At 38.2% G+C, this 144179-nt stretch overlaps 2 protein-coding genes and 2 long non-coding RNA genes across 6 annotated transcripts; 2 read left to right on the forward strand and 2 right to left on the reverse strand.

Annotated features, from left to right (window-relative positions):
- Positions 1–47435: 47435 nt before the first annotated feature.
- LOC128119723 (uncharacterized) lies at positions 47436–52060 on the reverse strand. Its single transcript, XR_008221643.1, has 3 exons — positions 51957–52060; positions 51229–51356; positions 47436–50686 (listed from the first exon to the last, which is right to left on the reverse strand). It is a non-coding gene; the product is annotated as an uncharacterized LOC128119723 (long non-coding RNA).
- A 97-nt stretch (positions 52061–52157) lies between these two features.
- Dcn (decorin) lies at positions 52158–91856 on the forward strand. Of its 2 annotated transcripts, none has more exons than XM_052753189.1 (8): positions 52158–52413; positions 55986–56251; positions 66903–67015; positions 75951–76164; positions 77035–77148; positions 81926–82019; positions 85516–85654; positions 91158–91856. In XM_052753189.1, exons 2-8 carry the CDS (start codon positions 56029–56031, stop codon positions 91350–91352), a joined length of 1092 nt encoding a protein of 363 aa, XP_052609149.1. In that variant the 5' UTR covers positions 52158–52413; positions 55986–56028; the 3' UTR covers positions 91353–91856. The 2 variants fall into 2 exon arrangements, with proteins under 2 accessions (XP_052609149.1, XP_052609150.1); XM_052753190.1 differs by lacking the exon at positions 52158–52413 and adding an exon at positions 55120–55247.
- Positions 80570–91151, reverse strand: LOC128119722 (uncharacterized). Of its 2 annotated transcripts, XR_008221642.1 has the most exons (3): positions 90667–91151; positions 89198–90292; positions 80570–81954 (listed from the first exon to the last, which is right to left on the reverse strand). It is a non-coding gene; the product is annotated as an uncharacterized LOC128119722 (long non-coding RNA). The 2 variants fall into 2 exon arrangements; XR_008221641.1 differs by having other exon boundaries at positions 89198–91151.
- Positions 91857–133929: 42073 nt separating the features above from the next.
- Lum (lumican) lies at positions 133930–141119 on the forward strand. Its single transcript, XM_052753191.1, has 3 exons — positions 133930–134346; positions 136646–137528; positions 140301–141119. Exons 2-3 carry the CDS (start codon positions 136667–136669, stop codon positions 140453–140455), a joined length of 1017 nt encoding a protein of 338 aa, XP_052609151.1. The 5' UTR covers positions 133930–134346; positions 136646–136666; the 3' UTR covers positions 140456–141119.
- The last annotated feature ends 3060 nt before the right edge of the window (positions 141120–144179 follow it).

Raw genomic sequence — 144179 nt, forward strand, 5'->3', positions numbered from 1 at the left:
CTCATGTTTTCAACTTCTAGAATGAGAAGTCAGAAATGGACTATTTAATCATTCATTCAGCAAATTTCTTTAGTTTCCCTGACTAATGTTCATGATACATTTCATTATATTTTCATTTCATTCATAAACCCAACATTTGAATTTATGAAATTTTTAACCATAGTATCTTGAGTTTTCTTGATACAAAAGTGTGGTTGACCATGGAAACTGACTGTTTTGATTAAAAGGGGACAAAACTTTGATACAATCTCTGATCAGTTTAAAATTATTCAGATTCCAGTTGAATATTGTGCATTTGAACATTTCTCAGGAAACCACAGAATGCCTCGTTTACCTGCCTCTAACAACTTCTGTAAGCCAAACTCATTCTCAACCACTTGCTCCTGTAGTCTAATGTTCCAAATATTGCAAACCTTCCAACGCTACAAAGCATACTTGGTTCATTTTTTTGTTTCAATATACATCCTAAGAACTACTCTACTTGTTCACCTGAATGCCATAACTACGGGAGCAAGGTCTCTCAGTGTATTTTTTACAAAAATAATTTACTTGTTTGTCTCACTACATTTTTTTATTCCTATAAGAGGATAATGGTTGAAATATTTCATTTTTGCATTCTCAGAACAGAAGACAATAACAAGTGTATAGAAATTGTATTATGACGATTTACTGAATATATTAATGGATAAAGCATGTATTCACTGTCTATATTACTATTGCCCAAGCATTCTAGTGACTTTTCTGCTCAAAAACTTTTCTCATATTTCTTCATCTAGCCAGTTTTATCATTCCAGTGTTTGCATGGTGCTTGGTGAATGTTAGCCATGAAGACTGTGTTGATTTGGGCATAGTGTTGTACCTCCAGTAATTCTAGCACAAAAGTCTGAGACAGAAGGCTTTTGAGTTCTATGCAAGCAAAAATACTATGACCATGTCTCAAAAATAAACAAAACAAAGCCTAAAATTTTACATGCATAAAGTGAATTAACTAAAAATTCCTCCAAATCAAATTCTACTTTAAATAGTACATCTTAATCTCCCTTTAGAAATAATTTTTCATATCTTTCAACCCTCCAAATAATTATTTTTTAGATATTTTGACAATATTATGTATCTCCTCTATAAAATTTAGAAATATTTAAGTATCCTATTTCATTATTTTAAAATATATTATCTTCTTTCTTTGTTTAGACTGTTTAATGATGATAGACAATGCTTCTTCCATGTTTGCCTCTCCCACACCTTGTCAGAGTTGCATAATTGTGATACAGTAACATGGAACAAGGAAGTCAGAGTCATAATATGTGTCAGGGTTATAGTGATGACCTTTATAGAACATGACAGGGAGAGGCAAGAATGACTTCATTAAGCTTCAGAGACATTACTGAGGACAGGATGAGATGAAGATGTATCTACTGCTTTGGGATGTTCTGTATGGCAAATGTGTTGCTAATTAGTTAATAAAACACTGATTGGCCATTGGCTAGGCAGGAAGTGTAGGCGGGACAAGGAGGAGAATAAAGCTGGGAAGTGAAAGGCTGAGTCAGAGAGACACTGCCAGCTGCCACGATGACAAACAGCATGTGAAGATGCCGGTAAGCCACAAGCCACGTGGCAAGGTATAGATTAATGGAAATGGATTAATTTAAGCTGTAAGAACAGTTAGCAAGAAGCCTGCCATGGCCATACAGTTTGTAACCAACATAAGTCTCTGTGTTTACTTGGTTGGGTCTGACGGCTGTGGGACTGGCAGGTGAGAGAGATTTGTCCTGACCATGGACCAGGCAGGAAAACTTAAGCTACAAATAGCGTCCAACGTGGTGGCAAGAGTTTCCACCTAAAACCTGAGAAAAAAAGATTCTAAAATGGAGCCTAAAACAGTTCCTAATTGTTTCTCTCAAATGAGCGGCAGCTGCCAGTTTGAGCTACTTGTGGGTCCCTAGCGTGTGCACTCGACCTGCAGTATGGCGGGAATGAGGCCTCTGCAAGTGGCACATTAAGCTGCATGGTGGATTTAGACTTTGCTAGTACAAAACAAAAAAAAGAGGTTTCTGGACTACACGCTGCTTGGCTAAAAGCATAGACCCACGATAGCTCCCAGAGCTGGTGGAAAAGGTAACACCGCCAGGTTGGGAAGCTAAGGTGGGTGGAGCCAGCAGCCACAGCTGCTGCAGTTTAAGGCAATAGATTCACAATAAGACAGATTCAGATGTAATTGTTTACAATGTGTGTAAAAGATATGTAGGCTTGAAAGAGACAAAAAAGATGATATATAGAGTTATAGAAACAAATACATAGTTTTAAAAAATAAAGTCTTTAAAGAGACAGTAAAGGTAGTATAAAAAATAAGCCACATAAAAATGGATATTACACAGAAAATCTGCATTGTGTTGTCTTTGGGACTTTTAACTGCAGAAAAACATTTGATTGTAAAAGCTGTTGAGTTATGCCAAAATGTATATTTTAAAGGTACCTTGACTTCAAAATTTGAATATAAGGATATGTTGCTTTGGAAAGGAGACTCTGCTTTTGTTCCCACAGAAAGCCAGAGGCTATGGATTTGTTCCAGATTAAGATGCATCAGGTTTGACCAGCCAAGACCCCCTGAAAGGTCTCCGATGACACCATGGCCCAGATGATCCAACATCCAGAATGGTTTCAAGGCAACTGGCTCAGATGATACAGCCTCATGGACTATTCCATAATCCTAAAATTTTCTTTGTGTCCCCGTAAGATACAGCGCCCCCCTCCAGCAGGAAGTAGTAAGAGAAGCTATGCCCAAATTCCCAAATTATATGTAATTTTACTTTGTTAAGGTTAAAACCTTCCTTTTTGAAAAAAAAAAAAAAGGGGGGGAAGTGCTGTGGGATGTTCTGTATGGCAAATGTGTTGCTAATTAGTTAATAAAACACTGATTGACCATTGGCTAGGCAGGAAGTGTAGGCGGGACAAGGAGGAGAATAAAGCTGGGAAGTGGAAGGCTGAGTCAGAGAGACACTGCCAGCTGCCACGATGACAAACAGCATGTGAAGATGCCGGTAAGCCACGAGCCACGTGGCAAGGTATAGATTAATGGAAATGGATTAATTTAAGCTGTAAGAACAGTTAGCAAGAAGCCTGCCACGGCCATACAGTTTGTAACCAACATAAGTCTCTGTGTTTACTTGGTTGGGTCTGAGTGGCTGTGGGACTGGCAGGTGAGAGAGATTTGTCCTGACCATGGACCAGGCAGGAAAACTTAAGCTACAATCTACTAAAAGGACACAATATGTATATGCAAGGTATGAAGGATGTTGAAAACATAGAACTTGTTGCAAGTCAGAAAGGAGAACATTTTCTGTGAAGTTTAATTTACCAAAGTCTCTCATGTACATGTCCTAGCCAGTTGTACTATTGCTGTCATGAAAGACCACAACCAAAAGCACCTTAGGGAGTTATCCTATTCTTCCATATCACTATTGAAGGTAATCTGTAATGACACTTTCCAAGGGGCCTGCCCTGAGAAGATTTCTCCCAGAGTCCTGGGGAAAACACTATGGCCAGAGATGGGGTAATCTGAGGAAAAAGAATCTATGTACATGACACTCTTATGTCCATTTACTTTATTTCTCTAAGACAAAATCTTATCTATACAGCTTCAGTTCCATCCTCACACTTAGCTCCTCTTTGTACCTATTTTTCCTGTCCTCTCATAGCCCTAATTAAGCTCTTCTTCTCATGATCTCATCTTCGTCTTCCATTCCTCCATCTTCAATGTTTCTTTCCTCTCCTCTTCTCCTGACCTCACTCAAATCCACCTACAATCTGCAAAAACTATTCCTTCTTCCTCTCTCCTCCAGCCATGATGCACTCACCCTACCATCTACAGAAAATTCTGCCTTGTTCCTATCTCCTCAGGCCATGTGACTTTGACTGAACCAGGAATTCTGCCCCAGCCTTTACTTGCACTTGGATGTGCAAAAATTCATTTATTCTGAGTCAATAGATCTGGAAAGCCATTTGGCTAATCTGGGGCAGGAAAGTCTGAGCTTCATTTGCACAAGAAACAAAGCTATGCATCTACAGTCTTCCTGTCTCCTAAGTTCTGTAGAGGTGTTACCTAGTACAGATAAGCAGTAGGTCTATGAAGCTCATACTGCTTGATGTTGTGGCCTAGTAGTATATGAGTGCACAAGAAATTCATAGCAAGAAAGAGATGAATATTAAAAGCTGAATAACACCAAATATTCCCTGATATATGGCTTACCTCTAGAAAGATTCCTTAACCTTTCTAGGTATTATTATATACAGCTGAATCTCTATAATATATTCTTGTGGTTTGTAGCAAGTCAGGACAGGAACTCAACCTGCTTTCTTATAGAATTCAGGACCACTAACCTAAGGGTGGTCCTACCCACAATGGTCTGGACTCTTTCCCAACCACCACTAATAAAAAAAATGTCCTACAGTCTTGCCTGTAACACAATATTATGAAGGCATTTTCTCAGTTGAGACTCCCTCCTCTCCAATGACTTTAGTTTCTGTTCGGTTGGCGCAAACAAAGTCAGCACAACAAGCATTATTAAAAATAATGTATGAAGATGAACACCAGAGTGTTAGAGATACAGGTGCAAGGAAAGTCTACTAAAATGGATAAACTGCACTCTAGCTCCACAAACTTAGGGTCAGAAAGAGAAGAATGACCACTCAATAGAGGGAATCTTCATACTCCTAAGAGTTGAGACAGCCCAGCTTCTTCATTGGCTACTTCTATTTCAGTAACTAAAATGTTATTGGGGTTCTCAAAGACCCTAGAAACTTCTTCAAAGTCAAAGCAAGCTATATTAACAGGCATTCATTGCAAAACCTGAGTCCTAGGTGAAAGCAGATGAAAAAGCATATAAAAATGAATCTGATATTTTCAAACATTGCCCATAATGTTTTGTCCATAATTCAATTTAAGCAGAAGAAAGCCATTATCAGATCAATGGGATGTAAGAAAATGGTTAAATTTTTTTCTGCTCTTACATGCATTCTTATGAAGTTGCTTCATTATATGAATCCACTGTAGTGAAGTTTCCTTTGAAAATGTTGGAAAATAGCACAAAGGATCAGAGGAATATGTCCCTTAAGAAAACAAGGGAATATATTTCATCAGATTCCGATAAGAAGCCAATAAGGAAAAGATATTGGGGTAAGTCTATAGTGTATTGCTTAATTTAACTAGAGTTTTGAAAAATTACCAGAGATTAATAACCATGATAACAACTCCTGTTTTTAGCATATCTGTTTTTCATCCAGTGAGTCCTGGAAATGAAGACATTTCTGACTAAGGAAGGAAAAATGGATGTGGGCCAAATAGCTTTGGTTTGGGGGATGCCCATCCTGGTCCATTTGAGTAACCACTTATGTGAGATGCAAAGTGGAAACAGTCACCACATTTAGTGAAAATACACAGAGATTGATAGTTTGCAGTGAAAGCTAGAAAACACCAGAGTTGGAAAGGAGTTAGGTTGGCATGCATTGTTAGTTATATAAAGAGTACCTCCACAATAAAAAAAAAAAAAGCAAATAACAAAACCTTGGAATCCATAAATACCAAGCAAGTCTTTGTAAGCCATAAAACAAGAGGAAGCCATGCCAGAGGCCTTGTGACCGAGCACTGGAACACACTGACTTTTTGAATTACACTCAAGATTAGCAATTGAGGATTTTGTTCTGTATCCCAGATGTGATGAATAATCTGGATGGAAACAACATGGAAACAAAACATGAAGTAAAAAACCTGAAATGTTGAATAAATCTACTTCAGTACTACTTTCAGGTTTTATTTTTGAGATTAACATAATTGCAACATTTTCCTTCCCTATCCTCCCTCTAAACCCTCTCATATACCCTACCCTACTCTCCTTCAAGATACATTTTACCACTGAGTAATACTCCACTGTGTATATGTACCACATTTTCTTTATCCATTCTTCATTTGAGAGGCATCTAGGTTGTTTCCAGGTTCTGTCTATTATGAATACTGTTGTGAACATTGTTGAGCAATTGCCTTTATGATATGGGTCTTGAGGTAGGTTGGTTCCCAATTTAATAAGACTGATTTCCAAAGTGGCTATATAAGTTTGCATTCCCACCAACAGTGGAGGAGTAGTCCCCTACTCCACATCCTCTCCAACATAAGCTGTCATCAGTGTTTTTGATTTTAGCCATTCTGACATTGTAAGATGGTATCTCAGTCATTTTGATTTGCAGTTCCCTGATGGTTAAGGATGCTGAGCAATTCCATAAACATCTTTCAGTTATTTGAGATTCTTCTGTTGAGAATTCTCTGTTTAGATCTGTACCCCATTTTTTTTTTTTTTTTTTTTTTGGTTTTTCGAGACAGGGTTTCTCTGTGTAGCTTTGCGCCTTTCCTGGGACTCACTTGGTAGCCCAGGCTGGCCTCAAACTCACAGAGATCCGCCTGGCTCTGCCTCCCGAGTGCTGGGATTAAAGGCGTGCGCCACCACCGCCCGGCTCTGTACCCCATTTTTAATTGGATGAAATTTGTAGGTAAATGGATATAACTAGAAAAAAGTCATTCTGAGTGGGGTAACCCAGATCCAGAAAGACAAACATGGTGTGTACTCACTCATAAGCAGATATTAGCTGCAAAGCAAAGGATAACCAGGCTACAATCCACAACCCCAGAGAAGCTAGATAAAAAGGAGGACCCTAAGAGAGTCACATATAGATCACCCCAGGAAGGAGAAATGGTTAAGATCTAATGGGTAAACTTGGTGGGGGATGGTTATACAGGAGGGGATGAGGGATGGGAACATGGGGGATTGAGATGGCCAAGTTGGGGGAGGGATAGAGAGGGAGAGCAATTAAAGAGATACCTTGACAGAGGGAGCCATTATGGGGTAAGGGAGAAACCTAGTGCTAGGGAAATCCCCAGGAACCCATAAAGATGATCCCAGCTAAGACTCCTAGCAATGGTGGAGAGGGTGACTGAACTGGCCTTCCTTTGTAATCAGATTGATGACTGCCCTAATTGTCATCAAAGAACCTACATCCAGTGACTGATGGAAGCAGATGCAGAGATCCACAGCCAAGCACTTGGCTGAGCTCCTGGAGTTCAGCTGAAGAGGGGGAAAAGGGATTATAGGAGCAAGGGTGGGGGTCAAGATCATGATGGGGAAATCCACAGAGACAGCTGTCCCGAGCTAGTGGGAGCTCAGAGACTTTTGACTAACAGCTGGGAAGCCTGCATGGGACCTTACTAAGCCCTCCAAATGTGGGTGACAGTTGTGTGGCTTGATCTGTTTGTGGGGCCCCTGGCAGTGGGACCAGGACTTCTCCTGGGCACATTAACTGGCTTTTTAGAGCCCATCCCCTATGGTGTGATGCCTTTACTCAGCCATGATGCAGGGGAGAGGGGCTTGGTCCTGCCCCAACTTGTTATGCCAGTCTGTATTGACTTCCCAAGGGAGGCCTTACCCACTATAAGGAATGGATGGGGGTAGGGTATGGGGGATGTGGGGAGGAGCAGGAGAAGGGGAGGTAGGGGGAACTGTGGTTGGTATGGAAAATTAAAAAAGTTTTTTTAAATAAAAAAAAAGAATACTCCCTAAAAAAATCAAACACGTTCATCTTGCTTGCAAAAACTTATTTGCAAGGGGAAATGGGGTGCTAATTTAAACTAATTGGCATTATAAAAGATGAGAACAAGTAATGAATACCTTAATTTCATACAACCTTCTTTTCATATTGTCACGGTTATCCACATAATAGGATAAGTCACAATAGGCATTTTTCTTTTTTCTTTTTAGTATAAATACTATGCTACTGATAAAGGTAACTGTCCTTTGAATTCTATCTCTTTCTCAGCCATAGCACATTTCCTCTCCTGAAGTACACTCGTTAGCATGGATTTGATGTTTATCATTTCTGTCCATTTAAAATACTTTTGTCTATATGCATATTCACATGCTCATGCATTTTTGGTGAGTCATAGCATCATACTAGATTGTTTCTGCCAAGACTTTTCTTCAAATTATATTTTTAAATCTGTTTTTTATATAAAGGAGTTGCATTGCAGCACATGAATACCATATATTATTTATCCTCTCCCACAGAGAATTTTGATCTTTCTTATTTATCCACATTACAAATAGCCCTTCAGACTGCTTAGAAACCTGCCCATGAGAGTACGCAAATGAAGATGAATTGACTTTTTCTGAACATGTTTGTGTAGGAACTAATTCAATCCTCACATAAAGCTTAGAGGAAATTATATTTTATTTATGGGATGGGGTAGGGTGTGGCATGCTTTTAATCCCAGCACTCAGGAGGCAGAGGCAGGCAGATCTCTGTGAGTTCGAGGCCAACCTGGTCTACAGAGCGAGATCCAGGACAGCCAAGAATACACAGAGAAACTCCGTACAGAAACAACAACAACAACAAATTGCTTGTTCAAATATTTATTTTCTTTCTCAGCCACTGTTCAATGTTCCTCCCCACAAGAATGAGGGACCTTACTTTCTCCCACTTTCTTGTGACAGTCTCTGTATATGACCTGGAAGTTCTTGATAACTGTTTAATGAATAAACAAATGAACACTTAATGTGTGGATGCACACTGCCAAATTCAGAGTCGTAAAAGAACTATAACCTGGGTTTACCCACAGATGGATTAATTTTAATTCCAGGTAATTCTATGCTCATGAGGGCCCAGCAGTGTTCTGCTGGGTCTGGACTCTCGCCAATGTCTCTGTTTATCCAGACTTAGAATGTCATGTTGTATGGACTGGGTGAGCAAACTGTGTGTCATTTCAGATGGAAAATCCCAAAAGGCCAAGTCGGGGACGTTCATTGGTTTGTTAGACTTTGGCTTGCTGTATAAACTCTTAGGGGAAATGCTAGCAAAGTTCTGTGACACATGTTCCCCAAAATGAGTAATTAAAATAATAGTTATGGCTGTGGCCTGAAAATTACCTGATTTAGGGGAAAATATAGTAATTTCAAATTTGTTATATTTACGGTTCTTGCTAATTTTTTTCCATTTCCATATTCTCTGCCATAGACTTGACTAAGAGAACTCTACAGCTGTTATCAACACACAGGACTGTTATGTACATCAGATCTGTTTGAACTATTCTGAGACTATTTAAATAGTCTAACTCATGAAGAATGGTTGTTTTTTGTATTGAATTTTCTACTCAGTTAAAATGTTTTTTAAAGCCTCTATTTTTTTTAATCCCTATTCTAGTAACATTCTAAAATACCTCAGCATATTCTGTGACCTTACACATTTACTGCAAGTAAACAAGACTATGCTTCCTTTTGGAGATGAGGGATCTTTTTTAAAAATTATTTTTTTTTGTTTTTATATCCAGACTTCAGTTCCCCTTCCTTCCTCTACTCCCAGGCCTTCCCCACCCCACCTCCCCTCTCCCTACCCTCATGCCTTTCTCCTCCATTTCTTTTCAGAAAAGGGCAAGCCTCTCCTGGCATGGGCTTGATGAGGCAAGCTGGTAGGAGAAAAGGATCCCCAAAACAGACAACAGAGTCAGAGACAGCCCCCGCTCCCACTGTTAAGAGTCCCACAAGAAGACCAAGTTATACAACTGTAACATATATGCAGAGTACCTAAGAAAGTCCCATGCAGGCTCCCTGGTTGTTGATTCAATCCCTGTGAGCCCCTATGAGCCCAGGTGAGTTGATTCTGTGAGTTTTCTTGTGATGTCTTTGACTCCTCTGGCTCCTACAATCCTCCCTCCCTCTCTTATGCAGGAATCCCGAGCTCTGCCGCATGTTTGGCTGTGGGTCTGCAACTGTTTCCATCAGTTGAGATATAGGATCTTCATCTGTCTTAGAACCATCTTACTAGAAGTAAGTTCTTGTAATTTTTGTAGGGGCAATATAAAATCTGTAGAAAGCACAAAACAATTATATAATTAATTTTCTGTGCATTTATAGGTTCTGCCAATCTCTCTTCACTCATTATACTTCTGTCCAGTTAAGTAGATAATATAATATGGCATCTTAAGTCATTTATTCTGTAAGAATATTATTTTAGTAAGTTTTATATAAAATGATCCAATATGGGATTCCAAAATTCACACATTTACATTTTAGACTTCACAGAAATAATTTATAATATTTCTGAAATTCCATCAGTATGAAGGCAAATAAGAGTCTACATAACACAGAAATGGTAGCACTATAAGATGTTAATTATCTTGTAATTTTTTTTGTTCTGCTAAAATGATTATGGGTAGATGTTTTAAATTGGCCAGTGTTGTGTATTTTGTACTAAACATTTTTTTAAAGAATAAAATATTGTTCCTTTTATTATGCAAATTACAAAACTATTAATTTTAAATAAATATTTTTTCCAATTTGTTTTACTTTTGCAATTTTTTTGTATTTTGTAACAAGTATTATAAAAAAAAACTTGTCGGGCAGGTGGCACACGCCTTTAATCCCAGCACTCAGGAGGCAGAGGCAGGCGGATCTCTGTGAGCTTGAGGGCAGCCTGGTCTACAGAGTAAATTCCAGGACAGGCTCCAAAGCTACACAGAGAAACCCTGTCTCGAAAAACCAAAAACCAAACAAAAACAAAACAAAACAACAAAAAAAACCTTGCAATACAAAACATTGCACACTAAATTTTATACAAACCCAAAGTCTATACATCTCAATGAACTGCTATACAATTAAAATAGCCTAGATGGAAATTTTCAGAGACACAAGTTTAAAAGAACATAAACAAAACACATGGAACTATCACCAGGATCAATACATAATTTGCTTTGTTTCCTCTGACTCTTCACACTGTATATTGTCCCCATCCATGTTTTAAACATTAAAGAGCAGAAATATCAACAAACAGATGGCCAAAGATCTGAGTCTGAGATTTAGTCTAGTCTTTAGACACCCTCTATCTTTTCTGTAGCTCACTTTACCTACTGCACGAAGCATGTTTGATAACACAATTTTTAGTACATTTTTCACCTTGAATGTTCGGGTCATTTCTTTCTCTAAGTAGACATTTGGACAAAATTTGCTTACGCTACAAAGACAGATTATAACCAGTTTAAGGAAATAGAGAGAGAGCTTCAAATGGTCCTGGGACTGGTGGGTATGGGGATTTAGAGACTGGGAGGTAACAGTCTGAAGTAGAGCTCCTGTGTTGGTTAGAGGTTGCTGTATAGCCGATTACTGAAAGCTTAATAGGAGGAGGGCCTGCTATGCTCCTGATGGCTTACTGATTAAAATTCATAGAATATTCTGATACTGTGCTATGGAGAACTCCACCATGACATGTGTTGGAGCTTCCTTGATTCACCATCATGGGAAAGTAGCCCATAACTAAATAGAGGACATTGCAAGTGGATGTCCAAATGGCGTTGGTCTGCCAAGAGTCACTTTATTTAGAGTGGCCTCTGAAGACAAAACAAAAACAAAAAACACCAGCAAAATGTATAGCTTATCAGCCTGACACATTAAATATGTTCTCTTTATAATGTCTTACACTTACAATGTTTTATACTCACCTAGTGCATGGTACAAACTACATACTCAATTATTACTAAAATAGACACAGAATAAAGAATAAGTACACACAGGCAACTCAATGAATAAGGAAAGTTATAGAAGTTGTCAATATGTTTGCTTGTACTTGCTGCTTATATGGTCACTTCCACACATATTTTCTCTTCCAACTATGTGTTGAAATGATTGGACAATATGATTAAAGAAAACACACGCAGAATAAGAAAGATTTGGGTTGACCAAAGAGGGGAAGAATCCAATAGAGCCCTGAGATATGACTCCAGTGTGAAGTGTTCCAGCTTGGGAAAATTCAGGTGAGATATTTTTTTAAAAGATCTAACCTCCTGTAAGAAGACATAGACTGGCAGCATCAGGTGCAGGAAAATTACACATACAGTCCAGAAAAAACTGGGCCAGGCAGTATAAAGGTCTGACGTCTGAGACTCCAGTCATTGTCCTTTTTCTCCATCATCTCTTCTTAGATGACAGCTGACAGAAGTCAACAATAATTCTGAGAAACAAAAACACCAAGTACCCTCCAGGAATGAAAAACCAAATGGTACCCAATGGTCGCAATCGATTAGAATAGTGGACTAAATACCGAGAAAGAAGATCTATTTATTAGTAAATTTAGAGAAGATGTTGTATTCAGAGAAGAGAAAGCATCAAGATTAATTTATTTCTGTTAGGCATTATTGGTATCCATAGAGCTAATATTCCATTAAAGATGGGATTCATTATTGGCTGAATGTTGAAATGAAAAAAAAATTAACTTTTCACTGCCTGAGGACCAGCCTCCAGCAGTGCAGGGCTCAAAGGGAATCCACAGAGTCAGCGTGTACTGTGACTTTTTTCTCTGAGGGGAGTAAGACAAAGGGACACTTACATACTCTCTTGATGGTTAACTTTACACCCTTCCTTTATTCTTCTTTTGCACTCTCTAGTCTTTATTTTCTTGGTGATTTCTTTCTCTCATTCTTGATGTTTTCTTTCTAACTCATTTTAACTCTATCTTTATTCTTTTCCTTACAGCTTAGATACCCCAGCAAAGTCTTTCAGGCAATATAAAAATTATAATGTGGTGACATTCTGTTTTTCAAGTGAATGATTATAATGAATATAAGTAAAAAACTGCATGTTTTTCATATCCCTTACATGATTAAACATTTTATGTATTACAGGTGAAAAACAAATTTTCCCAAGAACCCATGTACATTCACACCCAAGCAAGTTGTTATAGATTAACCAAGTAGGCAAGCAAGATATTCTTCTCAGTCAGGTCTTTTGCTGGCAGGTGTACTTTGCAGTTACAAAGAAATGGCCAATTACTTTATTACTTATCTTGAAAGATAATCTTATAAGGAATCTTAAAGGAATCACAAACCTGAACTTTTATATATATAAAAGTAACAGTCAGCTCTCCTTTAAATCTTTAGGGTGCATACTCACTCATCAGTAGTTTTTATATCAGCAGATTGAGGGCAGAAATGGGTATAAGGAATTAATCATCACCTTTGGTCATCAACCAATCCTAGCAAGAAAAGTGAATCAGCTAGTAATAATTGGGCTGCTTTGTTTGTGTTCCCTAACCTTAAAGAGTTCCTCATTCAACTATGTGCCTTTCTAGAACTGTAGGTTGTCTTCTTGGGTTTTTCACCTCAAAGCTGTTATCAAAACATCTGATCTAACCCAAAGTTATTATAAGGCTTTCTTTCAGCTAATGATGCACACCAGAGCCTGTGACAGCATCTTTCAACATTAAGGTTAAAAGAATCTAAGTTAGCTGAGCTACTGGGACTCAGTTGTTTTTCTTAATCATTAATCTAAGCCACAGTCTATACGACTCCTCAATAGAAACTTATGTTTTCTGGCTGTATGACACTTCCTTATTTAGATTTCTTATCATCAAAACTCTATTTAAACAGACATTATTATTATCAATTAGACAGTACAGCTTAGGAAGAAGTCATCTGCATAGTAATCCACAGGAAAAAATGCCCAGTACAATGATATATTTTCATGAGATAAACACACTACATCACAGGAAGTGGGGATCTCCCTACACCCATTTACACCATACTAGATACTAGAGAAAGATAGGAGCAGCAAATGTGTGAAGGCACAGCAGAAGCAAAAGACATTCTGGAGTCTGTGGTCTTGTGGCTTTGCCTATCCAAGATTCACCCATCAGGGATTCTCCTCCTGGTGCACTGACACCCTGAAATTAATTGCCTTCTGCTGCTCCTCTGACATGGCCACTGGCATTTAACTTTTTAGAAATTTTATTTTCTAGATGAAGACCTAGGGGTACTGAAACTCATGGAAAAATTCAAGTTTTAACTTCAATAATAATGGAAAAATGAAATGTGTTGATCTTCACTCAAAACTGTATGAGTCTGGAACTTGGCCAGATGTTCAGATACTTAAAATTGCATATGAATTAGAATACTGTATCACTTTTAATTTCATCTGATGGCTGTATTTCATTAAAATGTAGAGTATAAATCAGAAAATTGTATAGGGTCAAAATACATTTTGTTTGGTGGGAAGGCTTTTTAACAGGAGAACTAGGTAAATAATATGACGTAAGCAAACAAAAGAGATTCAATTTGTCTTCTTGGGCAAACTGAACTACTACTGGGAATAAATGAATGATACGTAAGCTCATACATTTAATAAATATGTATCAAAACTACCTTACGTACTAACTTCTGTTCATTGAACTCAAAGCATATCACTGAGGAAAATACCAGTACTACCTCTTTGGGGAGCCTGCATTCTGATGGAGGAGACAAAAGTCACTATGGATGACTAAATGCATTAGTCATTAGGCAGATTATGACACAGCTGTTCACATGATTTGACTGAGTTCTTCAGGACACATGGTCTTAATTAGCACCTATTTTCTAATGCCATACAAATTGGTCATTAAATGGAACTGTAAAACTCTCTGATATTTAAAATAGAACACATGTGATTTTTAAAAAATTTTAACTAGCATTTCTACATCTTCTCACAATGGCGAAATCTCAAACTGTGCAAATAGCCATTAAATTAAAGTTCATTACATCAGTACCACATGCTGGGTGTTCTGTGACTTAGTGACTTAGACATAGGTAAAAAACAAACAAACAAACAAAAAAAGCCATGGATCTGCGTTCATTAACTTCTTGCTAAAATTGAGCACTGCGTGAGATAGACACTGGAGATTAAAAGGCCGCCCTTCACACCTGTAACATAAATTTTGTTTCAAAGATGGAGAAGTTGATAAAATCATATGTCAGTATCAAACATGTGATTCACATCCTTCAAGGTAATGAGGCATTTTCAAATTCACTTTTGTGCCCTTTAGTAAAAAAAAATTACATATTGGTTATTTTTTGTTTGTTTTTCATTTAGCACATTGTTCCTCTCTTTTGTGTATATGATGGTAATTCTAGTTTTATTCCAGTTTTTTTTCCCTTTCTTTCAGAGCTCATGTAAATAGAAGAAACAGCCTCCTGGCTCCAGGTATACTCAGCTGACTCTCATGCTCCTGGCCTCCAGGGATCTGAATGTGATTCAGTCAATGTTCTCAGTCAGGAGTGATGATGTTTTTAGAGGGCCCTGTGGAACAGATTTCTAGTCTTCCAAAGAGAGCACATCAGATGCACTGCCCAGTGCAAAGGAGAAACAACAAGCTATGGAGATTTCTGATAACGATGAGCAGGAACTATCCTCTCTAAAGTGGATGACCTGAGAGAAGTTATGTTAGGGGAAGTTTCTCATTAGAGATGGCACCCAAGTGTCATTTGTAAACAAGTGTAGTAAAGAAAAAGAAGAGTTGCCATTCTAAAACAGAGATCCAACACTATTAAAGATAATACTTGTTAAGGTTTGTTTGGCATTATCCTGCTGTTGTGTTAAGATATCTTGAGATATTGTCTCATTTTATCTATACAACTACTTTGTGAAATACCTTTTATCAATGGTGAAATTTGAGGTAATAAAAGTTAAATAAGTCATCTAATTTCAAATATCAAAGGAGTTGTCTATTTAGAAACTCATAAAAGCACTTTCACTCTAGGATTCACACCCAATCTACTGTTGACCTCTTCATGCCATGGGGGCTTTCAGAACACAAGGACTATAGCAAGTACTGTCCATGTCTCATCTAGTCTTCATTCCTGGAGCTTTGGATATGAGGAGTTAGGAAAATTGATGAAGTAGAGAATAAACTAGGAATTGTATTATAAAAGAATGGCATGTCATAAAGTTTAGATTTTTTTTTTGGTTTGAAAATATAGTACTTACAAAACATGATGGTGTACATTAGAATCTTAGATTTTGCTGAGATTATACAGCATAATTCATACACATAAGGCTCAGGGAAGACCGCAGAAGAAGGAACAGAGAGATTGTCAGAGAAGAGGACCTAGATTCTGCAGAGAAATTGTGTCTTCTGTTTATGAGGTGGCAGTTTTACACTCATGAAATAGCAACAATATGGTAACCTAAGAAAGACATATACAGTGATAACACTAGTGGACATGCCAATGAGGGTGGGAAAAATCTCATAAGTCCCTATCCCTAGATGAAGAGCTAGCCCTAAACACACGTATGAACAATACTAAATGGATTTAACAGGCTGTATTACATATATATATATATATATATATATATATATATATATATATATATGTGTGTGTGTGTGTGTGTGTGTGTGTGTATACATATGTATATATATATTAAAGAAGAGGATATCATAATCTTGAGAGAGTGTAGGGGAACTGGGAGGAGATGGAATGAGTAAATAATGTAAATCCAGCACATATGTAAGACATTCCAACCTCCATTTAAAAATACCTGATCACCAGAAAATATTGATACAATGTAGGTGTCAAGTACTGACTTTACATAATATAATTTTGATTCATTATATCAGAAATGTTGTTAGTATGCCTGGGATTCACCAATAGGATTAATAGTTTGCTGTAATGTAAATACAAATAAAATATATCACACTTTATTACACATAACAATAGTCTTAAAGGATCATATGCAAAAACTCACTCCTTCATGTAAATGCCATACATCAGATATAAATTTTAATGGATGATTAAATCTTTAAAATTATACAGCTGGTCATATATCAAATGCTTTTAGTTTTGAAAGAACTAGTGGTATGGAGCTAAGGTTAATTGACATAAATTTTCTTGCTGAAACTCAGAGGATCGTAAATGGATTTCATTTCAATTGTATTTTTTTTAAGTAACATACTTGTTCGTAAGAATCATTCATTACTGGTTGGAATATAAAGTTGTTTATCAACTTTGTAAGATGTTTTGGCAGTTCTTTACAAAGTTAAACAGAGGATCAGCACACAAGTAGTAATCATGCTTCTAGGTACTTTTTCAAGAGAGTTGTGATTTTATTCTCACACAAAGACCTGTGGATAGCAGTTTTACCCATTACTAATAAATATTTGAAACAGTCAGGTGCTTTTTAACAGGACGGCTTATAAAAGAGTAATGGATTCATACACTGACTATCATAATGACAAAAAGAAATGAGGTTTTAAACACAAAAGACACAAAGAACCTTAAGAACATGTTGCTAAGAGAAATAACGCAATCTAATAAGGCTGTATGCCATATAGGTGCAGTCATATAAGGAACTGGAAACACAGGACTTGAGATAATATATAGACTGATGATTTGCAATGGTAAGTGTTGGGGGGACAGACACAAGGAAGCAGAGTGATTCACCAATTCACAGAGAACTTTTGGGATGTCAGCTCTGTTCTGTATGATATGGTATGGTATGGTATTCTGTATGATATGTGACATTATGCATTATTTAAAACCAGAGCTAATACCAGACAAAATATGAGTCTTGGGTGAGAAGATAGAACTCAGAAGCTAATTTCTGTATGACCTACAACCACACTAAATAATGAAAAATATCCAAAATTTAAAACTCATACACATTTATTTAAGGATGATTCTTTGAAGCAATGCAGGCCAAAAACAACTGATTTCTAAAATCTGAGTAGTTGCAGTATCTTTCACAATTCAGAAGGTTTGTATACTTTCTCTCCACGTCTTTATTCATTTTGGAAACACAGCCTGAAAGTCCTGTGACTGTCCCCAAAGCTTCAAAGCAAAGCACCGGGAAGAATCTGACCTTGAACTCAGTGTACTCAAAGCATGCAACACATTTTTGGGATGAAGGGTGGATCCCGGAGGGTGTGGAACAGTAAATGTCACGGAACCACTAGCCACAGACTTTCAGAGCAGTCATGAAAATATGATTATTCCTTATCTAACTGCTTTGTGTTTCCAGTAATGATCATAATTTAAAAATACACACCCAAGAACACACATGAATTCATTCGGAGATCTGGAACCAACAGTAAAAAGCATTAAGAGCACACGTTGGTCTTGCAGAAGACCCAGTTTCATTCCCAACACCCAAATTCAGGCTCACAACTATCCATAATTCCAGTTCCAGAAGATCCAATGCTTTCTTCTGACCTCTGGGGGTACCAAGAAAGAACATGGAACACAGACATATGTGCAGGCAGAACACACATACACATAAGATAATTAAATAAAGCTAATAAAAAAATCAACCTGCATAGGCATGTACCTGGGGACTATTCACAGGGGCAAGTTTATTCTGAAAGTTTTACCATCTATCAGTAGAATTAGTGGATTTTGTTTAAAGAAATAGATTTACTTTTGTCTCTTTGAGAATTCTCCACACTCATTTCCAGAGTTGTGGAGCCCAGCCCCAACAGATATATCTACAAAGCAACTCCTTTACCTAAGGTCCATGGAACATTGAAGAAGGTGGTTGGGGTGGGATATGGGAGAGACTGTAAGAGCCAGAAGATCCGGGAGTTTGTTGTAAGACTGCATCCTGTAGTAATGTCAGAAACTATAATCATAAAGTCTCCCCATCATGACTGCCTGAACATGAGCTGAACATGGACAACAACAATAGGTATGCTAATATGGAAAGTGGGGAAACTCATGAGGCTTCAACCTTACACAAAGAACTATATTCAACTAAGGAATGCGGAATGAGGGTGAAATAGTGTTCCCCAGGGAAGAGCACACCAACTGGTTATTCAATACCAAGTGGTCAGTCCTGAAAATATGCATACAAGTAACATTGTATAGATTCAGAAGGTGATATGTGCGAATATATATGGATGTAACAACAATAAATGAATAAAGAGACTCTCTCTTTATTGAAAGAGAGCAAGGAAGGGTATACGGGAAGGATTATAGGGAGAAAAGGAAAGGGGGAAACAACATGGTTTATTATAATCTCAAAAATAAAAGAAATTTGCGAGCAGAAACAGAAGAGACTCTTCAAATGATCAGGCTCTCCATGAGTCTGATGAACACATCTTTCAGTTGCGTTTCTCCCTTAGGAAGAAGAGAAAATGGTAGTTATTCAGTGATGCCTAGCTCATGGAAATTTTTTCTATTGAAAAAATTCTAGTATTTATGCAAATGTTACAACTTGACATCTTGTATCTGGACATGGCAAATTTCAACTGGGAAAACAAGTTGTGTGAAATTATTCCGGTGTCATATGACTGGAGTCCCCGGTGAGCAGAGAGCACAGCTGTACTGTATTATCACACTGCTGTTTTATTTGCATTCCTGAACATTAAGCATCAATGTATTTCTACTCCCCTGTATTATATCATTCTTTGTTCCATGATGAGGAAAAATGTTTAAAAGTTGCACTAACATCATAACAGAACATCATTTGGTACTGTCAATCAAATTATTTGAAGCACTATTTTATTTTACAATACAATTCAGTTCTACATATCAGCCACGGATTCCCTTGTTCTTCCCCTCCGGCCCCCCTCACCTTCCCCCCAGCCCCCCCCATTCCCATCTCCTCCAGGGCAAAGCCTCCTCCGAGGACTGAGATCAACCTGGTAGACTCAGTCCAGGTAGGTCCAGTCCCCTCCTCCCAGGCCGAGCCAAGCGACCCTGTATAAGCCCCAGGTTTCAAACAGCTGACTCATGCAATGAGCACAGGACCTGGTCCCACTGCCTGGATGCCTCCCAAACAGATCAAGCCAATCAACTGTCTCACCCATTCAGAGGGCCTGATCCAGTTGGGGGCCCCTCAGCCACTGGTTCATAGCTCATGTGTTTCCATTCGTTTGGCTACCTGTCCCTGTTGAAGCACTATTTTTATGTATTTGATAAGAACCATGAAACCAACCAAACACATGCACACACACATACACACACACACACACACACACACACACACACACACACACACACACAAATTAGCAAGCTTACCAAAGTTAAAGCAAATTCATATACAGGAAAAACTGAAAAAAAGAATCCAAATGTCTTTTATTTAATGGGCTTTTAAAAGAGTGTGTATTTAAAGAAATTATGTGTCTAACGTTATGTGAGTTCAAAATCTTAAAGTTGATTCATATGATATTCAAGAGCTAAAATCCCAGGACTTCTTGGGTTAAAGCACAGTAGAGATTGTGATTTTAGGACGAGAGAGAGAGAGGGGCGGGGGGAGGAAGGAGGAGGAGGAGGAGACAAAATGAGTTAATTTTCCAAATTAATTGTAAATCATAAAACAGTCTCATATCTGTTACATGGGTCCATCTCTAGAGAAGGAGCAATATTAATACCATGTTTCAAAGGAAAACACAGCCGGTCTTTGATCTAGAGACTAGTGTAGACTGAACATCGCCTCGGCCTTCTATCTTAAATTACAGCTAGCTACTTCCAAAGCGATGGATAAATAATATTACCAGAATGTGTTTTCTGTTCAATCATAAGTCCTTCTAATATCTTAGTCCTTCTGCAACATTTTGATGGATGCCAACCACATCACAGGAAAGGGAGTCCCTAAGTAAAATTCACTGACAGAGGACAATTGCTGATGCACAACTTGCAATAAATAAATTAATTCACCCCTTACTCAGAGTTTCCTGTTAATGACTTTTACAAAAGAGAACAGGTACTAATTGTATCCCTAGTAGTGAGTCATGGGAGAGACTGTGAAGAAGACAGTGTAGCAGGTGTCTGGTGATGGTATTAGAAAGGACACTTTTGAATCACACAAGTAACTTGACATTGGGTCTCGAAAGGAATCTCTCCCAGCAAGGGTACAGCAGTGCCAAGCCAGGTTGACAAAGGATTCATTGCAAGAACGTTTTATGGAATCCTGACCTTGAGACCCCAGGTTACAAGGAAGCATTCCAGAAAGTGTCCAGACTTTATAGTCCTGGGACAGAGCTCTTAGCAGGAACCTGGATAGGGCAGTACAAACACTTCATTAGTAAGGAAATATAGTTGCTATAATTTGTGAGCAGGGAGTGGGCAAGCTCAGGGGAGCACTATCCAGTTGCATATCTTGCAGATACATATCTTCATTTGCCCTCTTTACTATTTCTCAGTCATTACTGTTACATGCTGTAGTACAAATCCTAACTGATCTTAATAAAAACCCGGAGCCAGATATTGGGGTAAATGCTGAAAGATCAGAGAGACAAAGGAACAAGTCACAGCACCTTTCACCTCACCAACTCCTTAGTGGAAAAGGACTGCACTCTTTTCTCCTTCCACCTTATATTCCTCTCTCTGCCCAGCCATGTTACTTACTGTCTCCACCTTCCTAGTGCTAGAATTAAAGGCGTGTGCCACTACTGCCTGGCTCTGTTTCTCTTTTCGACTGGATCAGTCTTGTATAGCCCAGGGAGGCCTTGAACTCACAGAGATCCATCTGCCTCTGCCTCCTGAGTGCTGGGATTAAAGGTGTGTGCCACCACTGCCTGGCCTCTATGGTTAACTAGTAGCTGGCTTTGCCCTCTGATCTTTCAGGCTAGCTTTATTTGCTAGAGCACAAACAAAATATGCCAATATACTGTACCTTATAGTGATGATTTTTCAGGCTTTGCTGCAATGTGTCCTTTGTCTCTGACTTTCATGGGGTCAAATGAGTCAGATGTACCCTGAGCGACTCAGAAGGAAGAAGGAGAATTCACAGTCATACCTAAGGATAATCGGTTCAAGCACTCACAGGCATACTAAAATCTAATGCCCAACTCCCTTAAATAGTGTCATGTAATATTTTCATGTGATCTACCTACATTCTTTTGGATCCTTTAAATCATCTCTAGATTACTTATATCCTCTAATACAATGTGAATTTTCTGTAAAGAAATAGTTGTACTCAGTACAGAAACATTTTTTAATATTCCTAATCCTTGGTTTAATTTATAGATGTAGAGCTGGTGCCTGGGGACCATTGACTACACTGAGCACAAACCACTTTCCCCAACAACCACAGGTCTGCCATTGTCCATGTTCCTCTGCACACATGGCATGTGGACTAGCTTGGATGCACACTGTTTCCCCCAACAACTGCAGCTGTGTTACTATCTATGATCCTCTGCCCATGAACCCACAGTTATTTAGTGACCTGATACTCCAGGACATGGCTTTCCCTAAATTCTGACTCCAAGTTGTCTTCTTTTCCCTGCAGGATGATCATAGTAGTTTGCCACTACTATGGATTCCTTGAGTATTAACTATTTTATCTTTGTTCCTTTATTGCCTGCCCATATCTTTGCACATACTCTTTAGTTCAAAGATTCTGTCTGTTTCTGCTTAAACCTTAACTTATACACAGTACCAAGTATAGTAAATGAGAATGGCTACATAGTGGAAGTTTATTAAGTGGCCCAGTGTTCTATTAAGAAAGTAAAAAGTTTTCCTTACAAATGCTCATGACACTATCTGAAGCTTGTTACATGCTATGACACTATCTGAAGCTTGTTACATGCTATGAGAAGGTCAATATTCTGAGGTTTGCAGAAGTTGAATCACTGCCCATGGTCATGCATCTGAAATAAGTAAATGAAGCTTAATATTCAATATTTATAACTTTAACATTTAAATCTTTCAATTATTACATGGACCTACTTAAAAACTTACAACACTCCTGTCCAAATATCAAAGAAATCCACATTTAAAAATTGCTAAGAAGAATTTGTAGTTGAAAAAAATCAAATCACAACTGAATTTTCTAAAGCATCAAATTTCCATATTATCCTTGTCTATTACAATATAAGACGGCATGGCAGGTATTAATATTTCTTAGGCTAACTATAGATTATTACATGTGGAAATTCTGCTTTGACATTAGCTGTGTGGTAGCATGATGCCTGATTAAATCTGCCCTCTTCATCATGATTCTCGCTCTCACTAGAGGCCCAGTGACAGAGGGCCAAGAGATTATGGGTTGAAATCTCTGACCCTATGATCCAAAACCCAGCATTTCTATTTGATGTTGTTTGTCATATGTTTTATCACAGAAATGCAAAGTGATTCACACAGATTTATGAAGTTATTTAACCTTCAGGAAAACAGAAGCAAGCAGACAAAAGTATTAACAACAGATAAGAATGAAGCCTTGGCATCAAGCTTGTGTAAGTTCCTACTGGATACTGAATGGATTCAATATTTCTGTAGAGAAGGGTATTAAATTTTAGGCAGTAGTAACAAAACTTACTTTGGACATAGATGATTCACTGTGGTATAAAACATCAACTTTATTGCCAGTAAAACTTATACTGGAGGATGTACGTGGCTTAGGTATGGTTTAATGTGTCTGAAGATGCTTGAATTTTTATATCCATCGCATTATCACTTTATGCATTTACATAGCACAGGAAGGGAAATTCAAGGTCTGCAAATGTCAAACCTTCTTTGTCATGCTCACTGTCACTCACAACTGTATAAAACAGAGGCAAGAAAAATGAACACAAATTTCTGCACTTCTGAAGAACTAAAAATACAAATTCCAGTTGCTTGAATACAGTGCCAGGAAGACAGTGTCAAAGACAGCAACAAGGCAAACTGTACTTCTTCTCTATTTAGGAAGTCACAGTTGATGATACAATATGTCTGAGTATTGAAGAAGCCTGAAGTTGGGTTAGACTCTCCGGCAGACAGCGAGTACTTCAAGGAGACCCATGTCCTAAGCTAAGAACCTGAGAATACATTACCCGACAAAAGGGAATTCATGAAGTAATTAGTTGACCTCAAAGCAGGGAGTTTCTCCAGGGATGTCCAGATGTGCCTGACATAATCACAAGAATCTTCAAATGTGGAAGAAAGGAGGTAGGAGAGTCACTGTCACAGTGAGGCGTTGATGGAAGACTAAGTCAGCCTTCTTTGACTTGAAGATGGAAGCTGACCATCAGCCACAATCGTAGGCAACCTAGAAACACAGGGGAGGAGAGAAGGCAGACTCTACCCCAGAGTCTTCACAAACAAACGCAGTTCTGCCTGTGCCTTCCTCTCAGTGTATCCAGTTCAGTTGAGTTCATTTCGGAAACTGGGAGGACTATAGGATACCTTTATGTTGTTTCAAGCTACTAAATCTTAGATCAATTCAGTGAATTTCCAGGAAATAAAGATCATTTTTGCAACAATATAAAACTAATGTAGACTAGAAAGAAACATCCTTGGTGCTAACACCTAGGGTATAAAAGTTGAATGAAAGGCTTAGAAAGCACAGCTGTGGGAAATCCTGGTGTACCTCAGTGTCATACAGATGGGCTCTTTGCCACTGATATCCTTCAGAAACACTGTGCAGACCGACTCTGGGAAGGGAGTGTGGAAAATGCTCCCTTACTTTGGGGAATTGCCTACTACAGGGGAAAATGGGATAAGATGGAAAGAAAGAGCATGTCTATGGCAGGCTTCCATGAACACATTGTGCTTTCTCAGCAGTTTTAAGCCACACTGTCATTCTGTGGCTACTTCTGTAAAAACCAGTTACAAAAATACAGATTACAGCAAAGCTAAAGAACTCTGAAACAATGTATCATGTGCATTTAAGCCTACCTTTTAATCTAACACTAAACCAAAGCATTTGGTGAAGAAAAAAAAAATCCACCATGAAGACTGACTTACTCTATTTCAGGAACTAGTAAAAACGGCTATTAGTACTTTTGGTTAATTATGGCCTTAGGGACACAGGCTGCCCTTTTGAGTGGAGCTGCTTCATGCCCAAGCCAGTTAGTCAAACCCTGATGTTTTATTTGTGACCTAATGTAGGAAGGGTAGTAGTCACAACCAGAGGACATGAAGTGATCTGGACTTTAGGTAGGTCAGTATTAGGATGCTGTAAATGATGCTTGCACCCTTTGTGTTTTTTGTAATGTATGCCTCCATATAATTTTTCCTTGCAACCTTTTCCTTTTGCTCCTTAATAGCCACTTTGAGAAAGACGTGTTGTACTTTGACCTAGAATTCTGAATCCTCAGTACGCATTTCATTTTCTGACTCACTCACTCCTATATCATTGTCTTTCTTTAGTGTCTGGAGGTTAGAATTTGGGAAGCATTCCACAAGGCTTCTGCTCCATGAAACTACTTCGGATGCTGTGTGTCAAGACATCGAGTTAGGAGATAGAGTGGAGCTTCTTTTCCTACTAATAATTCTAGCAGAAGTAGTTTGCAAATAACATCTGGAAGTCATTCCGTAATGAAACGCAAATTCCCCAGAAAGTGTACCTACGTCAGTGATAAATATTTTATATATTCATTCATAAACTTGCTTCAGAATTTTGGGTGATCACCCAGGAAAACAGAACTCAAAGACAACAAAAGCCATCTGCAGTTTAAATAAAGCATTTTTTTTTTTTTTTTTTTTTTTTTTGGTTTTTCGAGACAGGGTTTCTCTGTGTAGCTTTGCGCCTTTCCTGGAACTCACTTGGTAGTCGAGGCTGGCCTCGAACTCACAGAGATCCGCCTGCCTCTGCCTCCCGAGTGCTGGGATTAAAGGCGTGCGCCACCACCGCCCGGATTAAATAAAGCATTATTAATAACTAGGAAATTAACGACTGGGAGGCTCCTCTTTCTGAAGAGCTGAAATACAAGTATGGCTTCCTGGTTTGGTAATGTCTCACTCAGATCAGACATAGGGGGATTTCCAAATCTTCTATCATAGATTTCACATATTAAGACTCTTAATTTAAATATTTTCTTCTATGTAAATGGAATCTGCTCATACGCAAATATACTTTTTCCTTTAACTAATCACTAACTGCACTTCCAACCAGACATTTTATAAATATTCAAAAATGCAGTCTTCTAGCTCCCTTCTGGAAGCTTTTACAGATTTTAAAGAAGTGTATTTAATTAAAATATAATTACATCATTTCCTCCCTCTCCTTCCTTTTACCCCTCCACGTCTGCCCCTCCTGATCCCTTCCAAATCCAGTCACCTCTTCTTTTACTGTTATTACACATATGCATATACATTAATAAACATATAAATAAAACCTGCTGGGTCTTTTCAATCAATGTTGCCTGTATTTACATGTTTCTAAGGCTGACTGTTGGATAACCAATCCCCAAAGAAGACTAATTCTCTGTCTCTTAGCAGTTAATTGCTTGTAGCTCTTAATCTAGGGGTGAGGCCACATGAGACACACACACACCCCACACCCCCCCCAACCCCCCACCTACATTGGGATGTCAGCTGGTGTTGGAATTGTTCAGGCCCTGTTTAGGCAGCCATGTTGAGATTTCAGGAGTCATAGCTAGAAGGCACACTATCACAGCAGACTTCTTGATCCTCTGGCTCTTACAGCCTTGGTGTTTGCTCTTCAGTAATGTTCCCTGAGCTTTAGCCACAGGAGTTGTATTTATGACATTTTTAGCTGGGGCTGGGCACCCCAAAGTCAGTTGTTTCCTACATCTTGGCTCACTGAAGCTTTCTGTAATGGACCCCTTCTACTGAAGAAAAAGGAGTTTTTTTTGATGAGGGATGAGATCTACACTTATCTATGAATGTAAGGACAAATATTTAGAATGCAGTTCTGAGTTAGACTGGTTTAGGAAAGCAGTGTTACTAGGTTCTCCTTTAAGACCTATGACCTCACTAGCCATGGGCTGTGTTTCCAGTACCAGAGGGGATGCACTCTTGCTATGCTGGACTTGAGTCTAATTAGAGGGCCGTTGATTACTACCAAGTTATAAGTGCCACTCAGTTCTGCAGCTCTGGCGCTATCTTGCTATGCTTGCCATTGCTGCATTCCACGGTCAGAACAGAACACTGACTTCTGAATAATTACTTTGACAATTTTGTTCTTTCTTTTGCCTCAACCACTTTATCCTTATCTACTCCTTTGAGTGGAGCATTAACCTCCAGAAAATGGCTACATTTTGTACAATAGCCGTTAAACGATTACTTCATAAGTCTTGGAAAGTAAAAGCAAAGACCTTAATTGTTGGGTGTCTACTTTATATCAAGTTTCTGTGTGCTCATGGGCAGTTTAGAGGCTGGCTCTGTTGTGTATGCTCATCAGTAGAAGACAGGGCTAATCTAGCCTGCGATGTGTCCTACTATGCGTGATATGTGTTCACAAAAACTGTGACAGACAATTTAAAAGGAGACATGACTTACTTGGGCTTATGGTTTCAGCTATTTCAGTCCATGGCTAGCTCACTTCCTTTCCGTGAAACTTGAAACAGCTTGCGACATCATGAGCACCAGTAAGCAGAGGCAAGCAGGGAGGGGCCAGAAAGAGCATACAGCTTTCCAAGGCATGCACTCAATGATTTTCTCCTTCATTGCCATTCTATCTCTTGGTGTCCATCAACGGAGCAATCCAATAATGCAATTAGTGCCCTCATACGACAATCTCTACCCTGTAGTGCCAACAGACTGAGATCAAATTTTTCAACTACAAGCCATTCAGAATATACTTCGTATCAAACTCATAACATCACATACAATACTAGTTAAAGGTAAAGGCATACAATGTAGCAGATGTGTTGTTTCTGAGACTGAGATAAAATAGTGATATGACCAAAAAAAAAAAATCCTAACTGGAAGGACCAGGTGGCCAAACCAGGGCCATGACAGTCTCCCCTGACAGCCCTGACATGGACCCAGGTCTTAGTTTTGGTTCACTGGAACAGGCTGGAGCTGAGCAAGTAATATTCAGGAAAACCACAACTTAGGGGCAACCAATCAACAGGTGCCCCCCCCCTCAGCTTTCTGCCAGCTCAGCAGGCACCCCAAGTCCCTTCTTCTTGCTCAGGAGATAACCCCCAGACTACCGCTAGCTTCCCCTACCCTCTCATCAATAAGCCCCTAGACACTAGACCCCCACACACACACCACCAATGGGCCCCTAACCACAACAGTCTACCACCAATCAGTTCCCAGACTAATCATTCCTCCACCAATCAGCAACAGATTAATCCCTCCTCCCTGGAATTCTCCTAATTCTGCTTAAAAGGAGCTTGCGACACCCCATCGCTGTTTGCCACGCCATCATGCTGGAAATAAACACTCTTGCTAAATTGCACATGTGACTGTTGGTCTTTCTTGGGGGCTTCTCTCAGACCCTAGCACCACCTTCATAGAGAATTGTATTGTAATGAGATTTTGACAGTTTTGATGGACTCTGTTTCATTGTAAATGGCACATACAAATTTTAAAAATATTCGTATTCCTTATGTTGTTGGGGACTTGATTGATGAACTAAAGTGTTCCAGCTCATGATGTTACTTACCTAAAAGTGAAGGCCCTACAGTAGCGCTCTGAAGTAGGACTCTTGTTTTCCTTACTTTGAACATGGCTTTACAGGCTAAGCATTAGGGAAGAAAACATATTTAGGGTCTCTCAGGAATGAAGTAACTAATCTGTGATTCATAATAAGAATAGCTAACAAAAAGACCATTGCTCCTTTAGTGCCTTACTGAGTACAGCTGAACCCAATCATCTAGTGCTTCATATCCTTTTCTCTGGAAGTCATCTTGCCCAAATATGCATGTTTGTGACATTGGCCATGTCACGGAGAATGTCTAATAGCAGCCACCATCAGATTCTGCTTTGTGCCGGGCGGTGGTGGCGCACGCCTTTAATCCCAGCACTCGGGAGGCAGAGGCAGGCGGATCTCTGTGAGTTCGAGGCCAGCCTGGACTACAGAGTGAGTTCCAGGAAAGGCGCAAAACTACACAGAGAAACCCTGTCTCAAAAAACCAAAAAAAGAAAAAAAAAAGATTCTGCTTTGTGTTTAGTACTGTGAGCATGATTAGACTTGGAAGCAATGAATTTCTAAAACAATATATTCAGTTGACTGTCAAAGCTGCTTTATGGCTACTGCAATTTCATTTCTTAATAAAATTTTTCATGAGGCAAATAAACTGCTTTTCTCAAGCCAATATTCTTTTTTTTGGAATGAAAAAAATAACTTCTACATTTTAATATTTACCCACACTATAAATAAAAAAAATCTGTATTTTATATGTCAACCAAAGAAAAAGTAGTTAGGAATAATTTGCAATTACCTTCATGAAATGATTTAATGCAAGTAAAAACATGTAATAATGGATCTCTCTGAATGCATAAATTATGTGCTTACATGATTCATAACTGTATTTCTCATACAAACATGAAAATAAATTTCTTTAGGAGACGAACCAGATTTAGTCAATAATTATTTATAAAAAGTGAGGGTGATAAATGAGAGGGCAATCAAGTGTTAAGAAATTTGGAAACCTTGATGTAACATTTTGATTGTTCATAACTCTATCATAAGCTTTCTTAATTCTACAATGACTATGCTTTTCTACAGAAATCTTGTTAAAAACTGAAAAATGGGGCATGGGAAGCTATGCATGAACTAGTGTTCCCTTGTCTCTTTGTATTTAATAATATATGATAATCAGGGCTGTCATGAAGGCAAGCTGTAGCAGAGCTACTTGGCACTAGATTTGACATTTATACTTTCTCAAATCTCAACTTTATCACTGTCTCAGTGTAATACTATATATATAGAAAGAGAGATAAACTGATGGAGTGAAAAATGAAGTTATATCGGGCTAGAGAGTTGGCTCAGCAGGTAAAGTTCCTGCCCAGCCCAATGACCTAAACTCAAATGTATTTACAGAATAGAATTTATAAGTTCAGATAACAAGTTTATAAGTTGACTAATACCAAAGACCCAAATGTCCATTCATTCATTCAGCATATGTTTATCACATTTCAAATATCAACTATTTGTAATAAATAGTGTATTATCTTTATTTTCAAGAAATATACTAGATGAACTGCTTAATAGAGCAAAATAAGCATATAAACAATCACAAATCGATGCTACAGTTGATCTGAGAAAAGTTTGTCCTAAGCACCTGATAGAGTAAATAACAAAAAAGATAGTAACCTCAAAGAATTACAAGTGAAAAGTTAGACTACTCGAAGTTGTATTTGAGGTATACATTTAAAGTAAGTGTATTTTATGCACCGAGGGGAAACAAACTCCAGGCAGGAACCAGGAGACATGAAACACTGTGGTCATCATATTTGGGAATCACCAATTGTTCATTCTACTGGTATTCACAAACAGCATGAAAGAACAAATGAGAAGAGACTAGAAACCTAAGCGTGAACATAACATTCATCTCATATTTGAGGTGATATAGTTTGCTTTAGTTTTGTGTAGGAAGATAGCCACAAGCATATGTGACTATGCAAATTAAAATGTTAATTGTTACAATTAAATATAATAAACGTTCACTTCCACAGTCATCCGAGCTGCATCTCAGATGCTCAGTAAGTAGATGTGGCTAGTGGCCACCACTCAGGAGGTGTAAATACCAAATGTAGATGGCAGCATGTCAGGTTTTTTTGGATAGCAGTGAATTGTGTCACATTTCAGGACCCTAAATCTCAATGAAGAGACCAGATGAGTAATATTTTTAAGTGAAAGAACTCAGGTTATGGTACATAGTTTTAAGAACTAAAAACATTTTTCAATTAAAGTATGTGATCATTAATTCATTTTTAAGTCTTGAATTGATTAAGAAATTAAAGGACTATTTTTTGTCAACCTTGTTCAGCTCACGCTTAGGCAGTCATGGTGAGACTTTGTGGTGTAATTTCTCACATTCCTAGGAGACACAATCTCATGGCAAACTCCATGACTTCCGGCTCTCAATAGTCTTTCCCCTTCCTCTTCAAGAGCCGTTTTGTTAATGAATCCATTGGGACTGGGCTCCACAACTCTGCATTTTAGTTGACGGCAGTTTTCTCTAATATTCTCCATCTGTTGTAAAGAGGAGATTCTTTAATGATGAATGAGGAGTACATTTATGTGAGGGTATAATGACAAATATTTGGGATTATTATGTCTTAATAGACATGATTAAAACAGACTGAGGAAAGCCCACAAGACCTCAACCCTCCGCAAAGAACAACAGGCAAATAAGGCATGCTGAGCGTAGGAGAAATAGTCTTCCAATTGAGTATCCAATAACAAATGGTGAGCCCTAAAACAAACATATAAGTGATTTCATGCAGTCTGGGCAGGTTCTATTTATGTATTTAGGAATATGTATGTATACATGTATATGTAATGTATATAACAATACTTCATGAAAAAAGAGGCCATGAACTTGAGAGAGAGCAAAGAAGTATAATTGGGAGGGTTTGAAAGGAGGAAAGAGATGGGAATAAATGATGCAATTATATTATAATCTCAAAAAAGTAAAGTAAATAATTAAAAAGAATAAAATATTTAGCAATATTCACGAATAGGACATCTATATCAATGTGCCCAATCCCAGTACTCAGAGACTTGTCAGAGGAGGTATGGAAGGATTATAAGAGTTGGGGGGTTAAGAAAGATCAGAGTTTAACAGTTTTTTTTTTCTGGATGCTACAGGACACCAGTGTTCATATACTTATACAGCTCTGGTTACCTACACAAGATCAAGACAATAAACATTCTAGCATGAAGGAAGAAATGGTTCATTATCTCCCACTTAAATTGAGGAGCAACAGACATTTGATGACTTCTGGGTATTAAAGAGTCAGCTGTGCTCTAGTGGAAGTCCCACATTGGGAGTATGACTGTGGTAGCAAACATTAGACACTATGTGTTATTTAAAAAATGAGGGCATCAAGTTGGGACAAGTAGGGAGGCAGGGTTGCTATGGAAGGTGTTAGAGGGAAGAACAGTGAATGAGATGATAAACAGACATTGTATAAAAGTTCCAAAGAATTAAAAAGCACTAAAATACATATGTCCACAAAAAAAAGAATAATTGAGCTGAAGGTCACAATCATGTTCGGCTGCAACTCATGATCTGTATGTAGGTTCTGAAGATTTTTGAGTAGCAGTGCCATAATGCATTACTTACATGGATCATGTTGGTAGCTTGTAGATGATGGGTTGGAGGGAATCAGTGTTGGAGGAAGATTATAATAACAAGTATTTATTTGAGGCAGTGAAGAAGACCTCAATGAAAGGAGCAGAAATGGGTGAAGAGATGTTGATAAACATCACTTGAAAAATATTGAAGCCATTGAGAGAAGAGCAGAGGAGTCAATTAAGAACTATATATATAATTACACACATGCACACACACATACACACACACATGTACATATATAGTTAAAAGACTGAACATGTGTTTAGCCATTTGCTGTGGAGAACTGAAAGAAAACATGAATATTGGTTAAATAATGACAGACTCCAGTTGGAACACGTTCAGTTTAATGTACCTATCAGTTATCAAAGAAGGAGTATTCAATGACATAGTAATAAAATATAAAAGAGGGACATATGTAGAGAATGTATTTGCTACTCTGCCCACTCTGCACACGACTCTAACTCAGCATTTGCTCTTTTTTTTCCAAGAAGTCTTTTTATAAAAAAATGTTTGCTGACTTGCCCTGGGGAATTGTACTACAGTATAAATGCATATTCTCCAACTAACTCTATGAAATTAACCCTTTCTTTTTTTATGAACTAAAAATAAAATACTCTTTGTTGTTTGGAGACAGGGTTTTTCTGTGTAGCCTTGTGCCTTTCCTGGAACTCTCTTTGTAGACCAGTCTGCCTCAAATTCACAGAGATCCCCCTGCCTCTGCCTCCTGAATGCTGGGATTAAAGGTGTGCACCACCACCACCCAGCAATGTGTAGCCCTGACTGGCCTCAAACTTGTGATCTCCTGCCTCCACCTCTTTCAGCAAATCCTACTGGTGTGCGCCACCACAACCAGCTAAAATATTCTTAAGAATTACAAAAAAAAAAAAAAAAAGAATTGTGTATGTAACCTGGTGAGACAGAAAACACTAGCCACCAAGTCTTATGATCTCAACTTGATTCTCTGACCCCACATGGGGTCAACTAGCTCAAAGTGTCCTCAGTACAATTCCCATCCAAATGACATATTTTACAGACATGACAACAAATATATTAACATCCATAAAGGGCCACAAAAGACACTAGACACTTAAAAGATAACACCAAATTTGTTTGATGAAGTTTCAAGGAATCATACATTTTTACTTAAAATTATATACATGCATACACTCTGTGTGTGTGTGTGTGTGTGTGTGTGTGTGTGAGAGAGAGAGAAGAGAGAGAGAGAGAGAGAGAGAGAGAGAGAGAGAGAGAGAGAGAGAGAGAGTATATCTTGAAAGAAGTTATGCCACTCAGGCTGTCAATGCTCCTCACAAGAGCTGTATGTAGACTACCTAACAAAAATCCCCAGTACCAGACAAGAGAAACCTCCATTTGCATGATTAATCAGGGTAGATCAAGTGACTCTCAAAGCCATATAGGCTCTTGCTGCTGACATTGCTTGACTCTTAAAGGTTAAAGTTCATTTCCTGTCACTGAAGGCACTACATACTGTGGGCACAGGACGCAGATGATTCAAGGCCAATCTAGCCTGAAAGCCTTCCTGTGGTCTAGCTTTCATAAAACCAGGAGGTACTATGAGAGTTGCTAAGGAAGGAAAAAATTAATAGTCCTATACAGCTGTGGCAGCTATTGTGGTGGTTTGAATAAGAATGGCCCCCACAGGCTCATAAATTTGAATGCTTCATCACCCAGGGAGTGATACTATTTTAAACGATTCAAAGGATTGAGAGGTTTGACCTTGTTGGATAAAGTCTGTCACTGGAAGCAGGCTTTGAGGTTTCAAAAGACTGTGTCAAACCCAGAGTCTCTCTCTGTGTGTCTATGTATCTGGATATAGCTTTTAGTTACTTCTTCAGTGCCTGCCTGCACGCCACCATGATGATAATGGACCAAACCTCTGAAATTGTAAGCAAGTCCAAAATTCAATGCTTTCTCTTATAATAATTGCCCTGGTCAGAGTGTCTCTTAACAGCAACAAAGCAGTGTCTAAACAGTGTCTAGGACAAATGTTGGTACCAGGAAGTAGGATATTGATGTGACAGGTCTGACCATGCTGCTTGCTGGAGGAATATGGAAGATTTTTTTGAACTAAACATGTAGGAATATGGAAAACAATTGTTGGACTAGAAAATTGGTTGGATGTTTTAAAGGGGCTTAACGCACCATCCTACATGGAAGCCCCGGGTGCTGAGGGTAATATGGAATTTGGGGTCCCTGCTCAAAAACTGTCAGAAGGGAAGAATACTAATAAGTGGACTAGAGACAATTATTGTGATATTTTGGCAAAGAATGTGGGTGTTTTTGCCCATGTCTTAAAAAAAAAAATCTGCCTAAGGCTAAATTGAAGAGTTTTGTACTAATGGCATTGGCAGAGGAGATTTGACAATAGCCTAGTATTGACTGTGTTGCGTGGTTATTTGTGACCACTTATGCAGATCTATAATGAAAAAGAAACCAGCAGGAAAAAGAAATATAAAACATACATCTCCAGTGTTCAAGGAGATTAAATGTTTAAAGAAAAGCCTGATGCTAAATGGAATAAGGGGAGTTGTGACCTCAGGGTAAAAATCTCACCCAGCTAAGCTTCCAACTTGTGAAAAAGAATTAAAGAAACTCTTAAGCAGTGAAGGAAACCACCACCAACAGAAAGATGATGCAAATATAATATTATGAGTGGATCAAGTTCCAGCCCCATCTAAGCTCAGAACTTGGCAGCTTCAGCCATGTGGTTCTGGCTTTGGAGACAAGGATCCATGAAGGAGATTGTAGAATCTCCCTCCCTGGCTAAGGAAAGTCACTGAGACCAGGTTGGTGTCAAGGGTGTCCCTTCATGGAGGTCTAGAAAAGACAATGTGTGAAGCTGTGAAGGTGAAACCTGGATTATGTTGGAGAACCCAAAATGTTGGAGAAGCCAGAGTCTAAGGATACATGCCAAGCATAGCTGATAACGGTGTGGAAACAGCCTGAGAGAGAGAGAGAGAGAGAGAGAGAGAGAGAGAGAGAGAGAGAGAAGTGTGCTGCCGTCAGCAAAACTGAAAGGAGTTGGAGATCTGAAGAGCCATTTGACATGGAGTGTGGACATGCAAATTTTGGAGTTTCCCCTGCTTATTTTAGATCTTGCTTTGGTCCAGTATTTCCTCACTGTGTTGCCTTTTCTCCCTTTTAGAATGGTATTACGTATATTTTGTCATTGTATATTTGAAGTGTGTGATTTGCTTTTTTATTTTGACTTTAGAGATGATTACAGTTAAGAGAATGCCTTGAGTCCCAGAAGAGACTTTGAACTGTGGACTTTGAAACAATGTTGAGACTCAGATAGTCTATGGGGACTTTTGAAGTAGAACTGAATGCAGTTTTGCTACAGCTACAAGCTTATGAGGGCCAGGGAGTGGAATATGGTGGTTTGATTAAGAATGGCCCCCATAAGCTCAAAGATTTGAATGCTAGCTTACCAGGGAATGACACTATTTTAAAAGATTAGAAGGATTAAGATGTGTGGCCTTGTTGTGGAAAATGTGTCACTTGAGGGTGGGCTTTGAGGTTTCAAAAGACCATATCAAGCCCAGAGTCTCTCTCTCTCTGCCTGTGGATCTGGAAGTAGCTCTCAGCTGCTGTTTCAGCTCCTTCCTGAAGACTACTCATGCTTCCTGACTTGATGATAATGGACTAAATCTCTGAAACGGTAAGCAAAGCCCTAGTTAAACGTTGTCTCTTATAATAGTTGCCTTGGTCCTGGGGGCTCCTCTTCACAGCAATAAAACAGTGGTTAGGACAGCTATGAACCCCAGCATGGCAATGTATCCCTAAAGGTGCAATTGTAGCATGCATATCTCAGTGGTAACCAATAGCTTTCTAAGTGGATTTAAGGCCCACTCAACAGGAGAGAAATAACGCCTAGTTTTATAAACATAGCTACCTATTGGACAAATGAGTTCATGGATCTTAAAAGAGAACCCAGTGCTGCCACTTTCCTAGACCATCATAGTTCTTAATTATGTCCTAAAACTTATTCTATACTCAGGATAAGCACAGCTATCACCCACCCCACCCCCATCAAATGAGCTTCTGTTTACAATAAATGAAGAGCATGACAAAATTCATAACTGGACTCAGTGCAGAGATCAATAGATTGTGGGGAGCTCAGCTCCCAAAGATACTTTTTCAACACAACTTCCACACCTAAGGCTCAAGGAGTGTCATAGAAATTGGACCAGAAAAGGATTCTGTGTAAGAGTCAGAAGACCCGTAAAGTTAGCTGTGAGAGTGTCTCTCCTATAAACACCTACATAAACAAGGCCTGAATAATGACAACATCAACAGACATGCCGACACAGACATGGTGGGAATCCCATGGAGCCCCACCTCTAGATGAAGACCTACAGGCAAGTAATGATTGCTTAATAAGGAAGAATTGGTTTCTCCCAGAAATGAGTCCTTTTACTGGATGTCTAATGCAAAGCAGTCAGCATGGGAACCATATACATAGAAACACTGAAAAACACACTTATTGGGCTGTATTTATGTATTTGTGCTCAAGCAGTCACTCTCTCTCTCACACACATATTCAACAACAACAACAACAATAACAATAATGAGACCCACAATTTGAGAAGGAGACAGGGAAAGGAGAGATGCGGAAGTGGTTGGAGAAAGAAAAAGGAATGGGGAAATATATATCAATGTTTTAATTATAATATATTAAATAATATAACAAGAATTGATAAAAAATTAAAAGCCAAAGGAAGAATAGGTGGGTGGAAAGCAGCAAAACTTGAGACAACTCTCTTGTTTGTTTCAAGAGACACTTCAAAGATACTCAATTTCAGTATCATTTTAATCAGAGACACACATATAAACTTGAAAATGAAGAGAAGGCATAGAAATATACTGAGTATATGCCTCCCTGATTGTTGTCAAGGACCCCATGGAAACACTGGAGAAAAGATATCTTTCAACAAATGGTGTTTGGAAAAGTGATTATTATAGCAGGAATCTTAGATGGTCTTATTAATAAAATCAAACCTGAGGCCAGTTATTGGTGTGAACACTGGAAGATCAGAGAGACAGAAGAAGCCACAGCTAACCTCACCTGGCCAACTTCTCAGCTGATCTTCTTTCCTCAGACTGGAAGCTTCTGTGTCCTCATCCCAATGGCTCTCAGCTGAACTGTGCTGCTAGAAGCCTGAAAGCTTAACCAGCCAAATGCTACTAGTTTCTGGTCCTCACGCCTTATATACCTTTCTGCTTTCTACCATCACTCCCTGGGATTAAAGACTTGCTTTCTGGGATTAAAGGCATGAGTCAACATGCTTGGCTGTATCCTTGAACAGAGGGATTTCTGCCTCTGGAATGCTAGGATTAAAGGCATGTGCTACCACTGCCCATCCTAAGTATCTAGTGGCTTTTCTGTTCTCTGACCCCAGATAGGTTTATTAGGGTACACAATATTTTGGGGAACACAATACCACCACAGATTATTTCTAAAGAAAACTCAGTGAGCTGGAGGAGGGAGTATCAGAAAGTTCCTAATATGAAGGCCGGCAGAGGAAAAAAATGGCAAGAACAAATTAGTAAACAAAAACAAGCGAACAAACAAAACAAAAGCAACAAAAACTTGTTGAACAATCTCACACCTGCGATAGCAGATAAACAAAGAGTCTAAAGGAATAGTGAATGGGAACTCTCCAAGATCAATGAAAGTCTCTCACAGATTCAGGAAGCTCGGGGAACACAACACATTGTGGTTGCCAAAACAAACCTAGACTTTAGCCTCCCCTCTTCCCTCTATGAGGGAGCCATAAAAAAAGAGTCTTAAAAAAATCCAGAAGAACAGTTTTCTGTATCTGGAGTAGAGGCCTTGTCACAAATTACTCAGAGAGACAAGTATTAAAAACATAGAGCAAGAGAATAACGCCCTAGCTATAAATTCTATGCCCAGAAAAATTATCTTATAGAGTTAATAAACATAAGGTGTTTCTCAGTCAAACATTGCCAAAGTACCTGTATGCAAAAATGGGAAGAAATTTCCATTGGGCAGAAAGAAAAGGTTGTAGAATATAAATATAGGTCTAGTGAGGAGAAAGGATACAGGCAGGGTGTAATGAGATATATATATAAGTCAATCCTTTCTTTGAATCATACAGGTTATTGTGTGAATGTGCACACATTGGAATGTGACGTGCATGGCAACACAGTCCTGAAGAAATGGCGGAGGAACTGGAAATGCTGCTGTGATGTGCTGCGATAGAAATGAGATAAAATTGTGCTGTTTAAATAAAAATTCTACAGTTCAATTACACATGGAAAGATATATGGAAATAGTTGAATATAAAATTATCTTTACTCTTAGTGGATAATGATGAAACCACGTGACATGATCATTTAAAACCAAAGGAAACAGAATGAGCTAAAGGAGGAAAGAGGCATTAAATGATTCAAATAGTCAAAAGCACCAATATATTAGATGTTAAATTTAACTATATCAGCAGTAATTCTTAATTATGGGTGTAAAAAAACAGACCATTTAAAATTGTGAGAAGTGATACAAGCAAAGTCCAGAAACTAACTTCAAAAATAGAATTATAAAATTTCAAAGCTAGAGAGATGTTTCCATTTGTAAAGTGATTGTCCTGCACTAATGCAGCCCTTAGTTCCATCCCAGAACCCATCTACAAAATCTAGGCATTGTAACACATCCATGATCCCAGCACTAGGCACATGACATTAAATGGATTCATGGTGCTCCCTGACCAGCCAGCATAGCCTATTTTATGATTTCCAGGTCAGTGAGAGATTTTTGTCTCCAGAAAAGATGGGCAGTGCCTCGGAAAAACAACAAAGACTGTCCTCTGCTTCACGTGCAAGCAAACACGTGTGTACAACTGTACCTTACCACATATGCATGTATAGTTCACACACATGAATACATATATACGTATACATACATGCACAAAAGCAAGAGAAATTTGTGTTGGTTTTACATAAAAGGATGAAAAAAGATATAGTATACTTACACCAATCTAAAGAAGCCTTGTGCATATATATATATATATACATACATATATATACATATATGTATTTTATTTTTTATAAATATATTTACAATATACATTTATAATATATAGTAAATTATATATACATATATCTTAAGACCTGGGTTTATCCTTAGAACCATGGAGGAAGGAGAAAATGTGCTCCTGAAGGTTGTCTTCTGACCTCCACAAATTCAGTATGGCACACATGCCCCACCTACACACACACACACACACACACACACACACACACACACACACACACACATATGCGGGCACACATGCACGCACATCATAAAAAGCATACTTCATAGTAAAAAAGTTATGAGGAAAATGAGATGTTATGTATTGGTAAAAGAGTCAGTTTTAAAATTTCTTACGTGTGGATAGCCCTGAATAAAATGTTATCAGTAAACATGAAGCAAAAGCTAACAAAACCGAAAAGAGTAAAAGTTAGCCCACCACATAGCTGATCACTCTCACACCTCCTTTTCAGTCACTGGCAGATCATCAGGCGGAATGTTAAAGTGTATTTAGTCTCCATATTACCATCAATCAATTTGACCTAACTGGCACTCATGGAAAGCTATGTCCAACATCAACACATATTTCTCAGGCTCACATGGAACATTCAGCAAGATTGACCACATTCAGGCCCACAAAATAAGCCTTAACAAATCCAAAAGAACAGAAAACATTAAAAAATGTATTCAGTCTCAACAAAATTAAAATAGAAATAAAACAGAAAGATATCTAATTTGAAATATCTGATATTAGACAGTATACTTTTAAACAACATTTAGATCAAAGAAGACACCTAAGGAAAAAAGTTTAAATATCTAAAATAAATGAAAATGGAAATTCATCTTGTCGAAATCTGGAGAATGTAGTTAATCTGGGGCTGTGGGAAATGTGCTGCATGAATACATATATGAAAAGAAATATCTAAAATCCAGTGGCCTCAGCTTCAGATTAGGAAACAAAGTATTTTTAAATTGTATCTACTTGCAGATTCTTTCAATTACTCTATGTGTGCTTATAAGTATAATAAATAATGACAAAAAAGTACATTTTTAGAGGTATACTGCGAAATGGCTACAGGAGTATTTTGTGGACTTTTTCTTAGTGGTTCATTGATATGGACAGAAAATATCAGTGTTGCTGTGGTTAAAGGGGAGATTTGGAAGAGAATCATGTATCTTTCAGTTGGTATCATGGTGTCAGCTCCATCGACTAGATAATAAGGTATCACACTCCATAACAAAGAGCTGTCCGTTTTCCATTTGTGTCAGAAGGCTTACCTCAGAGTCACTGTCCTCTGCCCCCACCCCCAAGTGCTGGAATTCCATACGTGCACTACCATGTCTAGAAATTACCAGGTCATTTGACTCAGAGCTTATATACTCGTGGTGAGTTTCCAGGTTTTTTATGTTTGCTTAATTTTACCTTGATCATTTAGCAAACCACTGTAGAATGACTGTATCACTTTTATTCCAGATACCAGAGACAAACTGTTGAAAGACTTGGTGCATACTTGTCCCCAGGTGGGTTTTGAGGAGACAAAGAATGACACTGCTGTTTTTTTATAAACAGAAAGTCCTGTGAAAAGTTGATTCCACGTTAGTCCCATGACAGTACAGGAAGCTCTTCTGGTGGATGTTACTATCTAATTCTGTCTTCAGGACCAAGAGAGCTCTCCAGATGCCAGAGTGGTTCACCTCTGAGGTTTCACAGCCTGATCCCTTGGATAAAGAGAGCTCCCTTGTGCAAGACTGTAACCCTTTCCTTGGGGCAACTTACACTCCAAGATGTGACTTACGGAACACTGAAGATCATTTTTCCTATGTTCAGGTTGCCCCTAAATATCTCTGAGCTTCAAAGCTTCCTAGGTTCAGCTGTGTGTCCATGAGGTCACTGTAGTGTAGCACATCCTTATAACCATTTTTTCTTTGCTTGATAACAAACACTACTTCCAAGTTGTCTACAGTTAACGTCCTGTGAGATAGTATTGTCCTGGAGTCTGTTTTATGTGGAACCCTGCATCTCTGATTCGGGCATCCACTTAACAGTCTAAAGTACCAAAAGGAACATGAGACTGGGGATTCTAAGAGTGGGCCATGGCACAAAGTGAGGAACTCTTTCAAGGAAGCATTAGTGTGAGACACACTCAACAGTGTCTGAAATAGCTTCAGTTAACAGGGTCAGTCTGTATAATCGTTTGGATACAGAGTATATGTCAGAGGACACAAGGTTCCTTAAGCCTTCAAGTTGGCACCACTGTGCATCCTCTGGGACCCTGAGAACACAGTTTGGATGGCCTCCCAAATGCAGAGAATGATGTCTAATGTGAGCTTATCAAATTTAATTGTTTTTCAGATGGAAATCCTCCATGTGTCTACATGCCTGAGATTTGTTAAGTGGCATCAAAACATCTTGGAAGTTGGTCTTAGAAACAGAGGGTTGTGTGTAATTATAATAATTATGTAGTTCTTTTATGTCGGGTAGAAAATATAGCTGCCACAAAGTGGCATTTTAAAGACTTTTTATTTAGAAGTATTAAGTAAGTAAGAGGAGATACATGTTATGAAGCTAGTAATTGATGGACTGAATTTTTAAAGATTGATATTTTAATGATGTGAATTTGTGCCTGCGTGGAGTTATGTACTTGTGAGAATGTCTAGAAGACATCTTTTCCCTTTGAGTTGGGGTTACAGGTGGTCGTGCACTGCCAGATGTGTGTGCTGGGAACTAAACTCGGATTCTCATAATTGTTGAACCGCATTTCCATTATCACCTAATTTGAGGCAAAATGGTAGTGGTGATAGAGAAGATGCAGGTTGAAAATGGGGAGGTGGTAAGGAAGAACAGACAGGAGAGGTTTTTGCAACATAGCAGACTAGGTCATTTTGGGGTCTTTCCAAGCAGTCCTGGATGCTGAAGTCTCAGCTCTGGAATGCGACAGGAAAACCAGAGCAAAGATGTCCAAAATTAACACTCTGAAGCAGCATTCAGCTTGGACCAAACTTGAACTTGATGGCATGCCAATGAAGCAGGCAGCTGCCTGTGAATACAGTTATTTAGAATCTTGAAGGATGAAACACAGAAAAGTCAAATGCGTGTGCCTTGGATTTACAAAACCTTGGGTCACACAGGGTAAGACATAAGAAACACTCAACTTACTCAGTTCACTGTATGCAATGACTGATAAGCAGGAACAAAAGAGACAATAGGCCACCTTTACAGAGAATGCATTCTAAGATGACCAGCGATAACCAAGCTTGGGGTAAACTAAATTATGATTTGTAAAATGAGACTAAATGCTGGGGGATATCATTCTGTATGCTGTGAATATGTGTTGCCATGATTGGTTAATAAAGAAGCTACTCTGGCCTATGGTGAGTGAGGTTATAGCCAGATAGGAAATCCAAGGGACAGGAAGAAGAAAGGCAGAGGCTGAGTAGATGCCTGCCGGCCACCCAAGGAGCATCATGCCACCAGACCTGCAATGCCACAGCCAAGTGGCAAACATAGATTAATAGAAATGGGTTAATTTAAGATGAAAGAGCTAGCTAGCAAGAATTCTTCGCCATGGGCCATACAGTTTGTAATTAACATTATGTCTCTGAATGATTATTTTATGAGTGGCTACAGGACAGCAGATGAGAGAGATTTGTTCTGATCTCAGGCCAGGCAGGACACAGGAAATCTTTTGACCACAACTAAAGGAGCCATGAAGATGGGTCAGTGGTTAAGAGAACTTTCTGGCATGACAGGGTGTTTGGCCATCCGATCACCAGAGTAGGTCAGTTCGGGCTGTCTCTCGACCATTGCCAGCAGTCTATTGTGGAGGTATCTTTGTGGATTTCTGGGGACCTCTCTAGCACTTTGCTTCTTCCTATTTCCATGTGGTCTTCATTTACCATGGTCTCTTTTTCCTTGTTCTCCCTCTCTGTTCTTGATCCAGCTGGGATCTCCTGCTCCCTAAACTCTCTTTCCCTCAACCCTTGCCCTTCATTACCCCCCCTCACGTCCAGTTTGTTCATGTAGATCTCATCCATTTCAATGATTGATGGAAGTGGATTCAGAGATCCACGGCCAGGCCCCAGGTGGAGCTCCAAGAGCCCAAACAGCGAGAAAGAGGAGGGATTGTATGAGTGAGAATTGTTGAGTCCATGATTGGAAAAAGCACAGGGATCAAATAGCCAAACGAATGGAAACACATGAACTATGAACCAATAGCTGAGGAGCCCCCAACTGGATCAGGCCCTCTGGATAAGTGAGACTATTAATTAGCTTGAACTGTTTGGGAGGCCCCAGGCAGTGGGACTGGGACCTGTCCTTAGTGCATGAGCTGGCTGTTTGGAACCTGGGGCCTATGCAGGGACACTTTGCTCAGCCTGAGTGAAGGAAGGAGGGGACTGGACCTGCCTGGACTGAATCTACCAGGCTGAGCTGAATCCCCAGGGGAGTCCTTGTTCTGGAGGAGATAGGAATGGGGGGTCAACTGGGAAAAGGGTGGCAGGGTGGGTGGCGGGAGGAGGGAGGACAGGGGAAACCGTGGCTGATAGGTAAAATTAAATTATAAAATAAAAAAAAAATTTTAAAAAAGAGAGAACTTTCTGTTCTTGGAGTGGAAAGGATTTCAGTTTCCAGCACCATTGTGGGGTTGATGAGAACTTCCTCTTATTCCATTTGCAGAGGTTCCAAAGCCCTCTTCTGGCCTCTACAGGAACCTGCAAGCACATGGTGTGCATAACACAACAGGCATACACACATACATGTACATAAAATAACAAGGTAAATGTTTAAAATGAGAGGAAAAGTAATTTATTTTCTCCCAAAAGCAACTTGTATCTTACACTGACTTTTATTCTAGGAAAGTTTATATAATATTTAAAGTATTTGTTATTTAGAATAAAATATTTATGTATTTTGTTTACAATGTCAATGCATTGAAAAAAATTAAAGCCTTAGCAGATGTAATCATCTTAGAAAGACCTACGTCTGTAATGTTTTTATAAAATGCTCATTGTGTAAAAATGTTTCTAATGAGGTCAAGATTAAATCTTTTTATTTTATTATGTTTAGCTGTTCTGTATAGTCATAAAATGCATTTTTTCCCACTTAACAGATCTGTTGAAACAAGACAGTTACATTCCTGAAGCTACAGCTGTATCCCTGAATCTCTGCGATCTGTACTGAGAGAACCTAGACTATTAACCTGCAAATAAAGAATCAGCACTGTCCTCTATACACATCATCTGGTTCATGACAGACATTTTATAAACACACATTTGATGACAATAATGCTTCATTGAGGTGTTTTTTTTTCCTAGAGAAAATCTATGCACTGGGTATCACATTTGTTCTGGCATTTATTTTCATAAAGACCAATAAGTACTTCCAAATTCTACCTTTGGTATGAGAACAGCAAGCTCTGAGGCCTCTGGTCCTTTGGGGTTGTTTGGCTGACTCCAGGATTAGGATCTGAACCCTTCTCCTGGAAGGAATAGAACACCAGCTTCTTTCCTTTAGGTAGTTCCTTCCCATTCCACCCTCATCCTGTTTAATTTTGAAAAGAAAATCTAGCTTCTCCCTTACAAAATAGAAAGCCTGTCTTATCCCCAAATTGAAAGCTTGTTATGATTCTCTTCTTTGGCCTTAAATGGGTGGACTCATAGATGGAGAAGTTGAACGGAGGGCTCCAAGTATTTTTGGGAAAAAGGAAATGTATCCATACAGTTCTGCATGATAAAGCTCTGAAAATGGACCACAGTGATGGGTGTATGACACTGGAAATGTACTTTATTCTGCTAGCATAACCACTTCAAGTATAAAATGGGAATATTTATGCTGTGCATATTTTGTCGCAATAAAGGGAAAACAAACAAAATAAAAAGAAAAGTTTTCTTTCAGAGCCACTAGATCTGTCATAACGTCATTAAATGCCCATGGCCATAATCCTGGTTCCATCACATTTTAATCTCTAGCTGGCAACCGTAAAGATGTACGACTACAGAGAGTGGAATTAAAAACAAAATGAATCTCCACATTTCCCACGCTCTCTCAGAAGCTTTCACTATGTGGCACATAACAACCTTATCTTCCAGAGGGTAGACAAATCACCTACTTGGAGAATGTTTTGATAGCAGAAACTTCTATGGTTTTTGGCCTGTGGGAAGAATTAAGCACTCTCTTTCTAGTTGGGTTTTGTATTATCTTAGACCATTAGTGATGCTGGAGAAGTGATTGAAACTGGCCTCCAGGAGGAAAGATGTTTCATGAGAAGCCAATCTTTTGATGAAGGAAGTGCCAGAGAGATTTAGAACTGAAGCGCCACGCCAAATGTGATCACGCTCCAAGTTTCTTTTGTTGTCCCCAGAGGCTCCTAATTATAAAGGAAGCCTGCGTGTTGGTGATTTAGTGACTTTAAAAATATGATTAAGTTCATGCAGTTTTCTAAAAGGAGGGCACATAAATTATTTCCAAGAGGTATTATTTGCTCAGGTGATTTTAAAAGATTAATTCAAGATACAGAATTGTCTCCAAACTAAAAATTCTCACCAAATTCAAATCAGGAGTTGTTTCATGTTGCTGTGTTAATATCCATCTGCATTAAAATTTCATCTCGTAAATTATTAAAGCAATACCTTCCATAGAGAAAACGACAGGACAGGTCGATTCTACAGGATAGTTCTTAACAGGCTGCTAAATGAAGTCATTATTTTGCAGGACTGAGTTTAGAATAAAACTTTTCATTCATTTGCCTTCTTAAACTCTACAAGGCTGCTTTGGTGGCAGAGCATTTACTTTTCCTAGGCTACAGTGCAAACTTAAAGGAGACTATTTACAGACCCAATAGGTGCCCAGAATTAAACACACACTGCAGACATGACCTGCAGCCATATGCTCCAAAGTCAACAGGATGTTAGCTTTCAGGGGCAGGAATGAAAGAAAGGCCAGAAGGAGACAGAAATTTCTTAAATCCTAGGTCCACTCCAAAATCAGTTACTTGACATGAACTTGAGACTCCTCAACTCCGATAGACTTGTGTAGTCTATCCTTTTTACAGCCTTGACTCATTTTTATCCATACATGAGAGTGCTCATCTCATTCATGGAGAAGCTGTGTACAGTTACGTAGTGGATCAAACATCAGCAACCTGGCCCCAGAGTCTATGTCTTCACCCCCTACCTGTCGCTAACTCTCTATGGCATAATGAGAAGAAGAAATATTTGTTCAAGGGCAATCCAAACACAGTACTTTTGTTGATTTCCATAATTAAGTATTATCACTAAAAAGAATTCAGTGACCAGTGTGAACACTGAACCAAGGGCCTTGCTCATGCTAGGCAGCTACTCTGCCCCTGAGTAGTGTCCCCAGGCCAGGTTTTAAAGACTGTTCTATTGCATCTTTTCTAGGATTAGCCTCAAGTTTAGTCTTTACATGGGACATTTGTCTTTGTTGAACACTACCAAAGGAGGAGGTCTTTGGAGGCACACCTTGTTTCCAGAGTAAAAATCAGTTCATCTTTGAACAGGTATGACGAGGACCCAGGATATTATCTTCCAGGTCATACCTGGCTTTCACCTCTTTCCCTTAAAGTTTATAGTCATTTCTAATACTTGTAGGCCCAACAGCAGTTTCATCTGTGACATGTCAGCGTTTACAACACTTTGTAAGAGATACCTTCATTCAGAATGAAGTCTTTCCCATTGATGAATTCAGTAGAAGGATGACGATACTATGTAAATCCTTTCTTCATGCTGTGTATTTCAAGCTGAATTATCACTTCACTGTAACATCAGCATCACTCTTGAGACTACACACTGTTTTGTTGTTCTAAGAATGGAACCCATATAGGATGGTTAATGTCTTAAGATTTTCACAAGTGTCAAGAGCTTTAGCAAGCTCACTCATTCTTTTTTGTGTTATCATTGTTCTCCACTCTGTGTTCTCATTCAAGGTAATGCATGCTAAGTAGTCACTCTTCTGCAGCTACCAATATGGCACAAGCAGTGGAACTGACACACACACAGGAATATATGGATTACTTACACATTAGTTCTTCACTTTTAAAACTGATCAACATGAGCTTTGATTGGGATAATTATTTTATAGAACACACCACAAGGCCTATCATAACTGGCAACCCAAACATTTATCTTTACTATACCATATCAGCTTCTGGAGCAGCAGCCCCATGTCTGGCAAGTTTATCGTGTTGCCAAGATATTATTGTCAAGACTAAAGCAAGAGCCTGCAATTATTGTCCAAATTCGACTGTTGTTTTCCTACCCTGGACACACTGGGTGGATATGACCTGATGAGATAATGTTTTTCTCGTGTTATTATGTCCTTTCAGTGTCGTTGATAAAAATCTAGCTTCTAGACAGTAGCTGGAACATGTTCATCACTAACTGACTATTTGCTGAAGAAATGAATGAATACTTGGACACGTGCCTCATGAGAGACTTTCAAAGTCCTTCTGTCCTTTGGCTCTCCCCTGTCTTACTTCTGTAACACTGTGAAGCATTGAACACTCATGGCAACTCTTGAACAGTCAAGGGAGGATGAAAGAGCCCCAGCTTGTTAAAGAAAACATCTATTAAACTTCCATTCCATTACACGTTATCTTCTGCCTTTTTTTTTTTTTTTGCATTCAAGGTTTTATTGGTGCTGCTCTGCCTGCCTCAATTAAGCCATCGCCTTCCTTTCATGCCAAATGCATTTTTTTTAATTTCTCATGATTCCGCTCATATTTTACCTTGTTCTTCACAAACAGTTATCTAACCACTCAAGTGTAAAATGACCTCCACCTTATTCCTCCTCTGGCTTACTAAGACATTTTTTTGTTAACTATATCATATTTTATTTTGGCCAGGAATTGTGCTTTATATGTAGGTTTTCTGCCATGATGTTGCTAAGACGCACTTATATAAATAACCCGTTGCCTCTTATTTCTTTATGATATATAAATCCTTTGATGCCATGGCCTTTGAGTTGTTCTTTGTATTTTTTGTGCCTTTCCCATACCTAAAACTGATTATTTCTTTTATAGTCGTTCCTTAATTGATATTTGCTTATTGATTTATGGACAGGTTACTAGACATCTCTTTCCTTAGAGCCTTGCCTAGGTACCTCCAGCTATTCAATAAACATTGATTGATTGGCCCAGGACATACTGACTTATTAGTAGTACAGAAAGAAAACTAAATATTTTGACAGAAATTGAGAATTAAAAAAAAAAAAGGTGTTCTTAAACACTGAAGAGTCATACAGTTAAGTGATAGAATATGGCCTTTCAGAGAAAGGCTGTATCTTTGTGTCTTCCTTATGCACTGTTTACATCAGCCCAGGCTACTCTGCGTCATGGCTCAGAGTACAGAATCTTAACCTGGAGCCTATGAAGGTTTATAAAGTCCATAAATGCATCTTAGCATCTTCAAAAGCAAGTAAAACTAAGATATAAAGAAAGCTGTGTCTAGAGGCTGTAATGGTGCATACCTTTAATCACTGTATTCAGGAGGCAGAGGCAGGCAGATCTCTGTTAGTTTGAGGCCAGCCTGGTCTACAGAATGACTTGCAGGGCAGCCAGGGGTACACAGAAAAACCCAGTCTCAAAAAAAAAAGAAGAAAAAAAAACCTCCAAAACCCCAAAACAAACAAAATAGAAAGCTGTGTCATTAATAATACAAAGTGAAATATTAGAACCAGGCTTATATAACTCAAATGCTAAGGAAGAAATTTGTTCAATTGTAACATGATGTCAGTGCTTTGAAAATTGTTAGAGCTGGGAGTGGCTGGGCTACAGAGGGGATGCAGTTCTTATTTTTGAACTTGAATGTCCAAAGCAAGGCTTAGGAAACAATGTCCACAAGGGCCACAGTAACAGAGCAAAGAACAAGTTTGTGTGTGTGTGTGTGTGTGTGTGTGTGTGTGTGTTTGTGTGTGTGTGTGTGTGTGTGTGTGTGTGTGTGTGTGTGTGTGTGTTATTGGGGAAGGTCAGATAGAGTTCTTAATGTCTTACCCATTAGCCTTCTTTAAAGCTCAGCATTAGCTCACACAGGAAGCAGCACAATGGCTGCCTGCATTTTAAATGTTGAATGCCTGTGGGACGGAAAAGTTTTGCTAACTCATATGAGCTACAAGTGTAATGAACACAGTGGCGATCGGTTGGGGACACTGAGGCAGAAGAGAGCCGAAGGGAAAATTCTCTACACACAAACTTTTCCTGAAACTTTTCTCAAGCTTCACTAGGTCTAATCCTACCTATTTTCCTTTGCTGGGGAAGAAATTTGTCTATGTCGCTAAGGTGTAGAGTGATGCAAAGTCTGCACGTCTTGATTTCATGTTAGATAATCAGTCTAGAAGTAAGACAGTCTCATCAGTTTCTGAAGATAGTTACCCACTTCCAAGACCTCTTAGAAAGCAAGTGTGTCAGGAGGGCCTTCTGGGCTTCAGTGCTCTTCAGATGTGTAATATTCAGGGTGTAACTTAACCCACTTGTGTGTGCTTTTGGTGAGAAAGAGTGACTAACTTTAAAATGGACCTTGAGAGCATGTAGATCGCAGTTGTGCTAGCTGGAGGGCTGTCAGTGTGAGCATATCGCAGTGTGAGCGGACTTAGCAACAGCTCTGTATTCACTGGGAGCTGGAATATTTCACATATCTATGTGGCAGCCAGGATTTCAGGGAATCCAATGCTCAAACGCTGCAGACCAGGGGGCGCTTAAGCAATCTCTACAAAGTGCTGTTTCCAGCCTCGGCATCAATCTTTATTAACATAAAGAACGCAGACATGGACTCTCCTGATGATGTATTTACCTTCCTTTTATGACTTTGCAGTGATCTATCTATGTTCTTGCCTCTAAAAAAGGAAATGATAATATATTTGATATAACACTTACATAATTTGTAGAAAATTGAAGATGGAGTTTGATAAAAATGTGTGGAAATTTAAAGTTGTCACTAAATTTAAAAAGTCATGAAAGTATTTATTTCTACATATATATGAACAAGGTTTATGCAGTATTGTAACTTTTTAAAACTTTTAAAAAATTAGATGATGATGATAACGATAAAAGTGGTGTATGTGTGTGTGTGTTATGTGTTTGAGGAATTGGCTTTTTCACCTTTACCTGGATTTCAGATATTAATTAACATTGACAGCCTAGAGGAGCAAATATCGCTATCTTCTAAGTTGTTTCTCTAGCCCCAGTATTGAACTTCAGCACAGTTTTGAACATGGGAAGGTATGCTATCTTAGCAACTCAATATAACTCTCTCTGGGTTAATACTTATTCCCCTTATGATGTAGTACAGCTTTGTAACCCAGATTCAGAACGAGAACCTCTGGGAGTTGCTTTTTGCTTTGTTTCTTACCAGCTGCGCAGGCTTGGCTGGGTCACTGGTCTCCAGTTTTCATTTTTGAGAAATAGAAAGAGTAAATACTATTCCTCCTGCCTGATTCAAGGGAAAACTATGTAACACGCCAGAGAATAAAGGGAGGCAATGTTGACGGAGAACTTACACTGAAAAGGCCAGGCCTTAAGTCAAGTTTTTCTGTCTATTGTCTTCTTCCATGTTACATCTAAAGATACAAATTGAGGAGTGGTTTCTGTGCATTCATTCCAGGGGTGCAGCCACTGTAGAGCAGAGAGGTTGCGGGAGCTGTTTAATTCATAAACCTGTTCTCACAGGGAAGAACCCAGACGTGAACCTTAAACCAAGCGACTCCACTAGTAAAAAACGAAATGATGTGTAGATCTCTTTCTGTTGCTCCTGTCATCTGTATTCTACTTTTCTTTCCTGTTCCTTTGCCTTTCTTTCTTCTTCTGTCTTGCTTCTACAGTGGGTAACAAGTACTGTCGTAGTTTGCCGCGATTCACGTGATTCACTCTAGTAATGTTCCATATGGCGGAAGAACAAATCAGAGATTAAAAAAGATAATGGTCACAGTGCAGCCCAGCCCGCAGTCAATATTTGACTGCCTTTGGTAATTCACAGGGTATTACTGAGATAATTCCCTAAATACTGTGACTATATTAGAGTGACTCTGTACGTTCTTTGGGAGCAAGACAGGTACATAAAGAGCTGTAATGTGAACAAGGAGTCATCACATGTAAGAAGAAAGATATGAATACAAGGAACATACAGAGGAGGAAATAAATTAATGCTAGAGGAAAGGTACTGGTGTTCAGAGCAATGTCAACTAAGGCTTGTGCTTGACTCTTTCCCAGGCACCAGAATAACCCAGTATGTTGTCACTCACTGTAAGAAGGGGCTGGGCAGAAGGAAGAGTTAAAGCACAAACAGTCAGACTTGGGGACAGAGTCAAAATAATGTAGCTCCCCCTCCCCCTCCTTCAGATTCCCTCTCAAGAATTTAATCCCTTCGAGCTTCATAGACCTCAAGAATATTTACTGCAAGAGCATACATACCCTTAGATGGCTAGAGGGAGGAGAGAGGAGGTGCAGAGGGGGATCTTCTCAACTTTTCACAGATGTTGATTTCAAGTTCCCACCTGGTAAGGGCCTGGGGGCCTGAGCTTAAAGATGCAGGTCAGAACCTGGAGAGGCAAATAGAACCACCCACAGGATCCAGCAGCAGCGGGATTATAAAACCTCTAAAACTTTTTCCAGTGACTAAATAAACATTTCTTCATCTATTTGCACTTTCTTTCTTTTCTTCCTGTTTACTGAAATTTGGAAACAGCCACAGAAAGCCCTGACTCCATAAAGGTCCCATCTTTAAAAATCATTTTTTTTTTAACCTACAAAGTAAATTATATTATAAGCAGCTTCTGGTTTCTATGTGTTTGATTTAGCAACAGCCAAGGGTGGACAATAAGAAAGATTTTTAAATCATGAGTAATGAAAATAATAAATGACATGCTTTCTAGATTAAATTCTGGCTTTCTTCCAGAACACCCTAGAAATACATTCAAAATGAGCAGAGAACCGCACAGCACTTGAACCTCAGAGCCCAGGCGGAATTCCATGTGAGGCTGCTCTGAAGACCACATTTAAAACAACTACAAGATTCATTTCACTCCATTTTGCAGACCCACACATCTCCAAAGCGTGCGCACACACACACACACACACACACACACACACACACACACACACACGAATGTTATTTCAGAAGGCTAATAAATACTACTCACAAACAAGGCTGGAAAGGGTGGAGAGTGGAATGGGGTTGGGGGTGGGGAGACAAACTCTTCAGTGACGATCTTTTCGGGGGAGAAAAAAACAAATAAGAGAAAATTCAAATCAAGTTACTCCACTAGACGACAAAAGCAGTTTGGAATGTTAGGCGGATGCAAAAGGAATAAAGCAAACGTGGAGGGGGGAAAAGGAGGCCGATAAAGTTTCTGGCTACAATACAAGAGACGTATCATTACCATATGATCTAATGTGGGTGTCAGCTGGCTGTGCTCATTGAGTGAAACCTTCGTTTCTCACTGGGCTATGGAGTAGAAGCTGGAGGTTCCCAACCTAGTGCCAGAGAGCAGCACCCTCCTCCTTTCCACACCTGCAAACTCTTTTGCTGGGGCTGAATATTTAGTGTAATTACATCTCAGCTCTGAGGGCTCCCGTGGCAAATACCCGGATTAAAAGGTATGGCTTTCAATAATTGTCCTGAACTCTGCTATAGGCTCATAAAACTTCCGTCAAGTGGAGGGCAGGAAAAAAAAAAACTACCTAGTGAGAGAAAGAAATGAGAAAGAAGTTGTGCTAAACTTTTAATAATCTTGATGCAACATTAGAAACAAGAGTTGCTTGAAAACAGAAGTACTCGGTAAAATAATTGTTTGAATGCATTGTTTTACTGCTTTCTCTTTTATTCTTGCAAAGATGCTTATTAAAAACCTGTAACAACACCACGACTGTCTATACTGATGTTTTTGCATTTGTACTGATGAAACGCTTCACTCTTTATGATCTGCTAACAGAAAAGCATTCTAAACTAGTCTGCTGCTTGTGCCTAGGTTAGCTATTTAAAGATTTATTCCCGTCCTGGATTCTTGCATACTTCACAATCCTTTAAAACCTCAGCAAGTGAACAGTCTAGCTATAGAGATATAATGTCTGTTTCTGCAACACCAGAAATGAATAGGAATTATTACCAGAGTGGTGGAAAGCAACACTGAAAATATTTATTATGTTTAAGATCTGAGGTAGTACAGCCGTATACTTTCCTGGATATAAATAAATGTTCCTGTCAATATATTCAATGCAAATGAAACTTTCTGAAGAGGTGCATTGACTGTGAGGTGAGGGTGGGGGTTGATTCTCATTTTAATGGTAAGCAGAGTAAAGAGACTAGTTAAGTACGCCCCAGTGATTTCAATGCCTATGGCTTTTTCTCCCCCTGTTGCTGTTTATTTTACCAGGAAAAAAAAAAGAAAAGAAAAACAAAACAAAACAAAATTTGAGTTTTATAGTAGCTCTTATTTATGAACAAATGTTACTTTTATTGCTTTTCTTTTAGTTATTTCTATGGTTACTGAAGTTTTGAATTCAACAAATACTGGGGGATTTAAATTTTGTTCTGTATTTACAGATTCTTTTGATACTTAAATGTTAAGTTTTAGCTTTGAAACAACCACCAAAAGTATAAACGTGTTTATACAAAAGTTAATCTGGATGACATGGCTAATTAAACAGGGGCCAGAAGTATTACTTTTGATGAGAGATTTCTAAACTACAGCAACCATTATTAGTGAGAGTGGCTTTGCAAATATTTGAGAGTAACAGTTTCCATGAGATGCAAAAAGTGTGTTGCCTCTGTTACAGTCTCCTTTGTTTGTATAAGAACAACCTCTTTCTGCTGTTCTATTTGCTATTTATCACAAAAGGAAAAAACAACAACAACAACAAAAAAAAACACTGAAGAAATCGTGAGGACCCTTGGCAAATATTAATTGCTCTAGCATGCTGGAACTTTGAGTATTCTAAAAAAATTATAAAAGAATATCATGGGAAATTTGAATAAAATTTACAGGCATGCTTTTCTTCTCTAGGATAATGGAGTTAACACACACACACATACAAGGAGAGAGAGAGAGAGAGAGAGAGAGAGAGAGAGAGAGAGAGAGAGAGAGAGAGAGAAGAGCAAATAGCTGAGGTGGCATGCAGTCTAACTGTATCCAGCTTTAATCTAAGGGAAGATTGTGCAGAGAATTTGCACTATTTTAACAAGGGTAAACAAACATAAATGATGAGTGGTCCTCTGAGCCAGTGCTCAACATTTCCTTTTTTGGGTTGTTAGAGAAGCCACCAGGCATTTCTGCTCTGGTGAATGGATTATCAAGAGACATCTGCACTAACTCTCCTTCCCCTTTATTAAAGCTGAGATTACTTTGATTCATTTTCTTTTCTCCTAAAATTATTACAAGGCATTAAATATGCAAGGCCAGCAAACTTGTGGTAAACCATAAACATTGCATTTTAATGTGAAACAGTTAGGAGGCTTCTCCTTTACAGCAATCCAAGAAAACTTCTTGCCAAAACAATAACCTCCCTTTAAGAGAGACCCAGGAATTCAGTGGGAATGGGCTGCTAGAGAACACTTGGTATTGAACTTAGGGCAGTTGAGTGAATCACAATCTTTATGAGCTTTTTAATTGAAAATCACGGTCCTGTATGCTATGTGCTGTTTTAGACACACTCCAGTACTAAATGAGAACTAAGAATGAAAGGGGAATTTTTTAAATGACAAACCATTTGTTTCTTTCCTAGTGGATCTGGCTAAAGCTTCTAGGATATGTATTCTGGATCTCTTCAAAGATGCTGTTTTCTTTTCTTATTTGGTAATGATGATGGCAAAGTGTGACTCAAACAACATTTTATTTGTAATTGCAGAGGTGCAGCTATACAAGAGTAAATGTATAATTCTAAGTTGAGATCATGAGTCTGAAAGTAACACCCGCAATCTGCTTGGGGATTGCTTATAGAGCTGCTCAGGGATATTAAGCCATACCATCTCAAAAATAGACTGCTTGATCTCCATCTAAGCAAATGTACTTTGTTATTTAGACTGGTCATTTGGAGTTATTTAATTTATATCCAAATAACTGGACACTTGGTGTAAATACACACTTGGTGTTTTAAAGCATCAGACCTATTCGGTTTCTTGGAACAAACAGAATACACTGTATTGTTAATAAACTGATGTTCAGCTGAGTCATTCGTGTTCAAAATATTGTGCAAGGCATGGGTACAGAACAAGGAATAATAAGACACGCCCTGAGGGAGAACATCCGCTAACGTGGGGACAGAATGAACACACAAAACACATTATAATATGTGATAAGTTCATTAAAAGAGGTCAGAGCAGTGTGCTTGGGATCACAGAAGAGGCAAAGAGCAGCACCCTGCTTGGAAGAGTCGGGACATACAGGAGGGAACCCCAGAATCTCACATAATCTCTAAAGTTCCTCGGAAGATAGGTAAGCAAATTGGCAAGGGGGTCTGAGTGTCAGGGTTGAAGTCTATTCTTGAGAGAGAGAGGGAAGATGCAGAGAAATGTAGCTTTCAGTATCAACAGATCAGAGAACACAATTGTCGTAGACAAGTCATGAGATGTCAACCAATGGTGACAGTAGAACTGAGTGAGGTTAAACTGAAGTTTTAGACAATGACTTGGGCAACACTGTGGAAGATGGGTCTGGAATAAAAGAAATGTTCAGGACAGAAATGAGTAGGAGTCTCTTAACAACAACTTAAGGAGACGGAGAGGGACCCTAGACCAAGGAAAACTCAAGAGGATCTGGAGATGAACATGGCTTGATGAGGTGTCTCTGGTAGGAGTTGGAGACGTCTCACTGTGTAGGCAGAGACTTATTTGATTGTGGTATGGCACTGTTGAATGAGCATGGAAAATGCCAAGATGATTTCTTAGTCAAAAGCAACTGGCCAGTGATGTGCCACCTCATCATAATTCAGGCCCCAAGACGAGACAAGCCGTTTTTAGTCCTGTTTGGATTGCTACTAGTAAGCAAATGGTTTACATGTGCTTGTAATCACCTTTACCACCTTTCAAAGACTTTTTGAATGCCTGACTTCTGCATAACCAAGTGTTATTTTCTATATTTTTCTCTGTATTCACTCTGCTATGAGCTATTATGTAAGAAATACTACATGAATTAAGTGGCAACCTCACTCCTGAATCTTTTGCTTTGTTCCAGGCTGTTCCAGGTTCCCAGGCTGTTGCAAATACATGAGATAATCATGAAGGCGACTCTCATCTTACTCCTTCTGGCACAAGCCTCTTGGGCTGGACCGTTTGAACAGCGAGGCTTATTCGACTTCATGCTGGAAGATGAGGCTTCCGGCGCAGCAGAAACTGAAGATTCTGGTCTTCCTCCTGATCTACCACACCTGGAGCCCCTGGGACCTGTGTGTCCCTTCCGCTGCCAGTGTCATCTTCGAGTGGTCCAGTGTTCCGATCTGGGTAAGTGAGTCAGGCCAACCTCGTGCATCTTCTTTCTTCATGGAACTGGATTCTCAGAGTGTTTGGTAGTTTCAGGATTTATCTCTGAGATTCCAGAAGCAAGAGACAGCGCCACCTAATGAGGAGTAAGGGAAGCAGTCAAGGACAGAGAGAAGGAACACTGAGGCTAGGATTCCTTTTGCTTTTTCTCCACACCGCACCCCCTCCCCATCCCCAGGCCCTTCTTAAGTCAGTTCCATCAACCTTGCAGTTTGCAATGAATCACTTAAAAATGAAGTCTTTCTGACTTTAACAGACCTTCTTTTGCAAAGTAAAACGCCTACCAATGCCTCATCTTGTAGTCTGTTTCCAGGGTTTCTTTGTTGTTGTTTTTGTTTTTTCAATTCATGATTTGTTTTCTTCAGATGTCAGATATTAGGAAAGTCCCTTTACTCTTTACAGGGTCCAGGCACCAGAGATTAAACATTACTCACTTGCCAAATATGCAGATATCAGAAGCAAAACGAGTTGGATTGTGCAACAGAAATTTATTTTCCAGATACATAAATACTCCCTTTATCCTCTGGTCTTGGTTTTCTTCTTACCTTTGGCAGTTTGTAACCCAGATGATTATGGTCTTTAGAAAATTTCAAAAGAAATAACTACAACTACAGTACAATGTAAATATCTGATATAATCTTGGCGCATAAAACTCTAGCCTAATACATTAAAGACGCCTACTTATCCCTTTAAAAGTAAAAAAAAAAAAAAAAAAAGAAAGAAAAAATGGACTGGAATTCCAAGAGCCACATGCTTAGAAGATAAATCTTCAGAAAGTTTGAAGGCTCAGCAGTTGGGCCAAAGGTCAATGGACTTGGTTCCCATGGCAGCTGCTTTTCCTTTCTTCTTCTTTGCTTGTATATTTTCTTAGAGTAAAGGGAAGAAATGATCACAGGACTACCCTTTTGCTATATGTCTTTCCTCACAGAAGGAATATCACAACAGAACAAGGTGATTCTTTGAAAAGCTCCATATGTATTCCGTCAATTTGCTAGCCATATTTTGCAGAGAAATGGCCTCTAATGTTAAGCAAAGGAATGCACAAACAAAGGAGCTGAGAAAAGCATAAAATGATTCAACATCAGTAATTGAGAAACATTTATCTCAGCCTTCTTCAGTGCTCACATAAACTGTACCTCACTTTAAAACTCCAGTGAGAGTGTATACGAATGCCTCCCGAAGTCTACAGATAGTTCATTGATCCTTTACACCCTATGATGGATCAGTGGTATTTTTGGGGTGGGAATGTGAATTATCAGTTTCCATAGCTAAAGTTTTCCATAGGATTATCCTTGGAGGAGTTTTTAATGAGGCAGAGGAGGTACAATATCCAATATTTAGTCAATATAATCTATATACTATAGAGTATGAGCAGGCATTTTCAATTTAAATGCTTGACTCCATATTTTCCACTAAGGGTTATTTGTGCTGATGTTAAACAACATTGATTCTTAAACTGTCCTTTCAGAGACAAGAAATTAAAATTGAGAGACTAAAGCCCTATCATTTGTCTTTGAGGTGTTGTAAACGCTTCTGGAAGATGCATGGAATGTTTGGCCCTAGCTATCATTACAGGGTACCATCACTATGTTCTTATCTAGGGCACAGAGGCCTGAGAAAGTAAACATGAAGCGGCCATAGATAGTGGCCAAATTCTTTTGCAGATTCTGTCGCAATTTAGTTTTTGAGCTGAACCAGAAGCTCGTGTGAGAACCACAGCTTCTCTTCTCTCTTTATCAGATAAAGAACATTTTATTGAAAAATCAAGCAGCCAATATAGTCTTGACTAATTAAGAAGCCCAGTTGTTATTTTAAAACAGGAAACAGAAAGTACAACGCGTTCCTTTTATATTTACTCTTAATAAATATATGATTTTGTAAAAATGTGGATACACTATTGGTACCATGTAATGTTTTGGTACACATATACATTGAGTGAATTGTAAGTCTGTTCAACATGCCGGTCTTCTCAAACATTTATTGCTATGTCATGAAAAAGACTTTTCCACATCCTTTCCTCTAGCATTCTGAAATCGTAGCAATCTAGAGTTGCCTGAATGTGCAACCTCCTGCAAAACATCCTTCTCTAACTGAACTTAGTAACCATGGATCATCAGACTTTCCTCAGTAACCCGTTCTGCCCAGCTCCTGGTCATCACCAGTCTACCCTCAACTTCTGTAAGATCAGCTTGCTTATATTCCACACATGAGTGAGATCACTCAGTACCTGTCTTTCTATCCCTTGCTTGTTTCACTGAACATAACTCTCTCCAATTTCATTCATGTTGCAAAAGACAGGATTTCACAAATTTTAATGAGCAGTTGTCAGTCCCCTGTATATGTGCGTCACAATGTTTCTAACTATCACTTAATGCATACTAGACATAGCATTGTAACAAATTTCAAAGCTTTGACCTAGAAAATGGAACAACGGAAGTGAGAGACAGCCTTCATAATGGGAAAACATAACTGCTAGCTATACCATTGTAATGTTTCTTTTTCCAGAACATAAAAGGAACTCCAAAAATCTACTACCAAGAAAGTAAACAAAACCGAGACTAAATATATTGGTACTGAGGCTGTGCCTAGAAAGCCAGTCTCAGATACTCCAAACAGCTCCAGCTCAGACACCATAGCAGCAGCACAGACCGCTATTCATAAGACTGAGTCTTGGGGAATCCAGTCCAGACTAGACTTCTATGACCTTTAGTCCTGTTAATATTTGGTTACAAATGAGTGAGAGGCCCTCATTGAGAGCAAACTTTCTGTTTCCTTGCCAGATTTCTTGTTTGAGATCATAAACCAACTAAAAATGTTTAAAAGCTTCCATGTTTGAGGGGCATTCATCAGTGGTAACAGCTACATTTTAAAAATGAGCAATAGATCTAAATACACATTTCTCAGAAGTGACCCAGTAATACATGAAAAAAAAAATTCTAAAGATCACTCCTTACCAGGGAAATGCTAATTGAAACTCTATCACCCGATCGCAGTAAGAGTGACTTACTTTATCAAGAATACTAAGACCATCCAAGGTTTAGGAGGGTGTCAAAAAGGGGAGCCCTTGAACTCTGTGGGAAAGAATTAAAACGGAGTATAGCCCTTATGGAAGGCAGTATAGAGGGTCCTCAAAGAAATAAAAGTAGCACAGTACTTTCTAGCTGTCCTAATCCTGGCCATGAACTAGAGAGGCACCTTTATACTCGTGTTCACTGTAGCCCCATACAGGGCCACGAAACACACACAGAGCAGCTAACAAAAAGTATGGAGGTGAAATTAGTTCATTATTTCCCAAACTTTGAAAGCTGTCTAATTTTGATCTTAAGCAGATGCTCTGTTTTGTGTACATGGTCTCTTGGAGGAGGATAATTTCTCTTGCTTATGGACTCTGGTTCAGCTATTCATGTTGGCATCAGGGGTCACCAAGGGATATGATTTGGTAATAACTTTCATCTCACTGATAATATATGAGTCCTGAAAAGTCACATAAACACAATCATTGTCTTGTGTCTAGGTTTTTTTTAATTAAGCACATAATAAATGGTGTTTGAAAGGTAATTCAATACCTTTTAAATCATTTAGAAATGGAAAGAGTTTTGTATATATAGATATACAGCCTTGAACTCAAACCTAGTTTGCCTCCTCCTGTATGTAATGATATCTTTCAGAAGCTTGTTTTCTCATTTAATGAATAGATATGCATTTTATTTTGCTAGACAAGAACCAAAAAATATATATAAACATTCTTACAATAGTAACTTTTATATTCAGGATACAATCTCATAGATAAACAGAAATTGATTGTCTTATATGTACATGGCTCATGAAGTTGTACGAAGTCAGGTGTGGTGGCAAAAGCCTATATTCCCAGCTACTCAGGAGACTGATAAGGGAGGGTTTGCAATTTTTTTTTTGAGACAGAATTTTATTGTGTAGCTTTGGAGCCTGTCCTGGAACTCACTCTGTAGATCAGGCTGGCCTGGAACTCACAGAGATCCACCTGCCTCTGCGTCCTGAGTGCTGGGATTAAAGGCATGTACCACCACTACCACCCGGCCAGAGGATTTGCAATTTCAAGGCCTGTTTAGTGTTGGGCTACAGAGAAAGATGGGGTATGGGGACATCAATGGTCATCCTAGGCAAATAGAGAGAAATCAAAATAAATGGTAAAGATATTATATTCCCATGACCTACCACCTGCTCTCATAAATATTGAGGATTAGTTTTAGTTCAAAATGACAGTGTTCAGCCATCAAATTGAACCTTAGCTCTAAGGTGTTTCCATTTCAGTGTTTCAAATGAGAACAGAGAGGCTCAAGTGTGCTAAGTTGGGGTTCAGTCATCTCTAATTCATGGCTGGATTAATTTTGATCCAAATCATTCTGAAGCCAAAAGTGGTTTTAAAATATCTGGTATTTTACTGACTTACAAAAGACTGGAGTCTGTCTTTGTTCCTATTCAATAGGATGAAGTTGATTAGGGTCAGATTTGGGGCATCTTATCATTTGTTGGGAAGCACGTGCTAACTGAATTGAAGGCTTCCTACCCACACGTGGACCTATGTAGATGAACTCTGAAGGTCCTGCACTTCATGGAACAATGATGAACACAACACTGGTCTTTACTGACAAGAAGAACCAACTCAGGACTAAGATGTTATATGAAAAACCTATGTTTGACATACCTGCAAAATAGATTGTAATCTCCAGGATAACATTTATTAATAATCATAATGTAAAGAAGATAAAAACAGAGAGACTAATTCTCTAATCACCAGCAAAACAATCAATCTAAAGTCTTTCTTATTGATACTAATAACAGATAATAAAAATTGAGACTGGCTCTATATGCCGATGGACAATCCATTTGTAGTACAGTTTACTGATTTCTCACAAAAGTTCTGTGAAAGGTAGCATCCAAGTACACTTTTCAGGACACTGACAGATTATGCAACTTGGTTTGTGGCCATAAAATGACCCAGACGAAAAACAATTACTGAAATTGAAATCATAAGAATGAAATCATGTAAACAAATGTCTTAAATATGCAAATTTTGTAAAATAACAGCTCAGAGGTTAAGACCACTTGCTCTTGGGGAAGACTAATATTTAATTCCCAACACTCACATGGTAGTTCACAACCATCTGTAGGTCTAGTTTCAAAAGAGATCCAATGTTCACTTCAGACCTCTATCAGCACTAGGAACACATGTAGTACAAGACCATACATGCAGGCAAAACATCCACATACATACAAATCAAATCAATAAACTTTAAAGATTTTTTAATAAGATGAAAGTCTTTTTTAATCTATGTAAGAGCTTCAACTAGTCTCAAGAAATTACACTAATTACTACTATATTCCTCATCTTTCAAGTAACTTTGAGGTAAATTCCAGATATTTCATAAAATACATATCAAATAAATATATTTTTATAATATATAATGAAATGAATAATGAAAACTAGATAAATTATTCACAACTAGTTAACATCTAAAATTAACAATCTTTCAATGTGTATATTTCCAATGATTCTATGAATAGTAAAATATTTATGTCACATATAATTGTTGTTTATTATAATCCAAATGTAGTACACACACTGAACAGTTCTGGAGAGAGCTTTGTGTCAACAGTGACTTAATTCAAGGTCTTGGATGTGTTAAAGCACAAACTCTTTCACTGAGCTGTGAATTGGGGCCACTCTCCATTTTTAAAAATAACTCTTAAGTCTTCATTAAAATGAAGTTCCATGAATTTTCCTTTGTGTTCCTTCTAAGACATTTCCTGAAAAAGTTGAGGTTTCTATTGGTTCGAAACATATTACATTATATTTCAAGTGAAGGTTTAGATCTATTGATCAAATTCAAGATGAATTGTTTGTGTTGGTTTTTGTCAATATCTGTCTATGGATGCATACCTGTTTCTCCATCTAGCAGCTCACAGTTTATCCTCCTCCAAGAGAAATATGTACCATGCAAAGAAGTTATTACCCCTTAGCCAGGGCCATGTAAGACAGAGAGAACAATCTTCTTCAGCTACAGATGTGACTAAAGATGCCTTAAAAATACATCACAGTCAAAGAAAAGAGAGCCATTCATAGGTGGAAACAATGGACATGACAGAATTGATAGAGTCATTTGATAACTGAAAATTAGGACCAAAATGAAGATTCCTCTAGCCAGGAATTATTTGTCATAATACATTGAAATAACAAGCAAACCTTGATGAAAATAGGATCTGGAGAGATTTTACAATGCAATGTGGCAGAAAAAATGTCAAGACTATACTGATGAACTCTTCAGAGTAGTACCACAAGGCAGCTTGGTGTTTTATTTGATTGTGTCAGAAAGAAATCTGTGTATAGCCAGAACAACTTCATAATAGAAAACAAAACAAATAAGCAAAAACAACAACAAAAACACTTATCTGTTTACTCCGAATTTGCAGGTGAGCAAGCAAAGATTCTGAAAAGATAAGAATGCATGCATTAGTCTGTGGTCTGTAAGGAGTTTGAGCTCAAGGTATCACTGCTCCAGGGTGTGATGTGGATGCATATTTATAGAGGAAGGAGGATGAGGAAGCTCTCAGTGGTACTAGAATAAGAGCAATGAGTTTCTCACAAAACATCCATGGTATGAACAAAAGTGAATTTCTGGGGATGACTGTAGGTGCTCAGGGTGTGGTAGTGGTCACATGTGTGAATACCATACCAGAAACTTCTGGAGGGAGAAACTAGAGCATCTTAGTTATTGGTCTAGTTTAGCTCTGAGCTAGCTTGGAGATTTTACTTCTTTGGTCTTGTTTCTGTCTTCAGAAAAAATGAGGATTCAATTAGGTTACAAGTTACCCTCCCTGCTTTTTGTTTCTGGGACAAATAATTTTTTTTTCTTCTTTTAGACAAGGTCTCACTATTTAGCACTAGCTGGCCTGGATCAGATATGTAGAACAGGTTGTCCTTGAACTCAGAGATTCCCCTGTTTCTGCCTCCAAGCTTTGAGATTAAGTGTATCCACCATGAAGCCCAGCCAAATAAATATTCTTTTTCTCTTTAAAGAAAATCTGTCACTTCATATATTTAAAACAAAGCTTAAAAAAGATAACACAATCTTTCAGCAGCTATCAATTCAATTTTATGAAGAGGTATATTTAAAAGCAAGTAATAAAATAAAAGCAGAGAATGGTCTCAGAATTGTATGTGTGTGTGTGTGTGTGTGTGTGTGTGTGTGCGCGCGTGCGCACGTGCGCACGCGCTTGCATGTGCGTTTATGGTGTGTGTATGAACTTACATCAAAAGTAGTCATATTCGCTTATTTATTTTTCTTATTTTAATGTAGTCTGCTAAAAACTTCATCATAGAGTATACATGAAACCACAGACCAACTGACAATTAATGCTCTTTCCCTTTGGGACATTCTAAGAACTCTCATATTTTGGGTAATTCACCTATTATACTTTTCCTAGATCTTTGAATTATGCTAATTACCAGTATGCCACTTCATCTAGACATGAAATGCACAGAATTTGGGGGGAATCTGGTATGAGAACAATTTTTTCCCTTGGGAGTACAGATTAATTTGACATACAAATATCATATTTGAAGCCTCGAGGATTGTCTTTTAGCCACGCCCTTAACTAGAATTTTGTTCATGACATTGAGCCCTTTCTGAAAGTCACTTGGTGAAAGATACCACAGTGCTTTAAGTTTCAGCTTCTATCAAAAGCGTTTACTGACAGTTTAATATGTTATCAGCATACTGCTGTGAAGGGAGTAGTAGAACATAGTTTTAACTAAAATAATCTCTAAAGCTATCTAATTCAAAGTAACAACAATAAACTGAGGTGCATCAAATGGGTATGAGTCCATCAATAATTCAGAGCAGACACATAAGCATTATGGTTTTTCTCACTGTAGTGGACCTCCAAGAGCTAATCTGCAAATATCAAAAGTCTGAGGGGGTATTTTTTTTAATTAAGAATTTTTTTAAAATTCATTTTACATACCAATCTAAGATCCCTCACCTCCTTCCTCCAGTCCCTCCAGCCTTCCCCTCCCAAGCCACACCCCCATTCCCTCCTACAAGAAGGTAAGGCCTCCCATGGGGAGGCACATTTTGTAGAGGCAGGTCCAAGCCCTTCCCCCTTGCACCAGGTGTCCCATTATAGGTAGTGGGTTCAAAAAAGCCAGCTCATGCACCAGGGATGGATTATGATGCCACTACCAGGGGGCCCCTTAAGCAGATCAAGCTACACAACTGTCTTGCCATGCAGAGGGCCTGGTCCAGTCCCATGCAGGCTCCACAGCTGTTGATCTAAATTTCCTGAGTTCCTAATAGTTTGGTTCGCTGAGGTGGTATTTTTTATGCTAAGTCTTCAGCTACAAAGTATATAACTTAGGTCAAACAGTTTCTGCTATAAAGTTCAAGGATGACAACATAAATCAAAGGATCAGCCATTCAGAGATGGTATTTTTTCCTTACACATGTGAGATTTCATGTCAACTTGACGTTATCCAAATGTTAAGACAGCCTCTAGAATTTTAGTTCTCAATTATACAAAAGTAAGCATAAATGGAAATTAAACCCCTAACAGAAAACAGAAAACCAGTAATAATGAGACATGGCACTCCATTCCAAATGAAAGGAAATCACGTCTTTTCGTGGCTGGATCACACTAATTATCAAAGATTTGGCACAAGTCTACCTCCTCTAGTTGAATGCAATTAGCGAATTGACATTTCTGAAAATTGCGATGATTATGATTGCGGGGTACCCTCATGCATCCTCCTACAAGGTGGCTGTTTTGTAGTTTACTTCTCAGTGTTGAAAACACTTCAGTCTTACATTTCCATGGGAACCATGTCTGTAATGAGTTCTATGTTTACAGAGCATACGATGTTAGCTGAGTACTGCATTTGATACTGAACATTATTAAGACACTGGTCATGGATATGAACACTATTTCCTCCCCTTGTCATTGGAGTGGTGGTCTGTGGACAAGACCAACAAAAATAACAGCAAAAAAAAAAAGACCTCAGAAATAAGTGATTTTAAATTGATGTCAATTTTCATGGAAGAAATCATGAGATTTAAAATTTGACTGCCATGTGGTATCTGAGTCCATGCTCATTAAAAACTCAGAACTGAAGTGCTATCTGCCCAACATAGTAGTTATTATATTTTGTTGTGATCTTAGTTTTAATTGAAAACTGCAGTGAGTTATATTTTTCATGAGTTTTATTTCCAAATCTGTTGCTCCAATTGTACATCCAGCCTCTAGACAATGAAACCAAGAATTGTCAAATGAGTCAGAGATCATTAGTACTTCAAATTGTATAATGAAGAAGAACTTGTTCCTATAAAAATATTAGAAATTTTGTTGTGGTATATTAAAATACAGAGATTGACATTCTATGTAAGAATAGAATTTCCAGGTTATTTTTTTGCAAATATGGTTTGTCTTTCTCTTTCTCTGTGTGTGTAGGCAGGGGAATGCATATGTGCATACCTGTTTATGTGAATTTGCATTGTATGTGTCTCAGTGTCCATGAATCCAAAAAAGACATTGGATTCACTGTAGCTGGAATTTACAGACTGTTGTGATCTCTTGATATAGGTGGTGGAAAGCAAACCTAGATCCCCTGCAAAAGTAGTCCACACTCTTAAACACTGAGCCATCTCTCTGGACTCAAATATCTAGTTTTTATTTTACATCCTATACTCCCTAAAATGGAAATAAAAAAATTTAACACAATTGGTTAAATGACTTGCAAAACATATTTTTGAAGATCAAGGACCACTTAGTTGTTAAGTGTCTATATTAATATATTGAAAATCTACATTCCAAAACAAAAGCTTTGAAAAATTAATTTCATAATACATATACCACCAAATTTACCCCAATTCATACTACTATACCATAGATCTGTTGGTTATAAAATGGCTATTAAAACTGATATCATCATGGCATTCCAATTAAAATGAAAAGAATTGCTCTCCCTAAAGCTTAGATACATTTTCATTGGACAAACAAGAACTTGGTTACAAGTTCAACTAGCTAAGTTTAAATGCAAATCTGTGTCAATGTTGGATGTATAAAAAGGAGAAGGAAGCTTGGCTGGAGCACTCTATTGATAAGGTATTTGTATGGGTAGTATAGGTTGACAATGTGCTCCTATCAAATATTTACAAAACATTTCTTAAGGTGCAACATGTAGTGGGTGATTTGAGCAACATCCTAAAAGAAACACAATTTTCCTTTATGCCAAAAACAATTCAATTATACAGGAAACATCTTCAGTTTCTGACTAAGGAAAAAAATTCATGACTTGGTTGGGAACCATTTTCAACCATAATCTATATAAGTCTTGGAGGAAAATGTGTTACAGACAGACTTATCACTGAAACTTTAATTTCCTTGTAAACATACACTTTGTAAGTTGGAAGCAGTTGTAATTCCAGCACTTAGTAGCCTGAGGCAGGAGGATTGTAAATGTAAGGGTAGCCTACACAGTGAAGTATTGTCTCAAAAAATTAAAAAAAAAAATCTTTTGTGATTCTGTCGTTGGGAATTTCTTCACTTAGACTATGTTTTCCTGTTTCTTTTATGCTAGGTTTGGATAAAGTGCCCAAGGACCTTCCTCCTGACACAACATTGCTAGACCTGCAAAACAACAAAATCACTGAGATCAAAGATGGGGACTTTAAGAGCCTGAAGAATCTGCACGTAAGAACTGTTTTATCTTTTCCTTGGCTATAAGATCAGGCTTGCGTCATCTTTCCCTAACAACCTACAGTAAGACCAAAACTAGATGAGGTAATAAAATAACCCACAGCTATGTGTTTTTCAGATTCTCTTCCTGGTGATGGTAAGTAAGCAGAAGATGCTAAGCAGCCGCTAAAATGGAAAAAATCACTACTGTTTCTACATATAATCCCTATCTTCAGTACTTACTTCAAAAATCTTTATACCTTTATCTCTGTCCATGTTTTCATGACTAAATATATGTCTTGCTTTAAATAGACTGCATTTCAGTCAGAATAAAACACAAAATACCTTGATGTTAGTGTTATTTTATGCTCTCATTCCTTTAGTTTTCTGTGATTCATTCTCTAAAGAGGCATGAATAACCTTTGAAATTTTCTTGGGACCACTAGAGTAAGGAAGAATCATCCACATGTTGTTTAGTAAATGTGTATCTACACATATATGTGTTTATTACATTCTACTTTAGATTGTTCATGTTTGTGTGTTTTCATTTACCTCTACTCTACTTTAATATCCAATATGATTGTCAAGAGTGTGTCAGAAAAGGGATGACACTTTCAAATGGGTTTCGTGAGAACATTTCACAGAAACCTTGTTCGTACAGCACCTGGGAATCAGTAAGGGTCTGTGAAGCATTCGAATCTGAAGAATATAGGAGGTGTGAGAACTATGGGGCGCAATACCAGAAAGCCTCACCTCTGACTTCTCACAATTGTCTATATTGCAGGATCTTCTTAGGGGATTGGAAAAGCACTAGGTTGAGGCAGAGGTCACCTTCTACAGTCACAGTGTAGTACCCAAAACAGCAAAGAATGAACATCATTATAGTGGAGAGTGTGTCATGACTAACTCAGTGTCAAGCTTCTTGAGGCCAAACTTTGTAAGGTCATCTACAGAGGCCACAGGAGTCACATCAGTTTTTCAGTCTGACTCCTGTGGGGTAAGTATGATTTTTCTCAAAATATCAGTGCACAGTTAATATATGTAAGCCAGACACCAATGTCTAAAGTATATTGCACTGTGAAAATCTCAATCCCCGTCCTCCATTGAAGAGCAGCTCTTAAAGTACTACGTATGATCCTTGACAAGCAAATCAAGATGGCCTTAACGAATAAGAGAGGGACAGTCATGGGTAGAAGGAATATGACTGTTGTGTCCTCAACACAATTGATAGAGATGTCTATGTCTACATTGAATAGAAGGTGACATAACGTATTTGAGAGGCCTCAATGAGAAAGAGGGATTACAATTACTTCTGTCAATAATGAGACAACAAAATTGTCCTAGTTGGAAGAAACTTAATGGAAGCACATTCTCCATCAACATTAAAATTGAATTTAAAGAGAATTCCCAGAAAATAGAGCTTTTAGTGATATGGCCCCAACTGTTCATATTTTATTTTAATAATGAATGTCATAGTAACATAATTCTGAGGCCTAGAACATTTAATTCACATGTATTTATTTGTCATACTCATTGCCAAACTGAGAAAATTTATAATAAAATAGGGAACATATGATAAAATACAAATATAATACGCACCATCCAACTGTTACATGTTAGAATAGGTGTTGTAGAGATAAAAACAATCATGAATGTAAAGTAGAATAAGCTGCTCTGAAGACATTATGGAGTTAATATGGTCAGGAAAAGATTTAGTAGTGAATTATTTGACAGCCAAGATGACTGTAGCCATAAATATTCATGAGACAGTATACTAGATTTGTGAAAGAACTCAAATATTTTTCTCAAACCATAAATTCAATATTGATGATGCTAACAACTAATGTGTAATTGAAAGAGTTAAAAATAAGATTCTAGGATGCAACGATATAAAAAAAAAACCCTCCGTCAAAGAGATAAAATAATATTACATGTGAAAATAAATTCAGTTTGTCAATATGTCCCAATGTAAACAACATATAAGTAGTGAGTGTTATCGCTTCTCGGCCTTTTGGCTAAGATCAAGTGTAGTAGTGATTATTAAAAGCCGGGCGGTGGACGCCTTTAATCCCAGCAATCGGGAGGCAGAGCCAGGCGGATCTCTGTGAGTTCGAGGCCAGCCTGGGCTACCAAGTGAGTTCCAGGAAAAGGTGCAAAGCTACACAGAGAAACCCTGTCTGGAAAAACCAAAAAAAAAAAAAAAAAAAAAGAGAGAGAGAGAAAATTCATGCCGGGCGGTGGTGGCACACGCCTTTAATACCAGCACTCGGACCTGAGCAGGAGCCAGGATCCCTGCAGCTCTTCTCTGCTAAGGTGAACTTGAGCACCAGTCCCAAGCTCACGGCTTCAATCTCGAGGATTTGCCACAGACTTGATGGCAAAACCAGCAGTATTTGTCTGTCCAAGTCATTGCTAAAAGAATTCCATTAAAGTGAAGATAAAGAGCGAGCATCATTCCAATGAACTGAAACACTTCAAAATATGAATTTTCTTTCTTAAATTTTATTCCAAATCTACTTTTTTTTTTTTAAAGGAAGCCCTTACAAAAGCTACAAAACTTCTTAGACATATAAGTACCATCTGGGTAATTTTGGAAAGTTCTTTATAGAGAGACATCCAGTTTCTGAAAGGCTGAAGGTTTCTGCTATCGGTCACAGAAGTTATTTCTTTCCAGAAGCTTCCTTCTGGAAAGTTGGCAACACAACCATCATCTTGGCAAACCTTTCTTTCTACTTCAAAGTGTCCATCGGAAGAAGAGAAGAGTTCTTCGGAGCCTGTGATCATGCAGTGGATGCCAGACGGCTCTTTTTCTCTCAGCCTTTTATTCTCGATGTCTTCCTTCCTTGTTATTACAAAAAGAGACCTTATAATTTTGGGTTGGGAAAATTGTACCGAATGACAAGGAAGGGAAGAAACAAAAGTTTAGTAAGGATTAAAATAGAAAAGGTTTAAGGGGAAAACAGAAGTCCTTTATTCTCCAGTAGTTATCTGCATTTACAACTCTGTGGGTTATCGTGTAAGTAGTTTTATAGACTATATATACGTATAGATGTATATGCATCCATAGCCTTTATATAATCATAGAGCCCCATTGATATGCTCCTTTGAAACTACAACTTAATAAACATAGTAAGGAATGGGTTTTAAAGTAAAAATAAAAAAATTATCAGCCATTGATAACAAATATCTGACTGGCACTTGCAAAGCTGCGGTTGTAGTTTTCAAATTTAGGAGGCTTTATTTTAATCCTCCTGGACGTTCACACTTTAATGCCCCTTCTCTATGGATAAGGACATAGGCAGAGAGAGGTTGGTTGCTTTTTCATAGTCACACAACACGACTTTGAGTCCAGAAGGTCAGGAGCACTGTGTGTGAGCATAAGCACTAGGTATTGCTTATAAATGTGTGAGGGACTCCAGTTAGATGCTCAGAACAGTACCTGGGACAGTGGAACCCTTACATGAACATCTTTTGAGAAAAATGCATACAATATTAAAAGTCGTATTTTAACATTCAACAGAGTGAAACAGATTTTTTTTTTGGTCTGTATTGCATACATGTAACAATGTCAAGATTTCGTTACTGTCCTCTACAGCTGGCATTTAAGGTTTTCTGTTTCATCTTAAATTAAGGTTCTGCAACCTCGAGTACCTGCAAATGCTGCAATTTGCCTTATTCTGTATTGTTCTAGCTCAAGCCTTCACTGATTTTTTTCTTTTAAAAAATAACTTTTATTTTAAAAATTATATATTTTGATTATGTTCTTTACCCTCCAACAACTCCTCCCAGATCCTCCCCATTTCCCTTCCACCCAACTTCATATTCTCTCTCTCAAAATTCAAACAAATGATCAAACAAAAAAGCAACGACAAAAAAATACACAAACAGAAACACAACAACAAAAGCAATATGGCAAAAAGTACCAAAATATAACAAAAGACAGGGAGTCCATTTTGTGGTGGCCAGCAACTCCTGGGCATGGGGTCTGGTCTGGAGTGTGATTGATATATCCAGTAACCCTCCAATGGACAAAACTGATTTCTTCTTTCCCAGCAGATCTCACCCACAAATAGTTTCTTAGTTAGGGGTGGGACTTTGTCTCCACTACTTTCTCTCAGTTCTGGAATTTTGTCTTGTTTGAAACTGTGCAGGTCTTGTGAGTACTGTCACTGTCTCTGTGAGTTCATATCTGAGAAAGTCCTGTTGTGTCTGGAATATGCTGTTTCCTTGGAGCCATCCAGCACCTCTGGCTCTTACAACCTTTCTTCTTCTTCCACTCAAATCCCTGAGTCTTGGGGGAGGGGTGTGGTTGATAAAGAAATCCCAATTAGGGCTTGGTGCTCTAAAATCTCTCACGCTCTGCACATTGTCCAGTAGTTGGTCTCTCTTGATTACCATCTACTGCAAAAAGCAATTTCTTTGATTAAAGTTGAGCAATGCTCTGGTCGATGGGTATAGCAATATGTCATTTGGAGTCATTTTATTGCTATTTTATTTTAGCAGGTTGATAATAGTAGATCATGGTGTTAGGTGTGGGTTCCATCTTATAGAGTGGGTCTCAAATACAGTTAAAAAGTGATTAGTTACTCTCATAAAATATATGTGACTATTGCACCAATATATCTTGTAGGTAAGTCCTTGTTGTAGGTCACAGCATTTGTAGCTAGTGATATTAATGATTACATTTATTCTCCAACAGCACGCATAAGACCTTTCAACACCATGAATGCTAATCAATAGGGGTGAAGTTTCTAATTGGGCACCAGTTCAATTTCCCCATGTCTGATGACATAAGTAAGTGGTGTCTTCAGGAACAGGGCCTTAGCACTGTGTAGGGTGACCTTTACAATATCCTTTGATGTTTTTTGTTCATTTGCTTTTTGGAGAAGGTGTCAGGGTGAACATCTATGAGACTGCTTTGGCTGAAGATTCAACAAGATGTAACCTATCCCTGACACAAAGAGTTTTACTTGGTAGAGTAAGACATCTTGTTGGGGCATTGTCTCCCCTATTGCATGGTGACTCCATTTAAATTTCATATGTATATATATTTTAGGAAGTTTCTACTGTAGTAGGTTTCCAGATGGCTGTTCAAAAAGCCTTTAATGTTGTTTGTCCTTACCCAAATTCCCTCCTTTACCCTTATCTCTCATGCCCCTCCCTAATTAAGCTTCTTAGTTAATTTCTACTTTCTCTCTTACAGTCTTATATTCTATTTTCCCTTACTTGGAAGATTCCCTTCTTGTCCCTTACTACCTGCCTAAAGGTTACTCTGTTTTTATTTGAATTGAAACACACATATCTAAAGCATAAAACTAGCATCCATATCTACGAGCAAACAAGCAATACATATCTTTTGGAGTCTGTGTTACCCCAGACAGGATGATTGTTTTTACACCCTCATCATTAATTTATCTGCAAACAGTTTAATTCTTCTTAAGAGTTGATTAATATTCCATTGGAAATATGTATCATATTTTCATTATCCATTCATTAGTTGATTGGCAGCTTGGCTTTTTTCAACTGATGGCTGGCTATTGTAGAGCAGCAGTGAACACAGATGAGCAAATATCTCTGAAGTGAGATGTAAAGTCCTTTGGGTATATAACTGGATCGTGTGGTGGATCTATTGTCAGATTTTTGAGGTACCATAACATCTTTTCCACAGTGGCTTTAGCAGTTTGTACTTTCAAAAACAAATAATAAATGTTTTCCCTTCCCTAAATCCTTCCTACTTGTCATTTGTTTTCATTCTGACTGGGGTAAGAAGAAATCTCAAGTTTAGTTTTCATTTTTCTGATACCTAAGAATGTTGGACATTTCTTCATGTGTTTGTGTGTTTCATCCCTTGAGAACTCTCAAAGTTCCTTGAAGAACCCTATTTTTTGTTCAATTGTGGCTTGAGACAAGGTTTCTCGGCATAGCCCTGGCTGTCCTGGAATTTGCTCTGTAGACCAGACTAGCCTCAAAATCAGAGATCTGCCTGCCTCTGCCTCCTAAGTGTGGGTACTAAAGGCGTACCAGGCTCCAAAACCCATTTTAATTGGATTGTTTGTTTTCTTTATGTTCAGGTTTTTTAGTTCATTGTATATTCTATTATGTCTATTAGACTATAATATTATTATATTAATGCTCTGTCTGTTTTATAATTGGTAAGGATTTTTCCCCACTTTGTAGTTTTCCACTTTGCTCACATGATAATTTCCTTTGCTGTACAGAAGGTATTTAGTCTCATCAGGTAGTATTTATTAATCATGGATCTTAATGCCTCAATGGGACCTATTGGGCCCTGTTGGGGTCCTGTGAAGATAGTCTTTTTGCCAATGATTTCAAGCCTATTCCCAATTCTTCTATCATGTTTAGGGTATCTGGTCTTATGTTGAGGTCATTGGCCCATTTGGAGTTGAGTTTTGTGCAAGGTTGTGGATGTGGATTTATTTTCATTCTTCTGCACGCAGACATTCAGTTGACTAGCACCATTTATTGAAGATGCTGTCTTTTCTCCCATGTCTAGTTTTGGCTTCTTTGTTAAAAAACCAGGTGTCTGTAGGGGTGTGGAATTATGTTTGGGTCTTCAAGTTTTTTCTATTAATGAATGTGTCTGTTTTTTTTTTTATGCCAACACCATGCTGTGTTTATTTAAATATCTCTGAAATGCAACTGGAAATCTTGGATGGCAATACCTCCAACAGTTCTTTCATTATTCAAGATTGTTTTGGCTATTGTCATTTGTTGTGTGTGTGTGTGTGTGTGTGTGTGTGTGTGTGTGTGTGTGTGTGTGTTTTCATATGAACTTTGAGACTGTTTTTCAATTTCAGTGTAAGAATGGTATTGGAATTTTGATAATGATTGCTTAGAATCTGAGGATTGCTTTGGGTAGAATGACCATTTTAATAGCATCAATTTTAATAATCCATGAGCACAAGAGATCTTTCAATATCTTCCTTTCCAATGTCCTATAGGTTTTTATTATATAAGTCTTTCATTTCCTTGGTTTGAGTTGGCCCAAAATATTTTTGAGTTATTGTGAAAGGTATTGTTTCAGTGATTTATTTCTCACTATGTTTGTCATCTGTATATACGGAGGCGCTTCATTTTTGTGTGCCCATTTTGTATTGTGCTACTTTGCTGAAAGTGTTTAGCTGCTGTAGAAGTCTCTTGATGGAGCCTGGATTGTCTTTTATGCATAAAACCTTGTCTGCAGATAAAGATAGTTCCCTTCTTATTTGTATCCCATTGATCTTCTTCAGTTGTCTTATGACTTTAGCTAAGACTTTAAGTTCTATGTTTAATATGTATGAAGAGAGTGGACATTCTTGTCCTATTCTTGATTTTAGAATGATTTGGGTTTCTATTCATTTATGAAGATGATTATGGGCTTACTGTAAATTGACTTCATTTCTTTGTATAAATTAATCTTTTATATTTTTTACATTTTAAGTTTGTCTAGCAAAAGCAGTTCAGATTTTTGTGAGCACATAATAAAAATATGTACTTAGCCATCTTTACATTATCTTTCTTAAGTTTTGTAATCAGACTTTTTTCTCAGTCAGAGTTTTGATAATTAACATTTGAAAGCACCAAACTCATGTCATTTTAATTAAAAACTTAAAATTAACATTTCAATTAGTTTAGATAAGCCTGCCAAGGATAATCTTGAGTACAGTTTCTTTTCTTTAAATAACACAAATTGGACATAGTTTATTCTTTTCTTTTTTTGAGGTGGGGGAGGTCACCAGGCTGTAGGTGCAAACTTGGGAGGACTGGGAAGTGAGTGTGATTATGGTGCATGATGTGAAATTCCCAAATAATCAATAATCAATAAAAAATATTATGTTGGGAAAGATTATCTGAATCCTTGGATTTTAGGTTTAAAAACAAAAGACATAGAAATGATTGCTTTTATATAGTCCAAAATGACCCCAAACACATTTATACAGACATCCATGTATATTTTAAAAGTATGCCAGTCATGGTTATTGGTGCACATTGGTGTACAATGAAATTAAAACTGAAAATCAAAAACTTAAATGGCCAGGTTTTCTCTTCAGGAGCACCATAGATAGAGACTGTTTTTTTTTTTTTTTTTTTTTTTTTTTTTTTTTTTTTTTTTTTTTCATCATTACTGTCTTAGAAATCACCTTGAATTTATAAAACACTATCCACTTTCAACTCTTGATAGGGGTTACCACATTAGTAAAGTCTCAATATTTCCACCATTACATAAATCATTACTGACCACAGCACCATTGTCTCTTTTCGAAATGGCTCCACAGAACTCCAATAGCTCAAAAGAGCCCAACCCTTTTCTGTCCCAGGGCAGATGCCCCAAATAGCTCAACAGTACTCCAAACTTGCTTGCCACGGCTTCCAAATTGACAAAGCCTGTCTTGCAAGTGGCATCACTGTTAGATTATGAACTTACTCTTCTATGACACTTGTCACTAAAGTCAAGCCAAGCTTCCTCCTAGATCTGACAGGCCCCTTTGACACAGGGCACAGCAAGAATAAAGAAAACCCAAGACAGAAGATACATAAGCACAACTCACTGAAGCCTTCTACTGTAGGGGTGACAGCAGTCTCCTCTACCTAGAGTCACCTACTACAGCTACATTCAGCTTCTCAGTTCTGGTGACAGTATAACCTAAGGCCACTTCATGACAGGCTGAAAAGCTGATGCTGGGATGAGATCTGTGGCATTGATGGTTTCTAGGAATCTGATGTTATTCAGTGATTTCTTTAGCATCATTTATTTTAAAAAATGTTATAAGTATGTGTACATACAAACATGCACATGAGAAGAGGGTGTTTCCACAATTCTCCTAATTTCTTGTGATTTTCTGAATTTTTGTGCTAGCTTCATGAAAAGAATGAATTGACTCCATAGATATTTTATGCATATGTGTGGACGATTTTGCATTTCAGGTAATGTGTTATTCAATCTTTACAGACCTTGATTCTTGTCAACAACAAGATCAGCAAGATCAGCTCTGGGGCGTTCACACCTCTAGTGAAACTGGAAAGGCTTTATCTGTCTAAGAACCAACTGAAGGAACTGCCGGACAAAATGCCTAAAACCCTCCAGGAGCTTCGCGCCCACGAGAACGAGATCAGCAAAGTGCGGAAAACCGTGTTCAATGGACTGAACCAGATGATTGTCATAGGTACAGATCTGATTATAGCTTGAGGACCAGGCGCTAGGGTTCATGAATGGATTTCAAGTAAACCTTAGCTGTAAAAAGGGGATGGAGTCAGAGACTCGTGTGTCTGAGGGTTGTGTGAACAGCCGCCGCAGCTCGGGGAGAAATGGGACATTCTTCTTTGATGATCTGAGAACGTGAAGGGAAGACAGTATACTTGGTTATATGAGCAGGATGCAGGATGGACAGTGTTTAATCAGAGAGTTTTGGAGCAACCGTTCTATAGCGGAGAATTTTTGGGTACTGTTCACCTGTAGGTTATTTCCTTTCTAAAAATGTTTTATAAGGTTTTGGTGGGTGTATGATTATTAAATGTGATTTTACAATTGGCTTGCAAAATGATAGACTTAAATTCTTTAGCAACATTTAGGAAATTTATAACATAAAGTATGATTTATTAACACCAACTCAGCATTTCTGGGGAAATTATAAATAGTGCCATTGCTATTCTTTTTCCTAAATACTTATATTGTTTGTTTGTTTGATTGATTGATTGATTGATTGATTCATTCATTCATTCATTCATTCATTCATTCATACAGGGATCTATTGTATAACCCAATCTGTTCTTGAATAGGAAGTGATCTTCCTGCCCGAGGCCCATGAGTGTTGGGGCCCATGCCATCACACCAGTCTTTGTTTTAGTAGGACAAAGTTTCATTTCATTTTGATGTATCTCTAAAGAAAATAGTCTTTCCTTCTATTTTTTTTTAAATTTGTTTCTCAGTCAAGAAGTTGTTTAAAAGCTAATATTATTTTCCTAGAATCTTCACTGAAGCAGACACAGATATCCTGAAATATCCTCTAAGAGCCTCACACATTTTGTCTTCGTAGAACTGGGCACCAACCCACTGAAAAGCTCTGGAATTGAAAGTGGAGCCTTCCAGGGAATGAAGAGGCTCTCGTACATCCGCATCGCAGACACCAACATCACTGCTATTCCTCAAGGTGATAGGAAATTCTCCAAAAATAGTTTGAGAAACCAAATTCTAACAGTTTTGACATTAAGAAAATGATTGTGGAGATTTAAATTGGGATACATGTGGCAAATGTACCTTCAGTGAACTCTCAACTCCTGGAAGTGGTTCTTTTGGGCCTACTGGACTTTTGGGTTATGCAAATACAGGTAGACTTCTATAAAATCCCTTCTAAGAGGCCTGGTGGCCATGGTGCATACCTTTAATCCTAGCACTCGGGAGGCAGAGCCAGGTGGATCTCTGTGAGTTTGAGGCGAGCCTGGTCTACAGAGTGAGCTCCAGGATAGACGCCAAAACTACACAGACAAAGCCTGTCTTGAAAAACCAAAAAAGAAAAAAAATCCCTTCAAGATGTAACTTAAGGCACAGTAAGCTTGTATTCTGCATTTATGATTTCCTAAAGAAAAAAATACAGTTAATAAGAATGCATTAGTAATTTGTTTGAAAAAGCAAAGGAAAAGATTATACTCATACCTGGCAGTATCTCTGTAACTGAACCAAATTTTACTTTGATTTTCTAATACTGCAGGGAATTCTTGTCACTGCAAAACCTTCCATTCATCCATATCTCAATAAGGTGATCCAACTGCTGACTTAATTGTGGTCATCATAAAGAATGTAGACTTCAGAATCTTTACTTGGGTTCAAGTTGTCATTAACTGGCTCAAGGACTCTTAAATTCTTAGAGTTGGGGTCTCAAAATTAAGTAGAACATATGGGTCTAGATAAGGAAGGGACTAATATTGCCTTCTATTGCTCTTCGGAAATGTGTTAAAGTTTTAAGCTTACATACACAGAGTACGCCAGAGACATATAAATGAGGAAGAGACACTTTCCTTGTGCCAACCAGAGCCGGAACACTGAAGGGTGATCAATGTCGTCACTGCTGCATCTGCTGCCACACTGAACCCTGTCCTGGTGAACCAGCAAAGGCAGCAAAACACCTAAAAGAAGTGCCTTGAACTTCACGTTCCTCCCTCCTCAAAGTTCAGTCTCACCAAAGTCACTGCATATTTCCCGCCTGTCCCTCACCCCTGCCCTCTTCAGCACAGGTGCCTTTCTCTGGAACTGGGTATTAGGTGCAAAATCTCATCTATAGGAAACACTGGTTATTTTTAGATCATAGAAAGCTTTCTGAAAACCCTTGCCTACATCAGTCTTTTTATACAGAGGGTGGTTTTGGTGCACTGCAAAATAACTATTGAGATAGACAGGTACATACATACATGCATTACAGACATGCACACACACAGGTGTGTTAAATGATAGATTAATGAGTATGACAGCTAAACTAGATAAGCACATATTTATTCATAACTTAAAAAAGTGCGTTTGTTTTGAGTCTGTAATTTCTTGCTTGCAACAAATGCTCTTTTTATATGAAGCATAGGGAAATTCAATATATATGTTCACATAAACTCGATTAATTATGGATCAAAAATACTTAAAAGATTTTTTTCTTTTCTAGTGGCAAACTATTCCTGCCACTATTCCCAATATGGCATAGTGTAACAATTGTTCACAACACATTTAAATTGTATTAGAAATTACAAGAGGAGGTAATTTAGAGAATGAAGACACATATGCATATATTTTATGCAAATATATTATTTATACAATGGAGTTGAATAACTGCAAATTTTGCCTTACCCAGACAGTTTGCACCAATCCTCCAGATACAAAGTGACAAATGCATGTATGTATACCTACACACACAAATGTAAATCCATATGTACTACACTATATATGGATTATATAATATATATACAGTGAACTATATATATATATATATATATATATTTAATGAACTATACCCAATATATCCATAATATCCGTAAGCTGTAGGAAATGAAGCAGTTGAAAATTTCCAATCACTTGCTGCCGCACGTCACTTGCATTAGGGACAAATTTTGGCTTTGACTTTACTGTCTTTCCTAATGCATGCTCCAAAATGTCTCTCAGTGATAAATTTCATCATTTAGTGTCCATTTCCCTTTACTTTGTTTCTGTCCTCTCTGTCCTGTGAACAAATTCTCAACACTTCTGGCTTGTTTGTATGGACTTTCTCACAATCAAACAAAACTTACAATACAATTAATTAAGCGCCCACAAGTGCTAGATTTTGTGTCAGACATATTTCATGGATTGAGGGGTCCCTATATAGTAGTATTGTCCCGGTTATAACAAGAAAATCCAGGCTCAGAAAGTTGAAGGAAAGAGCCGGATCTTAGAGATGAGAATTGGTGGAGTTGAGATTTCGATGGAAGACCTCAGAGTTCACAGGATCAATTATTTGACTTAGGTCTTCTTCCTTATGCACATATATACATATACATCTATATATACATGTACTTTTCTAATTTGTGAGTTTGTCCTTCTTAGGCTGGGTTTCTTATTCCTGAATATCACTAGATGCCTTATTATCTTTTCTCCCATAAGTCATGAAAGTGCAAAGTCAATATAGTATAGAGATTATAATATTGTAAATTTGAGTAAGAACAGCCCAGTAAAGGGTATAACACAGTCTTGCAGTTATTCTTTGACTTTAGGCTAAATATTCACATTTGTAATACACGAGTTTAGTCAACTACCAACGTAAGTACTAATATCAAGTACATTCTAGCATTGCCATGAGGCTTACTAGAGAAACGTGGGGCTTGTACTGTATAAGTAAAACACCTATACCAAGCTGATCTTTGTTTATTTTGCCTCCAAAATGAAAAGTTAAAGGAAAAAAATATATCACTAGAGAACAGATTCTTTGGCCAAGTATCACTGTGGGGAAGGATGATGAGGATCATTTTAAATTGAATTATCTGCAATAATGCAACCTTTTCCTTCATATTCAAACTTCTTCCTGGCTCCAAATTTTGGGAAACTGAGATCCTGGAAAGAGGCATTTAGGAGCCAAGACTCAGTAATAGAGGAACAATTTAGTGGTGTTCCACTGGCACTGCTTAAAAAACAACAGCAACAACAAAACTTCATTGAGTTAGAGAGGGAAGGAGGCATCTCGGATTTGCTTTATTAAATACACTCTAGTCACACTTTCAGGAGGACTTTTAAATTTTTATTTATTTATGTCTAGAAGATGCCAGTGGTTGAAATATCTTATTACAAAAGTAGTTGTGATTTCATAATATTTATTCATGAGAAAATTTCAATTATAATTTAATTTCCTCTGACTTAGAGAATGCTATTTTAAATTCCCCAATCTACATGGAAGAATAGCACACTTCCTGTTTAAAACTTTTAAATTTATAACTTTTAGTCTCTGTTTCCTTAATAAGAAAAGGAATTGATTTTCATTATTTTTAGCATTGAGAAAATTAATGTCGTTGAGAAAAGTAACATGGTCCATGTTTGGTACATAACAGAGACAGGGGCAAGTAGAAGTTTGCTTATTTATTTATTTCTTCATGTTTTCATAGTATCTGATAATTAAAGCATTCATCTACAAACAACCTTAATAATTTTAAAACCAACATATAAGAATTATAGCAATAAATACAATCATTAACATAATTTGGTATGTGTAATGCAAATTTTATAGCAATGAAATCTGTTATTTCCTTATTATGTGTCTTTATAGACAAAGAAAAGTAAAACTTACTTCAACCAGGTACTAGATCTACATGCATCCATTTACTGTGTTCTTTGAAACTGTTGTTATTCTTTACAGTGGAACACTGAATTTTCAACAGCCATATAAACACACAGTCCTATATAAACACATAGCAGACACAAAAAAAATGAAAATAAATTCAAATATTGCTTATTATTTACATTACTAAATCTTTGGAAATAGCAACCATTCATGAAGTATTGTTGAGAGTTTAGTGGCCCTTGGGATGCCAGATTATTTATCCAGGTCTCTACGAATGTCAGGTTACTTATTATAGGGCTCTTCACAGCCCTCTTACAAAGAAACAGTCTGGATGTAGTAGGGCCGTGTAAGCCAGAGGTTCTCAACCCATGGGTTGTGACATTTCTTTCACAGTGGTCACCTAAGACCATCAGAAAACACAGCTATTTACATTACAATTTGTAACAGTAACAAAATTACAGTTATGAAGTAGCGATGAAAATAATTGTGTGGTTGGAGGTCACCACAACATGAGGAACTGTATTAAAGGGTCACAGCACTGGGAAGGTTGAGAACCACTTACATTGTACGTTTTTGCCATTGCTGCACAGTCATGGTGCAGAGGCATCCAACACTTACAGAGAAGTCACGTCAAAGGCCCAACATCAGCACAGTACACCAGTGCTTGTTATGACGAATACTTGTAAATGACATATCTGCTTCCATTTATATACAGACTTCGCTGATAACACTGATGCAGAAACCTTCCATTACAATTCCAATGTTCACCTCCTCATTTTGTCCGACACCCCAATTGTTCATAAAACAGCAGCAGTGTGAGCCCACTGACACAAGTGGAAAGAGCAGTAAGGGCTTCGGCGTGTGACTTCCATCCTCCGGGTACCAACAGAAAAAAAAAAAAAAATCTATCACGTGATGTAAAGAGTTCATAATTTTATCTAAGTCCCTCTCAGGTAGAAGCAGTCAAGTGTCACATCCCTTTAAAGTGTGTATTTGTTATCATAAAAAGAAAGAAGGAAAAAGATGAAGCCCAAGATGATTTGAAATGGTTTTTAGAAATCGACAGTATGCGTCCCCATGGAAAGACGTTCTGTGTGTATGATGCCTCTCGGCTGAGCCAGCATCTGTTTGCATGTTCCAGGTCTCCCTCCTTCTCTCACTGAACTGCACCTGGATGGAAACAAGATCACCAAAGTTGATGCATCCAGCCTGAAAGGACTGACTAATTTGGCTAAGTAAGAAAATGTATTACTTCCTATCAAAATGATGGGGGGGTGTTATTCATCTTTAGAAGTATGACGCTTTACCTATTTTTCAAACTATCACAAGTTAAAATATTTTCAAAGCAAAATTCCAGTTAATCTGTTGCACTCTTGACAAAAGTCAATGAACTATTACAATTACTATAGACAACAAGCTTGATAATATATTTTGTGGATATTTTGTTGTTTATAGATCTTTTGTAAAGGTATTCAATTAAAAAATGAAATGTCCATTTAGTATACTCTAATTTAGCGTTATCAAGGAGAAAGTTAAGAAAACTATAACAAGTTAATTCAAATTTTAGAATGTATTCAAATGGCATCTATATGAATATCGAAATATTACTTTCAGAATAACTTCAAAGAAATTCTCTAACCACTGTTCTCTGAAGGACTTGAAAGAAAATGTCATTACACATTTACTGCAGGCTCACAAAAGTATAAATTCTTTTTTTTTGTGGCCCTGCCTATCTGTATTTTTTTCTTTTTTACATCACCAGGTATCACTTTCTAACTTGGTTTCAAACCCCTCTGTATTTAAAACTTGGCTACATAAGAAGAAGCAAGCTGATTTAGGAGTCTTCAATGAATACTTTCTTGACATGAGTATTGCTGAATATTCCACAGGGCGTGTACCTGCTGTAACATTATGCCAAGTCAACATGGTAGATGAATGAATACCCAGAGCATATCTCTTTACCATTGAGAAATACTAGTGACCAAGTCAATAATAAGGTGCCTTTCCCTGTTTCTATGTATATGTTTCTATGTCTCCAAATGGTCCAGCAGATGGGGAAGAGAAAGAGTAAATACAGCATTATAAATATAGCTATTCATTTCCCTGGTATCTGAAGTAATAAGAAATACTCCATGTAGAAAAATTTAACCCTAGTTTCTGATATAGAAATCATGGTTCACAGTAATATTATATCATGTATCACCTATCTTTCTTTATTGATTACCTTCTTTATTGAATACTTTCTAGCTGCAGAAGAATGTAAGTAGATATTGCATTATTTATTACATTTACCATTAGGATCTTATTTTCATATTATGATGATGGTGATGATGATGATCAACATCAACATTATAAGTGGTAAATATTTTAAACCTCTAAGAATGGCAAATCATTCACAATATATGTGTTTCTTTAGAAAAGAAGTTTGTGTTATATAAAAACCAGTAAAGAGATTCTGGCATTCTAAACTTTGATATTGATGACATGTGTTTTCTTAAACAGAAGCTTAAAGTACTAATACATTATGAAAAGACTAATAAAAAATTCAGTTTTCTTGGTAAGTGGATGACGAATTCCATTTAATTTCTATTATTTATAGGGTCAAGTTTCCTAATTCTTGAATGTATCAAATCCATTTCCTTTGGAATCCAGAGAAAATTCTTCATTAAACCATCAAATCACTGTGTCCCCTATTATTATTATTCAGTGATGTTTGAACACACCAAATGAGTTGGTGTTGAAAATTAAAAAAAAAAAAAAGAAAAGAAAAAGAACATCTTTTCATGGCAGAGTTCCAGTTTATTATCAGGGCTGTGTTGAAATAAATTACCACACATCACTCTTCTGAAGTACAGAACATAAATAAATATACACACACATGTCCATATATAGTTATATACATATATATACATATACATATAGATGACATACATATACATGTGTGTCATCATGCGCTTTATTAGTAGAAATATTTTGCAATGTTCAATATCTTTTTTGAGGTTTTTCACTGTCCTTTTTAATTCATGGAGAAATTTAGATTCTCAAAACACCTGTTGATTAAATATATAAACAAGTACTTTAAAATAACATTAATCTTGAAAAAGTTATTTGGAATTATATAGTATAAAAATATTGTAGTGCAAAATTGATAATGGGGACTTGGAATGTCATGAGGTATAGGAGCCACAATTCTGAAGTGAAAATGAGAAGGCCATAAATAATAAATGGGCATCTAAGATGAGGAGAAAATCTAAATGTTCTCAGCCAAAATGCCAGTTTAATAATCAGTAGTTAAGATAGTCAGTGATGCTATTTGTGTACTAAAATCTGCACATTTTAACTATTACTTCAAAATAAAGCCAGGACCATACTTGGGAGGTTTTATTTATGTAAGGCCAGCATCTGAGTTACAGTGGGCTCAAGCCTTGGACCTACCTGAAGGCAAAGGAAATCATTCAGCAACCTCCAGACCATTGCTTTGCATGGGAAGACACTTGATAAACATTCTCCTCGTCCCCTGCAGCTGTTAGATGTCTTTCATTATTCTGTGGCCTCATCCTGGTATCTGCCCTATGGATTAACAGCTTTCTGCTTTGGGTGGTTTTGTCCCTAGAATGTTTAGTGAATTAGTCATGCCTCCAAGCCAACTTCTTCTGGCTTGGAATCCCATTAATATCATAGAATCTTCATTTGTTATGTCTTTAATTTAAGACATATGAACCAAAACCTCCACCAAATGAAACTTGTAAAGCATAGAGAAATGACTCAGATGTCTGAGTGGGAGGAAGTGAAACTCACACCAAGCTGATCCAGATTTTCACTAAAGGGTCACTAGAGAACTTGTTTTTTATCCAAGACAGCACACTAATTCTATTTATTGTTCTAGAAGGTAGGATTACCTTCTTACCTTTGTTCTTTACCAAATGAATTTGCATGTTTATTACATGTAGAAATCAATTCATGGTTATTTGTTGACTATGTCACATTCTACACTAATTCTATGTTAGGACTTGATTTACACTACAAGACAGTTTCTATTTCAAAGGAGAGGAATGGAATTAATCAAGTCATAACATTGCCTTTTATATTTTCCAAAATGATTTCAGAATGCTACAGAAGAATTTTTATTAGAGGTATCCATTCAGGAGTCTCAATAAAAGTCATTCTGAGCTGAGATGTTGAGAATAGGCTTTTAGGGTGATGGAGATGATTCTGTTGGTCAAGTCAATGTTGTTCATCATGATTACTTGAGTTGGGGTTCCCTATATAAAAACCTAGGCATCGTGGCATTTACCCTGGAAGAAAGAGACAAAGGGATCCCAGGAGCTTGCTGACTGGCTAGTTTTGACAAATTGGTGATCCCATGTTTAGTCAAAGACTATCTCAAAAACTAAGGTGGAAAATTATGGAGGAGGATAACCAGTGTCGATATCTGGCCTCTAAACCCATGCATACACATATATATGCTCATGCAACTTGGCACACACCTCATGCAACTACACGCACACCTGCACACGTACATGAACAAACATGCAGAGAGAGAGAGAGAGAGAGAGAGAGAGAGAGAGAGAGAGAGAGAGAGAGAGAATAGTTTTTGTCTAGGCTCAGAAAAGTGAGAAACAGCCAGTGCAAAAGCAAGAAATGCATGATCAACTGCTCAATTACCTACAGTCTATAAGAAAGGGATTCCTGACTGCTGTGCACACTATTTTTTTCTGTTCTCTTCTGCAGGTTGGGGCTGAGTTTCAACAGCATCTCTGCCGTAGACAATGGCACTCTGGCCAACACTCCTCATCTGAGGGAACTCCACTTGGACAACAACAAACTCATCAGAGTGCCTGGTGGGCTGGCGGAGCATAAGTACATCCAGGTAATGCAAAGCCATTCCTACTTATGAGGATCATCTGAAGAGGAATCTCCCACTGTGATTCTGGGAGGAAGGGAAGTCTCCCCGGGAATAGTTTTTAGTGTCATAGCTCTCTACCATAACAAAATCCCATGAGCTAGAGGGTTGAAAAAAATTCATGGCCTAAGATCAGAATGCTAGCATGGCTAGGTTCTGGTGAGGGCCTCACCCAGCTATTGAACTCCAGATGTCAGCTCTTAGTCTCACGAGACCGAAAGAGAGTGTCTTCTTGTAAGGACAGTAATCCCATTTGAGACTGGTCACTTTCTAAAGGCCCATCCCCTACCCCACATTATTGGGATGACAGTCTTAAAACACAAATTCAGGAGGATACAAATTCAAGCTACTGCATAGAAAAAAATAACTTTAAATATTGTCACATATACATTCTTATTGTATAGAAAACATGCCTAACTTATTAATTTTTAAAATAACTATACCTTGACTATATAAAACTCACTGCTAAAATTAATGTCCCTTATGAAGTAGGCTGGCTTGAAGTCATAGATTTGTGTAACAAATACCAGTTGTATGAGGCAATGATTACGTAAGTGACTTAGAATAAACTAATTTTAACTGTACGCTAAAGCAGATTCAACAGCTGATAAAAACAATGTATTGAGTTAAGTTTATACAAATTATCAAATTACATAGCTTGGTAAAGATAGAAATACAAGAGCCAGTAGTCCATTGGGTCTACTTTTGTGTCTATAAATCCAAAAGTGAATGACATGTATATTAAGTGATGGCAAAAATAATTCTATATAGTAAAAGACAGACTTATAGTGCTACCTTGAGAATCTAAAGCAAAAATGTTTATTCAAGCTACTAAAAAAATCAGTACTTTTTAATTTGTCTTATGTCCATCACTATTTTTCTATTTTTTTCAGTGGTTTTTTTTTTTTTTTGGAGGGAGTGTTGTTCTCCCTCCCTCCCTCTCTTCCTTTCTTTTTTTCTTTTGATTGTTTGCTTGAGACAGGATCTTCCTATGTAGCCCTGGCTGTCTTGGATCTCACTCTGTAGACCAGGCTGGCCTCAAACTCACAGAGATCCGCCTGCCTCTGCCTCCTGAGTGCTGGGATTAAAGGCATGTGCCACTGCCACCCAGCTCATTTTTTTTTAACCTTTTTGCATTTAAATAGGTGTTAAGTTCAGCCACTGTGTCTCAGAAACAATATTTTGACCCCCCCCCCCTTTTTTTAGGTAAAATAACATAATATCTAAATGTTGCAGAAATGTCAACACGGGTCTCATCTCCCTTTTGTTGTTGTTCAGTTGAAGCAAACTAAAGTCCACCTGACAGCAAATCTGACATTTACTGGGTTTAGTAAGTGTTTGACATAAATGTGAGCAAGAAGCTTGACATGTTTTCTTGAGTATTTATTGTTTTCAGCAGGGTGGGAGTGGATTGATTTTTTTAATAATAGACTTAGCCTTGACAATACTAGCTACACTTTTTATTGGCAAAATTTTCCTTGTGCTTAGTTTTATTTTTTTGGTTCCACATTCACCTTCCTTATTCCTGTTTTTCTCATCAAATTAGCACACACAATAGAGATCATGGAATTGCTTTACTAGGATCATTAAGGGACGAAACTCAATAGGAAACAGTTGTCCAGTTGATGCCACTTCCTGTAATGTTGCTTCATATATCTCCACTCTGAGCTTCCAGATGTTGTATACCTTTTTTTTTTGTGAGTCACAGACAAAGATAAGTAAGCCCGATGCTTTGAAGTCTGTTGAATTTAAGGAAATAATTCCATAGTAACACATATGTGGAAAGTAGTGTTCTCTGGTTTTTCTCCCTAATTTTTAGTACCTGGATCCTGTTTACTTTGCTCCTTCAAGATCCTAAGGATTTCACATATATTATTACTTTTTCAATTATTTTGCAAAATTTATAAATATTTATTAATTTTAATATGTTATTAATTCTTTGACAATTTTATGCACTGATGCAAGGTATTGCGCATATATGTATTTTATTTGTGTGATAACTCTCCTCCCTCTAACTCCCCTATGTCCATATCCCACCCCTCAACCTCTCAAGCATCATGTCCTCTCTCTTTCTTTCTTTCTTTCTTTCTTTCTTTCTTTCTTTCTTTCTTTCTTTCTTTCCTTCCTTCTCTCTCTCTCTCTCTCTCTCTCTCTCTCTCTCTCTCTCTCTCTCTCTCTCTCTCTCTCTCTTCTGTATAAAGCACAGTCTAAGCTTGGACTTAAATTCTAAAATAAATTCATGGACCATCCACTGGAACATTGTTAATTTAGTAGGAACCATTCAGTGGAAGATGGTCACATACTCTTATAGAAAACCAAGATATAGAAAGTTGGGGAGGGATGTAGCTGGAGAGCTTCTCTCCAGGTCCCACCAAGCCCCCGCAGTCCCACAACCCACATATAAAATAATCACTCAGACGCTTACATTACTTAGAAACTGTTGTTTGTCCCACCTATACTTTCTGCCTGGCTACTGGCCTATCAGTGTTTTATTTATACAGAGTGATATCCACAGCAGAGGGACAAGAATATGACCAAGTTATATTGTCTGAAACTGTATAAAGTAAATTTTAAAAAAAGAAAAATTGAATCTTCCTGCCCAGCAGCCATCAATGGTCAATAGCTAGGTGGGAGCTTATGCGCCTCTCCCCTCCCCATGTAAAAGACTTCACTGGCTTAATCCTGTGCAGGAAACCACAACTGTTGTGATCTCATAAGTACAAAAGCCCTGTTATGTTCAGAAGACACCATTTCACCCCTTTCTGCCCAGACCTCTGGTTCTTTCCACACCCTCCTCTGCAATGTTTCTTCAGCCTTGGGAGTGGGTGGGGTGTGATATCAGTATTGTATTTATGTCTGAAACTGCCTAGAGCTTTATACTCTGCACTGTGACCAGTTGCGATTTTCTGCATTAATTGCCATCTACTGCACAAAGAGGTTTCTCTGGTTCAAACTGAGACAACATCGACCTATACAGTCCTCCCATTACTACAGCACTGTTTTAGAGAGCGTGTTTTCTCCCCAGATTTCCCTCTCAATAATTTTAGTTTACATCTACTATGTTATTGATACAGAATTGGCAATGGAATGTGGAATAAAAGTGATGTAACCTTCTTGTCTTAACAGGGGGTAGGGTGTTCACATTTACCACTAAGGAAGACATCACTTGGAACTGTTTTGCAAATGCTCTTTATCAAGTGACACAGCACCCTTCTATTCCTAGCTTAGCCGGAATTTTGAACACTTTCTTCTTTGCAAGAATTGTCTGTGCTTGTCGAGATGATGTTTTGTATTTCATTGTTAATACAGTGTATTAAATTAATTCATCCAAGTTGTTAAAACAGTTTTATATCCTTGAGATAAATCATTCTTGGAAATAGTATTCAGTCCTTCTGTACATAGTGAAATACAGCTTCTTAATATTTCATTCAATATTTAAAAAACTTTTGTTTATTTGTCTACAATTTTCTTTTATAATTTTGTCTGGCCTTTGAATTAGAAAACACCAACCTGATAGGATGTGGAATCTGCTTCTTCTTGTTCATGGTCTATTGCTTGTCATATTCCTTGACATATTCTTCTCTCATTTTTGGCATGAGCTATCAATTCTTACTAAGTGTTATTTGCTTTTCTTGACAAGTTCTGCTAGAATAGAGGATAGTAATAAAAATATAACATTTTCAAAATGTAAGAATTCTAAAAGTATTATCAAAATGATTGCTTTGGTTTTAACAATACTCTTTCCTGATTTTAAATGTTACATACCATTGTCCCTTTAAGTAAATACACGAATAAGGGCTTTTTAAATACTGCACAGATATGGATTTCCCTGCAGGTAACAGATTACAAATCCTCACTTGAAAATCATATTTCTAGCGTCTTTACTTCAAATTTATTTTGAATTATCTCACTTTATAGCCTAGCCTGCCCTCCAACTCGTGAGCCTCTTAACCCACCACCTAAGCATTATGATTGTCGGGGTGTTTCATCATGTCTGGTTGGTGTCTCTTTAGTTTTTAAATAAATCTGGTATCTAGTGACACTAAGAAAATGTATGAACAAATTACCATTGTATTAAGCATGGCAACAAAATGTATTTTATAAAATGTTCTCATGAATTTAAAATTCAATATTTTTAGAGTAGGGTTTGTAAATTAAATATCAGCAGAGTATGATGTTGGTACTTTCTTGTAACCCCAGAATTAGAGACGCTGAGGCAGGAGAATTGAAAACTTGAGGACAATTGTCTCAAAAACAAAAAAATCAAAAGGAAAACCTTTTTAAGCCTACCTTTGTAAATGCATACTTAAGTATACTTTGGAGTTTGTGTTTCTTTATTTAAATTCTAACGTGTAAATTTTCCTTTATTGTTCAGTTTATTACACATTACTTCTTCCCATAAATCTTTATTAAGTGGTTTAGTTTTATATTTTTGCTCTACAGGTTTGATAGTCAATGTAGACTGTGTATGATAAATACATATCCAATATATGAAATAACCCCCATTCAGTCACTGTGTTTCTTAACTATCTCCTTTCTACAGCAGGCACTGGAGATGTAGCCATGAGCAAAGGGAACAGCTTCTTCCCTCATTAAACTTTTGCTCTAGAAAGGAAAAACAGAGAAAGCCCATTACATTGCATAGTGATAACTGCTATGAATAAAGATAGACGTAGCTCTGAATTAAGAATGGCAGATAGGGATAATGAGAGAAGGCATGTCTGATAGGAGAAAAACGAGGCAGTCAACCTGCAGATGCCTTAGGGCAGTTACTGCAGGGGAGGAAGCCTGTGTGCGACACTGGACTGGGCTTGGACAGTGACAGGATAAGATACAGGCTTGGAGCAGAATGGTGTCAGACTGTAGGATGGGAAGGTCCTGATGAGAACTTGCTTCCTCCCCCACTCTCCCCAGGAAAAGACAAGGTGTAATTTTCACCTTCTCCTGTTTTTGCGACATGGATCGTCTTTGAAATTTACCTTTGGACTGCCCTTTTTTGTTGGTGGTGTTGGTTGGTGGTGGTTAGTTTTAAAGTTCCTCTGGGATGTAAGATTTTTAAAAAGTGGACTTCTGAAATACAAAGGAGAAAGTAGGTGGAACAACCAGCGGTTTCAACAGTTGAGGAGGGCCTGGAAACTTAGGCTGGACTGTCCGAGCAGACATGAGGAGGACCACTCGATGATGCACTTTGAAGATGAGAGAGCAGAGCTGGATGATGGGGTAGAGAGTCCATCTGGAAGCCGAGTGCAATTGTAATGTTTCCAGCCTGAGCATCTAGAAGGATTGGGGTGAAATTTACAGAGACAGAGGAAGGAAAAACAGCTTTTGAGAGGAAGGCAGGAAACAGAATTTGGTTTGAGGAGTCACAATGTATTCATATCAAAAGGTCCAAATTAAAAGCAGTATTTATGTGAAGAACCTCAATACACATACGGAGAGAATAATCCTTCTGCACTATTTCACGTTACAGGTTGTCTACCTTCACAACAACAACATCTCCACAGTCGGGTCAAACGACTTCTGCCCACCCGGCTACAACACTAAGAAGGCTTCGTACTCCGGAGTGAGTCTTTTCAGCAACCCTGTCCAGTACTGGGAGATCCAGCCATCCACCTTCCGATGTGTCTATGTCCGTTCTGCCATTCAACTCGGAAACTACAAGTAACTCCCAACCAGCCTCATTTTTATAATCTGGCAAAGAAAAAAAAGAAAAACCAGAAAACAGTCTGTCAATATCATTACTAAAAGGAAAAAAAGAAAAGAAAGCTAAATGCTGGAAACTCAAGCATATTGTGGATGCCTTTTCCACACAATCTATTATGCATCAAGCCAAATATGCAGATTAAATAATTGCCTACAATAAAAGTATTTTGCCTGCAATATTCAGAATCATTTTTAAAAGTTTCTGTAGATGTGAAAGGAGCTATCAAAACCTTATGTAACTACACAGGTCAACCATTTAGTAATGCTTTTAAAAGAACCAAATATGAAGTCTTTTGTAATTCATAGAGCTAAATTAACTCTTTTGACATAAAGGCAAATGCCAAACTCTATCAATGTATTAATCTACTTTATTGTTGGTAAAGCCTCATTTGAATACGTAAATTCAATACAGGCTGTGTAAAATTTCACTGTCATTATATTGGAAAAATAAAATTTAAAAAATGCATTCAAAATGGGTGTTTTATAAATCTTTAAGTCTAAACATTCCTGAAATTTCTGGGCAGTTGACAATAATAGCATATATTTGCAAATTCTTAGCCTTTCCTCTACTCTTTATATTTACATGTGAGAGTGGAAATGAGTATTTTCTACATTTAGTGTTAAGCTTATAAATCAGGAAGCAGATTTGGTTTCATTAGCATACAGAACTCATATTTCCCACACTCATTTATGAAATCAGTTTCAAAAGAACTATATGCACCATCGGGCTGCTTGTCTAGACATTTGTGCATTTACTCATGTACTGGAAATAGATACTGCCGTCAGTTAGCTGGTAACCTTAGGAAAGTATTTTTGAGTTGAGTTTTGAGATGGCTATTGAATCAGGCAGTTAAGCATGTCTCAGGAGTGGGCTGCTGGGCTTAGAGAATTTATGACTTGGAATGTTTGGGCCATCAAAACCTAGTGGAAAAGTATGCAAGAACAGTCTGGTCCTGCTGCAAAGCTAGACTTCTTATGGTCAGCAATTGTAAGACAGCAAATTAAACCCGGCTTTAACCACACAGGGTGTGTGCCCATTATTCGGCATGAGCCTTCCGGTTCTCTTCAGTTGGAGCTCCCACCGGCTTCCCCTCCTTCTCTTTCAGCTCTGTTCCCTTTCCTTTCCCAGGCTGGCTTCCCTTATGACTGTAAAGGATGGGCTCCAACTGCTATTTTCCCTCCTCTGAACAGACAAGCATATCATCTCAGAATGTCTAGAATTCGTTGCAAGTTCCTTGCTAATTCTTACATGTCAGTTCCGAATCTCTGTAGAGTGGATATTAATACCAGTTTTTGGAGACAAAAACTGAGGTTGAAACTTAAAAGCTTCCCCATCAAAAACTATGATTTTTGCTCCTTTTGGCTTTTTCAGCCATCCTGAGTGTTATTTTCCCTCTCCCCTCCCTCTCCTGCATTGCTATCTCTCCCTGATAACACTCCTCCTCCAATCTTTTCCATTCCCCCCTTCAAATCACTTGTGTCCTGTTAGTCCCCTTCCAAGTACTCCTCCCCATGCCCTGCCATGGTCCCCTTTTTACTTCCTTGGATTTTGTGGTAATTCTAAGTTCTGCACTCACATCTGAAGATTTGGAGCTGGGAGCCACAGATGAGAGAGAACATGAGATACATGTCTTTCTGGATGTGGGTCACTTCACTCGATATGATCTCCTCCAGTTCCATCCATTCATCTGCAAAGTTCATGATCTAATTGTTCTTTTCAGATGAATGGTGTTCCTTATGTACCACATTTTTACCCATTCACCACCAGAAGGACTGTTGTTTAGGTTGTTTCCATTTCTCAGCGATTGTGAATAGGACATCAGCAAACATGATTGGTCAATGTTCCACTGCATCTGTAGAGTAGAATGTCGAGTCATGTGAGAAGGTATCAAAAAGTGGTATAGCTAGGTCGTGCGGTGGAATGAATTTTAGTATTTTGAGAATTTTGAGAGTGGCAGCACCAGTTTGCATTCCCATGCACAGTGAATGAGGGCTCCCTTTTTTACATCTTCTGTAGCATTTTTTCTCAGTTGTTTTGTTAATCTTAGCCATTCTGACTGGGGAAAGAATAACTTTCAAAGTTGTTTTGATTTTTGTTTCCTTAGTTGCTAAAGGTAACTTTTAAAAATAGCTCTTAGCCATTTTACTTCTTTTTCTTTTTTCCTCTTTTCTTTCCCTTTTCCTTCCTTCCTTCCTTCCTTCCTTCCTTCCTTCCTTCCTTCCTTCCTTCCTTCCTTCCTTCTTTCCTTCCTTCCTTCCTTCCTCCCTTTCTTTCTCCTTTTCTTCCTTTCTTTCTTTTTTTGGAGGTGGTGGTGGTGGTGGTGGTGTGTGTGTATATGGTCTTGTTGTGGTTGTAGTGCTTTACATATACTTTGGAAACACTATACAACTGAGCTACATCTCAAGCCTAGAGGATGCTTATGAGGTCAGTATAGTTGCAAACTTGTCAACTGCCTCAGCTTTACATATGTTGAGGTTACAGGTGTATGCCAACTTTGAATTTGGATTCCAAGTTCCAAGCAAAAAGAATCCAAAGAAGCAGATGGTTGTACGGTCTACATGACCCAGGGAGCAGGCCAGTGATCAGCCTCATGATTCCCTGTCCATTCATTAAAGATCACCAAGGCATACACTATGAAGAGAACAGAGTTCATTTCCCCAGTAAGAATAGAGACATCATCAGTATAAAAATATCCCTCCTCCATATCTTTCCATTCAAACTTCACATGCTATTCCCATTGATTTCTTCATTTATGAGAAAATATGCAAGGACGGGCCATAGAAGATGAAATGCAAGAGTGCAGATGTGATTATGACATCTAGATATGTTATTTCTTATTCTGAGAGGTCTCTGTTCAAATCCATAGCCTATTTTTTGATGTATCATTTAGTTTTCTATTATTTTCTTTTACATCTTTATATATTCTGAACATTAATTCACTGTCAGAGGCAGAGCTAGCAAAGTTTTTCCACTCCCTATGTGGACTTCCTCTTCACTCGATTGCTTCTGTATCTGTGCAGAAGCATTTAATTTTTATGAGGTTCCATTTGTTAATGGTTTGCCTTAATTCCCAGGCAAATGAAGTTCCATTCAGAAACTCTTTTCCTACATCTCTATCTCATCAGAGTTAGTTGGTTGTATTTCGGGTCTTACATTAATGTCTTTAATCCATTTAGAGTGAGATTTTGTACAATACATATAAATAAAAGTGTATGCAGATATATTTAACTGAAGTTAGGCCTCTTGGACTGACAATGCTCTCCTCAAGATCCATAAACTATCTCATAAAACCCTGGTACCAGGCCTGAGAAACTCTTTAAAGTTGTTGTTTAGGATAATCCACAAAACTTCCAAAACAATGCCTTGCCTTAGTTTCCTTCTGGAAGTTAAAAGTATATCCTTATTGTTGAAGAATCCATGTATTCAGGCACAGGACCTGGAGGCTCAGAGCCATATCTGACCTGAAAGCTTCCTGGCTGAGTATTAACTTTCATAGTCCCAGAAGATGCTCTGGAAGCTATCAAGAGAAGGAAGCAAAAGTTCTACCCAGCTGTGAACCCACAGACCTCAATGACCAGGATTCCAAGATGTCCCTGAATGTGCAATGCTGGCATTCCTTCTTAGTGGTAACCAGCATCTGTCTGACTGAAGTTAAGAAACACATAATATGAGGGAAGTTGTGCTGAATACTGGGAACTAGTCAAAGACATGGGACTTGTGAGGTCATGAACTTAGAGGAGAATCTACTTTCATCACTTTACTAAACCAGCATAATTCCTAACTTTATTCTCAACATTTATACCCACAGACAAGTATAGTTCCCAGTGGAAAAAGCATTTCTTTGCAACAGAAAAAAAAAGTCCAATACAGAAAACCAGGACTGGTCACCATTCAGAGATTGATGGGGGGGAGCCAAGTACCAGTGAATATATTTGCAATACAATTCCTGTTCTTAACGCTGCTCAGAAAACATTACAGAAGAGGGGTCAGAAAGAATGTTGAAGCCAGAGGCCTGGGGAATCTTCTGTGAGACTGTGTCTACTAGAAATAAAAGGGAAACATCACCACCAAGGATACTCCAATCTAAATAAAACTTGAACAATGACAACACCAATAGACACGATAACACAGAAAAGGGGAAAAATCTCATGGACTCCATCTATAAACAAAAAAAAAAACTATAGTTGACTAAGGGATGTTGAGAGTGAGAAAAGTCAGCTTCCTCCATCTATGAGCCCATTGATTCTCCAATACCACGTAGTCAGCCTTGAAATCATGTACATGTGAGCAACAGTGAGTGGACTAAGAAGATGGTATTTATATTTTTATGGGTGTGTGTGTATGTGTGTGTATGAGCGTTAACAAGAACAACTAAAGAAGAAGATACAGGATATTTGAGAGGGGGTAGGAATAGAAGGAGCTGGAATAAGAAAGGGGAATGGCGGAAAATGATGTAATTATGTCTTAATTCTTGAAAAGTATGATAAACTTCCTCAGAGTCAAGTACCAAGAAAGTCTGGTAGCAGTACCTTCTTTAGTTTTATATTCAAAGGTTCCCAGAAAAGAAATTATTCTAGAAGGCTGAAAGGAAGATGTATTAATGAAGGGACTATTGTTAAGTGTGCTCAGCTTAGTTTCTTGAATCTAAACACAACCAAAAATTAGATGATGGGGTGTCTTAGTCTGGGCCATGGTACAAATAGCTACATGGACAGGAGAGGCAGCTGAGCCTCTGTAGCCAAAGAAGACAATAGTAGGGAACGAACCCAGGTGAGCTACGATCCTGGGAGGGTTCTACTTCTACCACAGTGTAAACCTGATGCATACTACTTACTTCTGCTCACTTTAGAGCCCCTGCTGGTGGTGGCAAAAATCAAACCCAGTGGGAGTGATGGGAACATCAAGAAAAGGGCGGGACTGTGACTGGGGAATGAATAGATCAGTACAACCGAAGAATACCTCGTAAATATCCAGTTGCTGAGTGAGTTCTCCACCACATAAGCACTAGTTCACAGCATTTGTTGTGCACTTTGACTGAACCCTAGTCATAGGCTCTGCATTGATCAGGGGTGCAATGAAAAGAATGTTACAAAAGTTCCAGGAAGAGAGCTCATTCAGTAGAGTGCTTGCCACATAGGCATGAGGACCTATGTTTAGGCTCCAAAACCCATATTAACAAACAGGGCATGGTGGCACCTGCTTGCACTTCCAGCACAAGGGAGACGGAGACAGACAGACCTCCAGAGCTTGCTGGTTAAACAGTCTAGTCTAGTCTGCAAACATTGGCCATGGGAGAGGCTGTTTCTCAAAAACAGCAAGGAGGATGACATCCTTATGAATGACAGATGAAGTTCACTTCTGGTCTCTTCATTCATGTGTACATCTGTGCATGTGCTCTGGCTCATATGTGTGCACACAAACAAGTAGGTTCAAATATATGTATAACATACAAAAAATATCTGATAAAAGCTTGCCCAATGACTGGTTTAATGTGGTTCTTAAAAAACATTCTATTGTGTCTATAACATGAATGCAGATGTATTTGATGTGCGCAGAAATGGGTGGGGGGAACCAGAGATGCTATGGTGCACATGTAAAGACCAGAAGACACTGTTGTGCAGTCTGTTCACTTCTTCCATATTTACATGGGCCCTAGGGGGTTGAACTAAGGTCACCAGGCTTGGGTGAGAAGTGTCCCACTGCAGCATCCTACTGACCCCAACATCTGATGCTTCTTTCTTATTTCTCAGGACTAGATCAGGGTCTTAAAGCACAAGTGATGTAAGGATAATAATTATTTACTGCACATCCAATCTAACACTTTTACTAGCAATGTCATATTCAATACTTACAATCACTGTGTGGGCCACATGTCAGTGTTCATCATTCTTTTTACTCATGAGACAGGGAAGTTCCAGTGACATCAAGTGATAGGCCCATGGGATACAGCTGTAAACAGGGAAGGCAAACTTCCCATGATGTTTCTTGCTGGTACTTTATCGAAGTAAGAACTCATTTCAAAGGAACCCCCAAACAGCAATAGCCTATACATCTCCCTCACAACACTGTGCTGCAGACGGATGGACTGCTCTGGGATGGTCTGTATGTCAAGTGTGTTGCTGATTGGTCAATAAATAAATCACTGATTGGCCAGTGGCCAGGCAGGAAGTATAGGCGGGACAAGGAGGAGAATAAAGCTGGGAAGTGGAAGGCTGAGTTAGAGAGACACTGCCAGCCGCCACGATGACAAACAGCATGTGAAGACTCTGGTAAGCCACGAACCACGTGGCAAGGTGTAGACTTATAGAAATGAATTAACTTAAGCTGTAAGAACAGTTAGCAAGAAGCCTGCCACGGCCATACAGTTTGTAACCAATATAAGTCTCTGTGTTTACTTGGTTGGGTCTGAGAGGCTGTGGGACTGGCAGGTGTGAGAGAGATTTGTCCCGACTGTGGGCCAGGCAGGAAAACTCTAGCTACAATGGACCACAACCTGAAGTGGCATTACTGCATGCCAGAAGAGACAGGTTTGTTGGCAATTTAAAAAAAAATAATTTTATTCAGTTTTAAAATATCTTATGCTTTCATTACCCAGTCTGGTGTCCTCTAACTACATTTAGCTATAGGCACAAGACATGTGCTACTACAGTTAAATGATAGAATTTTAAATGTACTTCATCTACTCATTTATTTATTTGAGTGTAGTGTATTAAGGGGTGCACTTACAGGCTCATGTGCACTTACCCTTGTGTATACACATGAAGGCCAAGAGATAAAGATAGGTTTCTTTTTCTTTTGATCAATAGCTCTATTATTCCCCCAGAATGTCTCCTTGACCTGGGAGCTTGTAGTTTAGGATGGACTGGCTGTCCAGTGAGCCTCCAGGATGCATCTGTACCAACCTCTTAACCTTAGGCTTAAAGGCACATGCCACGACCACATGTGGTGCTGAGGATTTGAACTCAGGTCCCATGCTTGCTCAGTCAGCACTTTAACCACCGAGCCATCTCCCCAGCCCTGAATTTAAAATTAAACAAACACACACAATTAACTGACATCATATTGGCTTGGGTAAAAATAGTCAAGCGCTCCTAGTGATTTTCAATATTACTTTCAAGGAGTGGATCTTGAGCCAGAGGAAAAAAAATACTCACTAGGCTTATGTCAGACACATGATACAAAAAAATGAATAAGATGTGACACTTGAATTTAATGTCATAATAGCTTAATAGAAGATACAGTAATTGAAGTACAACAGGATGAATTTTTGGAATTTATTAACTTTTTGACATACAGAGAGTGACTGAAATGCATCGGGAAACATCTCATGATAGAGATCTACTCACTCACAGCAGTGACTGAGAAGAGCTGGCTTCATTCTCCCAGTCATGGCAGAAGTGCAAAGGAATATGGAGGATGTCAAGGGGAAGCTGGCAGTCAGCAAGAATGATTACCAGATGACAGTGGCTCATCAAGGAGATTGGGTGGTGAAGGTCTATTCAGACCCAAAAGTGGGCAGAAAGAGGAAGCACTGTGCCTGAGCAAGTCCCTCTGACAGGTGTGTCGAAAGGAAGATGTCATCGTTGAGTGTCACATATCTCCAGCGGGCACCTGTAGTAACATTGGTCAGCTAATAGCTGTTTGAGGAGGTCTTGTAGCCTTTGGCAGGTGAGTACAGCTAGAGCAAAAACCTTGCAGTTTATGTTCTGACTCTGTTCCTGATCATCTTCCCTGGTGTGATCAGGTAGACTCATGCCCTTGCCACTACAGCCAGGAGCTGTTTCCTACCAACATCCTCCCTCAACCAGGATGGCTTGAACCTTCAAACTGTGAGCCAGATAAACTCTTCTTTTCTGTCTCAGGAATCTGGTCACAGCTATGATAAGATTAACTAACACAGAGGCCATACTCAGCTTCTCTACTCTCCGAAGGAGATATAAAAATGTACATTTGCACTTGCAACAGACCTTATGGCTTTAGGAGAAGCCACCACTTTCCTGTTTTCTCTAAATATCCCAGGATGTTCAAGAGAAAGGGAAAGCAAAGAGATTTCCTTTGAGGGTGTTCAATCGAAAGCCCTATCTGTCAGAGAGCTGGACCTTGAACGGCATGCTTTCTGTTCTATGTTAAAATTGAATGACCGTCTCTGCATGCTGTAGCCTGTCTCTTGCTAGGGGAAAGTCCAAGGTTACCCTGTTGCTTTACTGAAAGCTAAGTGAGAGATGTATTGAGATAGAAGGGAGAGAAGAGGACTTTGGATTGGTATTTGCAATCAAATTCTCTAACATATCTTGCCTACAAGTATAACCATTTATAATTTTATTATTTGAAATAGAGGGGGAGGTCTGACTGTTCAGAACTCATCTTTGTATGCCATACAACTTCCTTTTCTTAGTCTTTCAAATGAAGATCAGTGTAGCTCATCACCATCACTTCCAAACTCACCATTGGCACATCTAAGGGAAGCAAATAATTTTGCATTTCAATTCCCAGCTGTTTATAGTGTGGTATGTAGTATAACCAAGTTAATGCAGTGTTTAAACAAGTTATCGAGTCCTGAAGATGAGGAAAACTCAGATAAGTTTGCTGAGATTGCTGCTATAATTCTCCAGACACATATCTTGGGCTTGACTCATCTCTAAGGAAATTCCTTTGTCCAGTTCTTGGTTGGAGTCTGAGATTCTGCATTTGAGATAAGAAGAGGAATGCTGATGTGTAGGCCAGCAGTTCTCAATCTATGGGCTGTGACTCCTTTGAGGAGTCAAAGGACTCTTTCACAGGGGTCATCTAAGACCATCAGAAAATATAGATATTTACATTACAATTCATAACAGTAACAATTCTATAGTTATGAAGTACTAACAAAATAATTTTATGGTTGGGGGTCACCACAATTTGAGGAACTGAATTAAAGAGTCCCAGCATTAAGGTGGTCGAGAGTCACTGCTCTAGTCCTATCCTTTGAGATAGAAGACAATGGGAGGTTTTCATGGTTCCTGTTGGAGCATTCTTTCCTATGTCCCCTTATGCAAAACCACCACTGTCTGGGGTTTCTAAGCCTTTTGTGACCAAGTAGTACAAGCTAGGTAGATTTAAATGATAGAAATCTCTTCTATTATGATTTCAGAGGACAAAGGTTGAAAATATAAGTGTTGGTTCAGTCATTGCTGTAATTTGGACTTAGGATCCCCCTTTCCAAAGGGGGATCTAGCTTCAGCTTTGCACAATTGCAAGGCAACGGACATTTTAAGAGATGAAGCCTAGTGGGGTGTTGTAGTCACAGCAATATGCCCATCAAGGGACTGTGGGAGCCCATCTACTTCTTGTCCCCTTCCATGTTCCAATCAAGAGATAAATGTTTGGTTAAAACATACTACTATCATGATTTTTTTTTTTTTGATGTTCTCTACTCTGTCTATAGAATAGATTTTTGTTGCTTTATAGACTGATTATGTCAGGGAGTTTGATATAGTAATGGAACCCTGAATGACTTATCTGTGCTCCTTCTAAAGCTTCTAACTAACCCATCCTTGTTTCTTCCAGCTGTAGGACTTGTGGGGCAATGTGATTGCAATCTCTCTCTGGGTCATCATATGGCTGTCAGTGGCTGGTTTTGTCTCTGGCTGCCATAGACCCATGAGCTGTACTGGACTATAGAACACGCTGCCTCTGTGTGAACTCACTGTAACTTGATTCTGTCTCCAGACACTACCTTCCATTGATGTCCTAGGCATAGGCACTGCTGCTTAATCTTAAATATTTTTAGGAGGACACACAAATCCACTCTTAGCAAAGATTTTAATTTTATAAAATAACTAGTTTTATTTTTTTTTATTAACAATTTAGTTTGATGAACATATGGTTTATGTAAGGCTGAAAACCATGAATTTGCCTCTGGCCTCCTGTGGTTCTCACACATGTAGCCACTTCTTGTCTTTTTCAAATGACCTAAACTCTCCAGAAAACATCTCACACCGTCTCTTAATGCATTTTTCATTCATGACCTTGACCTGGCAATAGATGCTGCTATGTCATACTCAGAAAAAAAAAACAAAAAAACTCTAAGCCAGGTCTCTGTGTTCCACCTGGATTGTTCATTTCTCCAAGTCATCATTATCATCTTCCATTCTCCCTCCTTCTTTTCTTCACAACACTGTGCCAAGGAACTCTTTCCCACCCACAGTTTTATTGCTGCTGCAGACACAGGACATAGCTCTGTTATCTCTGTGAAAATGGAGAAACACCTAATCCCTCAAGTAAACGAAGAACATTCGACACAGCTGTTTCTCATTCTTCCCTAACTCCAGGCATGCCTGTTCCTAGACTGCCACGCTGGACCTTTATAAAAACCTCTGCATCTTTCACATGCCAATCTCTATAGCACGGGGATTATGGGCTGCTGAGTGGCCACTGCAGTCATTTCGAGATTCCCACACTGACAGCTAAAACACTTCTAGTGGATCTGTTTACGTGTGCAAACACACCATCTGCCACAAATACTGCGCAGGCACATAAGAGCTAGTTTTATACTATCATGCATCACAATGGAGAACGAAGTATAATTAAAGGATAGAAAACACACTATTAGCAAATTCACATCCAATCATAATTTTTTTTTTTTTTGCAAATTTAAATAACCTTCAATGGCATGAAATGTTCTCAAGGAAAAGGAAAAAAGATATATTATATCCCCGAGCCCAGTAATAAATAGCCAGAATAGGACTGGGTAAGGCCTCATCTGAATGTATGAGACTCAAACAATGCCATCAGGTGACCTCAGATTGTTACTTCAACATGGGCTGTCAGAGCCTACTTAATGTTCCCAGGTCATCAGCAAAAAGCATAGGAGAACAAATCAATTTAAAACATATGCAAGATATTAAAACCATCTTATCTCCCTGGCCTTTTTTTTTGAAATGCTTATCAAAAATGTTGCTTCATCAATTCAACAATAGCTCACACAGACCTGCTGGGTTCTTGACACTGTTCCCCTGTCTGAGCTGCTTTGGTGATGGATATCTTCTTTTCTTCATTCAGGGAACAGTGCAGGAGAAAGAGACACTGTAGAGCCTGACGGATGAGATGGAGGGAAGTAAGGCAGGATTGAGTAGTGAGAAATGAAAGAAAATGGGATTGCTATTTTATATATTAGTTCAAAGGCTGAAGAACTGTTGTGAGTCACCCTATCTGGACACCCCTCGGGGGAGGGGGTGAGAAGGTGCGGCACCAATGACACAGACACCAGGAGTCAAGTAATAAGCAAGCAGCAGACTCGTTTATTGTGGATATGGGGTGAACCTATACACCCCCTCCTGATTTCCCATTGGCATCCAGAGACTCTCTTAGCTGTTTTGTCTCTTTCTCATTGGTGCCCAGCATTCTGATGGTCATGTGTCACCAATCACCAGGTACAGCGGCAGACTCCAAGTTGGCTCAGCAGGAAGTCACTAGCACGCATGCTGATGTGCACCACCAGGAACAGGACAGTTGCAGTTTTGTAAGGCTAGCTGGCTGCATTCCTTTTGTAAATAACTGCCTTTTTTATTGGAAGTGACATTTGAGCAAGAGCGTGGAGGATGGAAAGGGCTACTTGAGACAGGGAGACTCGGTTTAGGAAGGTGCGTGTCAGGCTCTATACACAACAGGGAAGGCAACTGTGCCCATCAAAGTGAGCAAGAGAGACAAGGCATGAGGCCAGAGACATCATGGGAGCCATTTCTGCAGGGCAGGACTTCTTCAGCGTTCCCACTTAGGAGCTCTTTTCATAAGATGTTTTGACAGAACACTGGGCATAGAGGCACATAACACAGATATGCAAAGCTGACATTCACTGATAGTAAGTCATGAAGAGATATAAAATAATACTTGGTATATATACATATACATGTATATGTCATTTTACCACTTATTAAAGATTAAAGCAAATTTGGCTAATCTAGGCTACCTAGAACCAAGTCTTAAAAGAAATCTAGCTGGTTGTTGTGTGTGTTTGCAGATAAGATTTTCTGCAGATGGAGTTTTCAGGCAGTTGTGAGCCATCTGACTTGAGTACTGGGAACCAAACTCCTGCCCAACTCCAAGAGCAGCAAAAGTGTTTAACAGCTGAGCTATCTCTCCAGCCCTATGATTCACATTCACTTTGAGCAAGATGGAAAGCTATTAAAGTGGTCTCCAGGGGGATGGCTTGATACAACTGTATTTGATAGAATACTTTAGCTGTACAGACTCCAGGGTCACAGGGATGGGCAGAGAAAGAATATGCAGATTGTTGTTAAAATTGTCAAGCAAGAGATGACGGTGGCTTTGGCTTGGATATGCACAGAAACAATGCTGAAAGAGGTCAGCACACAGTTGTGTTTGGAAAATGAAGATGACAGGTTTGGCTGACCTATGAGAAGGGGCATGAGAAAAGAAATGACTCCATGTTCTGGCCCGAGTCACTGGAAGGATGGAGTAACCACGGGCAGAGATGGAAAAGATTGAGAAGGTTAAGCTGGAAGGGCTGAAAATCAGATGTTTAGTTTGGAATCTATACTTTTAGAGGCATAGATTTAACTTGCATGTAGATTTATCAAGGGGAACTTAGACGTTGGACTTTTCCTAGGGACATAAATCCTGGCAAAGATGAAATAGAAATCATGGTGGGTCTTTATCAGCACAGAAACAACTTGACTTTGTCCAAACTAAGCAGTCATTCTGTACACATTAGTAATACATTTTACAGGGCCAGTTCTGGCTGTCTGCAATGTTCCTGTGGTTGCTAAGATAAATAAATAGTATATGTGTCCCTGTGGATGCCTTTGCTGTCAACATGTCAGCATTTCCCCAACTGGCCATGCTGGACCACACCAAGAACAAAAAAACTTCCTGATTAAGAATTTTATTGTTTATTTTAACATCAAGCTGTTTTCTCTTGTGCATTTCAAATTGTATAAAGGTTCTCTAGTTTCTGTTCCCGCAGGAGTTCGCATTAGCAGGAGTTGTTGGAGCTGCCTTGTGTGTTGCTCGACAACTTGCTAGTGGTTTCACAGTCACAAAGGAACAGTGTTAAAAGATAAAATAGCATATTCCTCAAACTGTAGGTAGTCTCAGTGGGGCTCAGGCACTAACTTTACAAGCACTTGTAACTACAAAACCATAAAAAGTATGAATTTCATAATTAAAGCAATTTCTAATAGAAAACTAAGAGGAACATTTAGACTATTCTTTTGTAACTTACATTAATCGCAGGTTTATAAAGAACACATATGATTACTTGGTCTAACAACAGAAATAAATAAAAAGAAATCTTGAAATAATTCCCTTTTCTTTCTCTTTTCGTAAGATAAGGGATCCCTGTGTGTAGGCGAGGCGTGTTCAGATCTCCTGATCTGAACATGTTTCTATGACAGAAACTAGAAATGAAATCTTAGTCTGACAACTTAGCCATTGATTTAATTAATTCACATGTTTATTGAGGAGCTACAATATCACAGAAATTATGCTAGATTTCAAGAAAATAAAAACAAAATATGTCTGTTTTCTTTGGATTAATAGATAGCTTTGAAATGTGAGATAGTACATAAATACTTTTCCTCCCACCCTTCCTTTCATCTTTCCTTTTTGCTTTTCCCTCTCTCCTCAGATAGGCATTTCACTATGTAGCTGAAACTGACCGTGAACTTAGGAACCCCCTACATCATCTTCCCTAGTCCTTGAGTTATAGGCATGTAGCACCACATCTGGCTGCAACAAATTTTTTTTAAAAAATGAATTAAGTGATAATACTTAAAAGGGTCCTCAGAGGAAATGAAAGTCAAAAATATTGCATAGTCGCTGGTGATTAAAAAGTATAATGCTATATAAATTTCCTGTGGTTTATCCCACTTCAGCAAAGTCATCTGGAACACTTTAATAAATGTCAGGCAACCTACAAGTCAAGGGATGGCTTTCACCTGGATCCAGGAAATGACAAATGAAGCCACAGCTCTAGATATTTCTGGATGCTGCTTAAAAAAACAAAACAAAACAAAAAAACCACTAAAATTTCTCACACCATCTGGATTGATAGGTGACTTTGAAAGTTATTCCTTCCTGGATCCCGCAGCTTTCACTGGTGAGAGTTTTATTTTTTAAAGATGGATGCTCGTAAAGCAGTGGTTTTCTGAAGCAGTGTTAATGGAGATCTTGTCTCTGAGTAACTATCATTCAGCTCCAGCTTGCAGGCTGCTGTCACTTTCCCGGAGCAGATGTTTTCTCCAGATGTTAGTGTCTATTTCTAAATTTCTTTTGCAGAAACTGCTTTCAACACTGGTTGGACTAGGGTGGTAAAAATGCAAAGAATAGTGTTTTGTGGGTTGCTAGTGACCTTCAGGTTTCTGTTCCATTTTGTATGTTTTATGTTTTTGATGGATGCATCAAAACAGAAGAGAGTACACATTGAGGAGACGCCATGTGATATTTTGTTTCACATCCACAACGTGCAATTTGTAAGTCAAGTTGGTTGAAAGTAATGATGTATACCTGCTAGTCTCGACATTGGGAGGCAGAGCTGTATGTTCAAGGCCAGCCTGGTGTACACAGTGAAGTCTGGTCAACTTGATCTATATATATAGGGAGACCCCCATCTCAGAAAAACAAACCAAACAAATGAGTCAACAACAACAAAAAAAATCGAGTTAAGCATATCTAACTCTTCAAACGGTAGTCATTTCTTCATGGCAAAGACATTCACAACCCTCCCAGTTTTATTTTTCATATACAGTTCATTTTTGGTGTTTGTGATCATTGTTTGTGTAATAACATAGCAGAACTTGTGGTTTTTATCTGTTAGTGCTCCCTGTTCAACTTCTCCTCATCCTTTTCTCAGGTCTGGCAGCCTCCTTTCCGCTCTCATCTGTGAAGTCAGCTTTTTAGATTTAGCTTGTGAGACCATGTACCTCCTGTCTCTCTGTGCCTGGTTTACATCACTTAGGATAACAATATTCCAACTCGATTCCTCTACATATATACTATGGAATACTTAGGTTTTTTTTATGTTTTACAGTTTTGCAGTGAAATCCAGACTGGCCTGGAGTTCATGAAAATCCTCCTCTGTCAGTCTCATGAACATTGGTATTAAAGGTATGAGATGTCATACCTGAGTAGGAAGATTTGCAAATATTATATATATAAAATTTGCAACATTATGGTTGGAGAATTGAAACTTTTGACTCTTGAAAACAGCAAACTTCTCTTGGGTCATGGATGTCAGAGTAACTCACAACACCAATCAAGTGCTACGCTCTGCATTTTGTATATTCTGTTTGGTTTACAAGTACATTCACAGGTGTATGGTGTATGCTCATTGTTGTTTCGCAATGATGCAACCACGTCATACTGTGGTAGGAAAAGGAGACAAGGACTGAGAGATTCACAAGGCATTGATATATTTATGAATGTGTCTCTGTGATTAGATGCAGGCTTCTTCTGTTAGCCACAAGGAAAGGAACTGAAGAGCTAAACATGTTGGTGAAGAAAACAGATCTTTTCCCAGTTCCAGGCTTCGTGGGTCTTCTCTGTCTTCCCAATCCTTTGCCTTCCCTTCTCTGATTTATGCGTTACATCCCACACTTGCAACAAAGCCAAACCCTTAGTATATGAATTGTAAAGAGGATGGGGCCTGGCTGTGTGGCCAGTGTAGATTCAGAGTAAAGGAAGGGTGTGCAGGCAGTCCAAGATCAGGAGCCTGTGTGGAAGCTTGAACTGTAGCTGCTGGATATGGTCCAGCTTCTGCTGGACCAGTATAGAGGAGTCATTAGGACACAATGTCTGCGGTCAAATTGACCAGGTACACCCTTTGCATTTGCAATATATAATTTATGTGTTATCAGTTTCACAATCTTAACCCAAAACTGTGATAAAGGTGTCTAACATGGAAAGTAGAGACACATTAGCATACTTTGTAAACAATGAAAAGCAGCATGATCTTTTAAAATCAGAAAATAGCAAAACTATTAATCTTACTATTTCTACTAAACATTGACCCAAAAGTCCTCAACAATATACTTTGAAAGAAAAATATCAGGCAAGAAAATGTAAATCTGTGTTCATTAGATGATGACATCAATATGCATACAGAAAACACTTACACTGGCAAAAACTCACTGCTTGAATTCATGAATATAAACAGAATATGTAGCATTTTTATTTTACTCAGTATGGCAGTTTCTCAGAAAATTGGGAATCAATCTACCTCAAGACCCAGCTATACCAATCTTGGGCATATACCCAAAGGATGTTACATCCTACCACAAAGACACTTGCTCAACTATATTCATAGCAGCATATTTCATAATAGCCAGAACCTGGAAACAACCTAGATGCCCCTGAATTGAAGAATGGATAAAGAAAATGTGGTACATTTATACAGTGGAGTATTACTCAGTGGCAAAAAACAATGACATCAGGAAATTTGCAGTCAAATGGATGGAACTAGAGAAAAAATCATCCTGAGTGAGGTAACCCAGACCCAAAAAGACAAACATGGTATGTACTCACTCATAAGTGGATAGTAAAGGATAACCAGGCTACAATCCACAGCCACAGAGAAGTTAGCTAACAAGGAGGACCCTAAGAGGGACACACGGATTTCTCTGGGAAGGGAAAACAGGTAAGATCTCCCGGATAAACTTGGAGCAGGTGATGGAGGGATGAGGATGGGCGATGAGAACATGAGGGATCAGGTTGGTCTAGCTCAGGGGAAAAAAGGAGGGATAGAGTAATGAAAGAGTTATCTTCATAGAGGGAGCCATTTTGGGGTTAGGGAGAAACCTGGTGTCAGGGAAATTTCCAGGAATCCACAAAGTTGACTCCAGCTAAGTTTCCTAGCAATAGTGGAGAGAGTGCCTGAACTGACCTTCTCCTGTAATCAGATTGGTGACTATCCTAATTACCATCAGAGAGCCTTCATCCATTAACTGATGGAAGCAAATGCATAGATCCACAACTAAACACTAAGATGAGCTCCATGAGTACAACTGAAGAGGAGGAGCAGGGATTGCATGAGCAAGAGAGGGGGGACAATATCATGACAGGAGAACCTACAAAGACAGCCTACCTGAGCTAGTGGGAGCTTAAAGACACTGGACCAACAGCTAGACTCTTGCATGGGACTGACATAGGCCCCCTGTATGTGGGTGACAATTGTGTAGCTTGATCTATTTGTGGGGCCCCTAGCAGTGGGATCAGGACCTATCCTGGCATACGAGCTGGCTTTTTGGAATCTGTTTCTCATGCTGGAATTCCTTGATGCAGTGGAAGGTGTAGAATATTATTTTTAAATGTGCTACATTTGTGCTGTGGAACATTCGTTAGTGATGCAAAGATGTGTTGCATGCTTTTATGTTACATTTGTTTAACTCTGTGAAGTTGTGTTACTTTGCCTGTCTAAAACACCTGATCACCTAATAAAGAGCTGAATGGCCAATAGCAAGATAAAAGAGAGGGATAGTCAGGGCTTCCAGGCAGAGAGAATAAATAGAAAGAAAAATCTGGAAGAGAAGAAGGAGAGGAGGACATCAGTGGCCAGCCACCCTGCCAGCCATGGAGTAAGAGTGAAAGTGAGATTTATCGAAGTAAGAGAAAGGTAAAAGCTCAGAGGCAAAAGGTAGATGGGATAATAAATGTTAAGGAGAGCTGGCTAGCAACAAGCCAAGTCAAGGCTAAGCATCTATAATTAAGAATAAATCTCTGTGTGTGATTTAATTTGGGAGCTGGGTGGTGAGTCTCTCAAAAGAACAAAAACCAACAACATTTTGGCACCCAATGTGGGTCTGTAGAAAGCTGAATAACAGGGAGGAACTTGGTTCTGCCTTAACTTGACATGTCATGCTTTGAGGACTCTCATATTAGGCCTGTCCCTTTCTGAAAGGAGGAGGAGTGGGTGGGGGTGCAGATGGGATGTGGGGGAAGGAAATAGGAAGAGAAGAAGGAGGGCAAACTGTGGTTGGTATGTAAAAAAGAAGAGGAAGAGGAGGAGGAGAAAGGGGAAAAGGAAGAGGAAGAAGAAGAAAAAGAAGAATGAGGAGAGGAGAAGTGTCTTCCTTTCATTTGTGTTGTTGTGATAAAATTCTGAAAAAAGCAACTTAAAGAAGGAAGGTTTTATTTGGTTCATAGATCCAGATTATAGTCCATTACTTTGGGGAAGTCAAGGCAGGAACTTAAAACATCCTATCTACAGTAAAGAACAGAGGATGAAAAAATGCATGGATCCTTGTATGTTTGCTTGCTTACTTACTACTTGTGCTCAGCTAGTTTTGCTCACTCATATATTTCAGAACCCCATCAATAAAATGGTGCTTCCCAAATTCAGAGTGGGTCTTCCCATCTCAATAATCAAGACATCACCCCACAGACCAAATTGATTTAGGCATTCAAGACTCCCTTCTTAGGCAATTGGAGATTTTTATTAAGTTGACATTAAAAATGACCAGCACAATATAACCCTTCTCAACTTGACACACAATCATATTACTTTAAGACATAAATTTGGCCTCATATTCTCAAGGTCTCATAACTTCATAATGTAAAATATAGTATATATATTTTTATGTTCAAGACAGGGTTTCCTGAGTATCCCTGGCCATTTTAGAACTCACTCTGTAGATTAGGCTGGCCTTTAACTCAGTGATCAGCCTGCTTCTGCATCTCAGGTGCTGGTATTAAAGGCATGCACCACCACTGCCCAGCAATTTTTTAAACCACAAATTTTAAATATTCAAAGCTTAAAAAAAATCTTGAGTCCTCTTAAAAGTTAAGGGCCCTATTAGAAGTCCAAAATAACTGAACTTTGAGTTCTTTTTTTTTTAAATGGTATAGGACCTAGGGAGATGATTCAGTGGTAAAGAATACATACTGTTCTTTCAGAGGACCTAAGTTCAATTTCCAGTACCTATATCAGGAAATCAGGAAGTTTACAATTGCTTAAACTTAAGCTCCAAGGGTTCTCTTTTTGTACCTAGCCTAACTCAGACATAAGTACACACACACACAAACACCTCTAATATATTTTTAAAGTTATATATGCATTGTTATTCTGGAATGGAAGAACTGTGTCAGGGCACAGCAAAGGAACAACACTTAAACAAGACTAAAGTCCAACAATGTAAATCCAAATCCTGTAGTTCAGTTTTCATTATGTGAGGCTTATATTCTGGGCTCCAAAGACTTGTGTAGCTTCATATTTTTCAATTCTGCCATCTGCAGCATGCACAGTTTCTCTCTTAGGCTTAGGTCAGTTCCACTCCACACCTGCATCTTACTTGGGCAGATGAAACATGGCCCTGGCATCTCAAAAATGCTGAGGTCCCCATTGCCACCAAGGTTTCGTCTTTGCTAATGGCGTATCAGAGCTTCTATTTGGAGTTTTCAATTATCCTGACATAAGATGCCAAGCCTAGAATATTTTCCATAACTTGTTTATGACTCTGAACCTAGTACTCTGTTAACAACTCTTATATTTGCCTAGTTCTGCTAAGATGTAGATTGGTTTCCTTGGACCACAGCTGCATCAGCTTATGTGTTCTCAACCACAAGAAAACATTTTTCTATGTGCTTGTGCAGCACAGAAAGTTTCATGTCAGTAGTGCTAATCTCTTATTAATCAAAGCTGCTTCTTCAGTCCTGACCTAAAGCTCCAACATGACCAGCAGACACACATTTTTAGCCAAAATCACATGAATGGCTCCTGTCCTGCCTTAATTCCTGATAATGATCTTAATTCCTCCTGAGGCTCTTAATCCCTCATGAGCCAGGCATCCACAGTCCATGTTCTCTCAGCATTCTTATACTCCAAGCTTGTAGTAGAATGGCCTGTTAAGCTCTGCCTCCAGCACTCAAAATCTTCTCCAGCCCTAAGTCCCAAGTGCTTCCACTTTTCTCCAAAGAAATTAGTCCAAGGAACAAAAGCCATGTGGGAAAGTATACCACAGCTAACCACCCTCACTTTTCTGGCTTCTTCTCTAGTTCCACGTCTATTACTATGACAAACCCCCTGAAAAACAAAGCAATTCATAGAAATTTGACTTACAATTCCTAGTGACAGTCCCTAACTGGAGAGAAGTGACAGCGTCAGAAACTTGTAGAGCTGACCTGTCATTGTCTATTCACAGTCGAGAGCAGAGAGGAATGTGTGCATTCATGCTGCCTGCTACTTGCTTTACAATCTATCTTCAGCCCCACACAGTTCATGGCCAAGATCATGAAACTTTAATGTACACCTTCTTCCCACCTCAATTAACAATCAAGACAGTCCCTATGGGCATGACCATAGGCAAAGTCAACCTAGGATATCACTCACATGAGACTGTCCTCCTTATTGATTTTAGGTTAGGTCAAGTGAACAGTTAAAATTAATGAGCACAAACAATATAGGTTGAAGTGTAAACTTTTTGTATACTTCAGCTATTTCATGACAACGTATTTACCAGAGAAAATATGTTCCTAAGAATACTTGTATGTGAATATTAAAAGCAGGTCTCTGGTAACCCAAAGACAGAAACCCTTGGAATATTCACTGACAGATGAAGAGATGTTTTTCTAGAAAGTGATTTATTAATAAAATGGGATAATAATAACATAAAGAGGGCCACAGAAAGGATGGACTGTGAAGGGGAAGGGGAAGCTTTTGGTGATCATGACATTTATGTTCCACATGATGATGAAAGGAAAAGTTTCAGAGGTCTGAACGTCTACCATGTGGAATGAAATAGTACACTTTAAGTGCGTTCAGAAAGTTCTTGTGTTCCTGGGATGAGGAAATACAACATAGGAGGTAATGATGCTGGATATGAGAGTTTTCTCCATGTTATGTACCGCATGGCACAAATGTAGGAGTTGCAGTGAGAGACAGCTGGAAAGGCATGCTATGACGGGCTATGCAAGTAGTAACAAGGGATATTTCTTGTAGATTTGTCTCTTCTATGGTGCTATAGTTTAGACCTGAACCAACCCCTAAAAGTTTATATGCCTGTCATCAACCTGAGGTAGAATTTGCAGGCAGTAGAATTTTGACTAGATTGGCATTAGTAGGAGGTCTTCAGGTCATAGGGAGTGTGTCCCTGAGGGAAGGTTTCCTTCCTCTTGTCTCTTGACAGATGAACAGTCCTTGTCTACTACCATGAGCTCCAGATGAATGAACATGTTTCTGAAGGTCTAAAGGAATAGGCTTCCATACCTGAGAGCCAAAACTTCTAAGTCAAAGTGCCTGCGGAAAGCCCACAAAGGCCTAAATGCTACACAAATAACTACAGGCCACTGAGAAATGATGATATATATATATATATCAACAGAAGAGGCCACAAATTTGAAAAAAGAGCTAGAAGGGATATATGGAGGGTGTCTGGAGCAAAGAAGGGTGTCCTCCCACTGCTGCCTCTGCAACTGCCATCTATTAGTCACCTTGGGAGCCAAGTGTTGTTTTTTACTAAATTTATTTTATCAATAAAGACCCAGGAGCTTGTGTGAAAACCTGCTAGCTCAGAGAGGCAAAGAAAGCAGACACCTGATCTTTTCCTCCTCTGTCATCCTATAAAGAGAGCTTTTCCTACTCTGTCTCAAACTCCCCAACCAGATCTCCCTCTCTTCTACTTCCTGTGTGTCTCTCTCTCTGACTCCCCAACTTCCCCTCGCTCTCTAGGGTTACTTCCAGGCAACTGGTGGCTTGCTCAGCCTCTTGACCTAAGGAATGTTTTTTTATTTTATCCTGTTTGCAATAAGCAGAACGCTCTTGGATTAAAGGTGTGTACTAGTGCTGAGCCACACCACAACTAGAAGCAAATTTTCTCCCATAAATAATGCAATCTTGGGGTTCACCTTGTGATCAAATATCCTGCAACAGAAAGGGAAGGAAGAAATGAAGTAATTACATTATAGTTTCAAAACTAAAGTAAAAAAATTAAAAGGTTACATGGCGGTTGAGAAAATGAATGACACTTCTTGCCTAATGATGTCAAGTCTGAGTCAGATATGGAAATGCAATTCATCATAACACACATATATATAGGCCTTGATTTATGTTACCTGGAAGACACATAATTTTGTCTTTTTGAGTCTTTAACTTACCAGATTTTACTTGTGTGTGGCTGGTAAGAACAATAACCAGGCGATGGAATCACAAATTTCATTTGATCATATTAGCATCCAAGAAAAGATTTTAAATTTACAAACCATCAAGCTACACATTGTCTTATTTTTGCTATATAGTGGGGTTGATATTTAACAAGCTGAAAGAAAAAATAAAACAAGATCTGTAAATTCCAGTTATGAGCAAAGTGTCACTCAGGATAGAAATCACTCAAGGATGAAGAAATGTTTCAAAAATAGCCACAACCATTCGATGAAGGTCCTGTCACACAAAATAAACACCAAGACTGTGAAAAGAAGGCAATGCTTCAGAAATAATTATCCTATGAGATGTAGACTTTGAAAGCAAACTTACACTCTCTCCAACTAAATGCAGAATAGTGTGTGAAATGATAAGGCAGAGCAACACAGCAGGCTGGAAAGTAGGCTAAGTTTGATGAATGAAAAAGAAATACTTTTGAGTCACTCCAGAAGTCATTGTACACTACAAATTTCACATCAGTGTTATTTCCAATGTTGTTTGTGTAATAAGAAGAGAAGGAAGAAAGCAGAGATGAATGATAAAATGCCATGACATATAAGAGTGGGAACAAGCTACGTGGTTACTTTTTTGCCAACTTGACACAAACCTAGACATATCTGGGAAGAAGAAATCTCTTTTTAAGTCAGGCGCCACCACCGCCCAGCTAGAAATCTCCATGGAGATGCTGCCTCTATCAGACTTGATGGTGAGCAGGTCTTTGAGGCATTTTCTTGATTAATTATTGGTATGGGAGAGCCCCACTCACTGCAGGCAGTACCAGTAGGTGGTTCTGGGTTGTATGTGGAAGCAAGTTAAGAGAGACATGGAGAACAAGGCAGTAAGAAGAATTCCTGAATGGTCTCTGCTTCAGTTCCTGCCTCCAAGATCCTGCTTATGTTTGTGCCTTGGTTTCCCTCAGTGATGAACTGTGATGCAAATGTGTAAGCCAAATAAATCTTTTCCTCCCAAGCTGCTTTGGTTCAGTGTTTTATCACAGGAACAGAGAAGCAAACTGAGATGTTAGCTTATGGCTAATTGCTGTTCTTAAAAAGGATTCCAGCACTCACAATCTTCAGGTTGAGGTTATATGCTTGGGGATATATGTGAGTGTGCATGCACGCGCACACACACACACACACACACCCCAATAATAATCAAAGAAAAAAGGCTCCCCACTGACAATGGGAGAAATAGGAAGAGCTGGAGAGAAGAAAAGGAAGCAGGAGGAGTAATGCCATCATATTTTAATCAAAATTATAAAAAATAAAATAAATTAGTAACACCAAAAAAGTATTCAAAATACCCCAGAAAGAATAAAGTCATTCTTTATAAACAATAAAGTCCAATGGTAACCCTCTCTAAGTTGATATTTTGAATCAAAACCTGGTAATGTAGAAAAGGAGCATCAAAACCTGAATAAAATGTAGCAAAAGTTCTTGAATTTAAAAAATTAACACTAATATAAAAATTTACAAGAGGAGATATGGGACATACAACAAATGAAACGAAATTTCTGCAAAGTATAGGACATTGTATTCATTTCAGATTTGTACTGAGAACCACAGTTTGGAATAAAAGGAAAAATGGTGATAATTTTAGTAGAAGCACTGGACATATCACTGTGCTCCTCCTCTGTGCTGATTCCTCTTACCTGCAGATGGGCAGCCAGCCCATAAGTGTTTGTCAAATAGATGAAAAAACGTATAAGTCAAAGTGTTAGAAGAGCATATCTTTTTTAATCAGTTGAAAAATTGTGGATTGACAGCAGACCTCTTGAAATACAAGGAGTAGATGCATCTGTTCCCATCAGTTTTTAAATGCTGCAGTGTGCCTGGCATCCAACTCTGCTTGTGACTAATAGTTATTAATACTCTTAGCTTTGTTTGCCAAAGAAAACAGAATAGTGCTTTTTAAAATCCCAGTTTACTTTTTTTTACCTTTTCTTTTCTTTTTGAGATCATGATACAATTACAACATTCTCCATTTTCTTTTCTTCCTTCCACACACTTCCAAATATCTCTCCTTATTCTCTTTTAAGTTCATTACCTCATTTTTATTAATTGCTATTACTTGCATACATACATATATATATATATATATATATATATATATATATATATATATATATATACACATATTTTTTTTCTTAAATATAACCTGTTCGGTCTGTATAATATTACTTGCATGTGTGCTTTCAGGGCTGATTATTGGATAAAACAAGATAATAGTACTTTATACTGTCTTAGAATTATAGAAATAAACATAAAATTACTTACCTATTCAATGAAGTATCATTTATTTATTTATTTGTAACCAGAAAAGTTTTTAGAATAATACATTAGTAAGTACTATTCTCATAACATCCAAAACATTTCCTTAGTGAGTTTTGTTTTTTGTTTATCATCTCTACCACAATTTTGTCTAACACTGTGATCCTCAACTAGGCTATGAAATATTCACAATGATATTTTTTATGTTTCCATTCTCTAATTTCCCTACTTCCACTTTCCACCAAATAGATTTAATTCTATTACAAAGGAAAAATTGGATAGCACCACTCCATCATCCTACAATACTTTATTTTCCATAGCATCAGTTATTATGTTTTCAAGATATATTGTTTACTAGCTAATTATCTTTCTACTTCCAAGCACATAATCTTTTGAGGGCAGAGATCTTTTCTGTCTTGATAGTTGAGTTGACAAAAGTAGGATGATTCTAGATATAAATTCAATGTTGCTGAATACATAAACAAATGAATGTTAAAATAAAGAAATGGCTAAACAATAAAGGGATTATGTTTTAGCAAGTATACTTACTCTGGCAAGAACTCAACGTGTATGGAATTATCACTCAAAATTGTGTGAACCATTTGTCTTTACCTCCAGTACCTTGTTTTTTGAATAATGGAGTTGTGCAAGTTGGCTTAGGGGGAGGTTTTGTGGCTTAACTTCTGAGAGGGGCAACTGAGGAGGGAGTGGAAAGGGAGAGGATGGAGAGAGCTCACAGTGACATAGCACCAGTAAATGCCGCACTTTCTACATCACTTCCCAATGGAAACTTGTGCTTTCAACAACATAATGTCCATTTTGCTCAGAGTGCCAGAGTGGTCACAGAAAGAGAAGAGGAGGAGGTAAAATAAAGAGAGACATGGAGGGAGGGATGCAGGGAAGAAAAGAAGGAGGCAGGAAGGGAGAGAGAGAGAGAGAGAGAGAGAGAGAGAGAGAGAGAGAGAGAGAGAGAGCAGTCAGATGCCAAATGTGATTCTCTGCTTTGGTTCTGGACTGAGAACCCTGCAGTTGTGGTAGAACACATTTTTGGCAGCTGCAGGAGGGAGAGCCCCATCCTGTCAGCAGTCAGTGGACTGTGTGTGTTGGTGGGTTATCCAGTCTTTGAAAAAAAAAATAGTGGAATCTGTGTTGACGTGGCCAGTAAGTTTGAGAAGAGTTACAGCAAAGATGTCTTCCTGCAGATCTTGCTTGAGTTTACCATTGATGAAATACTTGGAAATCTTCCTTTGATCTTTGAACTGTATACCTACTTAAAACAGTGTATTTTGAAGGCAAGATAAGGAATCCTGAGCAAGCCAGATATGTTCTTTAAAATAAACACAGGCATGAATACTTGCGAAATGCTGGCCAGGGTGCACCACAATACTTAACACCCTATGTGAAAATGTTATGGTCATGTTAGAATACACACTTAAGACTTTCCACTGAGCTGTTTTCACATTTGAATGAGAAAGTATAATTGCATTTCATCAAACCACTATAGTAACTACAGATGTTTAAAATAAGTTTTCAAGGATTTGCACAAAATGCACAGAAAAATCAGACAGCTAAAACGTTCACTCTACTTCTAATTGGAATAGGAATATATGAACAGAATGAGTTAGCAAAACCATAATTACAAAATGGCCTGTAAGATGAATCCCGAACCTGCGTTTAGAAGTATTTATTGATCATCCTTACATGCTTCATTTGGTTTCAAGCTGTGTGTGCCTTAGGGACTTAGCCTCTTGGTGCTGACCCATGCCTCTCCCACTTCTTTCTTGACATCCCTTTTAGCTTTTCCTTTTAGCCCATCTTCATTCCTCACAGTCTCCTGCTGACCCTAGGAACTGCTCTCTACCAGGGACCCACAGAAGCCACACAAGGCTGGGATTCAGGTAGTGTGGTGTTGTTCTCATTGACTTCATGACCTCCATTCCAGTGTCTCCAAACCTAAACTTAGTCCTGTTGTAGCCTGCTGTCAGGATCCCCTTCTCCAAGCCCACGTCCATCTACTAGTGCAATGGTTCTCAACCTGTGGTCACAACTGCTTTGGGAGTTAAATGACCCTTCCATAGTGGTTGCCTAAGACCATCAGAAAACAGAGATATTTACATTATGATTCATAACAGTAGCAAAATTACAGTTATGTAGTAGCAATGAAAATAATGTTATGGCTGGGGGTCACCACACCATGAGGAGCTGTATTAAAGGTTCACAGCATTAGGAAGGTTGAAAAACTACTGTGATAGGGACTCTGTCTCTTTGTGTGGACACAGGCTCTCCCTGTTTATTTCCCATCACCTTTTTAGCCCTTTCTTTCTAGCCCATCTCTATTCCTGTGTAACTCTGGCTGACTGGCAGTATGACTTTCTATCAGAGACCCCACAGCCGCTATACTTGGCTAGGACACAAAGTGGGCAACAGTAATTATAGAATAGAATACCCATCCAACAAATATAACAGCAGATATCTACACTAAGAAACATTCCAAACATCCTGACTCCATATATGTATATAACGAGGAAGAAACATAAGCATGAAGGTACTAAGACTTCGTTGGGAAGCTGTAAACCCTATTTCAAAGGCTCTGAGAAAAGTAACTTAGCTGAAGCATGAGACAGGGACTTTAAAGTAGCAATTATGAGTATGTTCAATGATCATAAAGAGGGTATGAGTAATGCCTTAATGAAGACTGTGAAAATGCAGACAACGGTTGAATGAAATGATGAAAGCAATTGAAGCAACGAAAGTGGAATTTAACAAAGAAATAGAAGCACTAGAAAAAAAACCCCAAGCTGAAATCAATTGGGAATGAAAAGTTCAGGATATTATTTGTTTGGGGTGTTGAACTGTCCAAGTACTTGTTCAAAGTCATGAATTACTACTTTTTGAGTGGCATATGTGCTGATCTATATTCCTTGACTGGAACTGTTTACAATTTATTACCTAGGAAAGACATCATTGCAATCATGTTTCATGATGCTAGTCATTCCTATTGTCATTTATGTGTGCTTTTATTCCTCTTAACATTTTGAAGTTCAACTATTATATAATATTGAAATATTTTTCTGATTATAGATTACTGTGACAGCTATTCTTGCTTGTCAACTTGACTACATCTGGAAAGAACTGCAATCTAGGAATAGAGGGCACACCTGTAAGATTTTTACTTGGTTTAAAGTGGGTAAATGTACTTCCAGTTAGGACCTTTGAGGCAGAAAGACATACACATTTGATCCAGATCTTGAGGTGGGACACATGCCTTTGACCTGGATCTTGAAGCAGGAAGATACACATTTAAATCTGTGCCACACCTTCTGCTGGAAGCCAATAAGGACATGGAAGAAGAAAGGTTTTACTATTTTCCTGCTTGATCTTGCCTTGCTATCAAGTCAATTCCTTCACTGGCATTGTAACCTACTTCTTTAGGATTCTACCATCTACAGAGCAGTTGAGACATGTAGTCTTGTGGACTGAGAAACGTCTGGTTTCTTGGGATTCCCATTCATAGCCAGCCATTGTTGGATTAGCTGGACCATAGCCTATAAGTCATTGCAATAAATTCCATATGTAGCGAATATATATGTATATTCTTATATGTGGAATTTATTAGAATACATACACACACACTCACATATATATGCATATAGAGAGATTCATCTGTAAGTTCTGTTTCTGTAGAGAAGCCTGACTAATACAATTAATTAAATTACTTAACATTTTTAAATCAAGGTGTTGTCATAATTAGATTAAAGGTTATGAACATTTTGGTTCACAAGGCTAATTTAAGCCATTCTGAAATTATCATTACTATAATATAGTGTACTTAAATGTGTTATTTCTTTATGTCCAAATGAGTACCTTATTTTAACAGATATATTCTATGTTTGTTATTGTTTTTGCTAGTGGTATTTGTTTAATTACGTGTGTGTGTGTGTGTGTGTGTGTGTGTGTGTGTGTGTGTGTACGACAAAGACTTCAGGCACATTTCTCATTTGTTCTCCACCTCATTTTTCATTTTTGAGACAGCATCTCTCACTGAAGCTTGGGCTCATGGATTGGATTGAGACTGGGTGGCCAGCAAGCTCTAGGTATGCTGGTCTTTGCTTCTGTCGTGCTGGATTCCAGACACATGCCAGCACATCTGACTCTCAGAACCATAATCTCTCCAGACACACTACTTAATTACACCTCATTAACATCAGTAAAATGGTAAAGATGAAAGATCAAAGGAGTCAGGTGGCTAATCTTCCCGGAATGTCAAACAGATCAATGAAAAGCAGCAACAGCCGGGCCCATCAGCTGAGACAAGAGTCTTGTGACCTCAGTTTCTTCAAAAACATGAAATTCTTCTTGGAATGTGCTTTTTGCCTCTGCCAGGTGTATCAGATAGGACTGAGCTTACTTCAGATTATTTATTACAGTTGGCTGTTGTTAGCAATCAGGCATTACGCTGGCCTGCTCAGGGTCCTCAGCTGCAGGACTTCCTGTATACATGCACTTGCTCGGACTGAGTCATCTACACTGGCCTGCTCAGAGAGACCTGACAGAATAAGTCATCAGAGAACCAGAGAAGGCCGCTATGTAGCTACATAGTTCCTGTGCATGCCCTACACCCATTTAAAACAAGCTCTGCTGGTTTCCTCTTCTGTTTTCTCCACTACTTCTCCCCAGAGGCTGGCCTCTGTACCCCCTCTCCCCTCCCCTCCCTTCCAATAAACCTCCCACCGTGTGAGTTCTGTAGTGTGGTATGACTTTCTAGGGCCCCATTGACTCCAACCCGCCAAGGTCGTCTCTCACTGCAAACTACAACAGCTGTTGTTATTTGTTTATTTGCCTGTATGGGAAAACATGTTTTTGCCAAGTGAGACTTGTCCACCATATGCAGCTTTTCCTTGTGATTATGCACGTTAGTCATGAGACTCCTCTTAAACCTCAGAGTATAAACTGGTTGATACTCTGATTATAAAGTTGGCGATTGCATGATACTTTATCAGCTCCATTCCCCTAGGTCCCATAGCCAGCTGGAGTGGTAAACAATGGTGCAATTCATAAAGGATTTGTTTAAGAATGTCTAATAAAATCCACATCATTTGATGTATGTAATGCTTTCATCCAAGACAACATTAAGCAATGATCAAATGTATCCATATGTGTTCAAACTCCTGCCTTGTGCTGAGTAGTGCATTAGATTCATAGAGGTGTTCTGTGGAGCCCCAGAGAAGCTTCTCTTCCCAGTGGGTAGAGGTTAATAAGGGAATTTATAACTAACTGGCTCAAGTACTGAAATTAAGTGACTACTAAGTGCTGAGCCCCAAAGAAGACATCTGAGGTCCATGGAACAACATGGAAGTGGCAGCAGGAAGAATGTACCAGTCAGAGCATAGGTATGAGCATTCTGGAAGTTTTCTTTTGGATATGACAGGGGTGCTGCAATCAGAAATGTAACGGATGTGGCAACCTGCACATGCACAAGATTTGTTGAGAAGAAGAGATGTTGGCAGGAGTGTGGGGAAGGGGGATATGATCACAATATTATATATATATATATATATATATATATATATATATATATATATACAAAATTATTAAATATAGAAATATGTAAACAATAACAATAACCTTGAAGAAAAAGCAAGGGGTCTGGCCAAAAATTCAACCAAAGAAACCAAAAGAGAGGGTCATTCACACATGTGCATATTTGGGAGAAGCAGGCAGAAAAGTCAACAATGAATCATAATAGACACTCTGTCAGAAACAAAATGAGAGCTGGGCTGAGTGGCTGGCTTGCTGAGAATGAAGCTTAAGTATCTTCTGTATGGGGAAAGAATGTGATTTGAGTTGGGGATGGGATGATGAAAACTAGTAAGCCAACAGAAAGAAAAAACCGGCAACATGAGACAAAACTCAGGGTCCTGAGGCTTTGTCTCATGCGGGTTTAGTTTTCATTTTACTGGAAGTTAGAAAATATCAAGTGAAAAAAATTTGTTTTAAATAATGATTATAGTGGGTTTGTATGTGTGTACTCATGAATATAAGAAAAGCACTTGACGTGTGAGGCTGTGGCTGTGGCTGTGGGTGATTGTATGGAGGTCAGATGGACGACTTTGTGGAGTCAATTCTTTCCTTTCACCCTTAGAAAAGTTCCAGAGATTGAACCCAGCTCTCCAGGCTGAGCCATCTGGCCAGTCAAGAAAAGAACTTTCTATATTATGAATTATCAAATAAATGTAAATGACCATTATTTTCCCTGTCAAGTGTTGCAGACAGGTGAATTCATCCCTGCCATGAGAGTCATTTGAAGAATTGAGGTTTAAAATAAGAACTGTGTGAGGCATGGCTTAGAAACAGAAGCCTGTTGAGAATGACCACATTGAATCCAGAGTGTTGGAGTCATAGCCTCGAGACACCAAGCCAGCTGCTTCCAGAAGGCTTGTGTGTTGGTGGGCTCATGAGACCTTGGAGTATCATTGGTCAGTGACACTTTTATTTTTCCACAATGTAATATTCATTCACAGGAAGAAAATTGTTCTTAGAACCAAGGAAGGGACATATGGAGTTCAAATTTTGACATATTAATCATACTGAGGAGTATCTACTTTGTCTCCATGGACATATGTCATTTTAAGGATTCCCTAAGAATTAGAGACACCAGAGGTATCCTTCTTGTCAGAGTGGATATAAATAAGAATACTATATACATGTTTAATGTCAAAGTAGCGAGTTTATCTAAAAGTAATGGGGCATCCCTCTGCCTTTATGCTTTCTTGTGCTATTTAGTTGCAATTTGGGAAGAGAGACTGTGCAGCAGATACACATTAACATGATGGTAGGAAGCGGCACAGGAGATTGGAAGGGTGGAGATGGAAGAAAAGGACTAAAATACAGGGTGTGTGGGCTGAGGACGGTGAGATCAACAGAGAACCTAAAAACTTTCAGGGCCCAGAGGACACTAGGGACATGGGGGAGAGTTTTCGCTGGCTGTTATTGATGATCCAGAACAAGTGTGGCCTGTTTTCCTCCTTAGATTCTTTTCTTCATTCTGCTTTTCCAAAGTGGCAAAATGAAATCATAATTCAAGGTTCCACTTGCGTCACAGTCATGGCAGTCACAAACACAAGAGGGCTGGAGATCCCTCATGCCCTCACTCCTATTGGCCCATCCACACTTCAACACCACTTCTGGGAAGAGCAATCCACATACCCACAAGCACATTCCCAGTGTACTTTTAAGAATATTCCAAAGTCTATTCCTGGAAAGGACATTAACCAGATCCAGATTAAACACATCATAATGTTACTTTTCCTTGGCTTCCAAAGGGATATGTTTTAACAATTGGGACATATAATAGCTGGATGATTCTACTAAAAGTCACATCTCTACCCACCTTCCTTCCTGGATATTAAAACACAAAAAATAAAATGTCAAATTCTCAAACGATGGTATGGATTATGAAATTTCATATGTATGTCCATAATTAGTATTTTTAAAAAGTATCAATAAGTACATTTGAAGTCATTGATCTAAAACAGCAAAATTTACTCTAAAATCGAAGTAAGCATACACACACACACACACACACACACACACACACACACACACACTCACACACAGGAGAAGAACCAATCCCACAAGAAAACATTGTAGTCAGAATCAGCTTTTCAAAGATGTCCACATTTTAATTCTCAGGTGTCGTGAACATGTTACATCCTCCACCAAGCAGGAATTAAGCTAGGTGGTGGGATAAGGATGACACGATTGACTCTAAAATTTGAGTTGATCCTGAATTATCTGGGTAAGCCCAATGCAATCACAGGACCCTTAAACAAAGAAGAGGTGGAAGGTGGAAGGCTTCTTGTCAAAGTGGCCAATGGAAGGAAGCCTCCCTGGCCACAGTGTGTGCCAGAGCTGAGGAATCAGGTTGGTAGCAGGAAGTTGAAAGAAATGGGTTTTCTCTCTTACTTTTAAATTAACTAAATTTAATTCATTTGTTTTACATCCAGACCTGAGTTTCCTTTTCCTCCCCTCCTCCCATTCCCTCCCCCCGGACCTTCATCCCTGCCCCACATCCTCTCCTCCTGTTTGTTCAGAGAGGGGCAGGCCTACCTTGGTATCATCGAAGCATGGTATATCAAGTTGTGGTAAGACAAGGCACCTCCCCTTGTATGAAGGCTGGGCAAGGCAATCCAGTATGAGGAATAGGTTCCCAAAAGCTTTAGAAATACATATTTGACAGAATTCTGTTTGACAGATATACTGACTTTTAACCCACCCACAGAAATTCATTTCGGATTTTTTTGGGGGGGGTCTTCAGAGCTAAAATATAGTAATTTTTTGTTTTTCACACTAATCAATCTGTGGCAGTTTGTTGCAGGAGTGGTAGGAGGCACAGGGGCTCTGCTGAAATCTTGTCCTCTTCCCTCACTATGCTCTAGGCATGCTATACTGGGTTCTTTACTGCGGTGCCACCGCTGAAGCGCAGATGTGATCATAAGCAAGAGAACAATGATGGGTATGTGATTGACGCAAGACCCAAGGCTGCAGACTCATGAGTTTCTGTAGACAGCCTCAGGAACCAGTCAACAAAGAAACTCAGAGGGTTAACAGAACAATGAAACAGACCCCCACAGCTAGGCCTTACCCAATTTTTGTCCGCTGGACATGTTAACTCAACATCATGATTCCCAAATTCCATCTTATAGAAGGAAATGCTGAAATTATTGAAACAGGTAGCTCTAAAATAATTTTACATCTTGAATGTGAGCTTAAACACAGGTGAAAAAAATGTCAATCAGCCTAAACTTCCTACCACCTACAGTTCAAGGAAGAAAGAGCATGTTAAAAAAATGAAAATAAAAGCTATTTAGAGTTTCTGGATAAACATCCAATGTTAGACAACATAAACAGGATAACTACTCTGGAATTCACTAGCTTCCAGGTTCCTGAGCACATAACTGAACAGTGGAAGTGTTCTAGAAAATCCTGATACTTTATAAATCTTTACCTAAACTTGTGTTATTTGTGGAGAGAATAGGTAAGTTTCCCAGCCCATGTGAGGACAGTCTGAATCTCCTACATTGTACTTACATATTTTTCATCAGAAAATAAATAATAAGGCAGATTCACTCTCTGTAAAGGAAAACTGAAAATAGAACACACTGTAAAGTGCTTATCAATTGTGTCTACAAGCACAAGAGACTTGAATCTCATGTTCTTAGGAAGTGATAATTTTAACAATGTAAAGCAGGGATGTCTGTCATATTCAGCCTAAGACTTTCAAACTTGGCATTATGGGATTTCATGCCACACATAAAGATAAAAATCAACCAACCAACAACCAACAAAGAAAAGAACATAATTTACATGCACCTCCCAATTATTTTAGTCACTTAGAACATTTGTTAAAAATGTAAATATCTTGGCTACTCACATTCAGCCTGAAACTTTAAAGGAAATTTCTGGATATCCACCTTTATAAAAGCACATTGCCTTTCCTCAAAATCTGAGATATTGCCAATCATAGCTAAAGAAATGAAAAACATTGTTTTTATGAAAAAATATATTTAAATAAGCAAACTGTTGCCAGGATTAGCACAATTTAGCCACAGAGCTTTCTCATTGGAAAGTTTAGAAGAAATTTTATGGACATCAAGGTAATTCCACTGTTGTACAAAGGAAAACATTAGGATTGGGTTGGAACATGAGAAGTTAGGGTACGTATGCACAACCATGTTCCACACAAGGCACAAGGGAGGCTTAGAAACATTAGTGTTTTCAATACTGAGATAATTATTGTAAAAACATCATTGTGGCTTATGAATAAGTCAACTATAACTTGTATTTTAAAACCCCAGAGCTATTTTCTGAAATTCCGCTCAGAAGTGTAGAGGCAACCACATAACTCTGGAAAAGCATATTATCTAAAGTATATTAATGAATACATTTTATAACACAAACATGCTCTTGCCAATACAGAAAGCAGGGTGTCTGGATTGATAGCTGCATATTCAGTTCTATTTATACTATTTACCCAAATTATTTACACTAAAATCATAAGAACTATCCAGTGCTGGGACAAACGAATCCATTTCTAGTGGAAACTATTTGATGACCAGTCAACATTATGTCATTTTTCAAACATGCTCTGTGGTTTGGGTGATGAAAACACATGGGAGAATTAGCCATGTCTTTAGAACTTGATACTTTTATGAGGATGTACCTATTAGACTCCTTGGAAAAAACATTCATTTGTAAGCAGATTTGAAAGTGTTTTAACTTAGACATTAATCATGCAGGGTTAGTCTCTTGGACGATGTTGGGTTCTGAACCATCATAGATGCCCTCTGAAGAAAAGTAGATTGATTTCTATATCCCAGTGCCTCCACAAATGTTCTATTTGTGTATCCAGCCATGAAAATAAGTCAGTTTCCCTTGGACCTTTATAGAGCTTCCTTCTGCCTGGGGTGGTCTGGACTTTTCTCTCAGGGCAAACTTCAGCTCACTTTTTCCCCAAAACCTTTTCCTTGTCTTCCTTACATTGTATAAAATCTCCTCCTGGGACAAAGGGGTGGAGCTGACCTGTTCTTTGTCTCAGAGGATGACTTCTTTCTCCTGGGAAAGATATGGTCATGTGGTAGCAAAACTGCATTTATTTGCACACGTTTCAGTTAAGCTTTGTGTTTCTCAGGTTAGAGAATTGCTCTAGGTGTTCACATATGGACTGATGAATGAATGATCAGCTTTTCATTCAAGAGACACATCAGAATTTTGAAAGATAACTGGAACTCATTGCATTAGTTACTTTTTCATCTGTGATGAAATACCTGAAGAAACCACTTGCATTCAGAAAGGCTTATGTTGACTCTTCCTTACTGAGACTTTCAACCCATCTTGGCAGGGAAAGTTAGGAAGAGTAACTCTGTCCATGGCAGTGGGAGGGAGACAGTGGATCCAGAGAGTAAAGCAAGAACCAGAAGTGAGTAGAAGCTCCAAAGGTCTGCCCCTAGTTTCTGAATTCTAACAGCTAGGCCCCACTTTCTAACTACCATCCTCCAAACAGTACCACATTCAAGGAGATTGATGTTCAGGACATGAGCCTGGGAGAATATTTCAGAGTGAAAACATAACATCCACAAATTGTGATGATTGTTACTTGAATGGCATGTTGGGAACGTAACACCTTTGTGTTTGGGAGACTTGATTAGGGTTGAATCTTCAGAAGGGTTTAATGTGCTTATTGCAGGGCTCTAGTCAGTTCTTAGGAGAGGGCTTTGTTGTAGACTGTGTTCACCTCATGTCCTTGGCCTCTTGCGCATGTTGCATCATTATATCAGCTTTGTTTTGACCTAGCCAAGGGAGTACTTACTGGAGACTAAGTAGTAAAGACTGCCGAAACTTAAACTTTTAGCTCCCAGGTCTTTAAGGAAACATGTTTTTTATCATAAAGTATATATCATCAGTTATTTTGTTACAGTAGTAGAAACCAAAGATACTTAGTGAGCATCATATCTTAACATCTTATTAAAGAATTGAATATTTACTCTCTTGACTGAGTGGCTGAGAACTATGCTTCACTTACAAATTTCCATAAAGTAAAACAATAGTAAGTTGAACCATGATAGAAAATTCCGAGTGTTCTCCTTAGTTGCTTCATTACTTTATTGCATACTGTTTACAACAATTCACAATTTCACTAGATATTTATTTTTAATATATAAATGTTAACATAATTATTAAGCATACATTTGTAAATTTCATTGAATTTTACTGTGGTTTAGCTTAAAATATACCACAATATGTTACAGTGTTCTCAGTACTTTTGCATATCAATTCATCTGATCCTATAATAAACATCCTCATGTTAGAGATCATTGGCCATATCAGGGAAAGGGGGTGAGATAGGAAGGGAAGAAGAAGAGAGAGAGAGAGAGAGAGAGAGAGAGAGAGAGAGAGAGAGAGAGAGAGAGAGAGACTGTGGAGTAATCCTCTTGTACACTGTAAAGATTTGTCACTCAAATTAGTTTAATAAAATGCTGATTGGCCAGTAGCCAGGCAGGAAGTATAGCCCAGGCTTCCAAACTAAGAATGTTGGGAAGATATAGGGCAGAGTCAAGAGTCGTCAGCCAGATTCAGAAGAAGCAAGATGAAAATGCCATACTGAGAAAAGATACCAAGCCACCAAGTCACGTGGCTAAACGTAGATAAGAATTATGGGTTATTCCAGTGTAAGAGCTGGTTAGTAATAAGTCTAAGCTACCGGTCAAACATTTATAAGGAATATTAAGTTTCTGAGTGGTTATTTGGGAGCTGGTGGGTAGGAGAGAAACCTCCAGTTACACACACACACACACACACACACACACACACACACACACACACAGAGAGAGAGAGAGACAGAGACAGAGACAGAGAGACAGAGAGACAGAGAATCCTTCAACTATAAGGGCAGAAGAGACAATGAAGACTCACTTCAGGGAATCTACTATCCCAGTACTCTGTGTCTTTCAAGCATGCTGAAGTGAGGTCCTTGGTAACAGCTGTACCTACTCTTTGTAACCCTTCCTGTAAGAAGGCCTCAGACATCCATCTGCATGCAGAACTCACAACTAAGCTTTGTCATCAGTCACTAAGTCCTTTACTTTTAAGCTGGATGCTAAACCTGGTTTTTGCTTTATATTTTGAGATAGTGTTTAATTAACTTCTCTAGGTTGACCTGGAACTTACTCTACAGTCCAGGTTGAATTTGAACTTGTGATCTTCAGCTTCCCTACTAGCTGAGTTAATCAGCCCTGTGTTGTCAGGCATCAGTTGTAATGTAGTTTTACACACACACACACACACACACACACACACACACACACAGAGAGAGAGAGAGGGGGGGGGGGTTAGAATAATGCATTTGGCAAATGCATTCTCAAAAAACAAGTATATCTTCCAAAATGAAAAATGACAGTTTTTGATAATTTTTGATTTTGTAACCCAAAATCAGAATTTTGGAAACACAGACATGTAATATTTAACTCCATTATTTGATTTGATTTCAGTTCTTTTCTTTCCATTTCATCTGTACTTGATATACTTTTGGTTTTGTGTTGAAAATAACAATACTCACCACTGCTTATTAAGTTTTCATGTTTATTTGGAAAATCCTGCTTGGATTTACCAAAGGGTAGCGCTGTGGGATGGTCCTTCTGCTGTGAATGTGTGTTGCTGTCATTGGTTAATAATAAAGCTGTTTGGCCTATGGCAAGGCAGGATAAGGTTAGGCAAGGGAATCAAACTGAGGACTGGGACGAAAGTAGAGTCAGGAAGATGTGAGCCAGCTGCCCCAGAATCAAGATACCAAAGGACCAGTAAAGCCAATGCCATGTGATAATACATAGATAGATAGAAATGGGTTAATTTAAATGTAAGTACTAGTTAGTAATAAGCCTGAGCCACCAGCCAAGCATTCTGTAATTAATATATATGACTCTGTGTGTTTATTTGGGACCAGAGAGTCAGGACAGAAAACTCCACCTCTTTTTCCTGGGTAGTAGTACATTTACTGTCAAGTAAATATCTGTATGGAGTGGTGTTTTCCTCATGTGCATCAGTCAATGTAAAGTGTCACAATGGCTTTGACATGGAGGCTGATAAAAGGACCCATCTTTCTTATAAAGGAATATCTGATAAAGGTTTACATCTTGTAACAGATTCCTTATGTACTCCACACTTCTAATGAAGTATTTTTCAATGCAAGTGTTTTCATAAAATGCTGTTCATATTAACAGGAAATGGATTCATTACTGCTATCTTAATGCATGATTTAGTCACGTCTGCATTTTCATTTTGCATGCCAGCATCTGACAAATGTACTCCTCATACATCTCTGTAGTTCTCAAACTGTCAATGACTTTTAAAGAATATAGTATGTCCTTTGGATAGGACTCCCAGTTTTTGAGAAGGATGGTTCAGACAGAGAACAATTAGTAAATGTGTTGAAGTAGAAATGGAGTTTTGTACAATGGAATCAGAATGGCTGAGTGCTAGGAGAGATAGGAAGGAAGGTGGCATCAGGGACTTCATCCCCAGTTAGATCCTTCCACTCTTACCACCCTAAAATTAAAGAATCATTAAGACAAATTAAGTTCCACATGTGAGAGTAGATTTGGAGTATCTATCTTTTCTGCCTGGATTATTGCAACTGGATTGCCCAGTTCTATCCATTTTGGTGAAAACTGAGAGATGCCATTCTCATTTATGGCTTAATATAATATTCAAGTATATATTTAAAACAATAGTAAGAATCCAGACACAATCCAGAAGGATTAAATCCTGGTGCTCCACAGTACAGTGGTGACTACATTTTCTCTCTCTCTCTCTCTCTCTCTCTCTCTCTCTCTCTCTCTCTCTCTCTCTCTCACACACACACACACACACACATACACACATAATTTAAAAAAAGTCTAGACTGTAGGAGATCAAGTGGTCAGCATAATAAAGAAATGATAAGGAGACCTGGCTGGTGGTGAGTGCTTTAATCAGAGTACTTCAGAGGCAGAGAAAGACAGATCTCTGCAATTTCACGGTTAGCTTGATCTACATGAGATGTTCTATCAGGGCATGTAATTCTGATAAAGTCATATGGTCACTGTGCACCATAGATATATGTTGAAGTATCCTATTGGATTCCATTTAACATGTGTAATTATTTTCTATTCAATCATAAGAAAAATTGATTTTTAAAGTGTGACAAGAGAGGAGATAAGAATCACTATGAATTCAAGACAACCTGGCCTACATAGCAAGTTCCAGGCAACTCAGAGATACCTAATGAGATCCTATCTCAAACAAACAGATAAACAAAACCTTCTCTTTTTGACAGCTTGTATATTTCTAGAGAAGGATTGGTTTCATCTGCTTTTCCACTGAAGTCTTCTAGAACTACCTTTTCAGTTCAACAGCGAGCAGGACCTCCCACCAGAACTTTTATGACAAAGGAGTGACCTGACTGTGTTCACCTTGGGACTTTTTTTTTTTTTTTTTTTTTTTTTTTTTTTTTTTTTTTTTTTTTTTTTTTTGTCACCTTGGGACTTTGAGTCCAGGCAAATGACATAGTTACCACCTTCCTCAGAATACTTGCTGGTCTCGGGGAATAGGGGACCTGGTGGTCAGGATGCAGAGTGGCCTTCAGTCTGTCAGTCTGTGTTCAGATTCAGCCCTCATCACTCACTGTCACACATCCTGTGAATCTCTCCTTTCCAAGAGTTCTGAAGGGCAGATGCTAACGTGCCTCTTGTGATGCTCAGGGGAACTAGCCCTTGGCCACCATTTTGACTGAAAATTCATCATACTTAGTCTTTCTGCTTATTTTCATCAGATATTAATACATTTTTAGTTTTGAGAATATGATCATAATACATTTTAAGAATTTGTGTGAAATCTAAGATAAACATAACAATTCTGAGAAAATGTGGTGTAGTGTGAACGCCTTATAAAAAATGATAGCAGGGGATAGAAGATGGCTTAGCCACTAAGAACACTGCTGTTTTTTTAGAGGACTGGACTTTTGTCCCTAACACCTACAGTTAACATGCTCAAAGTCACCTATATCTCCAGCTTCACACATTTAAAGTTCCATTCTGGCCTCCATGGGCATCCAAACACAGATGCATGTGCTAAACACAGCGACACACTCCCACTCATACATACATAAATGAAAATAAATCTTTAAAAAGTGATTTCCTCTTCATTGACCTAGGAAATATGCTCGTGAAATGTACATTTTATTTGCCCACAGTTTTATTAAAGTTTATTTTAGTTTTTATTCTGTATTATTTTGAGATCTATATATTCTAGATTGGGCTTCTGAAACTTTTTCATCTGAAAACATAGACAAGCACTTTCAGAAATACCTCAGATTCATTACATGTTTGATTTTGAACACATTTTTGGGTGTTACATGTTCAGAAATCTGTGACTGTTGCCACATTTTCACAACATTTGGCTTTCAGTCACAGGGTTGTAACCCAGAGTTTAAGAGCAGTGTGCTAGTTATCCTCTGTCAGATGAATACCTGGCATGTACTTTTCCTTATTCTGTGGACCTTCATTTCACTCTGTTAATTGCTTCCTTGGCTGTGTAGAAGCCTTTTAATTTATGCAAGTCCATTAGTCAATTCTGGGTATTACTTCCAGCACTATCGGAATCTACGAGAAAGTTATGATTTATGACTGTTTCTTAAAGTGTTGTCTGTCAAGAGCTGAACAGATATCAGAAAAATGACCTAATTCATGAGGGAGGTTTGCTCAGCCATATGATGTCATTTTCAGAAAAATGAACGGCATTGGAGATGATCATGCTAAGTGAAATAAGCCATCACCAGGAAGACAAGTATTACATTCTTTCATATAGGGAATTCAAATTTTTAAACATATAAGAATATACATATTTATGCAATGCATAAACAACATGAAAATAGAAGAAAGACTATTTTTAGAGAAGGTGGCCAGTGGGATTGGGGAAGGATGAGAGAAATTAATGGAGAATGAATATTAGCCAAAATCATTGTATATATGGATGAAATTATCACAATAAAACCCATAATCTCTACAATTAGTTAAATTTTAAAATGAAATCATTAAATTAATTATGCTCATATGAACAATTTTATTTAAAAGCATATGTTGACCATATTAGCTTTGCAGACCAAAATCAAATATGATTCATTTAAAATCTATTAGAAATAAAAATACATTCCTTGCTTTATAAAGAAGAGTCTTAAGGCATAAACAGATGATAGATAAAAGAAGATCCGAGATTCTAAAATTTGAAACACATACAGATAATGTTTACAGTTGTCAAATGTCTTATTGTAAAGTCATTTGCTTCTACTTGGTCTTTCTATTTGTCTTTTTCTAATAACTTGTTCATTTTCTTTAAACCTGACACCTCCCCACAATATTCTTATAATAATGATAATAGTACTAGTACTAGTACTAGTAATAATAATATTACATTTATAAACCTTTCAACTCTGTCAGCTTTACACGCAAGAGCAGAAACATCTTTTGTCTTTCAACAGTTGTAATGAGCATAAAGCATTTATTCTAGCATTTCCTAGACGAGTAAGGTAGTGATCGAGGAAATTAACTTTCCTTGGGTCTCCCTATTAAAATATGAAAAATATGATATGGACTCAGGTTTTTGTTTGTTTTTTTGTTTTTTGTTATATTGAGAAAGGGTCTCATGAGTCCTAAACTGGACTCAAATTCATTGTGTAGCTGAGGATTACCCTGAATTCCTGATCCTCCTGCCTCTACCTTCAGAGTGCAGGAATTAACGGTGTGTATCGTCACTCCTGGTGTAACATGTGGTGCTGGGAGTTGAACCCAGGGCTTTATGAATGACAGGCAAACTTTTACCAAGTAAGTGATGCAAGATATTTCCGAAAGAAATTATTTCTATTGTAGCAACATATGTTGAAGCATCTTGCTCTAAGAGTTTCCATAAGTATGAGAAAACGAACATTTTTGAATGAAAAAGACCCTACAGATACAGCTGATATAATTAAATAATCAGAGAATTAAGGGATTGAATACATTGCTCATTTATGTAAGTACACACAGAAAGTGACTTGGAAAGATCTATCAAGCCAGGCTTTTGGAGCAACCACAGTTTTGGGTCCCTTCCACCTTGAAAAAAAGCCAGGAGCATGCAGTGACAAAATGAAAGATTAGTGACTTGTGATATTTTTAGGATATATTTATGCTTTCTTAGTTGTCTTGTTTTTTGGCTTTAAGCTATAGAATATTATCTGCAAGTAGGATTTTGAGTGAGTTCCTGAGGGAAATCCATAAATGAGAAACAGGTCAGACATTGCTGAGTGGTTCCAGATCTGAGGAACATAAAAGAGATTCCTCAGCCTGAGAAATGAAATGTTCATGCTATCACTTGTATCAAAGTGTATGGGAAAACACTGTTCATAGCGGAGAAATGAATTTAACCTGAGGACAAGAGGCAAGCTGGTCCAAGTGAATCAAATATACAATCCAAGAGAGATGGATGAAAAAGATTCAATTCCTTTAAATTTGCTCATTTGCATTTTTCTGAGATCCTTTGCTCTGCTTGTGATTTATGAGTTCTTTACATGAGCACAATAGTTGGCTGAACAGATCACACTTAACTGCAGCCACACACGCAGAAGTCCAGAAGTTTATGGTAGAAACATTTCTCACACAAAATTGCCTCATGTGCAGCAGGCTCAATTCTTAGGGGATTTGATCCAGTTAAGTACATCTTTCTCTCTCCTCTCCCCTTCCATAGGGTAGGGTCTGTTCTGCCCACCTGCATTTCGTTAGAGAGCAGAGTGTTCACATGCTACACCACAAGAACCTACCATGACACAATCCATCCAGAGACTGGCGTGACTGGGCTGGTCCCCCCTCCCCTCCTCAGCTCTTGTATCACTGAGAGTCTGGCAGCCAGTTCCACCCTGACAGAGTTCACAGCATATATTAGTGGATCCTTGTTCTCGGTGTGTCTGTTTAAGGAATTAACGGAAGCAGTGTCGAGTAAGGTAAGTGCTGCTTTAACTATAGCCCAGGGGATGCTGACTCTTTGGGACAGTGTTTAGTTTTAACAGAAACAGAAAAAAAAATCTAGAGAAATTTTGCCAATTTGCTATTCAACGTCAGGTTTGAACATTTATTTTTACATTTTACTTAATAGGTTCTTCCATCATTTATGGATAATTTCACAGTGTGTGCCGGATTGATTGGCAAGGGGAATTTAAAATGTTCCAAGGTCACAGTGAGAAAATAGTTAAACTAGACATTCAAAAAGTACAGAAATTAAAATGCTAACCATTTTTGCTGATTAACTACATATGCTTACATTGTTGAAACCTAGTATTGAAGCAGAGAAAGGTCATTGCTACCAGCATCCAACAGATTTTGCTATAAAATATGTTGTTACAGGTTACAATAAAGATTCTGTGTTATAAAACATTAGCTGAATGACTAGATATTTGTATGGATTGCTTTTTCATGTTTTGCTAATTTTAAAGATTTGTGGTTTGGGATGTACACCTTAAGGAACATGTTTTTAAGAAATTCTGGGAAACATTTTTCTTTTTTGCAAAGAGCTTTACTTTTATGGCCACAGTTATTTAAAAAAACATGAGTGAAAGTACAGTGTGGACTTTCTTTCACAGTGGAGGCACTGTATGTTTACAAGCTCATTTTGAATTCAGAATGTTAGCTTTTACTTTGCCAAAACTTTGGAAGAAATTTTTGATACTATGCCTATTCAATTAAAAAAAGTCAAAACTTACAAATCAATAAAACATTATGCATCATTAATGTGTTAAAAAGTATGAGGAATTCTATTACTATGCCTGTGTTCCTAGTGCTTAGCTATGGGCAAATCCTGTCTACTACATTAAAGACTTCCATCAGAATCATGGGGGGGGGGCATAATTTATTAGCACTGTGACGATATTCCATGTTAGAATTTTAAGTGTTTCTTTTGTAAAATCTTCTTCAGTGTTTCATTTGATGAAGTCTGTTAGGATTCTAAGCTATATATTGAAAATACATGGTCTCCCAACTCCTGCTCACTCCAACCTACCTGATGCAAAAGCTTGTCTCATATTATTCACATAAAATATCACACAATGCCTTTGATTTGAGTGTGAATTCTCTTCACATCATCGCTCTCGAAGGAATATCGACTTTTCTGTAATGTGTTCTCTGAATGCCAACTCTTATATTCCAGCTTACTTTTATTCTGCTAGCTTTTCTCTGAAAGCTGAAACACTGTTGACCATCCTCTTAGAACCACGTTACATAAAAATAACTCCAAGGAAACATTTTGAATTGACACTCTCAACTTACTACCTTATACACAGTTCATTACGCCATCATTGCTATGGCTATTATTATTGTGGTTGCTGTTATTTGTGTCTCTCTCATTCTCTCTTCTCTCCTACTTCCACTTTGTAAAGACACTAAACTTTGGATTAGCAAATCCTATCACCTTACACTTTGTCTCAAAGAAGATATACTTTTAATGTTTTGAAAAGGGAAAAAAGAACTTAAGTTTTAAAAGTTGGAAACAGGCTATTTTTCTGTAGCTGGGACCCTTTTGGGTTTCGGTTTAAAAGCCAAGACTGTTTGACATTTTTCTGTTGGGTAAACATTTGTTCTTCTAAAATTAATTTACTAAATAGTAGCTTCGCAGTACCGTTTGGCAGTGGGTTTTAAAGCATGGAATGTTAAGCTGCAAATAATGTAAATATCCACCTAAAGAATCCACCACCCCCATTCCTCTGAATCCACAACAAGGCCCTTTGAAAGGAATGTGCTTATGGCCTCTTGGACTTCACAGGCAGCTAGAGCTGCTGCCTTCAGGAAAAAAACACACAGATTGCTCCTGTTCCCAGCTAGGATCTTTCTAATGAGGCGCTTTAATGATGTTGATGGCAGAGTGCACTGCGGAATTTACAGTGGTCTTCTAATTTTCATTTCTTCTGGTTTAGAGAAATGTCCTTAAGTAGGGTTCTGACATGGTTTTGAGATGGGAGCCACCTCCTAATTAAGGGAGGACCAGAAACAAGGGCTAAAGGGGTTATGTTAGCCATACCCAGAAGGGGGCGCATGTGTACGTACCTGAAACCTGCTTCCTCCTAAAGGTGTAAACACAACACACCCCGATCTTTATGCTTAAATATAAAAGTTTAAATGGCAGTGAAGACACTGCTTTAAGAGGCATTGAAAATGAAATAACAAAATGAACTTTGTTGATAAATTTAGCCTAAGTCAAACTTTTTCTTGGAGTTATATTATTTCATAATAATTTGTTTCCACTTTATTTAGGATTCATAGCATTTACTGAACATGAATCTATGTGCATTTGCTCTTCTCCTGGCGTTAGCCAGTGGTGCCAGTGGTCATTACTATGATTATGACGCCCCTCTCTTTATGTATGGGGAATTATCACCCAACTGTGCACCAGAATGCAACTGTCCCCACAACTACCCAACCGCCATGTACTGTGATGATCTGAAGCTGAAAAGTGTCCCCATGGTGCCCCCTGGCATCCAGTACCTTTACCTGAGGAACAACCAGATCGATCATATCGATGAAAAGGCTTTTGAGAACGTAACCGATCTGCAGTGGCTCATTCTAGACCACAACCTTCTAGAAAACTCCAAGATAAAAGGAAGAGTTTTCTCCAAGCTGAAACAGCTGAAGAAACTGCACATAAACTACAACAACCTGACTGAGTCGGTGGGGCCACTGCCAAAGTCCCTGCAGGACCTGCAGCTCACTAACAATAAAATCAGCAAGCTCGGCTCCTTCGAAGGGCTGGCCAACCTGACCTTCATTCACCTTCAATACAACCAGCTCAAAGAGGATGCTGTGTCCGCCGCTCTGAAAGGTCTGAAATCACTAGAGTACCTTGACTTGAGCTTCAATCAGATCTCCAAGATTCCTTCTGGCCTCCCAACATCTCTGCTCACTCTCTACCTAGACAATAATAAGATCACTAACATCCCCGAGGAGTATTTCAAGCGCTTTACTGGGCTGCAGTATCTGCGTTTATCTCACAATCAACTGGCTGATAGTGGAATACCTGGAAATTCGTTTAACATATCATCCCTTCTTGAACTGGATCTCTCCTATAATAAGCTTAAAAGCATACCAAATGTTAATGAAAATCTTGAAAACTATTACCTGGAGGTCAATGAACTCGAAAGTAAGTATAAAGCTGCCCCTGTGTTTGATTGCTGTATCAGGTGTGAAAATACTGAAGCGTCACAACATATTTAAGAATGAATTAAAAGAACAACAAAGTTCAAACATGGAACTCTAGCTCAGTCACACACTGAGTTCTTCCTAGCGGTAACTCAGGGTATCAAGACCAAGAGCAGTTAAAGTCATAGAGTCTTAGATTAAATTTTTCAGGATTTAATATTTGAGGGTAATTGACATGGCTTCTTTAGCTCTTCATATTTTTCTGTTCTTGCTTAGTTTGTTCCTGATGTAGATTTATGTGCTTCTTTTATTGTTTGGCAAGATTCGACTGTGGAAAGGAAAACAAAAGTTCAGAAGCGATATAGGAAGCACAGGCTCTCCAGCACCCTCTCAGTGTCTGACGCAGACCACACATCTATAGTCCCATCGTCCCCAACCTCTTGACAGTCAGTGTGTTAACATGGCCAACACCACCTCTCTTCCCTGGCATGGTGTATGTGATCTTCACAATATTTTCCTGAGGATTCAAAGGAAGATTAAGAGTGGAAAGATGTTGATGAAGATTTCAAATATCTATTTATTTAAAAATATCCTTATAGAGTCCTTCCCTTTTGTCCAGCCCTTCATTTACCCACAGTCATACCTTCTCTTCACATGCTGCCACATTTTATTTTTTTATTTATCTCTGTGATGGAGCTGGACTTGATACAGCTTCCATTCTCCTTGGCTTACTTCAGTTTAGACAGTATGGAATTAGACATGAAATTAAAATATTCCATCCCAACCTGACCACATAATAAGAGTTTGGGACAGGAATGTATTAGTTTGCTAATACATGAAAAATTCAGGTGGGAAATACCATTTCATATAGAAAACAATTATATACAAGTTGAACTTATACATCTATTTAAATTGAACTTGTTTATCTAATGAAAAGTTAACTTCTCTTGTGATGATAAACACATTGCTATCAGAAAAATTATATGGGACATTATGACTACATTGCAATCTTCCCATGATTTCCATAATGTAGCTCCTGGGTTGCATATTCTCATGAAGGAGACAGTGACTGATAACATGAGCACAATGCTCTCTGTTTCATTTTTAAAGCCACCAAAGCAAGGTTTGGAACTGTTTGACTGACTGTCCCATTATATACGGTTCAGGCTATCACATTTCTATTAGCACAATTGTTTATAAAGTTTACTATGTGACAATTCATGTTCTTTCATTTTTCTAAGTAATAATTACATTTACTAATTGCAATTATCTGAGTCTAAATCAGGTTCTTCACATTGAATACTACATTTACTGAGAAAAGTTGATGACATGTAAAGGCATGTTCTTCAGTACATATGGAAAACTGGTTCTCAAAATGCCTTGCATTCAAAACTCAAAAGTTTATTATATAAATGGTACAACAGTTTCATGTAACCTTATGCATATCCTCCCTTGTACATTAAATCATCTATAGATTAATTATGATGCTCAACAAAAAGAAGATGCTATTTGTTTAGCCATGTGCTATATGCTCAGGGCCAAAAGCAATTAAAACTTTTTGCATTACTTATATATGCAAATTTAAAAATATTTTGCCTGTGAGTCATCACATCTGAAAATGAGGAACATGGACCCCCCCCCCAAAAAAATACAGTGTTGCAATATATAACCACAAACTATTATCCCTATTTCAGTCATGTGACTAAGAGTTAGATTAAATCAGTCTTATCTTCTTCATGTTAAGTGATTTGAGAATGAGCAATAGGTTAAAAAGAAGATATCAGTGATTGTTGAGGGTATTATGTGTGTTATGCTGTGAGGTGCTTTGAACAATTCAATAATATTAATGCAGCTCACTGAAAGCAATACATTATACCGGACCGAGGGGGCAGCAGAGAGTCCCAAGTTCCCAAGCTATGTAGCAGAGATAGCATCCAAACACAGGCCTAAAGTCATCTTCTTTCATTGGATTGTACTTTCTCAGAGATGAGTATTGTAGAAAGAAAGACCATGGAGTTACACTGAAATGTATTGTAAATAAGCACCATAAAAGAATGGAGTTCTTCTATGGAGAGTGTTTGAGTTTTCCTTGTCATTGCTAACTAGACTTTGAGCATGAAAGAAAACTAAGGGCCAGACAAGGTCAGGTTCCAATTAACCAGGGTAAACATGGGTAGTTCTAGTAAAGCTCTTGGTTTCTATTAAAATACTAGATGAGTTTTGGTTCATGATAGCTTCTCAACCACCAAGCAACAATGGCTACACGTTCTGTGATTTGGTTTGTGCCTTGGAGTTTTGATTCTCAGCCATCGTGTATGGTTGATGGAAAATTCTTTAGTGATCATGTAGTCAAATCTATCATTTTCAGCTGGAAATACCAAGGATGTGAGTTTTTCATTGATGTGGTTATTCATACAATTCATAGTTCTTCAGGTCAGACTGAACATTTTAAGACAGTTCTTACTAATTCATATTAGTTGAATGCATTTCTAAGCCTTATTATCAAAGTTAAATAAATAAATTCTATTTTTGGAGAAGTTTCCTTGAGCCTCCTGATTTATCCTTATTAGTGCTTATTAAATATTGCTGTGCCACTTTAGTAGCCTGAGATATAAGCTCAGTGGTCTTCATTTCACAAATACATAGTAAAGATGGCTTTCTACATGGGATATCCTATCTAATAACAAATCAGTCAGAGGGTAATTTTCTTTAAATATAATTTCAAGATCATACAATGAAATATGATTGATCTTTTTTATTCTTTCATCCACAGAGTTTGAAGTCAAGAGTTTCTGTAAGATCCTGGGACCACTATCTTACTCCAAGATCAAGCATTTGCGCTTAGATGGCAATCCCCTCACCCAAAGCAGTTTACCCCATGATATGTATGAGTGTCTACGTGTAGCAAATGAAATCACTGTTAATTAACATCTTCTAATCACTGTTAATTAACAATACATGGAAGTATGTTCTGGAGCAATACTTCATGGTTAGGTATTTTGGGGATGTGTGTAAAGTTTTCACAATATTCTTTTGTTGTTGTTGCTATTACTTCATGGATTTTAATTAATGAAGGAAATGTTTTGTGAACATTTACCACTTTTTAATAAAAGATGAAAAGCAGGCCTATTTCATCGTGAGGACAGACACACAAATACATTAAACCTAGTTCTTTATTTGTAAGTTTAGTGTTTTCTAAATCTCTATGTTCTAATGGTACGAAGCCTCTTTACTGATTGTATGGAAATCAGTCAAGTTTTTATGGTCCCTACAATTTAATTTAATGACCTCAAAAACAGGAAATAAATGTGCATAGATGTTTATCCTAATACAAATATGTTCAAATCTTGATATGTTCAAATTTGTTTTGCTGAAATATAGATTCTGTATTGTGAGACCAGTAATTTTGCAGTGTACAAAAAAATTATGAAGCTACATCCACTAAAGAAATGTATTTAGTACTAAACATTTGCATAGTTACTTAATGAAACTTTTCTTGAATCATTTTTCTCTGTCATGTGTATGTTTCTTTTTGATTATTTGCATGTTACAATTAACAAGCTAATAGCAAAATAAAACATTGCAAATGGCATCATGGTGTTAATTCTTGTGAAAATCATATCTCTTATAAAATACATAAAGGGATCCAGTCACATTCTAAGACAGCAGTAGTCTGTAATATCTTACTTGTGTGATCAATGAATTTCCCACACTTTGGTTGATTCTAGCATCCTCATGCAATGAATTACTAAACCAATTTATTAAAACGCAGTTAGAACTTATATCTTCTTGGATATTGTTGATATTTCCATTTTTTTCTCAAGTATGTACATTGCAACCCCACTGAAGGAGGTGTGGAGAATCTTAGTAGTCACTGCTGAATTCTTAAATGAGAAGGGTGAGACACAAATGACCAATAAACTTAAAATAGTCTGGAAAAAATATTCTAAAATGGAAGTTATTATGTCCTTAATCCATTGTATTTGAAATATAGGTATTGATTTTATACATCAATGATAACAGATTTCAGTGTTGCGTAGTATGGAATTCCATGGTTGTTCACATCAGCAAATAGTAGTAAATGTCATTAAAGAAAGTAACCTCTTCTGCCCAGTAAATACTAAGGTTTTTGTTGCTGTTGTTGTTTTCTTTCTTTGCATTCAGAATCTTTACCATTATTTTAATATAATTAGATATTTTTATTCTTAGGGAATTCTGTACCATGTATCTCGATTATATTCACTCTCAGACCCTCATGTCCTCCCAGGAACATCCAGCTCACATTCACATACTTCATGAAATATGTGGATTTGAGGTTTTTTTTCTTTTCTTTTTTTTTTTTAAATTGAAAATAGATTTTTTTCATTCAGTATATTCTGATCATGGTTTCCCCTCCCTCATCTCCTCCCAAATTCTCCTTACCTCCTCACACATCAAACTCCATACCTTATCTCCCTCCCCGACTCTCTGTAGAAAACAAATGAGTAAATTAAAAATAATCAAGCTGTAAAAAAAAAAAAAAAACAAACCAACAACAACAACAAAACAAAGTGAAGGTACAAGAAGCAAATACACAAATAGACACACATACACAGAAAACCCATAAAAACACAAAATCAGAAACAGTAACAGATAAGCAAAAGACCAGTAAGGTAAAAAATGCCCAAAGACTTATGAGACCAAAACAAATCTCGAAAAATAACATTGAGTCTGTTTTGTGTTGACCATCTCTGGCTAGATATTGGACCAGCCCTTAGCTGTGATTTGTAGACTCAATGAGATGCCATTGGAGAAAACTATTTTTTCCCTTTATGAATGGTTGTCAATCAGAGATAGTTTCTTGGTTAGGGATGGGCGATCATGCTTACTTTTCCTTCTCAATGTAAAGCTTGTTTAATAACAAATGTTATGTAGTCAAAACTACACTCATCCAGTACCCACTGAGTATGCACCCCCCAAGAAGAAAGTATATCTTCAAAGCATGGTATTTTCAAAGAACAAATTTAATGAACTTATTCTTTCTTTAAATGTCCTGTAACTGAAGACCTGTCTAATGAGTCTGGACCCACTGAGATTGGAATGCGAAGAATATTGCATCAGATGACCGTGTACCTGTTGGTCTCATGTCTTTTCTTTGTAGAGTCAAGTTTCTTGAATTGGGATTGTTCAACTCCTTTCTTGATATAAACTTAAAAGTACTTTTCCTAAACAAATCTATTTTGTAGAAGAAACAAAATTAAAATTTCTTGCTTTCCCCATGAAATTCACTACTGTTCTTAGACACCTGTTCTCAAGTAGATAGAAGAAAATGTGTCATAAGTTCTCTATTAATATATGGCCCTAGATGAGCTTTGTCCTTATGGAGCTTAGGGGCACTATCTTGAATGGAAGTGTGGCTGTTTTTCAAAGTCTTATATCTACCTCTATCCAAAGTACAATATTATTCTTAAATCTAAAATATAAGCCAGTGACTTAAAACAGCAATCCTCTTTGGAGTTGGGTTGAATTGACAAAGACAAAATTAAAGTACAGGAAAATATTTCCTGTAGAAGGATCTGTCGGAGTTAATTGATCATGGTCTGGATGTCATCTTCTCAGTGCAGAGATGGACAGAAACTCTAGTAGTCTTCTCTATTTCATGGCCCAGTTTTAGGCAGATAGACAGGATGGAAAAGCCAGACACTGACAAATATATTCTTTCTTTATGGTCCCAGATAAGATAGGGTTTTTCGAAATGTCTGATGTCTACCAGCGCAAAGGCCCCAGATACAGAGACCCAGCAGAGTGCACAGTAGAATGTTCAGCATTTCATAACAGCCTCTCTTGGATTAATATTTTCATCATAATGACTCAGTGTGGCGCCATTAACACTAGCTAAGCTAGTGAAGTTTCAAACAGTAAAAGACAGACATTGTCCTTTTCCTAGAGAAATATGACAGAAAGAAACCTGCTGTTCACAACATCCACCAAGAGATTCAAAATCCTTTGCATATTCACACAGAGTAAACTTCCAATTTTGTAAGAAACTGCCACTGACCTAAGATGCTTAGCCACTTCTAGGCAGCTTTTCTCTTTCAGAATGGCACAGTTTGGACTCCAGGCAAATGGATGGAACTAGAAAAAAAAAATCAACCCAGACCCAGAAAGACAAACATGGTATGTACTCAATCATAAGTGGATATTAGATGTAAAGCAAAGGATAACCAGACTATAATCCACAGCTCTAGAGAAGCTAGGTAACAAGAAGGACCCTAGGAGGGACATGCATAAATTGCCTTGGGAGGGGAAAATAGATACGATCGATCTCCTGGGTAAACTGGGGAGCATGGGGTTGGGGAGGGTAGGAGAAGGGGAGAGGACAGGAGTTGAGAACGGGGCGGGGGGGCAGGCACTAGATGGTTCAGTAGGGAGAGGGACAGAGAGGGAGAGCAATGAAAGAGGTATCTTGATAGAAGGAGACTTTACAGGGTTAGGGAGAAACCTGGTGCTAGGATAGTTTCCATGAATTCATAAGGATGACCCCAGTTAAGACTCCTAACAATAGTGGAGAGGGTGCCTGAACTGGCCTTCCGCTGTAAAAAAAGATGGCTTCAGATTCATTTTGATTGAATTTTCAACAAGGGAAATGGATCAAAACAGGATGAATTTATAG

Source organism: Peromyscus californicus, unplaced genomic scaffold (assembly GCF_007827085.1).
Source record: "Peromyscus californicus insignis strain IS unplaced genomic scaffold, ASM782708v3 Scaffold_24__1_contigs__length_46423439, whole genome shotgun sequence".
NCBI classification, from domain to species: domain Eukaryota; kingdom Metazoa; phylum Chordata; class Mammalia; order Rodentia; family Cricetidae; genus Peromyscus; species Peromyscus californicus.

What these genes read in the sequence shown, in the direction of transcription:
- Dcn (XM_052753189.1), top strand. Translation starts at nt 56,029, where the DNA reads ATGAAGGCGACTCTCATCTTACTCCTTCTGGCACAAGCCTCTTGGGCT. An exon ending in GGTCCAGTGTTCCGATCTGG is followed by an intron (nt 56,252 to 66,902) that starts GTAAGTGAGTCA and finishes CTTTTATGCTAG; the next exon opens with GTTTGGATAAAGTGCCCAAG. An exon ending in CATCACTGCTATTCCTCAAG is followed by an intron (nt 77,149 to 81,925) that starts GTGATAGGAAAT and finishes TGCATGTTCCAG; the next exon opens with GTCTCCCTCCTTCTCTCACT.
- Lum (XM_052753191.1), top strand. Translation starts at nt 136,667, where the DNA reads ATGAATCTATGTGCATTTGCTCTTCTCCTGGCGTTAGCCAGTGGTGCC. An exon ending in GGAGGTCAATGAACTCGAAA is followed by an intron (nt 137,529 to 140,300) that starts GTAAGTATAAAG and finishes TTTCATCCACAG; the next exon opens with AGTTTGAAGTCAAGAGTTTC.